Source organism: Lynx rufus, unplaced genomic scaffold (assembly GCF_022079265.1).
Source record: "Lynx rufus isolate CCGP_SWC_20201006 ecotype Redwood Valley unplaced genomic scaffold, mLynRuf1.p SCAF_32, whole genome shotgun sequence".
NCBI classification, from domain to species: domain Eukaryota; kingdom Metazoa; phylum Chordata; class Mammalia; order Carnivora; family Felidae; genus Lynx; species Lynx rufus.
Genome location: NW_025814848.1, coordinates 4,405,652 through 4,546,726, shown reverse-complemented (window position 1 = coordinate 4,546,726; position 141,075 = coordinate 4,405,652). Strand labels below are relative to the sequence as shown.

General features: G+C 59.2%; 2 protein-coding genes across 2 annotated transcripts; one reads left to right on the top strand and one right to left on the bottom strand.

Annotated features, from left to right (window-relative positions):
• Positions 1-73,913: 73,913 nt before the first annotated feature.
• Positions 73,914-87,065, top strand: FRMD1 (FERM domain containing 1). Its single transcript, XM_047093142.1, has 11 exons — positions 73,914-73,982; positions 77,862-77,952; positions 79,355-79,434; positions 79,782-79,855; positions 80,616-80,802; positions 80,956-81,111; positions 81,457-81,522; positions 82,474-82,648; positions 83,202-83,549; positions 85,692-85,774; positions 86,934-87,065. Exons 1-11 carry the CDS (start codon positions 73,914-73,916, stop codon positions 87,063-87,065), a joined length of 1,461 nt encoding a protein of 486 aa, XP_046949098.1.
• Positions 87,066-94,363: 7,298 nt separating this feature from the next.
• KIF25 (kinesin family member 25) lies at positions 94,364-139,668 on the bottom strand. The gene is made up of 15 exons (XM_047093143.1): positions 139,594-139,668; positions 131,427-131,492; positions 125,527-125,649; positions 123,272-123,410; positions 122,217-122,320; positions 120,700-120,788; positions 118,852-118,888; positions 110,415-110,482; positions 103,755-103,829; positions 101,429-101,578; positions 97,886-98,062; positions 96,770-96,921; positions 95,468-95,641; positions 94,975-95,130; positions 94,364-94,518 (listed from the first exon to the last, which is right to left on the bottom strand). Exons 1-15 carry the CDS (start codon positions 139,666-139,668, stop codon positions 94,364-94,366), a joined length of 1,740 nt encoding a protein of 579 aa, XP_046949099.1.
• Between the last annotated feature and the right edge of the window lie 1,407 nt (positions 139,669-141,075).

Here is a 141,075-nt window from a genome sequence, read left to right as displayed (position 1 = left end):
GACGTGAGGGAGGACCAGGCAGAAGGAGTGATGTGTTCAAGTCCCAGCCAGGCATGGGAGTGAATCATGTTAAAAGGAGGGCAGGAGGTTTGAGCTAGAGTTCAGGGGCTCTGGGGCCCGTGTCAAGAAGATTCTGGAAACTCAGGGAGGGGGTTGTTGTGAAGAACCTTCCACACCAAGCTACGAAATTTGGGCCACGGTCAAGAAGGTGGAGGCGTTTCCGGCGGCCCATAGGTTAGGAGCAGACTCCGAGGGTCTGGCAGGGGCAGAGACCCAGAGAGGGACGAGGACTCTGCTCAGGAGGGAGACACACGAACGAAGGGGCCACAGGAGCAGAAGGAGGGGCATGAATCCGAGAAACGCTCCAGGATCGGAGCACGAGGGTTCCGTTCTGGGAACACAGGTTGTAAGATGAAACGAGTCACCGAAATGGTTTGTAACGAGAGGAGGTGATGGGGGACAAGGGTCTGTTGGGTGACGTGACATTGGACACCACTGACGGCCCACCTGTCCCCGGAGCCGGTGGCCTGCTCTGAAGCATGCACACGTCGTGTCCACAGGTGCTGATCTGGCCCAGGTTCCTGCACCAGGAGCCTCTGGACCCTCCCTGCTCCCACCACCCCTGCCCAGCGAGCGGCCTCTGTTGACAGGCATCGGGGAGTGGATTCTGGGGGGTGCGGAGGTCATTCCGACCACTCACAGGGGCGAAGAGCCCCACACTCTTGTCCCCTGCAACTGAGGGAGCCTTCCCCCGCTGTGTCCACCCCAGGGTGGTGCTGACGAGCAGCCCGGGGCCAGTGCCTCAACTCAGGCCAGCCGAACCCGTCTGACCCGCTTAGGTACCACACCGTCTTCAGGTAAACGCTCAGCCTTGCTTAGTTCCATTCCTCGCTGGTCCCCCCTCCGCCCCCCGCTCCTCCCACCCCGTGACAGCCTCTAGACACGTGGGGAGGGGGCTTTAGGAAGGAAGATGGGCCGCCATAGACCCGCCCTCGTCTCGTAGCCCCCTGATGCCTCTGGGCTCCTGCCATCTGGACACCGAAACCCGCTCCCCGGCCAGCCTGGGCCTGCTGGAGACCATCCCTCCTTGGCCCGCGCTCCTGCCTCTGTCCCCACACGCTGACTTTTCTCTGGCGAGCCTGGCCCTGCACACATCACCTGGTCCCCGGCAGCACTGGGCGTCATGGGAGAAACCAAGGTCCGGCCCCCCAGGCTGAGGACCCAGGGTGGTGCTTGCCCTGACTTTCTAAAAGCCAGTTCGTTTTAAGTATGTGAATTGTGCAGATTCCGAGATCCCGAGGAACTGGTTAGCAATCAGACCGGGCAGTTCCAGCGTGTTCCGAGGGGAGATGGGGGGCTCATACCTCCTCAGTCGTGGCCGCGGAACTAATCTGAGGAAGCGGGCGGCTTTCTACTCGTTTGGGAAGTCTTCCGGGAACAAACGCTGCGGCATATTGTTCTTTGTACTACGATACAATAGAAAGTCTAGTATTTTTTTTTTACCAGCCCAAAACTTGCATTGTAATATTGTAAGTTGATCTCTTGGCTCTGGTTCTGCCTTTTCTTTGGGGTGATTGCTACGGAAGTGAACGGGCCAATCTTTGATCCTTTGGAGTGGGTAAACTCACGGTTATTTACATTGGCACCCTGTGACCTATCCTGTCCCAGCCCCCGGGGAACCGAAAGCCCTCCGGGTCTCCTGGGCAGAATGGGCCATTGAGCTGAAATTCTACAGGATAACACGTCCCGTCCCTGCAGAAAGAAACCCTTTGAAAATCTGAGTGTACAGGCGCAAGTGACGTAAACTCGATGAGATGGCTGTTTGTCCCTAACTTGAGGGGAGGCTCGAGCCACTGGGTCCTCGCAAGCAAGTAACCCACTTAAAAACCGCGCTGAAGAGTTCAAGTAAATAAGTCACATTTTGACACCGAAGAATTACTAAAAAGCTTCCACGAGAACGTCTCCATCACGTGACTGTACTTCTGTGTGTCGGCAGCCGGCGTCGGTGAGAGCACAGTCCGAAGGCCCGGGTCTCAGCCTCAGCTCTGCCACTCGCTGAGCGTCTGGCCCAGGTCCTCCCAGGTCTGTGAAACGGGGGGACGGGCCGTGACCTGGCTCAACGTCCCCCCACAGGCCCAGAATCTGTCTCTTTTTCAAGGGTTTCGCGGACGAAAGGGGTAGCAACCAACAGTCAGCACGTGTGCTGGGCTCTCGGGGCCCCAAATTCAGGGCCGGGCTGGGAATCCAATGAAAGCACCAGACCCTCCTCCCAGAAAGGAAACCACAGTGTGCACACACACAGGGCCCCCCCCCACACTCACATGCACACGCACGCACACACACAGAGGACTGGGGTCTAGCGGCCTTTTCCTGCACCCAAGCCCACCGTGCGAGCCCCGTTAGGAGGCCCTGAGCCCCAGCTCAGAGGAGTCGGAGGAAGCATCCGGGCGCCCTGTCGTCTGCCCTACTTACGGACGAGGGTCTTCATGCTCCGGGTCGGGGAGTCGTTAAAGGCAGAGTCAGGCGAGATACGGCCACCCCTCGCCAGCCGGATGTCATCACGAGGCCGCCAGCTCCGTGGACAAACACACCTGAGCGCCGGTGCCGTCCGGGCCCCAGGGACAGGACGAGGAGGCTCAGACCTGGCTCCTGGTGGGGGGGCTGGCGTTCTGCGTCAGTCTCGTGCGAGACAAGGACACAGAGCAGTTGATACACGTCCGTCATGGGGCTAAGTGACGAGGAAGTTAAGAGTGACAGAGGTCTGCCTTGGGGGTCAGGGGCCAGAGGCATCCTCAGGAGCCCCCGGGGCCTGGGGGGGCTCATTATCACTGGTGTATTTCGAACACAGCAGCCCCTGTGTCCAGGCCTCAGGTGGCCCTGTCGGTCGGCTCAGGCAGTCGAGTGACCAGCGGGCCACCATTGTTGACAATGGAAGCTTTCCAACCAGCTGGTACTTGGTCTTCAGGCCTCTCCCGTTTTCTCCAGCCACAGGCCGTGCCCTGCTGCCCCGATCTCGGAAATAACCTCAGTTCCAATTCTCAGAGAAAATGGGGGCGTGAGCCGGGACGCCGGCCCCTCAGAGCCCTGCCCTGCCCTCTGGCACCCAATGGAAACGTCATCGCTGGCTCGGCTGCTGGACCCTCAGCCCCAGAGCGTCGCACACGCGTCATGTGACCGGTCACGCCTGTCTCTCCAGCCCCGCCCACACACCCCCCCCCCGCCGCCTCCCCCCACCCCCGACAGCCACGTCCTGACTCACAGAAGACACGAATGTGACAGCCCCGTGGTGCGACTGCAGGGGTGTGCGTAAATGGCAGCCACCGCCGGCACCCGTCCCCTGCCTGCACCGGGCCCAGGCCAAACCTCGTCCCTCCCACGCTTGCCTCCCCTTTGTGAGAAGGGGGCGATCGTGACCCTTGGCCCTGGAGTCGCCTTCGGAGGCCCCCGTCTTCTAGCTGACGGAGACTGAAGGGGGCCTGCCACTCCGCACATCTGGTCCCAGCCCCGCCGCCTCCCCACCCACAGCACCCCCACTGCCCCGTCCCCGGCTGTCAGCCCTGGAGCCTCTGTCCACGGGGCTGCTCCCCGCCCCACATCTGGCAGCAGGTGGCCGTGTAGCACGTGCTCAGTGGGTCTCTGTTTGCTCACATCCTCTGTGACCTTTGCTTAAGAACATATTTCCCACGACTTTGAAGATTTTAGTAGGTCATACGTGTAGACGTCTAATTTTTTTTTTCAACGTTTATTTATTTATTTATTTTTGGGACAGAGAGAGACAGAGCATGAACGGGGGAGGGGCAGAGAGAGAGGGAGACACAGAATCGGAAACAGGCTCCAGGCTCCGAGCCATCAGCCCAGAGCCCGACGCGGGGCTCGAACTCACGGACCGCGAGATCGTGACCTGGCTGAAGTCGGACGCTTAACCGACTGCGCCACCCAGGCGCCCCTAATTTTTAAAGTCCTGCCGAAGTCCTAGCAGGTTGTATCTGACTGAACAGCCCGCCCCCTCCCCCCACCCCCGGGGCCCCTTCCCTCCAAGGGCAGGAAGCAGTGGAGAGCGGGTGGCCGTCAGCTCCGGGCCGCGCTCGGCACAGGACAAGACAGGACAGAAGAGACACTCGGCCACCCCGGAGCGGTGACAGGACGCACGAGTTCTTCTCCCTGCCGACGGTTCGAGCATAATCTGCTTTGTTGGCTTAGCTTGAAGAAACTGAGTTTGAGCTTAAGAGAGAAACCCGGTGTTCCATGCTGGTATTTCTTCACACGCCTGTAATTAAAGATGTCTTGGGATAATACAGCCGTCCCGGTTCGAGGGGAAAGTGATGTTTACCGGCTTAAGTACTTAAAAACAAATTTCCGGTCGGGCGATCAACGGGGCACACCCAACGATAGGTCTGCTCTTCGTGGGACCCGGCGGGAAGACGTGCTATAATTATCAGCCCACGGCTGGGCCAGGGCGCACCCGACCCGGCGGAGGCAGCGTGGGGGGCACGCAGGCCGTGGAAAAAGCCTGGAAAATTAAGTACGTGGCTTGGAAAGAGAATTGGGGGGAGTCACTCATGACAGCACCCAGAAGCCCCCTGGAACAGCCCTGCTCTTTGGGGGCCGATGTGGTCGTGTGGCCCTTAGGCCGCCAGCAGCCGCGGACACGGGGACGTTGGGGCCTGCGGCTCAACCAGCCTTGGACGCGTCCGTCCACACCTTGGAGGCCTGGTCCGCTCGGAATCTGCGTTTAGATTTGGGGATGAATCAAGTAGAAAGGAAAGTGTGAGTTTCATTCTCAGAAAAGAAACAAACAGCAGGGACTTCTGAACAGTTAGTGAAAACGCCCCCCGGGAAACGTCGAAGGGCAGATTCTTAGCGCAGAACGCTGGCTTCGGGGCGTCCTGAGACGAGAGCCCGGAACGCAGGGCCTGCAGGGACCCGGCGACACGCCCCAGAACACGCTGCCTGTCCCCGCTGGCACGGGGCGCAGGTCCGGTCTGCTCAGGCCGCTGCCTGCACTGGCCGTCCCACTTGCAGAAGCCACTGGCCAGACAAATGCCCCACTCCGACTCATGCTCACACCCCCCACCCCTGCACGCTCTCCCCACCGGCCCCCGGCACAGAGGACGAAGCATTCCAGGGGCGCCCTGAGGAGCTGTAACAGCGGGGCCTGTTTCTGGAGCTGTCAGGCCCCACCAAGGGGCAGGCTCTGGGCCTGCAAGTCAGCACAGGATGTTTGCGGAACTTCGGAGGGCGTGGAAACCTCTTACATGTTGGCCGTGTGTGTGTGTTTCCCTCCTGTTCCGCTCCCGCAGCCGGGGGGGGGGGGGGGTGGAAACCCGTGATTTTGGAATCGTGCAGGCGTGGTCCAAGTCAGACCGGCTGCAGGCGGGGGCTTGGAGCGGTCACCTCCGTCTCTAAGCCCCTGTCTCTTCCTCCGGGATACGGATAACCCGTATCTCGTGGGGCCAACAGGAGATGAGGCACAGAGGACACTGAGGAGAGCCGGGCAAATACCAAGCTCTCGACACATATTAGCTTTCTTCTTAGCATTTACTGAGCACCTACTGCTGAGAACATCCCAAGTGCCACAAGGCCCAACTCAAATATCCTTACTGAAGCCTTTTACGACATGACCCCCCCAGATGGCCAGGAGCCTGGCCCTGTCTCCCTCCCCACCTGTCCATCCATCTTCCTGATGGGCAGGTTTTCATTGCCAACATGCAGTGATACCTCCAACCTTGAACCGCCGCGTCCACACCCGACCCACTTCTGGTGCCATCGGCCTCATGCGTGTTGAGCACCCAATGCAGGGCTCATACCAACTCGCGCTGGGTGTCCAAAGACGAAGCCCATCCCCGGCCCTCAAGTAGGACCTGGGAAGAATCCAGCAAATCGATGGCAGTAACACAGGAGAAGCGTTAACAGCAGACACACAAGAGCTCGACTGCAAAGTCCTGAGGTGGCACGGGGCGGGGGAGGGCGGTGGGAGGCGGGCTGAGCCAGGGGACCCAGAGTCGGCAGGTAGCAGTGCAGCCAGGAACTCAGGTGTCCCCAGGGGAGCGTCTGGAAAAGTCTTGCTTGGAGCCAGTGTGAGCTCGGGTGGCCACCAGCCTCCCGAACTGCAGTCCCTCCCCGCAGAGTGCCCACACGTGTTGGGAGGTCCACAGGATGGGGGCCACCTGACGTCCTCGGGGTCTGGTCCCTGCCCCCATGCTCCCCACAGCTGGGCAGACCCAATCCACATAGAGGCAAACCCCTCCTCTTGGCATCGGGGTCGCCCCTCCCTGAGACACTTGTCTGTAACATCACTTCGTCTCCATGGCAACCCTGCCCAGGTCAAGGTCAAGGACACCATGTCTTTGGGTGGGGCTTGCACCTTTGCACGGGTCCTCAGTTTCCCGAGTTTCTCCTCAGACCTGCTGCTGACGTCCGAGGAGCCACGAGCAGACCCTTCCTGCCGGGCTCCCCCTCCCCCTGGGGCTCCCCCTTCTTGCCAGGGCTCCCCTGAGTCAGCCCTGCCCACTGTCCCCAGCATCACCCAGTTCACCCTGCACCCAGCAAATCCAAGCCTGAACTGGGCACCCCGTTCAGGGCTTAACCGGCAGAGATGGCTGCCCCCACCCGTGTGTGAGGAACCCTCTGGAATCTCCAGTCCCACCCAGCGAGGCATTTGCTTACACGCCCCGATTCCGAAGACCCCGGCCGGAGCCCGAGATGGGACGATGGTCTCGAACTGGGCCGTGTGCGTCCAGGGTCCCAAACGCGCACTCTGTGAGCAGTGGCTGCCCCTGCCCGCCTGCCCTGTCCCCAGAGACCGGCTGGGTCCCGTCACCGGGGTCCACTGCGCATGTGTGTTCTCACCGCTCGCTCTTTCCCGTTTGTGACTGGGACGGATGGGACTTGAGCCGAGGACGGGGAATGCAAACAGAACAGGCCCCCACGGAGGAGGCACGGACGGATCCCAGATGCGGCCCCGCGATGGTCCCGACACACGTGGGCGCCTGTCCTTTGCCGCAGGTGGAAGGCCTCGTGGGTGCGGGTGGACGGCAGGCACGTGAGTCCAGCCTCCGGCTCAGGGCCGGAGTCAGTTTCCCGCCCACTTAAAATGTCTTAGGACATTTGGAGGAAAAATAAAACGTTTTGGAGGAAAAAGTCATTGCTGGGAAGGACCATTAAACTGATACTTTGTGGGGCGCCTGGGTGGCTCAGTCGGTTGGGCGTCCGACTTCAGCCAGGTCACGATCTCGCGGTCTGGGAGTTCGAGCCCCGCGTCAGGCTCTGGGCTGACGGCTCAGAGCCTGGAGCCTGTTTCCGATTCTGTGTCTCCCTCTCTCTCTGCCCCTCCCCCGTTCATGCTCTGTCTCTCTCTGTCTCAAAAATAAATAAACGTTTAAAAAAAATTAAAAATTAAAAAAAAAAAAAACTGATACTTTGTTACTAATGGGACCCGGCCCCACCTCGGGACCATCTGTCTCTCCCACCGTCAGCCCGCCCCCCAGCAGGACTGGATGGAGCCGGTTCCAGAGGCCCCGTGAGTGTCCTCTGAGGGGAAGACCCGCTCCCGTCCAGGCTGCTGGCCCTTGTCACCACCCAGTCCTGGTGTCCAGAGTCCAAGTGGCTATTTCCAGACTTGGTCTCCTCAAGCCTTTGAACTCACGAGGCCTGTAGCAGAGACGATGATGTCTGTGCTCAGGGAAGTCGTCCCATCGCCAGGATGTGGGGACTGGGTTAAGAGAGGACACCCTGGGGGCCTCTAAATAATTCAACAGGAAAACCTCAAGAGAAAACTGTCAGCAGGGTGCGACTGTCACATTTGGCCCTCAGCTCCCAGGGGACCGGGGGAGGCGGAGGGGACAATTAAACCAGCCGGGGCGCCCACTCTGCTGGGGAAGAAGCAGGTGCTGGGGAGGGAGGAGGCACAGGGGAGGAGGGGTGAGGGTCTGCACCCGAAGAGACAGAGCCCTTGCCTTTCCCGCTAGGACTCCTCCAGCCACACTGAGCGTAGCATGGGGAGGAGATCGGGCCTTGGAGTCTGAAAATCTCATGCAAGGCCTCGCTCACACCGGTCGTGTGATCACAGACGAGGTCACCAGCCTCTCGGAGCCTCTGCGTCCTCGTCCAGAACAACACTGCAGGCTGGTAATTGGGGTTTAGATGAACCCCGTGAGCCGAACGAGGTAACTCCCCAGGCCCGTCCCCTGCCTCTAACGTGGGGTCACAGCGCCGCGCGTGCTGTCCCCGGGTGGCTCCCTCCTCCCCGGCTGGGTCCTCCCGAGGGTCCTTCATCCAGTGATGGGGGAGGGAGCACGCGCTCTCCCGCCGTCAGGAGGCAGGATGCGTCCTGGAGGCTGGTGGCACTTGCGGGCGCTGGAAGGAGTAGGAACCAGCTCAGGAAACCCACGACTGCAGAGACAGGGCCTGACGGGGCGGCCGTGTGCAGGGGAGAGGCGGGCGGGGCCAGGGGCGCCTCGCAGGGGGCACCCAATCACCTGGGGACCAAATGGATGTGAAGTAAAGGAGAGTCCGAGCTCACTTTCAAATTGAGGCTTCGGCCAAACGGGAGAACTGTGTCTGTTATCAAGGTGTAAACGATGACAAGGGGAAGCAGGGGTTTTTGGTGGGGGGATGGGCAGGTAGTAGGCGAGGAAAGGAAACAATAACCTGAGTTTAGGCGCGCAGGCCTGACCTGCTCCGGGAGCATCTGGAAGGACGCACAGAAAGCGCTTGGACGTCCGGGGTCCCGGGCTCAGGACCGGGAAGGGTCAGTTCTGCCGACCAGGACTCCCCACGCGCAGGAGTCATGATGGAAATGCTTCTTCCGGCTGGATGGGAAACGGGGGACAACCAGGACCACGCGGGTGACCCCCCGCTTGCCGCACACTGACCCCACGCCGAGCGCCTTACGGGCCACCTCGAGTGACCTCACAAGCAGCCCCACGGTCGGAGCCATTCTGCGGACGAGGAAACAGACTTCCGGAGCGACCTGCCCGGAACACGCAGTTCGTAAAGGATGAAAAAGAAAGGAGACTTTGAGGGGCGCCTGAGGGGCTCAGTTGGTTAAGCGTCCGACTCTGGATTCGGCTCAGTCACCATCTCACAGTTCCCGGAATCGAGCCCCGCGTCGGGCTCTGTGCTGACAGCTCGGAGCCTGCTTGGGATTCTCTCTCTCTCTCTCTCTCTCTCTCCCCCTCTGCCCCTCCCCCCCTTGCAAGTGCACTCTCTCTGTCGCGCGCGCTAAATAAATAAATAAACGTTTTTAAAAAGAAGCAAGGATGGGGCGCCTGGGTGGCGCAGTCGGTTGAGCGTCCGACTTCAGCCAGGTCACGATCTCGCGGTCTGGGAGTTCGAGCCCCGCGTCAGGCTCTGGGCTGATGGCTCAGAGCCTGGAGCCTGTTTCCGATTCTGTGTCTCCCTCTCTCTCTGCTCCTCCCCCGTTCATGCTCTGTCTCTCTCTGTCCCAAAAATAAATAAACGTTGAAAAAAAAAAATTTAAAAAAAAAAAAAAAAAAAAAAAAAGAAGCAAGGAGACTTTGACATCTGACCCCAGAGGTGGCCGCGAGCTGTGGTCAGTGCTGCTGAGTGGGACAGCGGAGTCTGAGAAACACAGACCACGGCCTCCTGACCTTCCAGAGCGAGCTTTTGGGGGAAGACCCGGGCCAAAGCAGGGCCAGGAAATGGTGTGATGACAGCAGGACCATGGCCACGCTGAGCCAAGTGGGACCGGCCCCCCGCTCTCAGGACGTTCCCCGTGCAGACCTGCTCCTCGCACCGTCTTCTGCTGGGTCCCCCCCGGCAGGAACTCACTGCATCGCTGGCGTGGCCCGTGGCCCGTGGCCCGTGGGAAGGGCCCGGTCGGTAGCTGGGCCGTTGTGTGTGTGCCTGACCCTGACGTGGTCCCCCACCCTTGAGGCCAGGCGGGAGCGAGGGAGCCCGCAAACAATGCGACTCCGTCACCAACCGCCTGATGGTCACGCCGACGCTGGTGGTCAGGAGCACGTCGCCTTAGGTGTTAAAGGAGTCCCCACGCCGAGTGGTAGTGGTCCGGGCCGGTCTTTCTGACGCTTTCGGTCCTGGCATCTCAGTGGTTCTGCAGGCGCTCCTTCGTCGGACCGCACGCCTGAGCCAGAGGACGAAGGCGTGCGCGGCCTACTGGCCACCTCCCTGGGGCTGGACGGCTGCTCCGGTTGTCCTGCCAAACTGACTGCTCTTGGACCTGACGGAGACACGGCTGGAACGATTCAAGGAGAAACTCTGCCGGGCAAAGGGTCCCGTCCGTGTCTCCACTGCATGGCCAGCCCGCGGGCCGAGCTCACCGGTCATTGTTCTCTGCTCTTTTCCTTCTGCCGCGTAGACACAGCCCTGGAGGGGACCAGAGGCAGCTCGGGATACGGACACTGGGATTTGACGAAGCCACAATCCTCACAAGGCCCCCCTACCGCCGGCTGCACCAGAGCGTGTGGGCTCAAGGAGACAGGACCGTGTTCATCCGCTCGGGCTACCGTGACAAATGCCACCGACTGGGTGGCGTAACAAGGACGTTTGTTTACTGTCTCACAGTCCGGAGGCTGGACGCCCAGTGTCAGGACATCACAGGGCTGTTCCTTCTGAGGCCTCTGTCCTCGGCTCGTAGACGGCCACCTTCCTTTACGCTCTCTGCGTCCAAAGTTCCCTTTAAATCAGACACTAGTCATCTTAGACCCGGGCCACCCGAATGACCTCACGTAACTTGATGCCCTCAGCAAAAACCCAACCCTCAAATAGCATCACCATTCATGGTGCCCTGGGTGACTTGGCTGAGCGTCCGACTAGATTTCAGCTCGGGTCACGATCCCAGGGTCATGGGGTCGAGCCCCACATCGGGCTCTGTGCTGAACATGGAGCCTGCTTGAGATTCTCTCTCTCTCTCTCTCTCTCTCTGCCCCTCTCCCCTGCTCACACTCTCTCTAAAAGAAAAGTTTTTAAAAAGATCACCATTCTACGGTCCTGGGGGTGGGACTCCCACATATGAATGTGTGGGGCACAGTTCAACCCACAAGGTTGACACGACACCGCCACCAGGGACCAGATGAAGGAGGGCCTGGATGAAATAGATCATTATCCCTGCCTCGGTTTCCCCTTCTGTGTAATGGGGGCAATTCCATCTTTCCTACTCGGTTGAAAAGACAGAGTCATAAACGCTGCAAAAACGCTTTGGCCTGTTTTTAGAGCCCCGCGGCTCTACGACCTATGTGACTTTTTCCTTTTTCCTTATTCTGGTGGCAATCCCCACCCAGCCCGCCTCACTCGGGACTTGGAACGTGGCAGGTACCTAACGTGGGAAGCGTGAACCACACGCTCCGTCTGTGCTCAGAGACCACACTACTCAGCCACGTCCCCCAGCCCGAGGCCGCGTCCCTGTTCAGAGTGGCCGCCGGGAGCCGGAAGGCCTCCTTCGCCCACACCCGCCACGCCCCTCCATTCCTGACCCTTCCACCAGCACTGAACCAAACCGAAAGGAAATTTATTGTGTGTTTGAGGAGCAGCCCGCGAAACAATTCTCAGTAGGCTCTTAGTTGTTGATTTATTTGTAACTAATTATTGTTATGGGGGTAGATCAAAGGACGCGGTTATCAGAAGGGGCCGGGCTCGCCAAACCCGGGCAAAATGATCGAAATTTAATAACAGAGAGTGGCTTCACGTACACAAACTTCATCTTATTTGATCCTTACTGGCACCAAGTGAGCTCAAAAACCGTGTTATTAGCCACAAAGGACCTCATGTTGTGTGATTCCGTTTATAGGAAACGCCCAGAACAGGCAAATCCCTAGAAACACGAGGTGGGTCGTGGCCGCCTACACCCGAGGGCCTGAGCGGGGGGTGAGCGGGACACTCGGGGTTCAGGGTGTCTTTGGGGGCAACAGTGATACCCTAAACTTGGTCGTGGTGACCGTGCGGCGAATTTCCTGCAGACCCCTGAGCTGTATACTTCGCGTGGACTGTTGTACCGTGTGGACTACGTCTCAGTGGCACCCTTTCCGGAGGAAGCCGACTTTTGCCGCAGCAGCGCCTGGGACCACGGGCCACACTTCCTGAGAAGGTTCTGTGGGCAGGTCTCACCTGTGTCATGTGACCCCATCCCTCCCATGGACAGTCCCGCCCCCCGGGCGTTAACCCCCCCTTCCATCTGGATCTCCCATCCATCTTGGAGGGGGAGCCCGGAGACTCAGACTCTTTCCGCTGGGTCACTGGCTTTCCATGCCCTACACCCTACCTCCCCTGCTGGCCCTCCCCTCCCCTCCCCTGCTGCCCCCGCCTCACCTCCCCTGTTGGCCCTCCCCTCACCTCCCCTGCTGCCCCTCCCCTTCCCATGCTCCCCCTCCCTACCTCCTCCCCCCACCCATTCCTGCCCCCTGCCTCCCCCATCACTGTCCCTGCTGCCCCACCTCACCTCCCCTGCCGGCCCTCCCCTCCCCTCCCCTGCTGCCCCCCGCCTCACCTCCCCTGCTGCCCCTCCCCTTCCCGTGCTCCCCCTCCCTACCTCCTCCCCCCACCCATTCCTGCCCCCTGCCTCCCCCATCTCACTGTCCCTGCTGCCCCACCTCACCTCCCCTGCTGGCCCTCCCCTCCCCTCCCCTGCTGCCCCCGCCTCACCTCCCCTGCTGCCCCACCTCACCTCCCCTGCTGGCCCTCCCCTCATCTCCCCTGCTGCCCCCGCCTCACCTCCCCTGCTGCCCCTCCCCTTCCCATGCTCCCCCTCCCCCCTCCTCCCCCCACCCATTCCTGCACTTTGCCTTCCCCATCTCACTGTCCCTGCTGCCCCCTCACCTCCCCTGCTGGCCCTCCCCTCACCTCCCCTGCTGCCCCCGCCTCACCTCCCCTGCTGCCCCACCTCACCTCCCCTGCTGCCCCTCCCCTTCCCATGCTCCCCCTCCCCCCTCCTCCCCCCACCCATTCCTGCACTTTGCCTTCCCCATCTCACTGTCCCTGCTGCCCCACCTCACCTCCCCTGCTGCCCCCGCCTCACCTCCCCTGCTGCCCCGCCTCACCTCCCCTGCTTGCCCTCCCCTTCCCATGCTCCCCCTCCCCCACCTCCTCCTCCCCACCCATTCCTGCCCCCTGCCTCCCCCATCTCACTGTCCCTGCTGCCCCACATCACCTCCCCTGCTGCCCCTCCCCTTCCCATGCTCCCCCTCCCTACCTCCTCCCCCCACCCATTCCTGCACTTTGCCTCCCCCACCTCCCCTCCCCTGCTGGCCCTCCCCTCACCTCCCCTGCTGCCCCATCCCTTCCTGTGCTCCCCCCACCCCCTCCCCCCCATTCCTGCACCCTGCCTCCCCTGCCCCCAGCTCACCACCCCCACTGCCCTCCCTGCAGTGCAAGGCAGACACCCCACCTGAGGGAGGGGGTGCCCAGACAATGAGACTTTCACAAACCTTTGCATTTGATACTCCTCAAGAAGCCAGATTTATAAGTAGCAACCGGGGAATTTACTTGATTCCCTTTGGGGAAGTTTTCCAAATTTGGCCAATTTTAACATGTGGGCCTTGTGTTTCAAAAACGGCAGCCTCAGGGCACCTGGGGACTCCTTCGGTTGAGCGTCTGACTCTTGATTTCGGCTCAGGTCATGATCTCATGGTTCGTGGGTTCAAGCCCCACGTCGGGCTCTGCGCTGGCAGTGTGGGCCTGCTCGGGGTTCTCTCCCTCCCCACCCCCTCCTGCCTGCGTGTGCACACTTGGGCACTCCCTCTCTCTCTCAAGATAAAAAAATAAACGTTAAGAAAGAAACAAACAAAAAACCCATAGCCCCCTAGTCTTAAAAGTAAAATGCAATTTGGAGAAATTTTCTCTCTGGTAAAAACAGAGCATAGACTATTATGGGAAACTGAAACGATGTTTCCTTTCACATTTGTACACCTCCTTTCAGCAGAAGGATCCACATGGGAATTGATGTCCCGCCCGGTGCCTGGCGTTGGGGCGCTCCCGTCTCTCTGTAGCCAGGAGAAGGTGTCCCTCGCCCGCCTCCCCCAGGCCTCGTCTTTCCCTGATGACCAGGGGGAGAATTAGGGGAGCGACAGGTGCTGCCCGGATCAGTCCGCCCCACTCCCCCGCCCGCCTCCGTCCACACCCGCTGCAGACCACCTCCGCCAGGCCCACGGCTTCACGGTCCGCCTGCGAACACAGCTCCCGGACGTGGCTCCCGAGCCCCAGACCCCCGCCTGTCCGCCCTCTCGGAGGGCTGAGGGACCCGCCACCTGCACACATCTCTGCCGGCCTGACCCCCGCCCCCGCTCCAGGCCACAGCCTTGACTCGCACCCGCCTGCGCCCCTCTCACGCCGGCCAGCCCGCCAGCGCCTCCAGCGGCCTGCCCTGCAGTCGGGCCACTGGGCCCTCCCTGGCCAGGCCGCGCCCCGTCCCCCGGACGACGCCCCCAAGCTACGCCCACCTGGGCCCTGCCCTCTCCAGCACCACAGCCAGCTGGTCCCGAGGCCCAGGCCTCGGCCCTCCCTCCTCTGCTCTTCAGAGAAGGAACCAGAAGGTCCCCTGGCCCCTGCCGACCACATTCCAGCCACACTGACCTCCGAGCCCTCGGGGCGCTCCTGCCCCCCCCCCGGAACGCCCTGCACCCGCCTCTGCACGGCTCACCCTGTGCTTCCCCAGCTCCCCCTCAGAGACCCCAACTTCCGGAAGACCCTCCATCGGTCTCCTGTTCCCGTGATCGCTTTCACACCCGCCTCCGCGGCTTACCGCCTGTCCCGCCAGCTGCGGGGGGTCCACGAGGCCAAGGGCTTGGCTCCTTTCCTGCACTCCAGGATCCCCCGCACCAGAACAGGTCCCGGGAGAGGAAGGCAGTCGAGGACGCTCACTTAGACGTTTCTGTGCTCACGGGCTGGGCCCCGCGGGAGCCCACAGGGGACCCACGCCTCCCCACGGCCGTCCGCGCAGCCCTGGCTCTCGGGAAGCACTGGGGCACACCCTCTGCCACCCTCTGCTTCCGTCACTGTCGGGTACCGAACGTCTCGTCCGGTCTCGGTGACAGCCTTCAGCGGGCCTGCAAGGTAAGCGTCACCTGCCATCATCGCCCCTCCTCTGTGCTGCTTCGGGTGTAGCCGCCCGCAGAGCCCGGGCCCCCTGGAAAGCAGCCCCACACGGACGAGGGACGCCCCCCCCCCCCGGGCATCCAGGAGGGATATCAGTCTCTCCTGGCAGACACCCCCTTCCCCCTCCCCGCACAAGGACCAGAGGGAACATCCCTAGCAGGAGGTCAGCATTCCCCCAAGAACCCCTCGCTAGCCCCGAGGGCCTGGCCTCCTCTGTCGGGGCAGAGGTGGGCAAGAGGTTAGAGTCCGAGGGCCTCTCCCATGGCCCCTGGGCGGCCTTGCCCAGACCGTCAGCCTCCTCCTTCAGGTCACAGAGCGCTTGTCACCTGTCATTTCAGCTGAGACTCAGAGCCAGCCGGAGGACACCCTTCTAGCACCTTGTTAGCAAACCTTTCCTCTGAAGACCCCCAGCGTCCATCTGAAGAGCCCCACCCGTGGGCTACCGTAAATGAGGAGAAAGTGCTGGAACTCAGGAGCAGAAGCCGTCCTCGAGACATCGCCACGGCACCTGGCTTGCACCCACAGCGAGTCACTGCCTGCCTAAGTCAGGACCCCGGGTGCGACCACACGTCCACTGTGACCGCCCCGTGACATTGCCCAGTGTGGGTACCGTGAGTTTCGAGAAAGAATCCCTTGCTTCTGGAGGCTTTCTGGAGCCCAGACCTCGAAGCCACTTCTCCCTTAAGCCACAAGCACTAAGTGTCTCTGAGCCATCTTGTCCGTCCCAAGTCTGTTCCCCCTTTGCCTGTCTCCCTTGCTGCTGGCTGTGTGCAGGCACGTTGCCGTGTCCGTTCTGCGGTACCTGTGCATCCACACTGGGGAGAGATCAGTGAAGTAAGTCTAGAAACCGGCTCTGCTCAGGAAGCGATTCAGTTCCGACCAGCGTCAAGCTGAAGATGCGTGTCAGTGAAGCCTCTCCCTTCTGACTGTTCTTGTGGTCCCCAGACACGCACGCAGCCGCCCTCGGCGATCTCGGGGACGCGGGCGAAGGGTCCCCTTGTACTTCTCCCGCCCCCCGGCCTCACGGCCACCCTGAGAGATTTACCCCCAATCACGCTCCATGAGCCCAAGTCGATGTTCACACGCTAGGGGCCCAGAAGCAGACCTTCGTATCTAAACTTTCTAAACGAGATGAGCGTAAGTCTTTCTTTCCTGAATGCTGGCGTTCCTGGACGAAGACTCTGCTGACGGCTGCAGGGCTCCAGGAGGAAGGAGACTGAAATTACCTCACTTCCCGTTCAAATCACAAACGAAAACGCAAACCCTCGCGGCGTAATTTGACCGCTGGCTCGGTCGGTAGAGCGTGTGACTCTTGAGCTTGGGGTCATGAGTTCGAGCCCCACGTTGAGTGTACAGGTTACTTTAAAAAAAGCAAAATAAATAAAGTGCCAGAACTCGAAGGAGAAGCCGGGTGGCCTGAACAGGTGGGCGAAACCCCTGCCGGCAGCCGTGGCTGTAACTTTTCCAGCCTCCCAGGGCCACCCCTCCGAGCCCCAGCTGACAGAATGTCACTGACTCCACAATCCATTCTGTTGAAAACAAACGCATCTGGGGCCAGGAGTCGTTGCGTGGGTGCGCTCCAGGAACACACCCCCCAGCCTTACATAATAAATAGTCCAGGGGTTACCGGCCCTCGGCCGCTCTCTCTACGGCCCTGTGTCCTCACAGAGAGAGTGACCCCAAAAGACCGAGTTGTTTCCTTGAGTCAGGCTTCTGTTGACTTTGGAACTGGGTTCTAGACCCTTCAGGAAGGGCCACGGAGAAACAACCAAATTCTTTCCATTCCACAACGTAAATGCCTCGAGACACGTTGCACATTCAAGCAACTTGAAATGGGGGCTGTCGTAGGGGGTTTTGCCGGGAGCTGGCCTTCCTCGGTGAGACACGTGCCTTCCGGACGCAGGTCTGCTGACAGTCGGGGACTCTGAGAGCAGGGAAGGAGTCCGCGGGGAAGTCGAGCATCCTGGACCTGTGGTGCAGCTTGAAACTCACCCATCCCAACCTCCCATCAACCAACAGTCTTTCATCAGATGAGCGTAACATCTGGAGGAAGCGTCCCCTCTTCTAACCACACAAAGGCATCCTTTGGGCTCGTGGCGGCACTCGGTATGAGGAGGACAGGATTACAAAGTGTTCCCGCTGGCAGGGATCATGGACCATGTCGCCTTCCCCTGTCACCTCCTGCCCCCTCACATGACAGGGGGAAAAATAAGGCCCGGAGAGCCTAGATGCCAGAGCCGTTAGCTGGGAAAGAGTGGGGACCCACACTTGCCCAGACTCCTCCTTCCACACACTTACGGGAAGATTTGGTTCGCTGTTCGCTGAGGTTCGAAAACAGAAAGGAAAGATTTGAGCCACATGATTACAGCATCCCATAATTAAATAACACTAAACTAAATTCAAATCACTTTTATTCAAGTACCTTAAACATTTCTTAATGTCTAAGTTTCCTTGCCTTGCCTTGCCTTGCCTTGCCTTGCCTTGCCTTGCCTTCCCTTCCCTTCCCTTCCCTTCCCTTCCCTTTCCTTTTCTTCTCTTTTCTTCCCTTTCCTTTCCTTCCTTTCCCTTTCCTTCCCTTTCTTTTCCTTCCCTTCCCTTCCCTTCTCTTCCCTTCCCTTCCCTTCCCTTCCCTTCCCTCCCCTTCCCTTCCTTTCTCTTTCCTGCCCTTTCCTTTCCTTTCCTTTTCTGGAAACCGCCACAGCTTGTCCAGAACATTCCAACACCCTGGGAACATAGAAACGCTGACACTATTCTCTCACCAAGCAAAAACCCCGAGAGTGTGACCCTGCTTGTCCACCATATTAATACATTGTGAGTCTGCCAAGTGTTGAGAATCATATTTGAAGTTTTTCCTTCCAAAAATGACGTGTGGTGGGGTATGCACCCCACCCAGGGAGGAGGAGAGGGCTTCAAGTGTAAGGTCAGTTCTCAGGGCCAGATGATGTCAAGGCCAGGCCATTCCCACAGGGGCGGCAAGAGGACTCAGCATGAAGACAGAAGTAAAACATCCTGCGTGAAATAAAAGTGAAATAACAGTCGCGTGGTCCTGGTGACACCAGGGAGTTAGGCTCCGTCCATCCTTCAGCACTCGCTGAAGTCACACCCTCTTGTCTTTTGCAATCCACCTTTTAATTCGGCACTGCTACGCTGATGGCCTTGTTAGCAAATCTGACAGTGGGTTAGGGTGGAAAAATAATTGGTAGAAAGTCAATGCTTCCAGCAAGGAACGAGTGTAATCGGAAAATAGAAACGCAGTATCTACATTGCATCCAAAGGGGGAAAAAAAAGCAACTTAGGTACACCATTCACAAAATACGTATAAGAAAAACAAAACCCTAATGAAAGAAATCAACTAATATCTAAATAAATGGAGAGACGTCCCATGTTCATGGAGGGGAACACTCAGTGTTGTCAAGATATCAGTTCTTCCCCATTTGATCCCTGGATTCGGTGCAGCCCCAGTCAGGACCCCAGAAGGTTATTTTATGGCTATTGACCGACTGATTCTAGAGCTTCGAGGGAGACACAAGAGTCCCAGGAATCAGCACCTCCTCACTAACCCAGACAAGAGCTTACACTGACACAGAACCACTCACACCATCCGTAGGCAAGGTTACGGAGCCAACTGTCTGTGGGGAGAGAAAGACCCGGGCATAGTTACTCTCTCTTAGGTCTGAGAAAATAAGACCAAATCCTCCAAATGCCAAGTCCCGTCTAGCATCCATAAAACAAAGTTGCTTCATCGCTGCCTCAGCCACCAAAACACACCCTTCAATTAATCTTCCAAGTTACATTTTTGTACATGTTGCTCCAGACTCGAAAGAACCGTATAATACGTGCTGTGCAAACGTGCCCTCCTTCAGTCCATCACTGAAATCCCTGTTCTGTGCCAGGCACTGTGCTGGGCCCTGGGAGCAAACGCCGAGGGGCAGACACAGCCCCCGGCCCCGTGGGATGTTGGCTTTGTGAGGACTTCTCCAATTGTAAGGTAGCAGCTGGAGTGTGCCCCTGGACCCTCGCTGCCTGGCTTCTGTCACCTGCTGGGTGCGTTCTCTGTGCCTCAGTTTCTACATCTGTAAGTGGGGATTACAATAGTACCACGTCGTGAGGACCTAAGTTCTTACTTGGAAGGATGCTGGGTAGTTGGCGAGTACTCGGTGAACGTTATCAGTATTATTTTTGCCATCACCATCCGTTTTCCGGTGTTGTCCCCATGGTCATAATATTCTGTGGAGTTAGGACAATCAGCAAAAAGTATAGAAAGAAAAGTCATACAAACACGGCTGAACAGACAAAATTCAAGTACTTTGTTAAAGAAAAGCTACGTGCCTTGATTAAAATTGGTCCATTTTGGGGGCACCTGGGTGGCTCAGTCAGTTAAGCATCCGACTCTCGATTTGGGCTCAGGTCATGATCTCATGGTTCATGGGATCGAGCCCCGTGTCGAGCTCTGTGCTGACAGCATGGACCTTGCTTGGGATTCTCTCTCTGCTTCTCTCTCTCTGCCCCTCCCCTACTCTCCCACTCTGTGTGTGTATATATATATATATGTGTGTCTCTCAGAATAAATAAATATTTTTTAACTGGTCCATTTTTATTTATCAAACGATTTGCAATTTAATTTCATTTTGATTGCTTGTTTTTCCCATGAATAAGACTAATAATACTTTAGAAAGCAATCTCAAAATATTTCGTGAAAGTCCGAATGTCACCGAATCATCTCGGCCACGCCCTTCCCAGTGGGATGGAATGCAGGGGCACTTTCCACCCTCCAAGCAAACCAAGGAGAGAGCCTGTGTGTCATGCCCAGGCCGCACGTGCAACCCAGACAGCTGTGTTTCCCGTCTCCGAGCACAGACGGCAGAGCTTTTCACATAAACGAAGGGATATCGATGACAAGAGGCAAACACGCCTGGAATTGAGGACCTTGGGGTCAGTGACCCTGGGGTGGAAGCGTTCACTGAGCCCAGCACAGCCACTCAGGGCTTCTCAGGGGCTTGCCCGGATCCTGATGGCCCCGTGGGTCCCTCGAGAGATGATTCCAGATCCCTTAGCAGGAAGAGGACCGGGTCCAGTCACATTCTCAACCCTTAAGATTGGCTGTTTTGATTACCTTTGTAACCTTTTTACAGGGTTAGCAGAGAAGTAGCTGGAAAATAGCACAGCTTGGGTTTCCAAGAAGCCGCACGGAGATGACTTTTCAGTCAACGAGTGGCTGAAAGGCGGCAGTGTGAAGGATCGTGGGACCCACGACGGGCGCCCGTGGAGCGGTTCAGTGGCTACGTTCCCCTCGGAAGCTGTTTGTGCAGCCACGACAGCAGCCTGGACCCGGGAAGTCTCGAGCTGACAGGGGACCAGCCCAGACCCTGAAAACACACCAGTGAGAATCTGCTCGCCGGACGCTTTTACAAGCAGTTCCGGAGTGCTGGTGCTTTGGGGGAGGAGAACGCCGCTTTTCCATGACTTAACCTTTCCCGACCCCCACGACGGCCCGCAGAACCCTCCCCTTGCTCCAGACCACACTCTGTTTCTCGGGAACGTCTGCACCGTGAGCTGGGCTTTCACACAGACGTCCTCCTCCCGGTGAGTCCCCGAGCTCGGGTGTTAGTGACCCTTCTTCCCTCTTCTGTGTCGAACCTAAGACTGCAAGTCAGTAAGTATTGGTTGATGTAAATCATGCCTCAAAGAAAAAGGACTCTGGGCGCCTGGGGGGCTCAGTCGGTTGAGCGTCCGACTTCGGCTCAGGTCATGATCTCGCGGTTCGTGGGTTCATGCCCCATGTCGGGCTCTGTGCTGACGGCTCGGGGCCTGGAGCCTGCTTCGGATTCTGTGTCTCCCTCTCTCTCTGCCCCTCCTCCGCTCACACTCTGTCTCTCTCTCTCTCTCTCTCTCTCTCAAAATAAACATTAAATTTTTAAAAATTAAAAAAAAAGAAAGAAAAAGGACTCCACTGGGTGAACTCTCGCTTGACCCAAGGTCAACCCACTCACCCCTCTGTGACTGCAATGTGCCACTTGATATCCCCATGCTCCTTCGTTCTTCTGGAAAACAGAGACCCAAACAGAGACCCAAACAGAGACCCGAGCTTGGAGAATAAGTCACAGAAACACCTGCTACGCCCAAGCTGAAGAAACAACCACTCTTATTCTCTCCGTGGGTTAAAGAACCAGCACCGGCCTGTATGCCGGAATCTCTCCTCTTGCTGGACAGGACGGAAACAGATGCAGAGTGCCCGGCCTGGGCACTCACCCAACCTCGCTCAGTCTAGGAATTGGATTTGAAACCTTGCACAGGATCTTGCACAGATCTTCAGTCATGACACCACAGATTTGTTCCAGAAAGAACTGAACACTGCAGGGTGCAGTGATCACATCCACATTTTGCAAATAAGATTCGGAGCAACTGTGAGAAGGGCGGTGAGCAACCCTCCCTCCCAGGAGCTCCAGGGACAGCTCGTGTTCCCCCACCCCGTGGACGGGTGGATGGCCCCACGGACTGTGGCGGGGCAGGGAGGTCGACCGCCTCCGTGTGTAGCAGTGAAAAGTGGCTTCTTCTCACACATCCACTCTGAGAAGTGCTGATGACAGGACCTGATCAGGTTGGCTCATGACCCATGACCGTGGATACGTGTTAGGCTATCCAAACATCCATGACCCACTCAGGCCAGTGAGTGCTCCTGACATAACTGGGGCCCGAGAAGCCCGCGTCTGCCCATAGCTCACATACTGGGGAGAGGAGCCCCGGGGCTCACACACAGCCCCCACTTGAATCTGAGTGCAGAGACACACGAAGAGTATTCCAGAGCCCCCCAGAGAATTCTGGAGCCCCCAAAGTATTCCAGAGGCCACCAGAGCATTCCAGAGTCCCCCCAGAGCATTCCAGAGCTCCCCAGAGCATTCCAGAACCCCCGGAGCTTTCCAGAGCCCTCCCAGAGTGTTCCAGAATCCCCAGAGCATTCCAGAACCCCCAGAGTATTCCAGAGCCCCCCAGAGCATTCCAGAACCTCCAGAGCTTTCCAGAGCCCTCCCAGAGTGTTCCAGAAGCCCCCAGAGCATTCCAGAGCCCCCAGGGTATTCCAGAACCCCCAGAGTATTCCAGAACCCCCAGAGTTTCCAGAGCCCCCCCAGAGCATTCCAGAACCCCCAGAGCATTCCAGAGCTCCCCAGAGCATTCCAGAACCTCCAGAGCTTTCCAGAGCCCCCCAGAGCATTCCAGAACCCCCAGAGTATTCCAGAGCCCCCCAGAGCATTCCAGAACCCCCAGAGCATTTCAGACCTCCCCAGAGCATTCCAGAACCTCCAGAGCTTTCAAGAGCCCCCAGAGTGTTCCAGAACCCCCAGAGTATTCCAGAACCCCCAGAGTGTTCCAGAACCCCCAGAGTATTCCAGAGCCCTCTGGAGCATTCCAGAACCCCCAGAGCATTCCAAAGCTCCCCAGAGCATTCCAGAACCTCCAGAGCTTTCCAGAACCCTCCCAGAGTTGTTCCAGAACCCCCCAGAGCATTCCAGAGCCCCCAGGGTATTCCAGAACCCCCAGAGTATTCCAGAGCCCTCTGGAGCATTCCAGAACCCCCAGAGCATTCCAGAGCCCCCCCAGAGCATTCCAGAACCTCCAGAGCTTTCCAGAGCCCCCCAGAGCATTCCAGAACCCACAGAGCATTCCAGAGCCCCCCAGAGCATTCCAGAACCCCCAGAGTATTCCAGAGCCCCCCAGAGCATTCCAGAGCTCTCCAGAGCATTCCAGAACCTCCAGAGCTTTCCAGAGCCCCCCAGAGTGTTCCAGAACCCCCCAGAGCATTCTAGAACCCCCCGAGTATTCCAGAACCCCCAGAGTATTCCAGAGCCCCCAGAGTATCCAGAACACCCCAGAGTATTCCAGAGCCCCCAGAGTGTTCCAGAACCTCCAGAGTATTCCAGAACCCCCCAGAGCATTCCAGAGAGCCCAGAGTGTTCCAGAGCCTTGCAGAGCCTCCTAGAGCATTCCAGAGCCCTCCAGAGACAGTCCCTAGAGATGCCCTCTTCTCCTGAGTGTCCCTGGAGACTGAAGGGATCCTGGTATTGCCTAGTCTAACTCTCGTGCAATTAGGGGAATCCAACGGTAAAAGTGTAAATCCTAAGGTAAATTTTTGTTGGAATGAGAAAATTGGTCATACACATCCCTGTAAACTAAGGGTTTCTAGGCCCCTCCTTCTGAGATCTCTTTAGGAAACGTCCCCAAAGGGTCTCCTGATTGCAACCTGCCTCCGCCCCTCGTAGAATCCCGGACAGCCCCCAGCTGTTGCCCGGCACCCACGGGCCTGCGCCTTAGCCTTCCTCGGTCCGTGGCACCGTCCACATTGTCCTACCTCCCTTCCCCACGGGAGTGTGGGGCGCTGCTGTTCCTGCAGGTGGATGACGGGTCCCTGTCACACGACGCAGCCGGGGACACTTACGCCACGGAGCCCCAAGAGGACCTAACCGTGCAGCTGGGTCAACCTGTGCGGGTGCTGCCCGGCTTGGGACAGAAGGCGTGATGGCACCCGAGCTGCGGGACATCCCCGCCGTGCGTTCAGCTGTGCGTGCCTCGGTGAGTCACGCTTGGAAATAGTGGGTGTTCTCTGCTTTTGCGTTAGCACGGGACCGCAGCAGAGATGCCGCAGGCTGGGGTCCCACCACACATCCGTGACCTGGGCCGGATATTCAGCAGCGTGGCTGCGTCTGAGGGAACCGCCCCCTGGCTGCACGTGGCAGACGAGGTTCATGGGTCCTGCTGCCTGTCACGCTTGAGCCCCTTGCGACCTGGGCAAGCTGGGATTTTCAGCTCAAGCTGCCTGAGCGATGACACAGCCACGCCTCACTCGCGACAGCGTGGAAAAGCAGCCAAGCCGTGTTTGCCGCGGGAATTTGTCACACGCCTACGTCTGAATGATGCGACACCAAGAGCCGGGTCCTGACGACAGGCAAGGACGTTGCCTGATGTGCTCAGCAGCCCGGTCCGCCTCCTGGATTCCCCTCTGAAGGGAGTTTTTAGATTCGGCAATTAATACATTTCTACGACCGATTCAAGCTTACACCCTGGTTGATGGCTTTAAAGTGCTGAAAAGTGGGGGCGCCTGGGGGGCTCAGTCGGCTAAGCGCCCGAGTCTTGATTTCAGCTCAGGTCAGGATCTCACGGTTTGTGAATTCGAGCCCCACCTCGGGCTCTGTCCTGCTTGGAATTCTCTCTCTCTCTCCCTCTCTCGCTGCCCCTCTCCTCTCTCTCTCTCGAAATAAATAAAGAAACGTTAAAAATAATAATCTTTTTTTTTTTTAAATAAAGCGTTCGAAGGTATCTCTAACGGGTTAAAATGCCACAGAGGTCATAGCACAGGTTACCACCTCCACTGGAAAGGTCACCGCGTTGATTTATAAATGTCAGCGCCCCGCACGGAGGGAAGGAGGGAGGGAGGGAGGGAGGGCAGCCGCTGTAATTAGGAGCCCCTCGCGAGTGGCAGAGGGGGCCGTATTCTTGGGCTCGGCACGGCATGACAAATCACCGACATTTTAATAACACGGATGGAACATCAGAATCTGGGGAGGAGATGGGGTGACGGGGCTCAGAGACCTTCGAAAATAAAAATAACCCGTCACCACCGTTCAGGCACCCGCTGGTTTAACAGCGTCCGCAGTGAGGCCCTAACAAATACCCAAGGCAGGGCTGGATGGAAACAGATATGAACCCACCTTTCCTAAAATCAGGGTGTGGGCACAGTTGTCACAGCACGACCGAGACCGGGCGAGGGGGCACTGAGCAGCCCGGAAACGGGCCATCTCCCTGTCGCCCCACAAGTCAGGGGGTTATGGGAACGTCTCAGACGGGCGCGAGCAGGACCCAGGTGGGGAGCGGGGGACAGAGACCAGAGCCGCCACCCTGGGACCCCTGCCTCCTCGTGAGTGAATTTGGGGGCGCAGCGACCCCGCAGGTGAGAGGGGGGCTCAGCCCACAGGCGAAGGGGCTTCACGGCCAAGCCCAGGGACAGGAGCCTCCCGCAGATGGGGACGAGGAGACAGCCGTGGGCCAGCTGCCAGCCCCCCGGGGTGAGGTCCACGCCCAGGGCTTAACGCCGGGCGTTGAGCTCTGCGTCCGAAGCTATGAGTAAGGTGAGCAGGTGTCCTTCCTGGCTCTCTGTGACCAGACGACCGCCAGCCCTCAGGCTCTTCCGGTAATCCCCAGAAGGCTCAGCCGAGTGCCGACGTAAGTCCTGCTGCCAGTCTGGAAACGTTGAGGGCCCACGCTCTGGGAGGACCAAGGAGAGGCCAGAGGAGCACCGGAGAAACGGGTGTGGGACCTGGAAGCAAACTCTGAAGACGGGGGGTGCCCGGAGAAGGGCCCGTCATCCCCGCCCTCGGGGCACTGACGGCGAGGCTGGAGGGCACCGCTCCTGGCTCCAGACGGCCCCGAGTTCGCACCGAGAGTCCCGCTCCCCGGGGACCCCTCGGTCCCAACCGGGCCCAGGCGGCTGGGCCACCAGTCACCCACGGCCGAGGATAGAGACGTGGGCTACGACCACGGTCCGGGAAAACCCTCTACTTAGCTCCCTTGCGGTTCCCTTGCTATGTATTCACAGGGCCAACAGGGACACCATGTGCCTACGGGAGTCTTAAATGAAACAAGAAATCTCTAAGGGCAACTGGCATCGCGCTTCATGTAAGGAAGCAGGAAATAGCCGTGCCCCCCCGCCCCCCAAGCCGGGTTCCGGCAGGTCTCAGGACGACCGTGTGACGGGCTCGCCCCGGTGACCAAAGCCGTCTAGGGCCTGAGGGATAGCAGGCCTTCCAGATCACCCTACTTTCCCTAGATGCCCTCCGCGTAGAGGAGAGGTGCCAATAAAATCACAAAGGCGACACGGGAAGACAGGCGAAGGGTCCCAGCCATGCGCACGCGGCCCGGAATGACAAGGCGCAGCGCTGACCGCGAGCTGAGGACGCGCCAGTACCCCGGGCTTTCCACACGGGGACGCCATCAGTCACGCGGTCACAGTTATCAAGCGGACGAGACCGGCCTCGTGCCCGGGTGGCCCAGCCGATGCCCGGGGAGCAGGCCTCCACCCTCACGGCCCAGGAGCAAGTGCTGTTCCCCAGATCCTGGGGACCCCAGAGCCCCTCTCCCCGGGCACCTCCTCCCTGGTGCCTACAGGTCAGGCGGCCGGAGGGGAAGGGAGAGGCTCACCCCTGCTCTCCCACCAGCCTGGCCGGCTTCACTGGAAAGCAGGGGTGGCGTTCCTTGTCGGGCAGACCCCTGGTCAAACGACGCGCCCGCCTTTACGGAGCAGGGGAGCGTCTGTCCATCCGTCTGTCTGTGCAGAGCTCAAGGTCGGTGTTCCCACCAGCTCTACGGTTCACACCGAGCGCTCAGGGGGAGCCCAAAGGAGGGGGGTGCGGGGGGGGGGGCGGTCAGCGTGAGCCCGTGCTCCCATTTCCCCGGTGAAAGTTCCTGGTTCTCAAGGGAACCTGGCCTCTGGTGTGAACGTGTACAGCTGAGAGACTTCCTCCTTCAGAGCACAGATGCGGCCTCCCTCCCGCGGCACCGCCCGGGACGGGGCCCCCCTCCACGGCCAGGGGACCCACGCACAGGGGTCCCCCCGGCTCCGGTGTGACGTGAGCGCACCCCACACCTCGCTGCTCCCGAGGGCAGAGGCTTCGAACGCCGGTGGCACAGAGGGGAGACCGACGCCTCCTGCGGCTCACGGCCCTTAATCTGCTGACGGTCGTGCGGTGAACACAGCACGGGCCCCTTTCCAGCGACGCCCTTGGCCACCAGGAGGCTCGGGCCGCGGTGCGAGGGGATCAGCTGCCTCTGTGGAAAACTGCTGGGTTCAAGAGAAGCAAAGGCGAGGCCATGACCGAATCCCTCTGCGTCTGGCGGGGCAGCGGACTCTGTCCCGCGTGGAGGCCGATTTCTTGCTTCTTGTTTCCAGAGGGCAAAGCTGTCCCCTTCGGAGGGGCCGGGACGTGGCCGGGCGGCCGCGTTCCTCTCTGGCCCGACGTTGGGCACCACCCCCCGGATTCTGCAGGAGGGGCGTCTGTTGCCTTAGCTGCAGACGCGGTGGCTCCTTTCATCCGCCCCTGCATCCTCTGACATCAGCTGGCGACCCGCCCCAGGTCCCGGCCCCGCTCCGGGACCGCTCGCTGCCCCGCCGGCTGCCAGGCTGCTCCCTCACGGCAGGATGACTCAGTCGGTACAAGTGAGTTCGCAGGTTCCAGGTGTCTTTGCGGTTTACGGGGGATGGGGTGGGGGTGCCCGCCCCCCTACAGAAGCCACCTTACGCTCACGGGCTTCAGAGAACTGTAACGAAACTGAAGAGTGCCCGGCGGAGGGGCCCTGTCAATTTGGGACTCAAGCCCTCCCTCTCCAGGCTCACCCAGGCTCCTTCAACCACAGACACAACACACTCTGCCACCTGCCTTTAAAACAAGGCCTCTTTCTGGAGTTTTCCACCACCTTTGATTCTAGATCATTACCATGTGTGACACCGTTGGCAGTCTTGGGTTTTGCTCGCCTTTCTGTCACAGACGGAGAGGGAAATAGGGACACGCCTTGGATGGAATCTGGGAAACCCTGGATGCACAGAAAGGGGGATAGGAGAAAGGCCCCCAGGCCGCCCCGGGAAGACGGGGTGTTCTCCCAGGACGCCCTTGGCTGCCGTGTCCTGCAGGCAAGGCCGGGGGACCAGAGGACCAGGACGTGGGGGTGGGGGGGCGACCCTCCTGTGCGGGAAGCCGGAGGAGCCCCACCCCACGCTGGGATTTGCTAACCGCCAATCGGCGCAAGGGCACCAAGGAGAGATTAGCTGACTGACGGGAAAGCTTCGGACAAAGTCGGATTTAGGAGGACGCGCTGAGAACGTGAGTCATGCCGAGATGCCTGCCGTCCTGCACCAAGGGGACCGGCTGGAGGGGACCAGAGCTCACACACCCCGAAGCGGAGGATCAGTCAGCACTGCTAACGGGCTCCGCCCTGGAAGGGCGGACGGGAAAGACCGGACAAGGCGACCCGGGCTCCCCAAAGCTCAAGGAAAGTCCGTTGGGAGAGTGAAGTTTTCAATAATGGCAAGGGCGTGTCTCAGCAAGCGGTCGTTTTCCTTTGTAAGACACTGGCCCTGTAACAAAAACGGCCCCCTGTTAACCCTTCCTCTGGGATCAGCCTTAATCCTACATCCCACCTGGTGCACGCCACACTGGGGTCGGGGAATCAGAGCCCCACCTTCCGCTGGCCACCCTGGAACAGAATGTCTGCACCTTCAGTAACTCAAGTTCTAATAGACCATTTCTCCCCCAGAACCGCCAGGCGACAGTTAGGAAACGAGACTTAACACGGCAATGACTTCGGAGTTTATACCTCAAGTTAGTAGCAAATTTTGAAGTAAAAACCGAGAGACGCCTGGGTGGCTCGGTCAGTTGAGCGACCGACCTCGGCTCAGGTCATCATCTCTCGCTTTGTGGGTTCGAGCCCCGCATCGGGCTCTGGGCTGACAGCTCGGAGCCTGGAGCCTGCTTCCGATTCTGTGTCTCCCTCTCTCTCTGCCCCTCCCCCACTCATGCTCTGTCTCTCTGTGTCTCCGAAATAAATAAACATTAAAAAAAAAAAAGAAAGTAAAACTCAGGACTCCTGATGGACAACATTTTTCTTGAATTCATCTAATCCACATAGACCCACAGCGTAGACATTGACACAGAGGATGAAGTCCCCAGAATTGTTCTTCAAGGCTAATGGTGACATACCTGTCACGTGCTCCAGTGGCTCACCACGCACCTGGCTGGGACATCTGGACATTGAGTGCATCGAACGTATAAGCATAGTACCTCTGCTGGTCACAGCGTGGCTGCAGCCTGCCTGCCACCTCATCCAGTCCCGCGTTGTCTCTTTGCTGGACCCAGGAGACTCTGCAGGGCTGGCCATGATTTCCTCCACCTCATTCTCTGAGGGACTTACCCTCATCTCTCCACACCTGGTCCAGGGGTAACCACCTCTATCCAGGCCTTCCCCAGTTCCTTCCCCACCCTCGCCCACACCCCAAGCCTTCCCCTCCCTTTGGGGTTTTCCCTACTCATCTCCTCACCCCCATGGACGCACGTGGCTTTGTTCTGTTTATTCCCCGCCCTCTGTCCCCCGCGGGGTCACCATCCTTACAGCGAGACCCCCGCTGTAAAGATTTCCTTACGTGTAGCACCTGTGTGTGGTGCCTGTCGCACACAGACCACAGGGTCCCCCGCACACGCTCCCCACCCCCGACAACGGTGGGACCACAAGCTCCTCCACAAATGGATTAGAAATCTTGTAGCTCGTGGTCCCCACGTGGCCGGGAACACAGTCAGGCTTCCTACCTAAGTCCTTCGGTCCCAGGATGAAAGTCATTGCTCTGACCCTTGGTTGAGCTGTGAGGTCGTGGGACCCAGTGGGAATGGGAAAGCCTGCTCCCCTCCCTCTACACCCGGGGTCGGGGGCCAGGGGGGGCGGGATGGATGTTTATCAGGATTAGCACTTGGCCCCTTCCGAGGGCTCGGGACACATCAGGTCTGTCCCAGGTGGGACCACACGAGGCTTCGCAGGTTCCTGCGACGTTGGTGGCTGGGGCCAGAGAGAGACGGTGGCCGGGTCGTTCGTGTGAAACGAAGCCTCACGGTCCAGACCCCAAACCAAGGGTCCCTCCCGGTCACTACTCGCCTGCGTCCCGGTTTGCCCTGCACCTCTCGCCAAAGAAACAGGGCAGGGGAGAGGCCACGCTCCCTGCCTCCACTTCTCCATCTGCAGAGAAGAACGTAGCCCCCTGCCCGTCTGTCCGAACCCGAGTGTCGCCCTGAGAAGGGACTTTAGAAATAGCTGCCATTGTCATTCTTTGAAGTCGGCCGGACACCGTGCTAATTATTCTGTGTGCGTTAGATTCCACAGGCCCCCGTGTGATAGTAGAGAAATCACAGGGCCAGGGGCGCCTGGGCGGCTCAGTCGGTGGAGCCTCCGACTTCGGCGCAGGTCATGATCTCACGGTCCGTGGGTTCGAGCCCCGCGTCGGGCTCTGTGCTGACGGCTCAGGGCCCGGAGCCCGCTTCGGATTCTGCATCTCCCTCTCTCTCTGCCCCTCCCTGGCTTACACTCTGTCTCTCTCTTCTCTCAAAGCTAAATAAACGTTAAAAAACAAACTTAAAAAGCCAAAGCTGCAGATTTCACATCATTATAGATTTTCCCTTATAAGTAACTCTGAAAACCCAGCGAATAATTCTATCCTCCTGGTGAAGGAAAATCCCACCTTCAAACCGTCCCGGGACGATCGATCACATTACAGGACTCACCCTCCTGGAGGGGGCCTGACTCCACACACCCCACACCCCGCAAACCCCTCAGGAACTCCGCTCCCCCAACCCCGCGTCAGCAACAGGCTCAGATTGCCACCTGCTGGATATACAGGCAAAACCCAAAAGAGCAAAAGCAAACCTTTTCTATAGGTTCTATAGAGAACCTTTCACTATAGACAGAAATAATAAGCACCCTTTGTTTTTGGAAAACCACCGTGTGCCAGGCGCCATGGTAGAAATTCTGCCAACAGCCTCGAGATGGGTCAGGAGACCCTGGCCCAGAGCTCGGATATGTTTTGCAGCCCTGTAATTTAACATGACACCACGTCAAAGGACCCAGGGATGCCGGTGGAAGTGAAAATACTGGTGAGAAAATTGATGTTTGGATAAGCCTTGTCACCGATGGAGACATCATCATAGAAGTATGGACTGATTTACAACACTCCCGGCAAGCCCTCCACCCACACCTGAGACGGCGTCCGTGGGGGTGGCAGGAGGGTGACAAGGACAAGGGTGACAGGGAGGGTGGTGGCAACCGTTTAGTGAGCACTCTGCCAACCAGTGGACACGCGCTATCTCGTCTCCACCTCTAACGACACTGAGGACCGCCGTGACCACCTAGGATGTCTTCATTCTACAGACAAGGACGCAGACATAAAGGAACCGAGGTTTACCCAGGGTCACACACATGTAGAAACGGCTGCGGGCGCCTGGGGGGCTCAGTCGGTTAAGCGTCCGACTTCGGCTCAGGTCACGATCTCACGGTCCGTGAGTTCAGGCCCTGCATCGGGCTCTGTGCTGACAGCTTGGAGCCTGGAGCCTGTTTCAGATTCTCTATCTCCCTCTCTCTGCCCCTCCCCCGCTCACGCTCTGTCTCTCTCTCTCTCTCAAAAATAAATACACATTAAAAAATAAATTTTGGAAGCGGCCGAAACGGGCTTTCCGCTTGTGTGAAATCTAATCCTGGGACAGTGCGCATTGCCTACCGGTCTGTGCACCACAGAATAACGGATGTTTCCAGGTTGGCCCAACTAGCGCATTTTGGAAGCGCTTGTTGGAAGGGAGGAAGCCCGCAGGGCGCGCCCCAACCAAATACACAGCTGTTTACCCCTGCTGCTGGTCACCAGGATGAGCACGACAGTCCTGCTCCGGGAGCAGATTTGAGATCTCGTGCCCGTCCTCTCCCTGGCCCGTCGGCTCCCACCTCCCCGGCCCTCCCAGCGCGACAGGCTTACAGTCCCGTCGCCGGTCTAAACAAGCCACTACATGCGCCTCGCGCCAGCCGCTGGCTTTGCGGGAACGTCACCGCGGCCACGGGAGAGTCAGACTCCAGATCAGCCTGGAGCCCGGGGTCCGCGTGCGGCCCCCACTCGCACACGGCTCACGGAGCAAGCAGGGGACCCCTGCGCTAGAAAGGCCCCCAGACCGTGCTCTGCTGTAAAATCGAGCGATCCTTGAGATCTGGAAAGAAACCGGGCGCTCGTGCCTGGGCTGAAAGGCAGCCACCGCGTGAACCCGTTTCTGGCATTTCTGCGTCTATCGTGTTGCCTGTCACCTATTCGTCTACGTTTCTCCCGCCTTCCGCTCCACTCTAGACTCCCGTGGCACGCCCGTCCTTCCCTCCCTCACCTTGTCCGCAGGAGGCCCTCCGCGAACACTGGCCCGCGTCTCTGCGCGGCTGGGCGGCAGGACGGGCCCCAGATGCCCCAAGCAACACGTGGGAAGTCTGACCCCCTCCGTCTACGTGAGCCTCCGGCAGAAAATACGCAGAGGAAAAAAACCGGTGCACGTGGTCACCACAGCGTTTGTCCAGCCTGCCCAGACAGGCGGGCAGCTCCCGGGGACGACCATCCCGCGGCTTCCGGACAGCTTTGCGCTTTCTGCTGCCCCACGTTCCCGGAGGGACAACGTCTGCCAGAGCCCTCGCTCTGCTCTCCGGATCACCAGGGAGGAGCGATTAGTGAAGCCACCCCCCAAGGGTCCCCCAAAAGATGCCAAACGGTTCTCGGTGCGCATCAGATTCTGTGTATCTACGTCCCTGGGGGGAGGCATTAGGTTGACCTCCTTGGATATCTTCGCTCCATCTTCAAAGCTATCATATTATCAGATTGTTTCCGGGCCTCTGCTTGACCGCTCTATTTAATCCAAGCACCCTGATTAATTGGAGGGCTTAGGATAGTTTATGGGGACGGCCACGAGCTGAGCCATTCAGTCAGCAAACGGAAGGTACCGGTCATGCCTCGAGGGAGGCCACATCCTGGAACATTCCCTCTCTTCTCATCTCCAAACAGCAACTTCAAGTCATGTTTGAAGTTTAAATTAGACAGGAGTCTGCCGTTGAGTTTTCATTCTTGCATTTCCCCAAAAAATATCTGAGAGCCACTTGGTGGCCATGTTGGGGCAAGGAAAATACACAATCCGGCCGCCGAGGCCCAGCTCTGTGTCCCCACCGCCATTCCTGGGCCACTCAGCGAAACCACCCACGGCCGGGCCCCAGCCGGTGCCCGGGCCCTTCCCTGCAGCCACCGCAAAGTTCCCGCCGTGTCCCAGGTTACGGGGGTGCTCTGTGCCTGAAAGGGGGCGGCGGCACGTGGGACCCTGGCTGTGCCCACCGGCCTCCAGGACAGGCGAGTCCTCCCCCGGGCGACGCTCATCGGTGCCACCTGTGTCCTGGGCTCCGGGCGCACCAGCGGGAAGGCCACACCGCGGACCCTGCACTTGGGGAGCCTGCGTCCCAGCAAGGGAAGGTGGGCGATTGGCACCAGATGTAATAAGTAGGTGGATAAGAGCTTCCCAGAAAATCGAAAGGAGTAAGAATTAAGTGACTTTCCTGCCTTTCGTGAACAATCTAGACTTCGGGGCAACCCTAGTCGGGAGTGTCTGACTCTAACTGATGATTCGCTTTTGAAAATGAATTCCAGCAGATCATGTGGAAGGAAAGACAGGCATAGAAAAGTGGAGCTTGATTTTTGAAAAAGTCACTTTATCAGCAGATGGCCCACTGGATGACACGGAGCCCTGCCCTGGAGGGTCCCCTGGTCACTCGGCCAGGAAGGCGGCGTCCCCCCTGCTGCAGGGAAGGAGCCCAGCCCCTCTGGGAAGTGCCCTCATCCAGAGTCCACAGAGCTGAGCCCCGGAAACGGGAGGGGAGACAGAGGAATGCCCCCAGTGACACCAAAAAGGGAGCAAGTGGAAGAATCTGGAATGTGGGACCTTCCCCGGGACAACTGATGGGTCTTTCCACACATGCCTGCCGCGGAAAGAGAAAGGGGTGGGGGTAACAGATCTAGACGGAAAGAGGCACGAGATGTGGAAGCAAGTGCGACCCGTGGTCTGTCCTTGTCCTTCAGCCAAAGACCAGATACACCGGTGGTGAACCAGCCGGGTTTGCTATTTGCTGCGGAAGTGGGGTCCCCTCTGTGAGAGGCTGGCGGGAACAGCCTGCCATGGGACAGGGTGGCTGGGGGAGGGTCTAAGGACGCAGGGGTGCCCCCAGGGTGGGGTGGTCTGGGGACCCATCAGGGGTTCTGACGAAGGTACCGCTGCCCCAGGCCAGGGGCCTGACAGCAGAGAGGGCTAGGGAGTGCCCTCCATCTGGGGTGCCAGTCAGCAGCTCCCCCTCCCCTCTCCTCCCGCTCCTCCCCTCCCACCCCTCCGCTTCCCTCCTTTCCCTCCTCCTTCTCCTTCTCTTTCCCCCTCCTCTTCCTCCCCCCTCCCCTCCCCTCCTCCTTCTTCACCCCTCCTCCTGCCCCTCCTCCCCTCCCCCTCCTCCAAAAAAAGGCTGGACCAAGCCACCCCTTTCCAGGACACAGCCTGCACACACACAGTGAAGGGGGGCCATCTGGGGGGAGAGGGGGTGTAGGACCAGAAACGTCAGCAGTGCCCCAGGTCTGCAGACCAACTCAGCAGGCTTGTGGGCAGGGTGCCCACGTGTGGGTTCAAGCAGAAGGTTCCACACTTGAAGGAAGAGCCCGGAGGTGGTGGAGTCTTCCGGGAAGGACTCAGTGAAAGGTGTGATCGTGGAGCGAACGGGAAGGGACCCCACAGAGGGCGTCCCCGGTGCCCACCTCCAGAACATTCTACCCAACTAAAGCAACTCCTGGGCCGGAGGGGGGGGGGGCCCTCCCCGGAGCCCGAGGGCGCCTGGACACAGCCCTCCTGACCAGACGCGGGAGGCACCGTGACACTCACAGCCAGGTCACCGAGGGTGAAGGACCCTGGATGACACCGGCATGCACCCTGTATGTCACACACTTAAACAAAATGCCCTAACCCTTGCTGTCACTCATCTGAGACCATCACTAGAAAACAGAACCTTCATTCTTTACAAATGGGCTTGAAAACGAGCATCTGTGAAACCTTCTCTGGGCCCTGGTGTTACCGTCTGGAAAGGGCACGGGGCACCTTCTGTGCCCGCGGGACCTTCCAGAACTGTGCCCCCAGCACCCCCTCTCCCTTCTGCCCTCATGGTCACCGAGCGCCCAGCAGCACCTTCCCGAGAAGCAGTCCGCAGGTGTTAGCCGGGACAGTCCCTGGGGCCGCCCCCCACCCCCGCGACCAGGAAAGGGGGGGCCTGGGTTCCCCGACTCAGGAGTCTGGGTCTGTAGGGGGCGCTCGCCCCAGGGACCACAGGACTCCCGAGGCCCATGTGGTGGCCAGGGAAGGTGCTCAGGCCCTAGGGACGGCTGTGCAGGGGGTAGGACTTAGCCTCCCACTGACGTCCCCCTCTCCAGGGACATCAGGCACCCTTCTCAAGGGCCAGGGATCCGTCCTCACAAACCAGAGGCACAGAATCGCGGTAGCCTTGCCAGGAGTTACTAGCTCGCAACAAGAAACGCTAAATCATGAAGGAGGAGAGAACCTTCTTTTTTTTTTTCTAGTATTTTTTAAGTGTATTTATTTTGAGAGGGAAGAGAGAGAGAGCAGGAGAGCAGCAGAGAGAGAGGGAGAGAAAGAATCCCAAGTCAGTGCAGAACCCAATGTGGGGCTCGAACCCACGGACCAGGAGATTATGATCTGAGCTGAAATTGAGAGTCAGACACTTGACCAACTGAGCCACCCAGACGCCCTGAGAGAAACTTCCCATGTTCAGGATTCTTCCACGTTGTTGGTGGGGTGTAAACAGTGCCCCTTCTATGAAGAGCCAAGTAGTAACATCCTTCAAGTGACCTGTAAGAACTCACCACCTCACAAGGGCCCAGAGTTTATGTTCTGACCCCGGTGTACGAAGGGAGGGGGCAGGGAGGGAGGGAGGGAAGGAGGGAGGGGGGAGAGGTGAGAGGGAGAGAGGGAGGAGGGAGGGAGGGAGGAGGGAGGAGGGGGAAGGGAAGAAAGGTGGGGAGGAGGGAGAGAGAAGAGAGGGAGGAGGGAGGAAGGAGGGAGGGAAGAAAGGTGGGGAGGAGGGAGAGAGAAGAGAGGGAGGAGGGAGGGAGGGAGGGGGAAGGGAAGAAAGGTGGAGAGGAGGGAGAGAGAAGAGAGGGAGGGAGGATGGAGAAAGGAGGGAGGGAGGAGGGAGGGAGGAAGCAGGGGGGAGGGAGGAGGGAGGGAGGAAGCAGGGGGGAGGGAAGAAAGGTGGGGAGGGAGAGGAGCAGGGGGAAGGAAAGAGGGAGGAGGGAGGGAGGAGGGAGGAGCTATTTTCAGGATTTCTTCCTTTCGCCCGTCTCCTCCCCCATCATCTTTCACATCAGGTGTTTGTGTTTAATATGTTTCCATCAATTTCTCTCAAGTAGCTTCTCCTTAGTTATTCTCAGTATCAATTTGGAAAGTGGTCCCTCGCTAATGCTACCCAAAGCCTTCTTGACCATGGTCTGGAACGTTCCAGAAGCCCACGACACCAGGGAGCACCAAGGAGTCACAGGAGGACAATAGTGAGTGGACGGGGACGAGGAGACACTTCTGATGTCACACACGGCAGCCCCGTCCTCCCTGCACCAGGTGTGTGGCCGGCCCGTGGTCACTCCGTCCCCAGGCAGCTGGAGACACCACGGAGGCTCAGCCAACCTTGCAGCTGCTTCCTGGGCCCGAGCCCTGGAGCTCCTGCTTGGAAAGCAAGCCGGGGGGGCCCAGGCGCGCGAGTCAGAGCCTGGGAAGAACGCCACGACCTGAAAGCGGGCGCGAGCTCCGCCTTGCACACAGCACGCGGGCTTCTGGGGGAAAGTCCAGGCCTGGGAGGCAAGTGCTGGGGGAGCTCAGAATCCAGCACGGACTTAGGCCGAGCCCGTGCTTCAAGGAGAAACTCCGAGGAAGACACAGAACAAGTTTGCGCTCGTGCAGGGAAAGGGGCAAGGTCACCAACTGCCCAGGTCCCAGGCCTAAGGAATCCTGGACCATTCGGTTCACTCTCCGTATCTTTATTGGGCACCTACTGTATGCCAGGCAGTCTTCAGTGATGGAGTTACAGCGGTGGACAAAACGCCCTGGTCCCTGTCACTGTAGAGGTAGCCCGGAGGAAGAGAGACACAGCGAACTAACAGGTGACTCAAAGTGTAGAAAGTTCTAGAAGGAGACGGGATGCAGTGGTCCGGGATACGGAGAGGACCCACCTTCGACAGGCCGGTGACACTAAGCACAGACCAGGATGGGCAGCCATGAGGGAGACATCAGGGAAGTCCGTGCGGGGCTGGATGGGGACAGAGGACAGGTGCCAGGCAGCATGGTGGCCCCGAATGTGGGCCGGGGGCAGAGCCCCGTCAGCGGCCTCCAGGAGCTCCTGCCTCCCGTCCGGCCGGGGTCCAGCCTCAGCTGCTTTTGCTCCCACGAGGGAACAGAGAACAGTGCTCTGCACCAGGCGGCGGGGGGGACCCGGATTCTTCTTCTCTCTCTGCCCAGAACACAAGGGGCTTAGTGGCCACTCACTTAAGTCTCCTTCCCATGTGAATGCCTTCGTCTGTGAAATAAAGGTCTTTTGTGAGGGAGTTACAGCATCTGTTGTGAGCGGGGCGTAGTGCAAGCTTCCAGGAAACACAGACAAATCAATAAGACCTACTCACTGACCTCGGTGGACTTAGGCCAGCAAAACACAGGCAATCAATAAAGCAATTTGAAGACGGCGTGTGAGCCCAGGGTGAGGGTGCCCTAATCACACCAGCGTGGAGAAGGATGGCAGCGGGGCTTGTAGAAGAGATGTTGTTTGAACCAGGCTTTGAAGGCCGTTTAGGACTTCGTTACTCTCAGGAGCAGTAGAGGAAGGAACGACCTCAGCAAACCGAGGTGTGAAACCGCCTGGCGCGTGGGGGCGCTGGTCCGGGCCTCGAGGGCTCCGCCCCACCTTAGCCACCTCCCAAAGGCGCCGCCTCCTAATACGCACATGGGGGTTAGGTTTCAACCTACCGACTTGATGGGGACACAAACCTTCAGACCACAGCCGTCGGGGCAAAAGGTGTGTGGAGACAAACCGGAGACGACTTAGAAGAGCGTCTTCCACGGAACGCATCTTGCATACTGATGGTGCGCAAGATGTGCACGGGGGGGCACACAGCTCACGAGCTGGTACCTCGGGTGCTCAGTGCAGCTGCTGTTACTGGCCCATGGCCGTGCTATCTCCCTGGGGACGCTCAGAGCCCTGGAGCCCGCCTCCCTGCCGACGAGACTCGCTTGCACTCGGGACGAGGACCGTGCCTGGACGGGCTTCGTTTCCCCATTGCGCAGGCGCCTGGCACACGACGGATGCCCCCTAGCGGTCAGGAGGATGAGCGAAGGCAGGCAGCATGGACGGAGCCCCGTGGGGGGGGGGCTCTCTGCCCGGTGTGAGGTCGCCACTGGAAAGTTCCCAGCAGGGAACCGGGTGACCCCAGCACGGCCGGAAGAGCCAGGGCGGCTGCGGGCTTCCAAGTAAGCCCCTCACCACCTCTCCCTCCAGCACCCCCTAGTGCAGACGTTTACCCAGGGGCTAAGTATCGGGATCTGTGAAGACTTTGGAGCGAAAACACGGTGAGCGCTTCGAAACAGAGTTCTCCGTGCCTGGTTGTATCACAGCTGTGAACACCCACAGACGGCAGGACAAAGGACCCTGGGAGGGAAAGCCAGTCTGGGGCCAGAAGACAAAAGGGAAACTGCACGTGCCAGCATCCAGTTGCCTTTGGAAGGTGAGGGGGACACATTCCCTGGCAGTTCAGATCCATTGCGTCAAAGTCACCAGGGCACCCGACCACGATGATGGCCATCTGTGGCCACAGTCACTGGGAACGGAAGCTAACTTATTTATTGAATAATAGCACACTGTGTCATAGAGAATTTAGCAAACACATCACTGTGGTCCACAGGCTAACATTTATTGGGTGCATATTAGGCGCCATATATATGCATCACACCATTTTATTTGCACAGAACCTTCGTTACGAAGGTATTGTTATTGACCCCGTTTTATAGATGAAGAAACAGAGACAGATAAAGTTAGTACAACAGAGAGCACTGAGGAAGAACATACACTCTGGAGTCATTGTCAGGTTTAAATCCACACTCCGCCACTCAGTAGCATTTTGGCCTTAGATAGTTTACGCGTCAGTGGTGACGATGATAATGTGATGATGATGATGGTGATGATGGTGGTGTTGGTGATGATGGTGGTGTTGGTGATGATGGTGGTGATGGTGGTGATGGTGGTGATGGTGGTGATGGTGATGGTGGTGGTGATGGTGATGGTGGTGATGATGATGGTGGTGATGGTGGTGATGGTGATGGTGGTGATGGTGGTGGTGGTGGTGATGATGGGGATGGTGATGATGGTGGTGATGGTGATGGTGGTGATGGTGGTGATGGTGATGATGGTGATGGTGGTGTTGGTGACGGTGATAGTGATGGTTATGGTAAATGGTGGGGATGGTGGGGATGGTGGGGATGGTGGGGATGGTGGTGAAGATGGTGGTGGTGGTGATGATGGTGATGGTGACGGTGGTGATGATGGTGATGGTGATGGTGGTGATGATGGGGACGGTGATGGTGATGGTGGTGATGGTGGTGATGATGGTGATGGTGATGGTGTTGATGGAGATGGTGATGATGGTGGTAATGGTGGTGGTGGTGATGATGGTGATGGTGATGGTGGTGATGATGGTGATGGTGGTGATGATGGTGATGGTGATGATGGTGGTGATGGTGATGGTGATGGTGATGGTGGTGATGGTGATGGTGGTAATGGTGGTGGTGGTGGTGGTGGTGATGGGGATGGTGATGATGGTGATGGTGTTGATGGTGGTAATGGTGGTGGTGGTGGTGATGGTGATGGTGAAGATGGTGGTGTTGGTGATGGTGATAGTGATGGTTATGGTAAATGGTGGAGATGGTGGGGATGATGGTGAAGATGGTGGTGGTGGTGGTGGTGGTGGTGGTGATGATGGTGATGGTGGTGATGATGGGGATGGTGATGATGGTGATGGGGATGGTGGTGATGGTGGTAATGGTGGTGGTGGTGGTGATGATAGGGATGGTGATGATGGTGGTGATGGTGATGATGGTGGTGATGATGATGATGGTGATGGTGGTGTTGGTGATGGTGATAGTGATGGTTATGGTAAATGGTGGGGATGGTGGGGATGATGGTGAAGATTGTGGTGGTGGTGGTGGTGGTGGTGGTGGTGGTGATGGTGATGGTGGTGGTGATGGTGATGATGGGGATGGTGGTGATGATGGTGATGGTGATGATGGTGATGGTGGTGATGGTGGTGATGATGATGATGGTGATGGTGGTGTTGGTGATGGTGATAGTGATGGTTATGGTAAATGGTGGGGATGGTGGGGATGATGGTGAAGATGGTGGTGGTGGTGGTGGTGGTGGTGATGGTGATGGTGGTGATGATGGGGATGGTGATGATGGTGATGGGGATGGTGGTGGTGGTGGTGGTGATGGTGATGGTGGTGATGGTGGTGATGGTGGTGATGGTGATGGTGGTAATGGTGGTGGTGGTGGTGATGATGGGGATGGTGATGATGGTGGTGATGGTGATGATGGGGATGGTGGGGATGATGGTGATGATGGTGATGGTGGTGGTAACAATGATAATGATGGTGATATTGAAAATGGTGATGGTGATAGTGATGGTAAATGGTGGGGATGTTGGTGATGGTGGTGGTGATGATGGTGGGAATGGGAACAGTAGGGATGGTAATGGTGATGGTGATGACAGTGAAGGCAAAGAGGGTGGTGATGTAGTTTGGAAGTGGAAGCGGGTGGCTACCACAGGACCCTCTGCTACTGGGTGAACTAACTGTCCACAGACACGAGGACATTACTGAGCTTTTGCAAAAAAAGGAAGTACTAGGAGAAAACGTCTGGAGCGAGAAGCAGAGCTATCAGCCGGAATGAGGAACCGCAGCGATAAGCTTGGTAAAGAAAGCAAAGAGCTCCCTCGGAGGGCGCTTGTGACTTTCTGAACACTGAGCATTGTTGGTGAGAAACGGCCGCGACAGACAGCCGGCTCCCACGCAGAGGGGTGTTTATCCTGCCGTCTCAAGTAGAGCCAGCAGGGTGGGTGCACCCGAGGGGCCACTCGAACCGGGGAAACAATCTTCTTGACTTGCACAGGGTGGATCAAGCTAGCACACACCTGGATCTGCTCAGGCGGGCTTCTGATGGGGACGGAGACATTCCTGGGCAGACACCGAGCCTCGCCTGCAAAATGGCAAGGCTGTAGAGTGGTGCGCAAATCATCAGGCCTGAGAAAGTTAGAGGTGACTGCTGAAGCCCGTTAAGACGGATGTGGAGATGCGGTCTTAGCACTAAGCTAACTTACAGATACCTATTCAACGTGCAGTGCAATTTAAAGCAGAAACTGATGTGACAGCGATGTGAGTATGGAAACGGGAAAATGGAGATAGCAGAATAGTTACTCACCTTGCAGGGTAGGAAAGGAATCAGGGGCACGGGGATGAGCCCTGAGACGCTGGACACCTCGAAGGGACATGGGTGTCTCAAGGCTGCGGAGTCTCGGCATGTCGACTCGGTGTAGCTCATTTCTTTTCAAAGCAATTTTCCTTCCTCTTGGTTCAGGCATTCTGCGAGAGAGGATGTGGGCTGTGGACGGCCAAGAGAATGCTTCTGCCCAGCAGGAAATGGCCCAAGAATGAATTATGGAGAAAAGGATGACCGCTCTCAGCACATGGACCTTGACCCCAGAGAGGAGTTGAAAAAACAAACCCTCAGGTAGTTCCATAGGCTGCCACAAGAGGGCGCCACAAACCGCCCAGCTAGGTGGGTCTTGGTAATTTACAAAACTAAAATAAAATTTGCGGGTGTAACAGGCTATTTAGAACATAGTTGTTTTCAACCTGATATAATTCAAGCTTGTATTAAAGTCCCGTAACTCCGAAAGGAAGAGTTGGTTTTTTAATTTTTTTTTAACGTTTATTTATTTTTGAGAGAGAGAGAGAGAGAGAGACAGAGCATGAGTGGGGGAGGGGCAGAGAGAGAGGGAGACACAGAATCCGAAGCAGGCTCCAGGCTCTGAGCTGTCAGCACACAGCCCAACGCGCGGCTCGAACTCATGGACCGCGAGATTGTGACCTGAGCCGAAGTCGGACGCTTAACCGACGGAGCCACCCAGGCGCCCCAAGACTTGGTTTTTTAAAAACATACATTTTTAACCCTACATCAAAAATACACTTTGCCTTGTTGATCTGATGTTTTGTCAGACGCGATCTGTATTTTATTTCCAGTCATTCTCTCTCAGACTCTCAGTCTGTCTTTGTTCCAACTGACGGTTGACCCTGTTCAACGCCAACAACAAAATGCATCTCAGTTTCATGTTCTGCCCTCGGACGCTCTTACGTGTTGGGTGTTTTGTGTGTTACTCATCACAGTCTGTGGTTTAAAGACCATTTACACTCGGTTGCGGAGGGACAGCGGGAAGGTTGTGGCCCCACATGCTTACTCATAAGGTGACCTCTGCCCTTTGGAGGACAGTGTGGCTTCTGCACGTGGTCCAGAATGACCTCCGCCCTCCCTTCCCCAGTCCCACGGGAAACAGCACTCGCGCGACAGGCTGGCACACAGGACAGCGTGCCTGCGGCCGGCGTTCACAGGCTCGCCACGCAGCCCGGGCAGAGGCCGGTCACGCCAGGCACCTGGCTGTAGCCCACCCCCACCCGCGATGCCGTAAGACAGGAGGAAGGCCGAGCAGGGGACCGGAGAGCAGACCGCGAGGCGGAACCCACACAGGCCACGCCACGGGGTGATGAGACGAGCTGTCCTCTGTGACGTCACGTGCGTGGACCCCCAGCGCAGTGTTTCCACGTGGCGCCAACAGCCGCCCAGTTCTGACTTACCCGCTGCCCGCGGGCCACCCCCGCCCCGACAGCTGACCTTTGACTTGTGCCGTAGGGGACGGACGGGGCCCTCGGAGTGGCCACGACCTCAGTGTCGCGGTTGCAGGCACAGTGTCCGGCAAGGTCGCGGTCTCACACTTCCTGGCGGTGTGAGCCCAGGCTTACCGCCTGCAGAGGGAGAGCCGAGAGCCAGGCACCAGACCCCGTGCGAGGGCTCGATCTGGACGCGGACGTGTCCTGAGCCCCACAGGCTGTTGGATGAACGGGCTTCCCCCCTGTTCTGTCTCATCTCCTGCGGCCCGGAAGGGAGGGCGAGGCTGCAAGGCACCGAGTCTCTCCAGTTCTGGGGGTGCCCTCCTCCCCGGTCTCCGCTGGGGCTGGCTCATGGGGGCGGAGGGGCTGGAGGCCCAACGCGGCCCCCTCCCTTGTCCCCTGGGGCCTGGTACCCTCCGCACGGCCTCCCGGGCGAAGAGCCCGGAAGGGGAGGGACGGGGGGACCCCCACCAGGCCGCTGGCTCCGGGGTGGGATTCGGCAGCCGTCTTGGGAAGACGTGTCTGCTGCAGCGCCTGAGGGACTCCGTCCGGTTTGATTTCTGAGATTCCACGGTGACATCACGTGGCGCTGTCCCTCTCTGTCTGACCTCGCTCGCTCCCCATGACGTGCTCGGGTCCGTCCGTGCGGCCACAGCTATCCTGCCGCGTCAGACACCACAGCTCCTTGATCCCTGGGTCCCCAATGGGAACCGTCCCCACGCCTTGCTCTTGAGACGATGCTGCTGTGACCCAGCCCTGGGGCACGCATGTCCTTTCTTTTTTTTTTTTTTTTTTATTTAACTTTATTTTTTATTCTTCTTAAATTTACATCCGTGCACACGTCCTTTCTTAAAGCTTCTCCTCAAGTGTTTCCTTGGGTAGATAATTCTCTTGCAGGAGCGGACGGGTCTGAGCAGCGTGGACATGTTGGTGACTCTCTACAGTGGCCAAGCGCCTCAGGACACAGCCAGTCGGCTCTGGCCACCATGACAAACCCCACAGACCAGCGGCTCAGACAACAGGCTGGAGGCCTGAGACCCAGGCCTGGGCAGGCTGGTCTCTGCAGAGGCCTCTCTCCTTGGCGCGTAGACGGCGGTCTCACCCCTGAGTCCTCACGTGGTCGTCGCCTGTGCACACCCTGATAGGACACCAGTCCCTTGGGACCGGAGCCGCACCCCGGTCCCTCAGCTGTGGAGGCTCCCAGACCTGGAGACGCCCAGGGCCCCAAGTCAACCCAGCCCTGGCCCCTCGGGTGGAGAAAATGAGCCCGAGGCTGGCCGCCTGGTGTGGAAATGACCTGCGGGACCCTGTGCCTGAGCCCTCGCCTGGCGCCCCACGCCCTGGGCACCTGGCTGTGCCCTGCAGCAGAGTCCCTTCGGAAATGCCGCCCTGTCTGCCCGGGGCTCCCCCAGGGGCACCCCTCGATGCCTCCTGCCCTCTGGCTCTGCCCTCAGCTCTCCTTCCTCCGGTTCTGGTTCTTAAGGCTCTTTTGGGTATTGATCGATTATTATAATCAGCTCGTCCAGTTTTACCCATAGTGTCCCTTTACTTTTTTTGTACACTTTTTAAATTTTTTTAATGTTTATTTTTTTTGAGAGAGAGAGAAGGGGAAGGGCAGAGAGAGAGGGAGACACAGAATCCGAAGCAGGCTCCAGGCTCCGAGCTGTCAGCACAAGCCCGACGCGGGGCTTGAACTCACAAACCGTGAGATCATGACCTGAGCCGAAGTCGGACGCTGAACTGACTGAGCCACCAGGCGCCCCTCTTGTACACTTTTTGTTTCTTCCTTCTTTCCTGCAGACTCCTGAGGGTTGTCTCCATCTATTAATGGCTCTATTAATCTGTCTGGTACGTTTCCACTAATAAATAAACAGAAATAGACACATTTGGTCTTTGTCTCCATTTCCGGCTCGAAGCTCTTGAAACTCTTGGAATTTCCTAAGTGCTGAGAGTGACCGAGTATCTTTTGTTGTGCTCATGCAGTGACTTTTGGAAAGCCCCTAAAGGAGGGGGCAGGTTGCCAGGGGAACAGTCACAGGATTAGGGGTTGGAACTTTCGGTCCCACCCCCTGACCTCCGGGGAGGGGAGGGGACTGGAGGTTGGGTTCAATCACCAATGGCCAATGATTTCATCAGTCACGCCAGTGTAGGGAAGGCCCCATGAACACCCCAGAGTTTGGGCTGGGAGAGCTCCCAGGTCCGTGAACAGAGGGATTTGGGGACAGCGATGTACCTGGGGCAGGTACGGAAGGTCTGAGCTCTTTCCCCACACCTGCCCTTTGTGTGTCTCTCCCATCTGGCCACTCCTAAGTCGTACTCCTGCCAAAAATACTGGTGATCCAGGAAGTTTCCAGAGTCAACTGGTTTGCTGGGCTCTGTGAGCCCTCTAGCAAACTAATCAAACCCGGGGGGGGGGGAGGGAAACTCCGATTTATAGTCTGTTGGTCTGCTGCACAGGTGGATGTGGAAAAGTTGGGGTTCAGAGCCGACGGCAAGAAAGGATTCTTGAGACGTCTTCCGTGCAACGGGACGGTTTTATTAAAGCACGCACGGGGACGGGACCCGAGGGCAGGAAGGGCTGCACTGGGGTCCCGAGGAGTGACAGGTTATGTACTTGGGAGCTGGGGGAGGTAAAGACTAGGGAGGTCCCCAGAAGGACTTTCATCTGCTAAAGTAGACACTTGCTAAGGTGGCTTTTCCCTCTAGCAAAGCACTAACGTGAGACAAAGGGAGTTCCCGGAGAAACAAGAGACGAGAAATGTTTTCCTCTGCGGGTCTCAAGTGTCTTGTCAGTGGGCTGCAGGGTATAAGGAAATTCGATTTTATCTGCCATTTCTTTTGCCTTTGTCTCCCACACAGGTGACAGCTGGAGGGGGGCCGCATGTGTGCTGTGTGGGGGACTGAGCCCTTACCGTGCGCGGTCGACTCTGTCTCCAGGTAGACGGTGTCAGCGCTGAGTTGGAGTGTAGGACCCTCGGCTGCTGAGTAGGGGACACCCCCAGCACACCGCACAGATCCCTGGAGGCCCGGCTCTCGTCGGGCTAAGGGTGGTTTTCCCTCTAGGAAAGCACTGGCATCCGGACCGCAGGGAGTTCCTGGGCCCCAGGCCACGATGGGACCGCCCTTTCCTCGAAATTTCACTACGATGTTTGTAAACACCAGAGACTCTATCAGTGTAATCATTTGTTTTCTGTCCTTCCCTTTGTCCTTGGTGGCCAGGAGCCTGAGGAGTGTCACACATCCCACCAGGGAGGGGTGGGGGGGAGGGGTGTCAGCTCGCTTAGACTCCTTCATCGTTTTTCACACATCACATTACCACTTGGTTCCCTTTATGGTTTCGTCTTTTCACTTCACATAGATAATACCTTTATTTTCTCAGACACATTTCACATAATTATTTCAAATTCTTGGTCGATCTATTTTAGTATTTCGGATTTAGATTATAATATTGTCCATCTTGGGGGCACCTGGGGGGGCTCAGCCGGTTACCTGAGACCTCAGCCAGACTTCGGCTCAGGTCACCATCTTGCGGTTCGTGAGTTCGAGCCCCGCGTTGGGTGAGCTCCAGCCCTGCTTCAGGCTCCGGCCTCTCCCTCTCTCGCCGCCCCTCACTCACTCATGCTCTTTCTCTCAAAAATACATTTAAAAAAATTTTAAAAATAATAATAATGTTGTCCATTTTGGTAGCCACTAACCTCAACCTCTGTGTGAAGTTCAAGAAGGCAAACCCTTCCGTAGAAGCGGCTTTTAGGCAGCCGACCTGAACAAGGGGGACCTGAGCAAGGTGGCCAGGCCGGGTGCACGCAGGTCCGCCGGGCCACCCCCCTCAAGACAGCCAGAAGCCTAGCCGACAGGGGCCACTTACGCCTGGACTCGGGCACCAAAAGAGGAAAATCCCGTGTGTTCCCACCTCCTCCCCTTCCCCTCAACTCCGCGGGCACAGCACCAATCCCGCCTCCTGCCACACAGCCTCCCCCCTGCTGTCCCTGCCCACTGCTCCCTTGCAACGTATCCAGTGGCCTCCTGTCTCCTCTATTCTGCCTCTGTGAGTTCTTTCACCGCTCAGGCCACGGGCCTCACACGGCCATCGCGTGGCCCCACCTGTGGTGGCTTCCCATCCGACTGGGGGAGACACCACGCCTTCCTGAAATAAACCTTGTTTATAGTAATATTCTATTCTCAGTAACTACTGAAACACAAGGTCATTCTGTATAAAGAAAGTGCAAACTCAATTATTGTACATGAAATAATAGAAAATTTGCATTTTTAATCACACTAGTTGGAGAGTTTAAGTCACTAGGATATAAATAATACTCTCTTATAAAAATACGTCCTTTCAGGGCGCCTGGGTGGCTCAGTCGGTTGCACGTCCAACTGCGGCTCAGGTCATGATCTCTCAGTCCGTGAGTTCGAGCCCCGCATCGGGCTCTGTGCTGACAGCTCGGAGCCTGGACCCTGCTTCAAATTCTGTGTCTCCCTCTCTCTCTGCCCCTCCCCCACTCATGCTCTGTCTCTCTCTCTCTCTGTCAAAAATAAATAAAAACATTAAAAAAAATATGTCCTTTCGTTGAGACAAAATTCTTTAAATGATTGCCGTTACTTACTTGCTTCAGGAACGTTCTATTCTACAACAGGTCATTTGATTTGATGGTCTTTTTTGTGATAGTATAGATAACAAGAGGTGTATGTATTTATTTATTTATTCATTATTTTTGAGGAGAGAGAAAGGGGCAGAGAGAGAGGGAGACAAAGCATCCCAAGCAGGCTTCACGCTGTCAGCGCAGAGCCCAACGCGGGGCGCGATCTCAAGAACCGTGAGATCGTGACCGACGCCGAAGTCGGATGCTTAACTGACGGAGCCGCCCAGGCGCCCCACTAAGTGGTTTTAAATGAATTTTGAGAAGCCTCGGCTTCCACGAATGACACTGGCGTAGTTGTACCTGTCCTGAGAAATTCAAAATTATTTAGAAACGTGCCCAATAAATTACTGCTGACAAATACGTCACGGTGCTTCGAAGGGAGTCATGTTCGATTTTAGAAAACTACCCGCAGGTTTTTAGACTTTCATACGGGAGCCTCCTTACGATGCGCACAGAGGACTCAACGTGGACAGTGTTGCCTGGAGGCAAGATGTCCGATTCTTCTGATTCAGACTTCAGAAGTCATCTGTTAAACTGCAAACCCCGTACGATTCTTTCAGTGTTTTAGAACTTTCTTTCAAAAGGACTGTTACCTCTAACCTAGAAAAGACACTGACTTTGAAATTTTCTGGTGTTTTAAAGATGGGCCAAATAGTGTGCAGTTACAATGAGTTTCCGTTTTTCTTTTTTTAGGATCCTCTTCGTTGGCAAACTTGGTGTCAAATGTCAAGAGACTTTACCATCTTTAACATTAATAACACGTCCTTTTGTAAAAGTAGGTGTTTGCTTTCTCGTAAAATCATTTCCTACTCCCTCGGTGACTTTTCAGGGCACCGTGCGCAGCAAAATCTGGTTTCTGCATAATTTCTCGATGACATTAATTTTATTGCTGTTATCGCGGTAGAATTGACATATAATGTAAGGAATCGATATCTGTGCACTGAGGACCACAAAGGCTAGTCACCGTCCGTCTCCACACTGTTCGTTTTTGTCTCCTGAGGAGGACTTTCAAGACTTCGGCCCCTAGCAACTTCTATCAGCCCGGCGTTCCTAACTGGAGTCGTCACGACTGTACATCCTATCCTCCTGACTTATTTATCCTATAGCTGGAAGTCTGTACCTCTCGCCCTCCTTCGCCCCGTCACCCGTCTGTCCCACCCCTCACCCCCACCTGGCAATCACCGACCTGCTCCCCGTGTCTGTGTCTCTTGGTTTTGTGTTGGTTTGTCTCTTTCAGACTCCACATGTAAGTGAGATCACGTGGTCTCTTCTCCTGTCTGACTTACTTCCCTTAGCGTAACGCCCTCGGGGTCCGTCCATGTTGTTGCCGATGGCAAGATTTTTTTCTTTTTTATGGCTGAGTGACATCCCATTGTACGCACACGCACACACGCACACGCGCACACACACCCCACTTCTTTATCCACTCACCCATCAGTGGACACCGAGGCTGTTCCCACACCTCGGTTATTGTAAATGATGCTGCAGTGAACGTGGGGGCGCGGATATGATTTTGAGCTCGTGTTTCCGTTTGCCGTGGCACTAATTTGATTGGGAACACTGTGCTAGTTCGGTACTGAGCACACACACTTAACAGTGAGTGAGACAGTGCAGCTTTGCACAGGTCGTGCGATCGGTGTCCTCAGTGAGGTCCGGGATCTCCAGCCTCGTCAGCTGCCTCTAACTGAGTTCTGGGATGCGTCACGAGTATCTTCACAATAACGCATCCTGAAGTTGGCCCCGAGCTCCGCCCGCACCCGTCTGCCCCCAGCTGTCCCCGCGGCCCCGGTGGCCTCCGTTCCTCCCCTTTGCCCTGGCATTGCGGCACCAGGGGCAGTGAGCCTGCCTTTCCCGGGGCGGATGCGGGCGGGTCAGGGCCGGCGGGGTTCCGGGTCCTCTAACAGAACAGCCTGCGGGATTCACGTGCATTAACTAAGGCGGTGAATTCGTTTACAGTCCGAGGGAAAATTCCACTTTCCACAGCAACCCCAAGTATGTTCCCCCAGCTCCCTTCCGTCTGGGAGTCTGCAGTTTGTCTCGCAGCGGCATAACCCAAAGTGCGCGTGGCAGTTTATTTCCCGCCGACTCTCCCCGTGAGGGTGTGCTCTGGGCTCGGGGCGTGTGTGCCCCTTTTGCTGGGCCACAGGGAGCAGTGGGCGCTCGGGAGATAATGTGATCGGGGTCACGAATCCCCAGTCTGACGTGGCGTGTGAGTGGGAGGTGCTCGAAATCCTCCCACAGATCATTCTGTCCTCTCTTCCGCTGGCGCCTCCCGTTCTGCGAAGTATAACGATTTCTGTTCTGCCGCAAAGTCACTGATAAACTCAGCCGTCCAATCACGGCCAAGAATTAAGAGATGGACCAAGACGATCTCGGTGACTCATCGTACTTACCTGAGAACATCTGGGCCGTTTGCACACAGTGAGCTCACTGATTCGCACACCACCCCCCCCCCCACCGGGCCCTGTCCGTGCCGAGGCAGATGGGAGAACGGAAACGCAGGGGCGACAGGAGAGAGACTGATTCACAAGCAGTGATAACCGCCAGACCAGCAGTGGAGACAAGGAAAAGGTAAAAGAGAACGGAACCCGACTCAAGGTGACGTGGCAGCCCGTGCGGCCGTCTGATGGCACCAATACTGTCACTACCTTTCCGAGCGGCCGGCCGAGCGAGATCCCCCGTCATCACTAGCGCAGCGGGCGGCCTGGAGGCGCCTCCCGGGCGGGAAGGAGCTCTCCCAGATCATCTCCCAGCTCAGCGGGGCCAGAGGCTAGATCTGTTCCTAGAAAATGCCGCCAATTCTTCTAGAAGAAACCACCGCGCCCAGTTCCTGGTCCTACGGTTGCCAACTCCCACTTTGGGCCTGAAAAGAGAGACGAAGCCAAAACCCTGGGGAGGCAGCTCTTCTTGCGTTCCCCGGTGCTCTTGTCCTGGCGACGACAGTCCGTGGTCACGAGAAGCAGAATTAGAGGAGGGATGGCGGTTGCTTCGGGCGTAGGTTAGGGGTCCAATAGTGTCCCTTCTCCGAATAGAGCCTTGTTCACGTCCGAACCCCCAGGACCTCCGCACGTGCCGTTAGTTGGAAAGAGGGTGGTGGCAGATATAATTAGTGACGATGAGGTCGCGCCGCAGCAGGCGGGCCCTGGCCCAATCCGACTGGTGTCCTTGTAAGAGGGGGAAAAGAGGGACGCACAGAGAACACGGCCCTGTGAGGACAGAAGAGATCAGAGTGGGGCGTCTACAAGCCCAGGGACGCCCAGCATCGTTGCAAGGCCCCGGCGGGGAGCGGCAGGCAGGACCCTCCTCCGGAGGGAACATGGCCTTGTCCCCCCACCCTGATGGTGGACTTTCGGCCTCCAGGACTGTGGGAGAATAAATTCTTGCGGTTTTAGGCCACCCGGCGTGTGGCCCTTCCTTCCAGCGGCCCCGGGAAACCGGCAGAGGGCACCTGGCCGCACAGATGCCTTCAACACGAAAGGCCGAGGGGCTCCCGGGACGATCGTTTAAAGGCCAGGAAGCCGTCCACCGGGTTGCTCGAAACCGTGCCTACCTCCTCCTCGTCGCCCTAAGCCCTAACCGCGTGTTAACTGGGTCCACCTCCGACACAATAAACCCAGAAGATGGGGGACCTGGCTCCTCCTTTGCCTCGCTTTGCAAAAACCCCAGGAAGCCGGGAGCTGCCCGGCGGCTGAGGCCCGAGGCCTTCACGCCCCCAAACCCTGCTCATCGGCCCGCATCTGCGGCCCCCTCAGCCAGGGTGCGGGGGCCGCACCCCGGACGGTGCCCGTGCGAGCCTCCCGGGGCCCCCGGAACAAAGGAGCCCGGCAAGAAAATCTCTTCTCTCACCGTCCTCGTGACCCGCAGGCTGACATCAGATGTTGGCAGGGCCCTGCTCCCGCCGAAGCCTCTGGAAGAGGGTCCGTTCTCGCTTTGTCAGAGCTCTGCTGGCATCGGTGACCCTTGGCCTGCCTTGTAGACGGGCCACCCCGCTCTCTGCCTCCACTGTCACATGACCTTCTCCTCCCCGTCTGTCTCCGTGTCTCCTCTCCCCGTGTAAGGACACCAGTCATACCGACGAGGGCCCGCCCTACCCCAGCATGACCTCCTCTTCACCTGACACGTCGGCAAAGACCCTGTCTCTCAACAAGGTCCCATGCACAGGTGCCGTGAAAGGGCGTCACCTCGTCTTCCTGGAGAACACGGTGTGACCGCCACCGCCACCCGCCACTGCTTGGCCGGACACCTGGAGGACTGATCGCCTGCGGCCCCACCTCTACCGGGGACAGGACGCAGGAAACGGCGAGATCAGGGCCTCCTGGGCAACCACACACACGCACACACACACAACCACACACACACGCACACACACACACAACCACACACGCACGCCCGCACAAACAACCACACACACACGCCCGCACACACACACAACCACACACACACACGCACACACATGCACATACACACGCACATAAACAACCACACACACACAACCACACACACACACGCACATGCACACGCACAACCACACACACATGCCCGCACACACACACAACCACACACACACGCACACAACCACACACACCCGCGCACACACACAACCACACACACACGCACACACACAACCACACACACACGCCCGCACACACACACAACCACACACACATGCCCGCACACACATGCACACACACGCACATACACACGCACATACACACGCACATACACAGCCACACACACGCACACACACACCACATACACACGCACACACAACCACACAGACACGCCCGCACACACACAGGCACACACAGACGCACATACACAGGCACACACAGACGCACATACACAACCACACACACACACATGCACATACACAACCACACACACACACACATGCACATACACAACCACACACACCAACAAACACACAACACAACCACACACACCCGCACACATACACACAACCACACACACCCGCACACACACACAACCACACACACACGCACACACACGCACACACACACAACCACACACACCCGCACAAACACACAACCATGCACACACATGCACATACACACGCACATACACAACCACACACACACAACCACACACACACGCCCGTGCACACACACAACCACACACACATGCACACACACGCACATACACACGCACATACACAACCACACACACGCGCACACACACCACACACACACGCACACACAACCACACAGACACGCCCGCACACACACAGGCACACACAGACGCACATACACAACCACACACACACACACACACATGCACATACACAACCACACACACACCCACAATCACACAACACAACCACACACACATAACCACACGCATACAAACGACACACACACACACACACAACCACACACACCCCTGCACACACACACACATGACCACACACACACGCCCGCACACACACACAACCACACACGCAACTGCACACACACAACCACACACACCCGCCCACAACCACCCACACACCCACACCCACACAACCGCACACACACCCACACACATCCACACACACAATACAACCACACTCACACAACCACACATATACAATACAACTGCACACACACAACTGTACACACACCCACACACACAATTCAACCACACTCACACAACCACACACATACAACCACACATACACAAACACCCACACACACAACCACCCACACACAACCACATAGACACCCGTACACACACACACAACCACACACGCACACACAACCACACACACATAACCACACACACACAACCACACACACAACCACATGCACACACACAACCGCGCACACACAACCGCACACACACGGACACACACACGCATACACACACATACACAACCACACACACAAAACCACACGCACACACATGTGCACACACACCCCCGCACACATACACAACCACACACACACGCCTGCACAAACACACACAACCACACACACATGCACACACACACAACCACACACACACATGCACACACGCACATACACAACCGTGCACACACACACCCACACACACAACCACACACAACCACACGCACACACAACCACACACCCCCACACACACCCCCACACCCACACCCACAATCACACAACACAACCACACACACATAACCACACGCACATGCACACACACACAACCACACACACATAACCACATGCACACACCCGCACACACGACACACACACAAAGCCACACACACAACCACACACACATACCTGCACACACACACACAACCACACACATAACCACACACGCACACACACAACCACATACACACAGAGACACAACCACACACAACCACACACACACAATCACACAACACAACCACACACACAACCACACACACACAACCACACACATGCACACACAGCCACACACAACCACACACACATAACCACACACACAACACACACATACAACCACACACAACCACACACACGCACACACCCCCACATACAACCACACACACAGCCACACACAACTGCACACACACACAACCACACACCCACACAATCACACACACAACTGCACACACACGCACACACACAACTGCACACACATACAACCATACACAACCACACACACGCACACACACACAAACACACACACAACCGCTCACAAGCACACACAACCGCACACACAACCACACACATGCACACACGACACACACACAACCACACACACGCTCACACACACACACATGCACACACACACAAACACACCCCCCCACACACACAACCACACACACACAACCACACACACACGCCCGCACATACACACAACCACACACACACAAAACCACACACACACGCACACACACGCGTACGCAACACAACCACACACACACATGCACACACATGCACATACAAAACCACACATGCGCACACACACACGCGCATGCACACACAACCACACACACATGCACACACACGCACATACACACGCACACAACCACACACACACAATACCACACACACGCGCATGCACACACAACCACACACACACAAAACCACACACAGATGCACACACACATAACCACATGCACACATACAACCACACACACACAACCGCACACACACAACTGCACACACACCCACATACAACCACACACACACAATGACACACACACAAAACCACACACACACACCCGCACACGCACACACAACCACACACACACAACCACACATACATAACCACATGCACACACACAACCACACACACATACAGACACACAACCACACACACACACAATCACACAACACAACCACACACACATTACCACACGCACACACACACACACACATACAACCACCCACACAACCACACACACACAATCCCCCCACACACACAACCACACCCACCCACATACAACCACACACACACAATCCCACACTCACACAACCACACACACACAATACAACTGCAAACACACAACCGTACACACACCCACACACATCCACACACACACAATTCAACCACACTCACACAGCCACACACATACAACCACACACACAAACACCCACACACAAACACCCACACACACAACCACACACACAACCACACACACGCACACAGACACACAGCCACATTCACACAGCCACACACAACCACACACACACACAAGTGCACACACACCCACATACAACCACACACACAACCAGACGCACACACTGCCACACACAACCAGACACACAACCACCCACAGACAACCACACCCACACAACCACACACACAGCAAACCACACCCACACACAACCACACACACACAGCCACTCACACACCCACACACACAACCACACACACACACAGACAACCACACACACACCCGCACACACACGCCCACACACACACACACACAGCAACACACACACAACCACAAACACACAAACGCGCACACACAACCACACAAAACCACACATACACACACCACCCACGACTGGACAACACATACCCTCCAGGCATCATGACACCTGGACCACAGCCTTTCTTGAAGTTTCTGGAACGCGCTGGTCTGTGATAACCTCCCCAGCACCAAGGCCTTTGCAAGCCATTTGTGCTTCTCGAGGGAGCTCACGGGTGGCACGGACCATCTTCACTTAAATGGATCCTTGCTTGGTCACCCTTGTAGCTAAAAGGGAATCGAAAGGGGAGGTAAATCAAGACCGACAGGAGCTCCTTTCTGTAGACTGAGGTGCCTGGTGATTTGCACCTGTTAGACATCGTTCCATTGTACCTACATACTGTCTTGCCGCGTAGAAAAACGTCGAAAGGCTAAAGCTGGCATAGCCCTTACTGTGTCAAGCACTTTCTGAATGAATGTCTTATAAATATTTGCTCAATGAGTCCTCAGACACCCCTCTAAGGAAATACTATTATTAACCCCATTTTACAGATAGAGAAACAAAGGCAGTGAGTGGTCAGGACACCGACGGTCACCCAGCAAGAAGGTGACAAAGCCTCAAAAGTCAGGCTCCAGAATCCATGTGCTGAGTCACCAGAGACTGGATACCTCCTCTGCCAATTTTCACTCCGGGCTGATCACGTGACTTGATGGATGGTTTTGAGAGGTGTAACAGTTCTATGGTACAACTCAAAGTGGCTTGCTAATATATTCACTTATTCAACAAGTTTCTGCCTGCTGACTAGTGAGACTTGCTCACTAGGTGTGGAGTCAACAGCAAACAGCAAATGCAGACCACAGGACACGACGGGACAGGGAGGACTGCCCTCTGCTTGTTTAACCATGCCACCTTCCCCGGGCGATTGGATCCTCTCTGCCTCAGTGTCCTCCTCTGTGAGATGGGAGGGCTGGTTTCTGCACTGCAGAATGCTATGTAACGGCGAACATTCTGGATGGCGGGCATCGTTAAAGACAGCTGGTGTGCAACTGTTAGGCTCTCGTAGGTGAATGGGGGGAGACACAGAATTCACGCTGCAGACGAATAATGGAGGTTTGAGCCAATGTTCAGTGTCCAGAGGAGGGTGACTCACTGGAGTTGGAAAAGGCTTTGCCTGAGTTGCTACTTTTGAGTGTGGCTCTGACATGTGAACTTACTCATGAACACCCACACCCACACTATTCTGGGTGGTGGGATTTCAGCAGTAAACAAAAGACAAGAATCCCAGCCGTGGAGGGGCTGACACTCTAACAGGGTGGGGTGGATAGGGGGGTCATAGCACATAGAACAACCCCCCTGGAGTACTAGAGGATGACGCCCGTCTGGAAAAAAACAAGCTGGGAAGGGACAGGTGTGGGGGCAGGTGGGAATAAGGAGAAAGAGGGGAGGCTGGAGCCTGGAGCCACTGCCTCCGGTGACCTTGCCAGTGCCCTTGCAGGGATGCGCAGGGCAGCCCAGCTGTGGCTAGAGCGAGCTGCACCCGAGCTCCTCCCCACTGCAGGCCTGGGTGTGTGTGTGTGTGTGTGTGTGTGTGTGTGTGTTCTTGCTGTTCCAAGGTTTGGGCCCATCAGCCCCGACTCCTAAAGGTTTCTGCAGGAAAGTCACCAGGCCAGAGAGGCCTCAGGTCAGCCCCAGGTGTTGATCCATGGTGACCTTCAACCTTCCCGACCTCACTCCAGTCCCTCCCACGGCCCGGGTCTGCCTTTGTCTCCGAGAACAATCTCAGCGCTTCCTCGGGGCCAGCCGTCCTCGGGGCCCCACGACTGCAATTTTCGTGCCCACGGCAGTGGGGCCTGTGCCCAGCACCCCGCATAACTCACCGGGCTTGGCCCGCCCCTCCCGCGCAGACTGTCCCTCTGGGGGTCCCCGCTGTCTGCGCAGCGCCTGCTGTCCAGGCCGTGAGTCCCGGGAGTGGGGGACTCGGAGCCCTGGCAAGTGGGGTTCGGCTCGCGCCCAGCGGCGGGAATGCGCCGGCTCGAGGGGCTTCTCCGAGGCCGCGCTCTCACCCTCCGCGCCCGGGACGACCCCCGGTGGTGCGGCAAGCCCCCGAAACTGCAGCCCTGGGAAGGGGCAATCCGTGACTGCAACCCGGGATGGAGCGCTCACTGAAGAACGCGACCCTGGGTGGGTACCACTTCGGTCTGCTGCGACCCCCGGGCGCACAACCCTGGGGCGCACAACTCCTGAAGCCGAGAGCCGCGCCCTCCCCTCTAGTTTGCAGTGGGGACCATGCGGGGGCCGGGGCGGGGCGGAGCGGGAATAGGAGGGGAGCGGAGGTAGGGGCCCGGGTAAAGTAGGGCAGGGAGGAGTGGAGGAGTGGAAGAGGACAAGGAGGGGATAGGCTGGGGGCGGAGCGCGGCGGGGAGAGGCCGAAAGAGGAGGGGAGAGTTAAGGGCGGGGCCGGGATGGCTTGAGAGGGCGGAGCGGAAAGGGGAGGGGAGGGGGAGGGGGCAGGGCCGAGGCGGGGGGGCAGGGCAGGGTAGCTAGGGGGCGGGGTCGAGGGGGGCGCAGAGAAGCGGGCCAGCGAGGGAAGGGGCCGGGCCGGGAGGGGAGAAGACGGAGGGGGAAGGGGGCAGGCCGGGGCCGGGAAGGGCGGGGTGGGACCCCGGAGGGATGGGGAGAGGACGGGGCGGGGCCGGGATGGGAGGGGCCGAGGCGGGGGCAGGGCAGTGTAGGGAGAGGACTGGGTCAAGGGGGCGAAGAGAGGCGGGCCAAGGAGAGGAGGGGCCAGGGAGAGGAGGGGCGGGGCCGGTAGGGGAGAACCGAGGGGCGGGCCTGGAGAAGTAGGGGCTGAGAGGGGCCGGGAAGGGTGGGGTGGGACCCCGGAGGGATGGGGAGGAGACGGGGGAGGTATAGAGCGGGGTCGGAAGTGGGGACGGGGCGGGTCAGGGAGAGGAGGGGAGAGGACGCGTGCAGGGTCGGGGAGGGCGGGGCAGGGCGGGCCAGGGAGGGAAGGCGAGAGGACGCGTGCAGGGGCGAGGCGGGGCGGGCCAGGGAAGGAAGGGGAGAGGACGCGTGCCGGGGCGGGGGTGACGGGACGGGTCAGGGAGGGGAGGGTAGAGGACGTGTGCAGGGGCGGGAGGGACGGAAGCCCCCGCCCACCGCAGCCAGGACGCGCCGCCTCCGCTCGCCCCCAACCGCCGCCCGCGGGGCTGGCTCCATTCAGACCGCGAAGAGCGGCGTCCGCGTTCACGCCGCTGCACCCGGACCCCGACCCGGACCCTGACCCCCGCCCAATCCCAGACCCCGACCCGGAACCATGAGCCCAACCCGGACTGAGACCGCGGGACCCCCGCAGGTGAGCGCGTCCGTCCCCGCCCCCCGTGACCCCGCCCACGGCCGAGCCGCTGGGGGACACGGGCACCCGGCCGCGGACTGCCACCTCGCCGCCGTCGTCGCTCGGAGTTCGCGCCCCGAAGTCAAGCTGAGGACTCGGGACCCTCCCGCGGGCCCACGGTCGTCCCTTCGGTGGCTTCTGACTTAGAGGTGGGGTCGGGGTCCCAGCTCTGCGGCGCCTTCGTCCCCTACCCTGCCTCTCCCCCCGACCCTCTCCCCCCCCCCCGCCTCCTACCCTCCCCACCCTCCGCCCTTGCCTCGTGGGCCCCGAGGCAGGTGCAGGGACACCCGGGCTGCGCGACCCCTTTAGTCTCCGCGCCGCGCGCTCGACCCCCGCGTGGCCTGTATTTGGGTTTTCCGGGCTTGTTTGAAGAGAGCTGGGCCCAAAGGTGCCTGAACAGACGGAGGCGGCTGGCGGGGGACCCGGGTCTTCCCGCCCCCAGAAGTTTCCCTTTGCAACCGGTGGAGGGGAGACGGGAGGGCTCCGTGACTTAATTCCGGCGGAGGTTTCAGAGGGCGCAGGGGGGCTCAGCAGCCGGGTGGGGGTGCTCGTACAGCATGGATTTGTCTGCCGCGGTACAGGTGCTGCCTCTGTTTAGCGAGTGGCTTGTGGGGGTGTCACGTTTGCTTCGGGGGCTCAGGATTCTTAAGAACGTGGCGCCCCAAAGAGCTTTCCGGCCCGGAATCACTTGCTTCAGTTCTGTTCGAAGCGCAGCCTAAGGCTCAGACTGCACCCTCGGAGCTTGACGGGAAGTTTGCTTTCCGATTCCAAAACGAGTGGAATGTCCGCTCTCCGTGGGCGGGACCGCAGGCCTGGAGCACGTCAGACGACACCTGACACCTGCTGATTAGTGTGGTTGTCACCACAAAGGTGCTGCGGCCACCTGGCCTTAGCTGTTGCCGCATCTTGTAGAACGTGGGCTGTGACCGTGGGCACCCAGCCCAGGGGCAGGTGACCGGGGCGGCAAGGCGGGCCTGGGCTGCCAGTGGCCCTTCCAGCCTTCCCCCCGCACCTCCCCCAGCCCCGTGAGCCTGTGTCCGCACACTGCGGCCTGCACGTGTGGATGCGGGGCGCCCTGGCCGGGAGGCTGGTGTGTGTAACCATCACGACAACAGCACCGACGTTCTAGTGAGCACGGCCGACTCTGCCGGCACCGGCCCGGTGCCGTAGGGGTGTCGGCTCCTTAATTCCGGCCTGTGCTCCTCCAGCTGCCTGCGGGACCCGGGCTCTCACCGTCCTGCTGATGGCACCTGGCCGGCACCCCCCCTGGGGGAGCCCCCCGCCTCCGGGAGCTCTGGAGGCACCGTGGGCAGAGGGGTTGGGTGAGGGCTGGCCCCCAGGACACGGCCCCCACTCCTGGGCACGGCTACAATGTTGACAAGAAGCCCAGTGGTCCCCGAGGGGGGCGTTCCCTGGGTTCGTCCACGGTACCCAGGGCGCCAGATCCTGCTCTTGGGGCCAGGCGAGCACGACCCCAACGGTAACCGCGGGAGGTGTGCCCACGCCTCGCCCGCGGGAAGGAGGCCGACTGTCTGCTTCCAGGAGCCGGGCCCTGCCCGCCCTGTGCCTGCTGCGCGGCTCGGGGCCACCTGGGGACGCGCGCCGCTCTTGTGGGTCCCCCTCACCTGCCTTCGTGGCTGGGACTGACGTGGGGCCCCCGGAAGAGGCTGGGGGGGCGGTGGTGAGGGAGGCACTATTGACCCTGAAGCGAGGTCTTGGCACACGTATCCGTTGAGCGTCTGCCACGTGCGTGAGTCAGGCTGCTGGCAGGACGCACAGGTGTGTGCACAGGGGAGGCGGGGCCGTGGCGGGGCCCGTGCGCCAAGGACGGTGCCCCATGTGGCCTGTCGCGTGTCTGCTGAGCGGCTGGGCCCTGGGCACCTGCCCGAGGAGCCTGGGTCACGCTCTGAAGAGACCCACGCACACCCGCGTCCGGCTCTGTGCTGATGGGGCAGAGCCTGCTTGGGATTCTCTCTCTCTCCCTCCCTGCCCCTGCTCTGCCCACACACTCTCCCTCTGTCCCTGCCCCTGCCCTGCTCTCTCTCTCTGTCAAAAGAAATAAAATAAACATTAAAAAACATTAGAAACAAATAGTCTGGTCCACACATAGGTACAAACCAAATAGTACCTGAGACCCCTCGGGGGTCCTACCTGTGGGAGGAACCCCACTCTCGGGGGCCGTTCCCCTCCCCCACCCACCCTGGGCACGGGAGGGTCACTGCTCTGGGGGACTTAAGTGCCCCCAGGGTGGCACTCAAGTGTGCTTTTGTGAGGGAGTCTGGATGCAAAGTCCCGGTGCCCGCCCTCCGGCAGAGGGTGTGACCCGACAGCAGGCACCCCCCTCGGCAGAATCTGGGCCCCCGGGCTGGACGGAAGCGGCACCCACGCCCACCGCCGCTCTGTCACCTGACCGAGGGGACGTATTATAGAGTTTCCTTCCCAGGCTGCGGAAGCTCTGTCAGGCATTGCTCAACACGGTCTAGGGGCCTTGAAGGCGGCTCACCCCTCCTGGCCGCAGCCCAGGGCCCCAAGGCCGGCCTGCCCCCTGCAGCCGCCCAGCTCCAGCACTTTCCCTCCTCCCCGTGACTGTGCCCCGGGCTCGGGCCGGGTGACCCCCAGTGAGAGGTGCTCCCCACACTCTCCCAGGCCCTCCCCACCAGCTCCCACATGCACCTTCACAGACTGCCCTCTCTGAGCTCTGAGGGCTCGCTGACACCGCTCTTCCTTTGAGTTCCTGGAGAAAGAGGATGCGTGCGCGTCGTCTCTGGACCCGAGGCCAGGCTTTCAGGTGCCTTCTGTGCCACCTGAAGATGTCCCCGGAAGGTGTCCAGTGCTGGGAGAAACCAGAGCCGCGCCCTGGGAAGCACCCAGGGGGGCTCTGGTCCAGAGGCCCCTGAGAATGCAGGACCCGTCCTGGGGGTCAGGGCTGGGAGGTCCCCGGCCTGACCAAGGGGCGCACCTGGCACCGTGGAGGGGGGGGTGTGGGGGCAGGGCGGAAGCACACGGCAGCCCAGTTTGCTTCTAGCCTCGCTGATTCCCTTACCCTGTTGGGCTTTGGTTTCCTCCAAATGTGAAATGGACACAATACCGGCCTTTTTGTGCTATGGGGATGTTTGTGTATGTGAGAGATTTGGGAGAGTTAAAGCATAAATACAAAATACACTTAAATAAAATGTGAGGTTCAGTGTCAGGTGTTGGCCGGGCTCCTGGGTGGTTAAACCGTAGCTGAGAGGGGAGAGGGGTTCAAGGGCTGCTAGTCTGGGGGAGCTAACTCCCCAAGGCCACCCGCTAGTGAGAGGGGTGGGGACACGGTCACCTGTGCAGCACAGACATGTCTTAGGAGTATCCCGACGGAATACCAGCAGCTCCGTGCCTGACGAAGGGAACAGGGGACACAGGGAGGCCAAAACCCTTTTCATTTCGCCCTCCGACAAAACGGGTTTGTTGGCCTCTTTAGTTCGGACTGATCTGCACCCGAATTCAGCTTCCTAAGAGGTCACAGAAAGCTCCGGGTCGTCACAAAGAGCAGCTCTTCTGGTGGCTGTGGAGAGAATCTCATCGTGAAGGTTCAGATGGCATTTTCTTTACTCCAAACAAGTGCTCAGTCCACGGAGCCTCCAGAGACGCTTTCGCCTCTAGACCCCATGCTTTGCGCATGGCAGAGACCCACGAGCCTTGTCAGACGTTCTGTACACAGACTGTGACTGTGTCTCGATTCCCAGTTCTGGGAACTTCCACCACCGGGACCAAGTGAAAGCCTTGGACTTGGTCCAGAAAAGCTGAACAACCTTGTAAAACAACATAAATTTGGATGGAACCTCGTGTGGTCTACTCTGACATTTCCATTTGAGGCTGGACATAGTCAAGTGTAATGCGAAATGTGTTGGTTCATTGCAGTTGACGGGCTGGGAGAAGGGGGAGAGGATGTGTGATGACTGTGACCTTGAGCTCTGAGGCAGGGGAGCCTGTGTGACGACCGTGACCTTGACTTCAGAGGCAGGGGCCCCTGTGTGATGACTGTGACCTTGAGCTCTGAGGCGGGGGGGGGGGGGCTTGTGTGATGACAGTGACCTTGACTTCAGAGACAGGGGAGCCTGTGTGAAAACCGTGACCTTGACTTCAGAGGCAGGGGAGCATGTGTGACGACCGTGACCTTGACTTCAGAGGCAGGGGAGCCTGTGTGACGCCCTTGACCTTGAGCTCTGAGGCAGGGGCACCTGTGTAATGACTGTGACCTTGACCTCAGAGGGAGGGGATGATGTGTGATGACCGTGACCTTGACTTCAGAGGCAGAGGAGCCTGTGTGACGCCCTTGACCTTGAGCTCTGAGGCAGGGGCACCTGTGTAATGACTGTGACCTTGACCTCAGAGGGAGGGGATGATGTGTGATGACCGTGACCTTGACTTCAGAGGCAGGACGCTTGTGTGATTACCATGTCCTTGAGCTCTGTGGCAGGGGAGCCTGTGTGACGACCGTGACCTTGACTTTGGAGGCAGGGGTGCCTGTGTGACGACCGTGACCTTGACTTCAGAGGCAGGGGAGCATGTGTGACGACCGTGACCTTGACTTCAGAGGCAGGGGAGCCTGTGTGACGACTGTGACCTTGAGCTCTGAGGCAGGGGAGCCTGTGTGACGACCGTGACCTTGAGCTCTGAGGCAGGGGAGCCTGTGTGACGACTGTGACCTTGACTTCAGAGGCAGGGGAGCCTGTGTGCCGACCGTGACCTTGAGCTCTGAGGCAGGGGAGCCTGTGTGACGACCGTGACCTTGAGCTCTGAGGCAGGGGAGCCTGTGTGACGCCCTTGACCTTGAGCTCTGAGGCAGGGGAGCCTGTGTGACGACCGTGACCTTGAGCTCTGAGGCAGGGGAGCCTGTGTGACGCCCTTGACCTTGAGCTCTGAGGCAGGGGAGCCTGTGTGACGACTGTGACCTTGAGCTCTGAGGCAGGGGAGCCTGTGTGACGACCGTGACCTTGAGCTCTGAGGCAGGGGAGCCTGTGTGACGACTGTGACCTTGAGCTCTGAGGCAGGGGAGCCTGTGTGACGCCCTTGACCTTGAGCTCTGAGGCAGGGGAGCCTGTGTGACGACCATGACCTTGAGCTCTGAGGCAGGGGAGCCTGTGTGACGACCTTGAGCTCTGAGGCAGGGGTGCCTGTGTGACGACCGTGACCTTGAGCTCTGAGGCAGGGGAGCCTGTGTGACGACTGTGACCTTGAGCTCTGAGGCGGGGGAGCCTGTGTGACGACCGTGACCTTGAGCTCTGAGGCAGGGGAGCCTGTGTGACGACTGTGACCTTGAGCTCTGAGGCGGGGGAGCCTGTGTGACGCCCTTGACCTTGAGCTCTGAGGCAGGGGTGCCTGTGTGACGACCGTGACCTTGAGCTCTGAGGCAGGGGAGCCTGTGTGACGACTGTGACCTTGAGCTCTGAGGCGGGGGAGCCTTTGTGACGCCCTTGACCTTGAGCTCTGAGGCAGGGGTGCCTGTGTGACGACCGTGACTTTGAGCTCTGAGGCAGGGGAGCCTGTGTGACGACTGTGACCTTGAGCTCTGAGGCGGGGGAGCCTGTGTGACGACCGTGACCTTGAGCTCTGAGGCAGGGGATCATGTGTGACGACCGTGACCTTGACTTCAGAGGCAGGGGAGACTGTGTGACGACCGTGACCTTGAGTTCTGAGGCAGGGGAGCCTGTGTGACGACTGTGACCTTGAGCTCTGAGGCAGGGGAGCCTGTGTGACGACCGTGACCTTGAGCTCTGAGGCAGGGGTGCCTGTGTGACGACCGTGACCTTGAGCTCTGAGGCAGGGGAGCCTGTGTGACGACCGTGACCTTGAGCTCTGAGGCAGGGGAGCCTGTGTGACGACCGTGACCTTGAGCTCTGAGGCAGGGGAGCCTGTGTGACGACCGTGACCTTGAGCTCTGAGGCAGGGGAGCCTGTGTGACGACCGTGACCTTGAGCTCTGAGGCAGGGGAGCCTGTGTGACGACCGTGACCTTGAGCTCTGAGGCAGGGGAGCCTGTGTGACGACCGTGACCTGAGCTCTGAGGCAGGGGAGCCTGTGTGACGACCGTGACCTTGAGCTCTGAGGCAGGGGAGCCTGTGTGACGACCGTGACCTTGAGCTCTGAGGCAGGGGAGCCTGTGTGACGACCGTGACCTTGAGCTCTGAGGCAGGGGCCCCTGTGTGACGACCGTGACCTTGAGCTCTGAGGCAGGGGAGCCTGTGTGACGACCGTGACCTTGAGCTCTGAGGCAGGGGCCCCTGTGTGACGACCGTGACCTTGAGCTCTGAGGCAGGGGCCCCTGTGTGACGACCGTGACCTTGAGCTCTGAGGCAGGGGTGCCTGTGTGACGACTGTGACCTTGAGCTCTGAGGCAGGGGAGCCTGTGTGACGACCGTGACCTTGAGCTCTGAGGCAGGGGAGCCTGTGTGACGACCGTGACCTTGAGCTCTGAGGCAGGGGCCCCTGTGTGACGACCGTGACCTTGAGCTCTGAGGCAGGGGAGCCTGTGTGACGACCGTGACCTTGAGCTCTGAGGCAGGGGCCCCTGTGTGACGACCGTGACCTTGAGCTCTGAGGCAGGGGTGCCTGTGTGACGACCGTGACCTTGACTTCAGAGGCAGGGGATCACGTGTGACGACTGTGACCTTGAGCTCTGAGGCAGGCAGGGAGGCCAGAGAGCAAACAGGCCAGCCCTTGGAGGGGCTCAAAGGCCACGGTAACTTTCAAGGCTCTGGCTTCTCCTTTGAGGGAAGTGGAAGCCATTTTTGGACCGGGGGCAGGAATGTGGGGATCTGCCCCCTGTTTAGCAAGATTTTGGAGGCTGCGGTGTTGAGTATGGGGGCGAGTCTGGAGGGGGGGACTTTGGGAGCCATTGCCACAGTCCGGGCTGGAGGTGAGAGAGGTGTGAACAGGTGGTGGAGGCGGGAATGCGGTCAGATAGGTGGGGGCGTGTCTGGGAGGGAGAGCCGTCGGGTTGGCTACCACCCAGACTTGGGGGAGATGACGGAGGAGGGGGGTCCCAAGGTTTCTGTCCTGAGCAGACGCCAAGGACAGAATGTCGTTGCTGGGGGGGGGGGGCTGTTTTTGTTCCTCAGTGACCGACCAGCGCCTGGCAGCTCAGCAGGGACGCTCGGCAGCCGCCCCCTGAATAAATGAAGGAGTGGCCCCGCCAAGTGACGGAGTGGCTTGGGCGGGGCTCGCTGGCCAGGGCTGCCCAGCGGGGCCGGTGTGCGCTCTCCAGGCTCCGCGGGCTCCTCCCGCGTCCTCTAGTGGCGGAGTCCTGCTTTCGCAGTTTCCACGGCCCAGGGCCCAGTCTACACGCGATTCTCCCCTGCCTGCAAGGTGTTCTGGGGCCCTGGGGGAGGCGGCGGTCTGGCCTGGTGCGGGCGGTAAGGCTTTCACAACAGTAAAGCGCATTAAAAGCCGGCCTGCTTTGGCCATCGCCTGGCACGGTGACAGGGACCGTGCTGAAGATGGGACCCCAGACCCTGAGCGGTGGCTCCCGTGTCCCTGTGAGTCACCAGGTTCCCCGCGAGGGCATGACCTCTGAGAAGGCAGCTGGCAGCCAGGCCTCCGAGGGGTGGAAGCCAGCTGGAGACACACAGACAAGTGGGTCACACGCTGTTCGGGTAACCGACGTGTCTCCGGCACGTAAGGCAGGCGCTCCTGTCGCTGCAGTGAGCGGTGGGGGGAGCTCGGAGCCCAGAGGCTCCGTCTGCCCGTGTGTCTGTCTGTCCACACAGCCCTCCCAGGCCTCCTGCCCTCCCCTCCACGTCACAGCCAACCTTTAACTCCTGTTAGTAGCTGTGGCGGGGTTCAGGGTCAGCGTTTGTGCGCAAGGAGGAGGCGGACGGACGGGGGAGAATTCTAAGAATGCGCCGTCAGCTCCAGGGGAGTCTGGGCCCAGAGAGCCCGAAAGGCTGGCTGGGCCTCTGCCAGGCGGCCCGCCTCCCCCACCTGCCCTTCCAGCGCTCTTTCCTCCGCAGCCCTGGGGCTCGAGTGTCAGGGCTGGACTGGGGTGACCCCAGGGCACCTCTGCTGCCCCGCCAGGTGCCCCCCCAGGAGTGAGGAGCAGCCTTCAGTGAGGGGGGGGGCCAGCCCGTGAGCCTCCCGCTCTTATCTCGTGTTCCTGGCAGTGACGATGGCCTGGCCCTAGCTTGCCACCTGTCCAGGGTGAGGGGGCCCTTGGTGTGACTCCAGCCAGCTCCCCCGAGGGGCCCCGAAGTGTGGGAGCCCTGCTGTCCTGTGGGGGGGCAGGTTCGGGCACACACCAAACACTGTCTGTGCCCCTAACCTCAGTGGCCCCCAGTTCGGGGTTTCCTGGGTGGGAGGACCCAGAGGATGACAAGGGACTCCCCTTGTCATAGTCTACAGGGACTCCCCCCCAGAAATGGAGGGGTGGGGTGGAACGAAGAAGATGTCTTACTTCACTCCCTTAAATGATGGGACCTCACACGGGCCTCTAGGAGTCCAGGAGCCTTGGTCTTGGGTGCAGCTATGAGTGGGGGAGGGAGCTTCAGGAAGATGAAGGGGGGGTGATGGGGCAGGGGGCAGGAAAGGAAGGGGACAGATGGGAGGGGCCAGGGAAGGACAGGGGGCAGATGGGAGGGGACAGGGAAGGACATGGGGGGGACAGATGGGAGGGGACAAGGAAGGATGGAGGGGGGGAGGGATAGATGGGAGGGCCCAGGGAAGGATGGGGGGCAGATGGGAGGGGACCAGGGAAGGACGGGGGGACAGATGGGGAGGGGACAGGGAAGGACATGGGGGGACAGATGGGAGGGGCCAGGGAAGGACGGGGGGGAGGGATAGATGAGGGCCCAGGGAAGGACGTGGGGGGGACAGATGGGAGGGGACAAGGAAGGACAGGGGGCAGATGGGAGGGGGCCAGGGAAGGACAGGGGGCAGATGGAAAGGGGGCCAGGGAAGGACAGGGGGACAGATGGGGAGGGGACAGGGAAGGACATGGGGGGGACAGATGGGAGGGGCCAGGGAAGGACAGAGTGGGGGAGGGTTAGATGGCAGGGCCCAGGGAAGGATGGGGGGGACAGATGGGAGGGGCCAGGGAAGGACAGGGGGCAGATGGGAGGGGCCAGGAAAGGACAGGGTGCAGATGGGGAGGGGGCCAGGAAAGGACGGGGGGACAGATGGGAGAGGACAGGGAAAGACGGGGGGGAAGATGGGGAGGGGTCAGGGAAGGACAGGGGGGACATATGGAAGGGGACAGGGAAGGACGGTGGGGGGGGGAACAGATGGGAGGGGACAGGGAAGGACGGAGGGGCCAGGGAAAGATGGGGGGGACAGATGGGAGGGGCCAGGGAAGGACAGGGGGCAGATGGGGAGGGGGCCAGGAAAGGACAGGGGGAAAAGATGGGAGGGGACAGGGAAGGACGGGGACGGGGGCTCCTGTATGGTCAGGACAAGTCTGGGGGCAGGATTGGGGTGAATGGGGTGGGAGGCCTGGGACCCCACGGAGCACCCTAATGGCCAGGAGGCCTCTCTCATAATTGTTGCACATTTTACATCTACTCATCACTAGTGCTGTTTAAAGCCACCCACGACGATAGGGGCACCTGGGTGGCGCAGTCGGTTAAGCGTCCGACTTCAGCCAGGTCACGATCTCACGGTCCGGGAGTTCGAGCCCCGCGTCGGGCTCTGGGCTGATGGCTCAGAGCCTGGAGCCTGCTTCCGATTCTGTGTCTCCCTCTCTCTCTGCCCCTCCCCCATTCATGCTCTGTCTCTCTCTGTCCCAAAAATAAATAAACGTTGAAAAAAAAAAATTAAAAAAAAAAAAAAAATAAAGCCACCCACGACTAGGCCCCACCGGGACACGTGTTGGGAGCGTGGGGGTGTTCTGGGAAGGTCAGGGGCACCTCAGGGTCCGGGGCTGTGTGTGGGCAGCAGACCCACGGGAGGCCCTGGACGGGCCGTCCGCCTGGAGGCAGGCGCGGCGAAGAGGACCAGGCCATCGCGCGTCTCCGACGGCTCCTTCCTTCCTCGCCATCCGCCATCCCCGAGCCCTCCCGGGCCACCCGAGTCCAATCCGTGGGCTTCACCCCCTGCCCTCCCGCCCCCACCCCCCTGCCACGGCCTGTCTGAACCGTCCCCCCCCCGCCCCCACTGGCCAGGGCCTGCCTGAACAGTGACGCCCACCACCATGTCCCTGAGGCCCGCTCCCCCCTCAGACAGGGAGGGGGCGGTCTGACCTCCGGGCGCCCCCCTCAGCCTCCGTGTGTGGCCCTGTGCCTGGACAGGGTTCTGTTGTCTCTACAAGAGTCTGCGTGGCCGTGACCCAAAGGGCAAGGCAACCTTGAGCCGAGGGCCACCGCTTACCAGGGGGATGACGGGGTCACTGAGGAGCTGGACTGGGGGGCTGTTTGCCCGGGGACGGCCGGGACGCCCCATCGCTACAGTTGTCTTGCTGGGCGGGGGGGGGGGGGGGTGGCGATCTGTTTGTGGGGGAGCCCCACCGATGCCCGGGACTGCCTGTCCCCGCCGTCCCCGCTCACTGTCCTGCTGTGACTTTACTCCCGTTGGCCCTTTCACAGGTAGTCACAGGTGTTTTCACACTCACGACGCACAAGCACGTGGCACGCACCAGCCCCACCCAGACGGGGAAGTGGCCTCCTCTCCTGCACGCCCGCCCCCGTGTTCCCCACGCTCCTCGTGCTCCCGATGCGCTCCTCCGGCCCCAGCGAGTGTGACCCGCCACGTTCCTGTCTGCACGTGACGCCGGAGCAGAACTTCCATCGCGGCTGGGCGTCCCCTGCCCTCGCGCTCCCCCCGAGGTTCAGGGCCGAGCTGGGGAGACCCCGGCTCTGGGAGCCTTGAAACTAAAGCGTGGTGTTGTGACCAATGAGTGGTTGGCCCTGCAGGTGGGGAGGGCCTCCTCCCGTCTCCCAGGAGAGAGGAGGGCCTGGGAGGAAGTGCACGGCCCTTCAGGGCCTGCTCCCGCCTGGTGGTGCTCCCCACGCTAGGCTCCCGGTGTGGCCCGTGTTCGAGCCTGGGGCCCTGACGGCCTGGGCCTGACGGCCGGAGCCAGCCCCTTGCAGCTGACGGGTCCCTTGTGGCCCCGGGCCTGCGTCCCAGACGTGCCTCTGTCAGGTCACTTCAGTTCAGCGGGGTGGGTTGAACACTCGCTCACTGTGCTTCATTTCCCGGAAGAAAACTCTCGCAGGAGAATTTACGCAAAAGGCGTGGGTCGCTGAGAAATGATTTACGTCACAGTCTTTGTGTCACCTCTTTTCTGACAGATACGTGACCGCTGAAAGGCAGTGTCCCGTGAGTGGGCAGGTGGTCCGGGACCCCTGTCCCCAGCTGGCACCTTCCAGGGGGTGACGTTTTCCCGTGCACCCCCGGGGCCGGGCAGGGAGCGGCAGGCAGGGCCCCGGGGAGGCTGTGAGCTGCCAGCTGGGCCTGCCCTGCGCCGCCTCCTGGAAGGACACGATGGCACAAGCCTGGGCACGCGGACCATGGTGTCTGGTGCTCGGTGAGGTCCCTCCCCAGGGCCAGAGGGCCCCGTGCTCCCGTGGGTGTGACGTTCACAGCCTGAGTCCTGCCGCGTGGATCCCCCACCCGCCTCTGGCTCCCGAGGTCCCCGGGCCCCCTTCCTTCCCTCTACTGTCACCATCGTGTCCCCGTACAGTTGTGCCCCGAGGCGCGCTGTGACTTTGTGTGGCTCGGGGCCCGTGGGTGGACGGTGGAGCCCAGGGGCCCGTGTCCCTTGCAGGATGGGGGGGGGGGGGGCAGTGCTTGCTGCTTGGCACGGGAGGAGCGCGTGAAATCACACGGGGGTCTGTCCAAGACCGTGCGGCGTCCCCGAAGCACATCGCCCAGGAACCCGCACAGAGGTCGGGGGAGGGGGAGGGGCGAGGCAGCAGGCACGTCCGTGGAAAGAGGGGCCCGCTCCGGCCACACCGGCCTCCCACGCGCCCGGCTGCCGGGCTGCGGGTTTTAATTGAGGTCAAGGGTCCTGACCAGGCAGCAAGCAAAACACAGCCCTGCGTGGTCACGCGGAGCCTCCCAGCTGCCTTTTCCTTTCCTCGGCCGGCTCTTCCCTGCCCTTTCGGGGACCAGGAGCCCCCGCCCGCCCTGCCTCCGCGCCCTGCAGATGTCCTGTGCTTTCCAAAGTGCTGACCTCCCCGTTCCAGCGTTGTTAACCACGAGTACTTTCCACGTGGTTCCAGAAAGTTCTCGGCAGCTCTGGGTCCTAGCAGTGCGGTAGCCGGGGCTCTGGACAAGCCTCTTTGCTTTCTGTGCCTCTGTTTCCCTACTCATAAAATGAGCAAGCGAGGCTGTGCCGGGCCCACAGGAGCTGTGAGGACCCCCACGGGGGCAGGGTGACGCTCTGCGGGTGACACAGAGCACGCGCGAGCCGGGCGGTGGGGCACAGGTGAGGGGTGGCCAGCCCCTAACTCAGCGGTGTGACCTCTGAACTCAGTGCTCAGCCCTCACGTGTCTCGTCATGACCATAAGCAAACCAGCCCAGTAAGGGGCCCGGGGAGGCGTGGGAAAGGGCGGCCGGTGTGGCCAGGCGTGCAGGGTGCCGGCAGCCCAGGGTCCTCCGCCACCGAAGCTGTGCATTCCCCCCCGCGTGTGCCCACGACGTGCCTGCCGGGCGGGGTCACGGCCGTGGCGGCGCGTGCACTCCTGCCCCCTGTCGAGTGATCGGTGGGTCTGCTGGGACTTTAGAACCTGTTATGTACGTTGACGCTTTACTGGGCTATGACTTGAATACCAGAAAATGCATTCGTTTGAAGCGAACGACGTAACGCGTGTTACTAGATCCCAGAGCTGTGCCACTGCCACCACCTAGGCGTGCGGCGTCCCCATCACACGGGAGGGAGACCGCGTGCCCGTGTGCGGAGCTCCTGCCCGGGCGGCCGCAGGCCTACTGGCCGCTCCGTGGGTGCTGCCTGTTCGCGGAGCCGCACAGAGTGCGGCCTCTGGGCAGCAGAGTGTGCTTGACGCCCACATACCAGCACCCCGTTCCCTGGCATCGCTGAACGGTGTTCCCGCTCCGCTTGGGAAGCACGTACTGGATGGACTCACCTTTCCGGACCTTTGTTTTCAGAACATGGTCAGCGGACCCCCCCTTGTGCCAGAGGACGGAAGCCAGTCTCCAGCACGAGGAGACCTGGGCAGAGACCAACGCCGAGTTCAGCCTGCGAGGGGCTGGGAGGGCCGCCAGGAGGGAGGGTCCAGGGTGGAGGGGAGCTGCCTCCTCCCCTTCGCTCCCCGCACCCCCCCCCCCCCCCCGCCATGCGAGTGTCCAGGAGACAGTTAAGTGTTTAGAAGCGGGTTTATTTTGGGGACTTGCCACACGTGTTTTCCAAAGGAGGACAGCGGGGGACAGTGGGAGGGGGCTGAGGGCCCAGCAGCGTATCCAGGAAATGACCTCCCATGCCTTGATGACGTCACGCAGCCTCCACCGGGAGCCGTGGGAGGCGGGTGGGCGGGGGCGGGGGCTTTCCATCTCGGTGAGAACCCCGTAGTCACGTCTATTGGTAGGGACACGGGGCTGCTTTTCCTCTCCCTTTTTTTCCTCACTAGGGATGTTTAAAGCGCATCTGCCAAATGTCCCGTAAAACATGGCCAGCCCCTCACAACAGGTGGGGGCACCGTCACCCTCATTGTACGGGGGAGAAAGCTGAGGCCCGGTGCGCCACGGCTCTGAGCGCCCGCTGCGCGGGATGCCGACACCGGCTCTCAGCCCTCCTTCCCCCCCGCCGCCGCCTCCGCGTCCCCGGCCTGCTGCTGCCCGGGCCGTGTTCGCACGTGTGCACGTGTGAGCTTTGCAGAGTCCTGTCGTGCGCCCCGACGCTCCTGGAAAGGAGCGGCTCCCGCGTCCTTCGTCGCCACGCGGCCCTGGTGACCGTGAGGCAGGGGGTCACAGGCCACCGGAAGGCAGTGAATATCATGAAATCTACCATCTGTTCACGGGGGCTACTTGCCTTTTAAAAACTGTCAAATTGCAGGGCGCCCAAGTGGCTCAGTCGGCTGAATGTCTGACTTCGGCTCAGGTCACGATCTCACGGTTCCTGGGTTCGAGCCCCGAGTCGGGCTCTGTGCTGACAGCTCGGAGCCTGGAGCCTGCTTGGGATTCTGTCTCCCTCTGTGTGCCCCTCCCTCCCTCGTGTTCGGTCTCACTCTCTCTCGAAAATAAATAAACATTAAAAAATTTTTTTAATTAAAATTGTTAACTTGCCCCCTGAAAGGACATACGTGTGTCCGATGATGAATAGCTTTGCATCCGCTCTGGAGAGAGCTCGGCAGCGGCCGCTCAGATTCGCACGGAGCCCCCAGGGCCCCAGCCTGGGCGAAGGGGCCCAGACCACCAGCACCTATAGGGCGAGGGCAGATGGGGCAGCAGGAACCGCGTTCCCGGGACCCCTGGCCGCCCCAGTAACAGCAGCGCCTCCTGCTGGCCGATCCTGCAGAACAAGGGCACCTGGAGACTTTGATCCCAGCCCTAGCCGAGCCGGGTCTTCCCACAGGGGCAGGGTTTACAGGCAGCGGCTTCCCCGCCCTCACCTATAACAGGTGTCACTCACCTTGGGGCAGGCGACCCTGGGCCAGGAGCCGGCACAGAACTAACACCAGCGTCTGCCGCTAAAGGGGACGAGTGGGATCTGTTTAGGGAACAGTGATCATTCCCCTCCGCAGGAGGGGGCCACAGGGGACCTGGGCATGCGCCCCATCCCCCGACCCCGGTCCCCGAGGTGCCTTTCTGGGCTCGGGGGGCTCGGCGGGCTCTGCGCTCTCTCTCCCTCGGGCTCCTCGAGGAACCTGCGCAGTGATCCTACTCCTGGCTTTCGTGTTGTCGTGGGCTTTTACGAGACACCTCTTCTGGTCCCTGGAAAGGAGGGGGCCCTGCTGGCTGGGGCCGAGGGGAGCTGTGAGGTGGTCCCTGGGGGAGGAGAGGCAGCTGGAGGCCGGGGAGGGGAGGGCAGGCCCGCCTGACACTGTTTATTTGCATTCCAATCTACCTGCACAGCTATTTATGAGCCTGGACCTTGTCCCGGCCCAGCCACCGGCTGGATTTCTGGCCCCGCTCGGCTTCCGCTCATTTCCCAGCCAGGAGTTAGCAAGGTGCCCGGTCCCCAGAAAACCTGAATCCGGGTGAGTCTGGGCTGTCACGTTCCCCACCCGTGGCCAGGTGTCTGGGGAGGGCCCCACAGGTGGCGGTGACACCCAGCTGGTGCACAGGCGCTCCGAAGCTCAGCCCCTCCCCGCCGGCCGTGCCCCTGACCAGTCCTTCCCCGCAGGAGGCCGTGGAGGGGGCCGGGTCCTCCTGAGAGCCTGCGTGCAGCCACCAGAGCCCCTAAGACGGCAGGATGACCACGGAACCCAGGGACGTCCTGGTGCAGCTGCCCACGCGGGAGCAGCTGCGGCTGGTTGTGGGGGTGAGCGAGGGGGAAGGGGTGACTGCGGGGGCGAGTGCAGGGGAGGGGAGGGGGTGGGGCGACCGCGGGGGTGAGCAGGGGTGGGGTGATCGTGGAGGTGGGCAGAGACACTGCCACAGGTCGCGTCTCCCAACAAAGGGATGCTGTTGACCAGAAGTGGCATTTTGTGGCACATTCCATCCAAACGCCAAAGCTTCGCGGCGTTCGAAACACGCACACAGTTCAGGCATCTCCTCGGTTTCAGTCGAGTCCTCTGGGCCCTTCTCCCCTTTGATTCTCACCGGCCACTTTCAGCTCCTGGGGTGACCCCGGCTTCCATAGAAATCTCCGAGGCCCCGACTGGCCTGAGTCTTCAGGGCGATGACGCTCCTGTGCCCTTCCTCCTCGAAGTCCACACCCTCCCCCAGGGACGCCCGCCGCTCTGCGAGGCCGCTGTCCACTTGCCCCCGGGGAGTCCCGGGGAGGCGCCGCGGGGCTGCCTGCCTCCCCTCTGAGCGCCAGCCCCCCCAGGCCGCGCCTCGCCTCTACCCACCCCCTACTCGGGCCCCTTCCCCGAGGAAGGCTGGTTACACAGCCCGTCGGTTCAGCAGTTTGTTCCCAACGCCCACGCGCGGCTGGTAGCACTTGTGGACGGTGTGGCCCGCGGAGGCCCCCAACCCTGACCTGGTGCCACCCGCCAGCCGGGGGCGCCCCGAGACCACGGGACTTCCGTCTCAAACACAGACAAAGACGCGCTGGGGCATCTCTGGGGGCGGCCGTCCGAGCAAAGGCGCGAGTTCAGAAGTGCTTGTTACAGAGCTGGTGGCTCTTCCACAGACCCCATCAGAGGGTCCAGTCGTTTAAGAGCCAGACGGATAACCAGGAGGCTACCTCCTTCCGGAGGACCCACACGGCCCTGTGCAGTCATGGCCCCCTCGCCAAGCTGTCCCTGCCCGGGCCACCGGTCACCCCAGGGAGGGCGGTCCCCAGGGGGTGGTTTTCGTGGCGTCCCGCGGTCACAGAAGTGTCAGCCACCGTCTGGTCTCCCCGCAGACTCAGTCCTGCTCTGCCCTCCCTCCCTGGCGAGGCCCCGTCCCTCAGTGGGAGAATCAGGAGATCAGGGTCCGGATTCCACGGGGCTTCTCCAGGCGAGAAGAGGCGGGGCGGGCCAGGGGTGCCGGTCTCCGTTGCTGCGCATCAGCCATTGGGGTCGTGGGGACAGTCGTGGAGCAAACATGAGTGGGGGCCCGCTGGGCAGAGGGGTGGGCCCATCGTGGTGCCACACTGGCGCCTTGGAGCCTCCCGGGCTCTGACTCACGCTGCTGTCTCTCAGCCCTTGCTGGTGGGTCGTTAGCAGGACAGGTCAGGTCCGGTTGGGGAATGGTGGTCCTCTCCAGTTTTTACCACCTAGGTGAAAAGTGAGGTGATAAGTTCCCCTAGTCGAGGCGCCCTCTGGTGTCCAGGTTACTGTCACCCTCTGCCCTCAGCTGCCTCCACCCCTCCCCGTTCTGTACTAGAAGCCCCCACGCGGAGCACCCGCGGGGGGCTTACGCACACGGTCCCACTTAACCCTTGAGCGGAGGGTCCCTGGTGGACACAGCCAGCATGTCCTTCCTGGGGACACCGAGGGACATCGGAGCAGGAACCTCCGTCCCCTTTGTCCGTCCCCTTTCGCATTCTGGGTGGGTTGAGAGGGGCAGGAAAACCCCTGGAAAGTTAGCCAGCCCCAGAGAGGGGGTTTGCGTTTTGAGGGGAAGTGTGTCCATGAAAATGTGGCACCAGCACCAGGTGGGACTGGCTGGCGGAGAGGGGCTGTACCTCCGAGGACTGGTCGGGGTCGGGGTGGGGGGGGTGGAATGCTCTTACAGGCAGGACGGCTGGCTGGCTGGCGATGGCGTAGTTCAAGTCCCCCGGGAATTACCTGCTCAGGGACACGCTTCCGTGTTTAAGTCAATGCCAATTGGCGTTAACGACAGACTCTCTCCAAGCCTCGGTTTACCCGTCTGGTGGGGAGAAGCTGGAGCTGATCAGAAGGTCTTCTGGGGGTCCCTGCCTCCTTCGAGACGCCTCAGGCCCCAGGAGGGGCAGTAGGAGGACTTGGGTGGGGAGAGGCGGGTGGGGCGGGCCTGGGCTGTGGCCCCGACACACGGAACCCGGACCGCGGCTTTCACCTGTTTCCTCGGCTTCGCTGTAGGGTTTTAGCAGGAGGAGGAGTGAGCGAAGAGTGAAACCCGCCGGCTGAGGTCTCAAGTCTCAGCCGGTGACGGGGTGACCGAGGCCGTCCGCGCAGCTTGGCACCCACACCCCGCCAGCTTACTTTCAGGGTGTGCCCACCGCGTGAGCCGTGGGGGCGGCCCCGTATGTGGCCCCCACCTGTCTGAACATCCAGGTGGTAGAAAGTTACGGCCGGGGCACCTGGGTGGCGCAGTCGGTTGAGCGTCCAACTTCAGCCCAGGTCACGATCTCGCGGTCCGTGGGTTCGAGCCCCGCGTCGGGCTCTGGGCTGATGGCTCAGAGCCTGGAGCCTGTTTCCGATTCTGTGTCTCCCTCTCTCTCTGCCCCTCGCCCGTTCATGCTCTGTCTCTCTCTGTCCCAAAAATAAATAAACGTTGAAAAAAAATTTTTTTTTTTAAAATAAAAATAAAAAAAAAAAGAAAGTTACGGCCACGTTACCGCCACGGCAGAGCTCGGTCCACAACTGCTGCCACACGAAGTGGATGAGGACGAAACCAGCGGCACGGCAACTCGCCGCTAAAAAGTAGAGACTCGTCATCTGACTTGAGACGGTGTAGAGACACTTCCAGAAACCACAGAGGCTGCGCGAGCCCGCGGGCGCCGTGCTGGGCACACAGGCCCGCCCCGCTCCGTCCGTACGAGGACGTGTCCTCTCCCTCCGAGGGCCGTGAGCCTGGGCTGCCCGCCTCGAACCAGGATTTTCCACCCAGAGGACACCAGAGACGCGGCTTGGCCACGAGGGCACGAAGAGCGTGTGGCGACTCCCTCCAGCCCGGGAAGCGCGGGGGACAGAGGAGGGGCAGGAAGCCGAGACGCAAGGGGGGTCCAGGCCCCGGGCAGCGCCGTCAGCTGCTCCAGCACCGGCCCTTTCCGGGGTCCGGGGTCCAATCAACAGAGTGGAAAGAAGTTGGAAATACGAACTTGCTGGATGTCTGATGTTAAGACGGCCCCGTTTCCAGGTGAAATGAAGTGTCATTTGGATAACCCGACTTGGACAACAGATGTTACCGGAGAGAGGCGGCCCTTACCTGCGTAGACAGAAGAAGGCTCCCTGTAGGCAGGAATCGAGGCGGCTCCCCACCCCGAGAGTGGGAGCTGGGGGGCGGGGCGGGGCGGTGCTCCCTGAGGCAGGGGGGGCCTCCGCCTCGGGGCCCTGTGGGGAGGCAGAGGCGGGAAGGCCGCTGCGGGAGGCAGGGCGCCGGGGCCCTGAAGACACAAGGCTCAGACCTCACAGCCAGGCCTGCCGAGACCGAGATGGAGAACGAGACCTCGGGGCTCACCGGGCAGGGCCAGGGACCCTGGAAACCCCCTTAGCCCCCCTGGGTCCCAAGAAGCCAGTCCCCAGGCACAACGGGCGCGCCCGTTTCCGGGGTGCCCACACCCCAGGCCCGCTTTCAGGAGTGGCCCGGGTGAGGTTGGTCGCGGGGAGGAGAAAGGCCGAGGATGGCCTGGGGCGCGCGGAGAATCCCACACCCCGTCCTTGGACAGCCCCCTGCACCGGCCCGGACCCGGAGAGCAGGCTTCTGCCCTGCTGGGCGCGGGGGGACCTAGTCTTCAGCTCGGGCGGTCCCCGAGGACCCTGGGTGGCAAGCCGCGGTGGTCCTCATGCTCCCACTGGACGCCCACCCCTTTCAGGGGCCCTGAGCCTCCACCCCCGTCTTGCAGGTGCGGGCCACCTGTCGTGAGCTCTTCCAGAGGGTGTGTGATGTGACCAGCATCAAAGAAGCCCACTTCTTTGGCCTCAGCGTGGTCAGAGGTAAGTCAGCCTTGCCCGACCCCACCCAGGGGACCCGCAGCCCGGGGCACCAGCCTCTTCTGGGAAGGCTGGGGGGGGGTTCCTCAGGGCCACGGGGACACGAGTGTTCTCATGTGCACCCAGGTCATCTGGGCAAGTGCACGCGGCTCTGAGCACACTCACATGTGTACACACTCAGGCTCGCACACTCACAAGTATACAAGGCATGCACACACATATACACACACTCATACACACTTAAATACACACCGTGCATGCTCACATACTCAGTGCAGACTCACACACACTCACGTGCACACTCCACGCATTTGCATACACATGCACACACATACACACGTGCACACACTCCACACACACATACTCACACATGTGTACATGTTTCACATGCACATGTACGCACGCACACGTACATATACTCGCACATGTGCACACACTCCATGTACACGTGTACACACATTCATACACGTGCACAACTCCGTGCACATGCACACACACATACGCATGTGCACACACACATTTACTCACACACATGCACACTATGCACACTGTATGCACACGCACATACACTCACACACGTGCACACACTCACTTGGCCTTCTCTGGGAGAGAGGGGGGAGCAGAATCCTGGTCTCCTCTTGTTCTTTCCGGAGCAAACAGTGTACAGAACCCCGGGCTAGGTCTGTTCCTCGGATTCTGCTGTCCGGGAGCCGATTGTGTCCGGGGTTCTGGAAACACTTGTCCAGGAGCAGAGCCCTGGGTCCAGAAGAAACCCTTCCTGGAGCTCTAATGGATGAAAGCCAAGAGTGGGGTGTGCTGGCAGAAGGAGGTGGGGAGCCACCCAGCCTTGTCTTCTGCCCTGGGGTTGCCTCTGCGACCTCCCAGCTCCTGGTTTCTGCAGACCCCCGGGCTCTGTGGAGGGTCTGGGGGAGAGCAGGAGAGCCGGAGGGACTGCGCACGCGCGTGGGAGACAGCGCCGCCCGCAGGGCTCCGAAGGGCGTGGCCTCAGGTGGGGGGGTGCCTGGTCACCTGTGTGCCCGAGGGAGGAAGTGGATGGTACCACCTGCGGGCAGCTCTCGTGGCTCGGGGTGGGGGGGGGCTCTCATCTCTAATTGGGGGGCTTCAGGGTTATCCGTATAGAGCACCATTTCCCCAAGATGTGCAGATGAACGGGGGGTGGGGGGAGAAAGAAGGTGTCCATTCCGTCACGGCCAGCCCTCTGCCTGAGTTCAGGCCGTCTGCATCGAGACCACTGTGCTCTTGTTAGCGGGGGGACAGCCCCAAATTGCCCCCTCTCCTGCGCCCCTGACGGCCTGAGGCAGCCCTAGGCTTCCTCCCTGCTGGTGCGGGACAAGCTGACCCCTTGAGGGTCCCTGTGGCGCTAAGGCCCTGCCTGTCCTCTTAGACAACGAGTTCATGTTCATGGATTTGGAGCAGAAGATCAGCAAGTACTTCCCCAAGGACTGGAAGCGGCAAGTGCACAAAGTAAGTGACCGTCCCCGGACCCGAGGGTGGCCATGCACGTGTCTGGTGCAGGGACACGCCGGCCCACCCGCGAGGCTGCCCGCGGTGCCCCAGAGCTGCCGCTGGCGGAGCCGGGGGTTGGGGGGGGAGGGCGCGGGGCGCCCTTGAGCGCTGCAGACAGCACGCCCGGGGGTCTCCTGAGAAGTCACGGCATCGCGGAAATCAGGAAAGTGCCCGGCCGTCGCCACCTGGGCGTTAGCGGGAGCCGGTGTGACACCTGTGGGGCGCTGGCCGTGGAAACCGTCCCGCTGCCAGCTCCTGGGCGCTTTGCATCCGGCCCGCGTCTTCTCGCTGCGCTTCCCCTGCAGGGTGGGAGGCCCTGCGCGCCCTTCGTGAGCTTCCTCAGGGTGCAGTACTACGTGGAGGACGGCAGGGTCATAAGGTAACTCCGTGAGGTCAGAGGAATTCTCTGGGCCCGTGAAAGCCCACCGGGTGAGCCCAGGCGCGTGAGGCGCATGCAGTCAGTGTGCTGGGGACACGGTAGTCCCTGCACCTGCAGCCTGCAGGAGGGCAGGAGTGGGGTGGGTGGTTGTGGTGAAGGTTCTAGAGAGTGGGGGTTGGGTGGTTGTGTGGAGGTTTCTGGAGAGTGGGGGTTGGGTGGTTGTATGGAAGGTTCTGGAGAGTGGGGTTGGGTGGTTGTGTGGAGGGTTCTAGAGAGTGGGGGTTGGGTGGTTGTGTGGAGGGTTCTGGAGAGTGGGGGTTGGGTGGTTGTGTGGAGGGTTCTAGAGAGTGGGGGTTGGGTGGTTGTATGGAAGGTTCTGGAGAGTGGGTGTTGGGTGGTTATGTGGAGGGTTCTAGAGAGTGGGGGTTGGGTGGTTGTGTGGAGGGTTCTGGACAGTGGGGGTTGGGTGGTTGTGTGGAGTGTTCTAGAGAGTGGGGGTTGGGTGGTTGTGTGGAGGGTTCTGGACAGTGGGTTTGGGTGGTTGTATGGAGGGTTCTAGAGAGTGGGGGTTGGGTGGTTGTATGGAGGGTTCTGGACAGTGGGTGTTGGGTGGATGTATGGAGGGTTCTAGAGAGTGGGGGTTGGGTGGTTGTGGGGAAGGTTCTGGAAGGGCCGGGGGCAACAGGAGGACACAGGCTGGGTCAGGACCATCCGGCAGGGCCAGATCTGGCCTCTTACCAAGGCCACCCACGCCTTCCAGCGACAAGACGGCCAGGCACCTGTACTACTGCCACCTGAAGGAGCGTGTGCTGAGGTCCGAGTGCACCCACCGGGAGGAGGCCTACTTCCTGCTGGCCGCCTACGGGCTGCAGGCCGACCTGGGCAACCACCGGGAGCTGGTCCACGTGGGGAGGTACTTCGAACCGGAAGCCTACTTTCCGCAGTGGGTAAGGCTGCAGAGCCCGGCGGAGCCCGGCGGAGCCCTTTCTCTGCCCCCCGGGCCCCGTGCGGAGTCCCAGAGAGGGGAGGGCAGGGTGAGGGGCCGCAGGGGGCAGAGGGAAAGCGGGAAGGGCCTCACAGGCCCGCGGCCTCTTCCCCAGATCATTGCCAAGCGGGGCAGCGCCTACATCCTCAGGCACGCGCCCGCCGTGCACCGTGAGCAGCGGGGCCTCGACCCCAAGGAGGCAGTGCTGCGCTTCATCAGGGAGGCCTGCCGGCTCGAGGACGTGCCCGTCCACTTCTTCAGGCTGTACAAGGTCGACAGGGTCAAGCCCCGGCGGAACTGGGAGTCCGGGCCGCCTCGGAGATCCTCTGCCCGAGGGGCCCGGAGGAGCAGAGCCCGTGGGCAGCCAGGACGCCGACCCCAGCACAGGGCGGGCAGATGGCGTCCCCTCGGCTGGCCGGCCCGGGCCCGGGCCCGTGAGCGGGGCTTAAGGAGCTCAGATATCTGGGGACATGAAAGTCTGAGGGGGTGAAGGAGGCAGGGAGGTGGATGACAGGCCTCCGGCATCAGAGGGGAAGAGGGACCCTGCTCATCCCTGGCAGGCCCACCCCCACCCCGGGCACAGGCTGTCGCCTCGCTGAAGTTGGCGTCCTTTCAGGATAAGAAGGAGGACAGGCCTACCATCGTCCTGGGACTGACCCTCAAGGGAATGCAAGTCTATCAGGTGCCGGGGAAGAGCCCCTGGAGTGGCCACCTGCTCCCCCCTCCTTCCTCCTTCTCCCCTCCTCCCCTCCCCTCCCTTCCCCTTTCCTCTGCTCCCCCCGACCTCCTCACCCCTCCGTATCCACCACCCTCCCCCTCCCTCCTCCCCTCCCCTCCCAGTCCGTCCTCTCCCCTCCTGTTCTTCCTCCCCTCCCCCCCCCCCGACCTTCTCACCCCTCCCCGTCCACCGCCCTCCCCCACCCTTCCCCTTGAACCTTTGCACTGGGTCTATCCTCTGGCCGGCTGTCCTGAGCACCTCTCTGTGGTTTTGCAGGAGACGGACCACGCTCCCAAGCTGCTCTATGACTTCCCCTGGTCCCACATCGGGAAGCTGGTGTTTCTGGTGCGTGTCTGGTGGGATCAAGGTGGGAGGGCTTCATCCTCCATGGGGAGCAGGCACAGCCTGAGACCCGGCACCCAGGGGCGTCTAGGGCTTGACCCTGTTGACCTGGCCACAGGGCATGTTTGCTGCCGGTGGCCTGGTGTTCTGATGTGGAGCAAACAAGGGGGATGAGGATCAGGTCACGGAAACTCACCGCTGCAGCCTCCCTGGGCCCCGCCCGGCCCTCGGGGCTGAGGCGCAGGACGGGGAGGGCCCTGGACGCAGACTTGCCGTGGACCTTTCCTCCGGACGGCGAGACTGAGGCCTGGCGTCCCGTCCTGGGACTGCTGCCCCGCACGCGGCCGTCGGGGGGGCTGAGGGGAGTGTCTAGCCGTCCGCGATGTTCCGGGGCCGCCCTCTCGTGCCTGCGCGCGGGGTGCCGTGCGCCTCTGACCGCCTACCAGCACGCGGGAACGGGATCTGCAAACAGGGACGAGGGCGGCTTCCTATCTGGGGTCACGGCCCGTGTTTAACACGCTCGCTGTCACGTGGTTTTCTTGTAAGATTACATCTTGCCTCTTCCTCGCTCAGGGGAAAAGGCTGGAGATCCAGCCGGACGGGCCGCCGTCGGCGCGGAAGCTGGTGTATTACACGGGCTGCGCCTCGCGCTCCGGCCACCTGCTGCGGCTGTTCAGCGCCACCCACCTGCTGCGGCTCACGCTGCGACCCACCCTGCGGAGGCTGCAGCAGCTGGAGGAGGCGGAAGGTGCGCCCCGTGGGCACGGGGGGCACCTTTCATTTTTCCCACTAGGGGGCGCGGCCTCTTGGCTCCTGTGTCCTCTGGAAGCGGGGAGGAGGCCGATTCTGAGGATGGGGCCTGGGGACAGTTTGAATTCTGGGAAGGAATTCTCTAGGTGTGGCAGGAAGGCTGAGGGGCTGGGGTGCTCCTGGGCTCCCTGGCCGTGCACACACGAGCGTGCGTGTGTGCCCGTGCGCTTGTGAGCATGTCTGCTCGCGTGCGGGGGCTGCTTGGGGTCCCTGACACTGGGGACGGTGGGACAGCCCCGGGGAACCATTACAAAGGCACGTATCCGGAGCTTACTGGCTGTGGGTGACAAATGCCACGGGTACACAGGGCCCTGATCCCTGGGTGGCACTTCCCTCCCCCCACACTGCGTCCCCTGGGCCCCAGCGCCAGCCGGGGGCGTGGGCAGGATCCCGGGGCCACCGCTGGCACCCTGCGGCTCCAGGCATGTAAGACTGCACCTGTGTCCCCTCCGAGCCCGCTCTTCCCCGCTGTGCCTCCTGTCCCCACACAGAGAAGCAGCACTATCGGGAGTCCTACGTCAGCGACACGCTGGACCTGGACCGAGACCCGGGTGACAAGGGCTCCCCGGGCTCCCCCCGCAGCGGGCGTGGTGGCCGGCAGCTCCCGGAGCACCCGTCCCTCGGCTCGGCTGACAGCGGCAGTAGCCCCCGCTTGCGAGGCATCGAGGCAGACGCTGGGCCCGCGGAGCCCTGGGGGGTGTCGGTGGACGAGCCCTGGGGCACCGAGGCCGTGCTCGGGGAGGTGCCACCCTGCAGCCCCAGCGCCAGCCAGAGGAGCCACGGCACAGACGGTGGCCGCGGAGGCGGGCGCGAGGGGGAGGCCCAGGACCGGGGAGACGGTGAGTGTGTGCCCGGCCAGCCCCCAGCAGGACCAGTGTTGTGGGGCTGGGGTGACAGGCACTGACCCCCCAGCGGGGCCGGGTGCACGGGCCCATGACTCCCATGTGGCCCCTCAGTTCCCCAGTGTGGCCGGACCCCCCAGCACCACGAGGCGGCCTTAGGGCCTGGGGTCCGAGACCGCGTGATGGGGTCCTCCCTGCGGTGTGCTGTGGGGTGGGGGTCCTTCAGCCGTCTCTGCAGCGGGTCACGAGGGGCCCTCAGGACTTTCAGGGAGCCCGACCTGACCGGTGCCCCTCGTCGTCGTCCGGCCATCAGGGAGTGTTTCAGCCACGTTCCTCTCTAGCTTCACAAGACGAGAGGTTTCCAGGAGATCTAGGACCCGGGGTCCCCAGGGATGCCTCTGTGGCGTCCAGGGGTGTGCGGCCCTGCCTTGTCACCCCGGGAAGGTCCCATTGGCTCCACTGTCCCCTGACCGTCTGCAGCACTCTGGGCGGTGGACCTGATGGGCAATTGTGGGGACCGGCTGCAGGTCCCAGCCACCCACGGCCACCCAGGGTCCCCTGGAGCCACCTGTGGACACCTAGCGTCTGGCTTGCTGTCTGTGTTTGTGTCCAAGCTTGCGGTCTGCAGTCCAGTGTGATCAATACTGCTGATCCGCGGTTCGCCCCGTAAGGGCCTCTTGTGCCTGGACAAATGCCACCGAGGAAGGAAGGGGTGGCGCAAGCCCGTGGGCGGGGAGGGCTGGGACCCTTGCCCGGCTTCCCCGTCCCTCAGCCAAGGACCCCCTGAGCGAGGAGGCCCACGGACAGCCTCCCACACTCAGGGGGGTTCAGACACCTCAGTAGGGAACACACGTGACCAGGAGTGTGACTGCAGAAAACCTCCTCACTACGCTGCAGATCAAGGCCACTGGATGACGGGGTGCAGGAAAGCTCCGGGTCTGAAGTCAGAGCGAGGGCCCCCAGGGGAGGAGTCAGAGTGAGGGCCCCCCAGGGGAGGAGTCAGAGTGAGGGCCCCCCAGGGGAGGAGTCAGGGCCAGGGCCCCCCAGGGGAGGAGTCAGAGTCAGGGCTCCCCCAGGGGAGGAGTCAGAGTGAGGACCCCCCCAGGGGAGGAGTCAGAGTGAGGGCTCCCCAGGGGAGGAGTCAGGGCCAAGGCCCCCCAGGGGAGGAGTCAGAGTGAGGGCCCCCCAGGGGAGGAGTCAGGGCCCGGGCCCCCCAGGGGAGGAGTCAGAGTGAGGGCCCCCCCAGGGGAGGAGTCAGAGTGAGGGCTCCCCAGGGGAGGAGTCAGGGCCAAGGCCCCCCAGGGGAGGAGTCAGAGTGAGGGCCCCCCAGGGGAGGAGTCAGGGCCCGGGCCCCCCAGGGGAGGAGTCAGAGTGAGGGCCCCCCCAGGGGAGGAGTCAGAGTGAGGGCCCCCCAGGGGAGGAGTCAGAGTGAGGGCCCCCCAGGGGAGGAGTCAGAGTCAGGGCCCCCCCAGGGGAGGAGTCAGAGTGAGGGCCCCCCAGGGGAGGAGTCAGAGTGAGGGCCCCCCAGGGGAGGAGTCAGAGTGAGGGCCCCCCAGGGGAGGAGTCAGGGCCCGGGCCCCCCAGGGGAGGAGTCAGAGTGAGGGCCCCCCCAGGGGAGGAGTCAGAGTGAGGGCCCCCCAGGGGAGGAGTCAGAGTGAGGGCCCCCCAGGGGAGGAGTCAGAGTCAGGGCCCCCCCAGGGGAGGAGTCAGAGTGAGGGCCCCCCAGGGGAGGAGTCAGAGTGAGGGCCCCCCAGGGGAGGAGTCAGAGTGAGGGCCCCCCAGGGGAGGAGTCAGAGTGAGGGCCCCCCAGGGGAGGAGTCAGAGTGAGGGCCCCCCAGGGGAGGAGTCAGAGTGAGGGCCCCCCAGGGGAGGAGTCAGAGTCAGGGCCCCCCCAGGGGAGGAGTCAGAGTGAGGGCCCCCCAGGGGAGGAGTCAGAGTGAGGGCCCCCCAGGGGAGGAGTCAGAGTCAGGGCCCCCCCAGGGGAGGAGTCAGAGTGAGGGCCCCCCAGGGGAGGAGTCAGAGTGAGGGCCCCCCAGGGGAGGAGTCAGAGTCAGGGCCCCCCCCCCAGGGGAGGAGTCATCCTTCCACAGAGGCAAGAGCTTGTCTCCGCCCCGCTCACATCCCCCGCCCTTCCCACAGCCTCTTGCAAGGACCCCTTGGCGGCGGCCGTGCAGGTCGGGCTGATCAGGACGTGGGGCCGCAGCGCGGAGGCCCTGCACCAGGTATGTCCCCGGGTGGGTCCACGTCGGGCCTCTGCACCTGTTTTCCTGGCCCGCCCAGGCCCACCGCAGGCCTCCAGTTAGAGAGCCCCGGACCTCAGTGAGGCAGTGGGGGCGGGGAGGGGAGGCTTCTGGGGGAACAAGGCGGTGGGGGGGGGGCGCTGGCTCCCCAGGGACCCCGCTTTCCTGGCTGGGTGCTCGCTGGACGGCGGAGTCCACCCTCCCGGGGTGGTGAGGGCTTGAGGGGCCGCTCCGGGCCCCCAGGGGTAGGAGGAGGGGCAGAGGGCAGTGGTTCCGGGGTAGTCTGGGGGCTTCCCTCCTGGCTCAGAGCTGACCTGGGGGTGGTGCCCTGGACAGAGAGAACATCAGGCTGTGACGTGACTCCCAGGGAGGGACGGACTAGACCCAGGGGTGGGGCAGGCGCCACAGTGCCCCGGGCAGGTGGCTGGCTGGGCCCAGAGATGATGGACGGGACGTGCCCACAAAAGGCGATGATTGGCCTGGATGCAGGGGTCCCGCGTGGCCGTCTGCTGCTTTGGCGCAAGGTCACGGTCACTTGTCACGGCACCGGCCCCAGCTTCCTCCCTGCATAGCTGTGGTGGTTCAGCGTGGTGGCCCCCAGCTGGGCCCTGACCTGGACGGGCCCCGGGGCGGCCGCCTCAGAACCTGGGCACCGGACAAGCTTCCTCACACGTGGAATGGGGGAGGCTGTTCTGGATCTATCAAATAGTAACCAGGTCTGATGAGTTCAAAGCAAGAAAACAGTTCAGGGCTGTGTCCCGCCCCAGTTGTCACATAGCCCCCAGTCCCCTCGAGATGGGTGTGGGCTCCATGTCAGGTCCCAGGAGGGGGACCCAAGCCCTTCCTGTAGGAGCCTCCTCAGGACAGGAGAGGAGGGGGAGGGCCCACGCAGAAGGAGCCACTCCCTCCCTGAGCTGCCCTGGCTGAGGACAGAGGGGCCACTGCCTGTGCCCCACCCCTGCCCAAGGGGCTCGCGCCCGCAGCGGACACAAGGGATGGGGAGTCCCCGCCTGTCCAGGCTGTGCTGACAGTGGGCCAGCAGGGTGCAGGGAGGACAGGGCGGGCAGGACAGAATTGGAGGAGTGGACAAGGACGAGGAGGCAGGGCGGGAAGGCAGACGCACTCACACTGTCCCCTGCAGATCCCAGAGGCAGATCCGCACTGCCACGGCCTGGACCATGCACCACCGGGACCCTGCGGAGTGAGGTCCTCGAAACGCCTCTCCCTGGTCCTGTGCAGGGAGGACCAGCTCCCAGAAGAGTTTGTGGTGTAGACACCCAGAGGTGTGGCTCTGCACGTGGGGCTCATCCACACGGCACGGCTCGTCCGCCCAGGGCTCCGTCTACACAGCACGGATGCATCCACGTGGCAGGGCTTGGTCCACAGTCCCTGGCCCCCGCCCTTTTGTGCGCTGGAGGCCCCGCCACCGCCCAGCTGACCGAGACCCTTCTCCTATGGGTTCACCCGCCAGCCGTATGGAGAAGCCTGGAGGGAGTAAGAGGACCCGCTTCTCGTGCTCGCCATGATGGGTCCAGACTCCTTCTGTCTTAGTGTCAGGAGGCAGAAGTCAAGGCGTGGCCACCCCGTCTGCAGGTGGCTCGGGGGCGGCCCCCACCCGTCCACTCTGGAAGGAAGATGTTGGCTGTTCCCGCGTGTGGGAGAGACCCTTCCGGTTCCCTCTGCACGGACCCCCCCCCCCCCCCGGTGGACGGCCAGACCAGGTGCACAGCCTTCTGGGAGCCTTTGACCCAAGGTCACGGTCACCTGTCACGGCACCAGCCCCAGCTTCCTCTAGACCGCTCTGCCGCCCCTGCTGCTCACGATCCCGGAGGCCTCTCTGTGAGGTGTGGGCCCAGCTGTCACCCCACGACAGACCTGGCCGGTGGGTGACCCCTGCCCACCCCTCACACGATGCGTTCACCGCAGGGCTCCAAGTCTGGAGTCGCAGCGGCACGTGGACGCCCGGTCCCTGCGGGGCCTACGGAGCCCGAGAGGCGGCTGGGCCATCCCGAGAAGCCAGGATGCAGATTCTGAATGTTCCTGGCCCTGCCCCCCCAAGACCGAGCTGAGCGTCCCGTCCCTTTCCAGCAGAGGTCACGCAGGTCACTGACCCGCTGTCCCCAGGGGCGGCCGGGGCTCCCACAGCGCGGGTCACCCGTTAGGGCTCAGAAGGCGGCGGGTGAGATAGGGCAGGGTGGGGACTTGACCCAGCCGCCCCCTCGGCCCGGACCCAAGCTCCACGTCTGGGGCTGGAGAGACTTCCGGGCTTCGCGCGGCCTTCCCGATGGGGCGGAGGTTTACAGGTCATGCCGTGGCGGGTCCTGGAAAAGTGTGCTTCTGAGGGACAGCACCCTGCCCTCGGGGCTGGCCATCGGTGCGTTGAGAGGCCGTGAGCAGGCAGCACGTGACGGCAGGTGCGTGGCCCCGGCCCCAGCCTCAGCGACCAGCTTGCCGTTGGAGCACCGGGGCAGGAGCACCGCGCCAGCCTCCACAGGCTGGGAGGACAGAGCGGGGTCCTCCCAGACGGGAGGTTCAAAGGCGGGGTGGCCTCCCGGGGCCGGGGCACGCTCCCCTCCCCAGGTCCAGGCCCGGCCGCCAGGTGGCCTTCCCGCGGCCAGCCGCCACCTGGATAGGCGGAGGGGGTGCGCATCAGCAGGCTGGTGGCCTGTGTCCCCGGAGGAAGGCCGGGCTGGCGCTACGTCCCGGCCACCTCCCGACCCCAGGTGGGCCCCTGCCTCCCGTCCAGAGACCTGAGCGGGCGCTGGGAGCAGGTGCGGTGCGAGAGGGGTGGTAACAGGCCCTGAGCCTGACGGGTGTTAGGGTGCGGCTCGTTTTACCCGGGCCCCTCCCGCCTCTGCCCTGCACAGGATCTGACGCCTGCTGTCCCCTTGATTAGATGGACTGGCACGTGTCCATCTGGTAGTCCCGAGCACTCAGCGGGTGACTGGAAGCCCGCTGCCACAGGGCCCTGTGCCTGTGACATCGCCCGTCTCCCGTGCTCGTGCCCCGAAGGCCACGCCGGCGCAGTCAGCTCAGGCTCATTTTGGAGACAGAGGGCAGAACTTGAGCCCGTGTGTGTGGGGGCACATGCACAGGTGGGTCCACACGTACACACATGTATGTGCGAGTGTGTCCGTGCACGCACACATGTGTGCATGGGTCCACACCTATGTGTACACGCATGCATGCACGCACGGGAACGTGTGCACGTGTGTGGGTCCGTGTGCACATGTATGTGCACGTGTGTGGGTCTGTGTGTGCACGCACGCATGCACACGGCAAGTCTGATGCCGCCCGGGCCGGGCTTCCTGACCCTTTCTGTGAAAGGAAATCTGGGTGTGTGCACACTGGCACGTGTAATAAAGGACCTAAATACACGTCTCCCATTTGCACTTGGCCCAACTGGCGCTGCTGAGCCAGGAGGCTGGGCGGTGGTTAACCCACCTGGGGGACGTGCGCTGCCGCTGAGGGCTTGTCCCGTGCACACACGCCGTGTCCTCGTGCTGCCTGGACTGGGGGACACGTAGGAACATTCATGCCCACGTTTTCCAAACCTGCTTAGGGAAGTGAGGCTGCTCTAGCCACCTTCACGTGTGGTCAGAGGTTGCTGCCATGGGGGATGGGCCAAGAGGGATGGCCAGGGTCACTGTGGTCACCCGATCTCCCTCATCAGACACACATCACCAAGGTAGGTGATGGGCCAGCCCTGGGCAGGTGCAGGTGGGGATGACAGGCACATGCACATTCAGAGCACGGTGACGGCCAGGGTCAGGGGGACAGGTGTCCCAGGCTGCCCGTCTGGCCCCCGTGCGGGAAGTACCCAGGCCCAAGACCACCGGGGGCAGAAGCGTGAGGAAGCCCATCGGGGCCCAGCGGGCGGAAGGCCTCGGGGCCACCTGGGGTTGCTTCTCCCCGTGATTTTCCAAACCCTGCTAGACCGGTCCCTGTAGCAACACATAGGCTTGGGTCCACCCTGATCTAAGATCTATGGGCGTTATTTTCCTTCGCGGTAAGGAAACTTCTGGGGACCGGGGCTCAGCCCGGCAGACTGATCTGCTGTTGCACAAAGAAGGTGTCAGGTGAGGTGAGCGTCAGGGTGGGGCGGAGGTGCCCCGGTGGCACCAGGAGGGTTGGCGGCCGTGGCGGGTGGACACGGTGAGGTGGACGGCCCTGGGGGACGCCGCGTCCATCCCCGGCTGCCACAAGAGGGCGCTGGAGGCACGCTGTGCTGCCTGGGCGTCCGAGGAGGGGCGGGCCCTGCCGTGCGGGGGGGACGCGACACAGTGGGCTGGCACACGTGGGACACAGGCCTGGGTGCTGGGGGCGGGCGGGCAGGGCCTCACATCCAGGCCCCTCTCCCATCACCCTGAGGACGGCCGGGGCCCAGGGCCCCGTGTCCTTGGCAGTGGGACTGTGGGGACCGCTGGCTGACCCTGAGAACTGGAACCCTGCAAGGGCTTCTATTTCCGTCCCTCCTCAGGCTCCGAGGGCAGACGAGAAGATTATGCCAAGTGTCTGTTAACCACCGGGTGAGGTCTGGCTGATGGGGTAAGCGGGCGGCACAATTAGAGGACAAGAGGGGCCTTGGTAGTGGCCTCCCTCCCTCCCCGCCCGCCCACCCGGAAGAAGTGAAAGCCATACACACAGCTGAGGCCACAGCAGCCGGACAGGAAAGTCAGAAGAGCAGCTTCTCCTTTCGTGCAGGTCGGGACTTTGTCTTCCAGGCAAAACTGACATTTTCCTGGAAGATGGGTCTTAACTAGCAGGGATGGCTGCTTTGTGAGAAAAGGCAGGTCGGGGCCGGCTTGGGGCTGCCAAGTGGGCCGATTCAGCCGCACGCCGAGACCACGGGTGTCCACTCGGTGAGGAGGGTCGTGTGGCCCCCAGGGGTGCGCTGGGCAGGGGCCCGGGGCAAGGCCCCCACACGTCTTCCGCACCACTGTCAGAGGGGCTGGAAGGGAAGCCCACCCAGCTTGCCCCGGAGCTGAGGGACGGGTAGGCGGCTCGGGAAAGTGGAGGCCGGAGGTCAAGTTAGCAGGTGTAGGGTCACAAAACCCCAAGGGCTTGTTCGATGCAGATCCCCGGGCCAACTGCCCGGGCTTGCCCTGACCCCCCTGCCCTGCGGTGCGGTGGGGGGATTCTGGCGCCCCCTGGAGCCGCCCTGGCCGCCACCCTGTGGGGGTGCGGGTGTAGACATGCACCCGGTGGTGGTTTTGTTGGGCCTGGCTGCCCAGTGCAGGGGACTTGCCGTCGTGGGGGACCCACAGTGCATGGACGACCTGGACCCAGGAGTCCAGAGGGCATGTCTAACCTTCACCTTGGTTTTGTGAACTCTGTGCCCCGTGGCCCAAACTCCCTGGGAGACAGAATCCAGGGTACGAGACGTCCTTTCTGCAGGAAGCCAACTCACTCCACGGCCAGCGGCCTCAGAACCGCCGTGTGGGCTTTGAGACTCGGCAGAGCGCAGAGGGGAAGAGCGGGCCGGCCAAGGACGAGGGCGTCCGTCCGGGAGACCGGGGCTCTTAGAGACGGCCCCCGGCACAGCGGCCTGGCCGCTCCGAGGAGACTGGCCTGTTTCTTCCACTGGGGAGCAGGGGGGCCACGACGCCCACCAGTGTTCGGCTTTGGGCCCCATCAGCACACAGCTACGTGGTTTTCTAAAATTGGCAAAACGGAGACTTTTTCACCACAAGCGGTTAAGACCCGGTAACTGCCCGGCGAGGGCTGGTTCCCTGGCCCCTCGCCGAAGGGCCTGGACGGACCCGAGCCTGTGGGCACCGGCACGTGAGGTCCAGCCAAGGGAAGCAGACTTGCAGGCGGGTAGGGTCGTCTGTGGGGTCCTCGGGTGACCGCCCCGGGCGGGGACAGCACCGGTCTTCAGGAGGCAGGGCCGGCCTGGTGGGACACACGCGGGGACTGGAAGGGGGAACGGCCGGGCGGGGACAGCAGCCCCGACGGCCCTCTCATGCTGCCCACTGAGACCTTCGAGCTTCCAGTGAGCATGCCCCGAAGGCACCAGCACCAGGGGCCAGATGGCCGGCGGTGATGCTCCGGAAGGGGGTGCCGGCCTCGCCCCGAAGGCGGACAGAAGACGGGAGGTGCTGGGAACCTCGGATGGCCCGCGCTCTTCGCCAGCTTCTGCGACGTTCCGACTGGACGTTCTTAACTTGGATCCCAGTGCTCTCCGCACACCTGCGTCACCAGCAGGGATCTTACCCTGTTTCCCGCAGGAGCAGGACGCCCCCAGCGGTCCCCGTTGTGGCCTTGAGCCCCGGCCTCCCTGCCCCGCCCCCACCTGCTAGCTGCCCCTGGTCACCCACCCCCATGCCACTCGGTCCCTGTGGCCACCTCGGTGCCGAGTCCACCCCGGAGACGGCTGCGCCCCACATGGCCCCCTCGTGGCTTCACTGCAGACACAATGGCTCAAGGCCACACGTTCGGGCCGCAGCACAAACTGAAAGTCAGTGTTGAGGGGGATGTGACTTCCCTCTGACATCACACTCGTTCAGCACCCCGAAACACGGCTGGGGGTGGGGGGGTGCCGAGGAAGGGAGAGAGAGCGTCCTTGTGAGCAGGTCCTAAGAATGCGGGAGACAAGCCCTGGGGGGGAGCGGGGGGCCTGTGCACGTGGATGCAGGCGCCCACCGGTGGGAACTCTGCCTGAGGAAGGGAACCGGGGGGGGGGGCACAGGGGGGGCAGTTGGCCTGTCGATGGAGGGCAAGTCTGGGAGGCAGAGTCCCCAGAGGGGAACGGAGGCCTGAAGCAGGTGTCTGCACTGAGGACGGGCGGGCTGCCTCCCTCGGCCCTCATGTCAGACCTGTCCTGTCTGGGGACAGCAGCGCCTGGGCCCCCGTCTGGGGAGTGGGTTCTAGTCCACACACCCCTCGTTCTCGTGAGCTCCCCCCACCCCGTGCCCACAGATGTCGTGATCATGTCAGGGGTCCCGGGGGAGGGGCAGGCTAGGGCAGGACTGATTCCCATCCTGCTTCTGGAGTCTTCAGGGGGGGTGGTTGTTGGGTTGACTGTAGTGTCCCCGTGGGTGGGCTTCCAGCGTGTGGCCGTGGGAGTGGGGGGGGGCGGTGAAGGCCCCAGGGCCCGGTGGGGACAGTGCTCCACGAGTGTCAGGGCAAGTGGCTGCCGCCGATGGAGCCATGGGCTGGCTGCAGCCCCCCCCCCACGCACCCCTCCTACGCCCCTGGGCCCCCAGCTTGGGGAGACACCGGGCCCTGTGGGGTGACGGAGACACAGCCAGGCCGTGCTGTGTGCAGCCCCCAGAGCCGCACGGGGGGCCAGGGGCAGGTCGGGGATTCACGAGGCCCCGAGCCCCGGGTCGTTCTCTGGCGCCCCCACAGTGACGCCCGCCCTGAGGCCAGGGCTCGGTTCCTCTTTGTCCGCAGATGAAGCGTTTCTGACTTGGCCAAATGCCCACCGCGTCAGAGACCGGAGGTTTGCGTCATCACCGCCGACACGGAACGGCGACGGCTGAGAACCTGGGGGCTCGGGCGGCCACGGCCAAGTGCCCGCAGAGCCCCTGAGGGCGCGTCCGGGCCGTGCGCTCGCTCGCTCTCCCGCGGACGCACCTGTCACTGCGCGGTCGGGCCCCGGTGCCGTGGCGCCCCCACAGCCGGGCCTCCACCGCTGCAGCCTTGAGAGGCCGGAGCCCCCGGTCCCCAGGGGCGTCCGGGGCGGCGGGCACGGGACGCGGGGCTGCGGGGAAGAACGCGCCCGTCCGGGCGGACACACGCAGGGCGCGGGACCGTCCGTCTGCGCCCCGTCGCCGGGGACCGCGCCCTCCCTCCGCCCCCGTGCCTCGGGCCGCGGCCTGAGCGCAGTCTCCTCACAGCGAGGCCGTTTGCGCTACGGACCCAGGCGCCACCGTGACTCCGGAGGCCGCGTCTGAGCCGCACGGGCGCGAACGCAGAGCCGCGCGTGGTGGGTGCGCCGGCCTGGCCACGCCTGCGCCGCGTCTCGACACGCTTTCCACCGCCGCCGTGCCGACGCGGTGCCATGCGCGCTTGTGCGTCAGTCAGCCCGCTGCCCGCGGCCGCACCGCCCGGAGCGGCGTCACGCGTCACGCGTCACGCGTCACGCGTCACGCCCGGCTCTGGGACGTCGGCCTGCGGGCAGGCCGTCAGGAGGAGGAGCGAGACGGCCGCGCCCCGAGGGCTGCTGTGCGGCGGCTCGCAGGTGACAGGAGGGGCTTTGGGGGGCGGAGGAACCCGTCCCGGCCACGCGGCCGTGGTCCCGGACTCGGCGCTCCAATCCCGGGGCCTTGCCGGGTCTGCGCACCCCCCTCCGGCCGCACACAGCGCGGCTCCCCGTGCTTGTCCCCGAGAGCGCCCCAAGTCCCCCAACCCCGAGGGGCGCCTCGGACATGCCCGCATCCGCCTGGGAGTCTCTGCCGCCTTGACGGGTCGGCGTGTGTGGCCGTTTCCTTGAAAACAGGCGGAAGGAAGTCCGGAACAAATGAGCTCATTTTCGGGCACGGACGTCGTCAAGTGACAACAGGAAACTCGTTTTGGGGGGGGGGGGAGCCCATTGCCACGTGCAACCCGGCCTCCGCTTCTTCGTCACCTGGGTTTTCGGGGGGCAGGACTGCCCCCTCTGGCTTGGCCGCGCTGGACTTGCCTCGCCCGGGCCCCAAACCCCAGGCACCGCAGCGTCTCGGCCACGTGCTTCCGGCAGGGGGACACGCACAGGATCACCAGCAGCTTCGCGTCCCCACCTTTATGACAGGACGGAGCAGCAGGTGGAAAGGACCCCGAGGAAAGACGGCGTCTCTACACGACTTGAGGCCGCGTGGGGTTGGGGCACCGCCGGCAGGGACTCGGGCCCGGCCCCCAGCGGTGGCGGGGCCGAGTCCCTCCTGCTGGGGGCGCGGGCCGCGGGGTCGGCCTTGCAGGGCGGGGCACCCTCCCCGAGCCCCAGCACCCAGGTCCCCGCAGAAGCTGCCTCGCTTTTCGGACGACGGGCAAGGCTGAGCAGCTCTGAAGGAACAGCAAAGACCAGGGGGAACAGGGAGCCGAGGAAAGACCGAGAAATGCTGTGGGAGGGACGACAGTGACCCGGGGAGCCAGGAAGTCCCCCGGGGGGACATGTCCAGGGGGCGCGGGTGTGCCCGGGGCAGGGGACAGGGTGGTAGGACACCGACCCGGGTCGCGTCCCAGGGGAGTTCCCTTACCGAGAACGTCCTGGAGAAAGTGGGTAAGCTTGCTGTTCCGGTACGGGACGTGGCCTCGACGCTCCGCCAGGGCCCCCAGGACATCCGCGAGGGCCGCCAGGCTCCGGTTGATGAACGAAGTCTCCCTCAGGGCCGATCCTGTCACTCCAGACACACCTGGGCAAGTGCAAAGACCCGGCCACACAGTTAGGATGTGCGACAAAGCCTTTAACAATGTCAAGGAACGAGCCAGGAAGAGCAAAACCGGGACGTCTCAGGGCGCGAGCGCTGCGTGGGGGGCACACCGGCCGGGGAGACCCCCGGTGCGCCTCACCAGGAACAGGTGGGCAAGAGCCGCGGAGAACAGCACGGCTTGGGGGTTCTCACGTCTGGGGGCGGTGGTGAGACCGCGCCCACGGCGGGACGGGAGAGAAGACAGCGGAAGGGAACAGTGCCCGGCACCCACGGCCCGCGCGGCCCGCTGGCCCCAGAGAGGTGCCTGCCCTGCGCTCACCCACACACTCGCTGCCTGCCAGGTCCACGAGCTGCAGCTTGGCGTGCACCTGCTCCGCGGGTCGCTGGGCCCCCAGGGCCCCGGGCCAGGCTCCGCCCCCCGACGCGCTCCCCCTGCTCCCCTCGGGCCGCGGCCCGTTGGCCTGCTGCTCAGCTGCACGGGGGTGACGCGCACCTAGGAGGGGGGTCCACGAAGCCTCCCTCAGTGGCGCTGTGGAGCCGGACTTCTGCCCGGAGCGCCACCCTCCGGAGAGGAAGTCACTCCCCCTGCAGGCGGGCAGGGCTGCGGCGGGGAGGGGCTTCCGGAGGGAGGCCACCGCTGCGGAAGCTGGGGCTCGCGCCCACCTCGTCCCACGAACAGAGTGACGTTGTTGGAAATGTTCGGTCACGACAGTGATTAAAACCCGGTCCGAAAAGCCTGTGAGCCCCACCGTTTGTCTCCGAATCCTCCTGAGAAATCCCGACAGACCCGTGCCTCCCTCTGGTGCGTGTGTCCACCTCATCGCGTGCTATTCCCAAGACGGCTTCTTCAAGAGAGTTTTTAAAAACCTAAGTAGCGTATGCTCACCGTGGAAAACGTTAAAAATACACAGAATGGGACAAAAACGAACACAAAAGCCACCCTGGTCTCCGCTGCGTTTCCACATGTGGAGACCGACCGTGGGCTCCCGGACAGATGTCCCCTCCCTGCGGGCGAGCCCCTCCTGGGACCAGTCAGGCCGAGCTCGGGGTCGCAGGGCAGTCACGGGCGGGAGCGGGCCGCCCACACCGGCCTGCAGGCAGAGTGAGCGTTGACCCGCTGGCACCGGGCGTCGGTGTCACCGCCGTGTGAAGTTGGGCCCTGCCCCAGCCGTCCTCTGCGGGTGAGCTCTGGCTCCGTGAGCTGGCAGAAGTCAGGCTCCTCGGGCTCCGTCCTTCCCAGCCTCGGGGCCTGATGGCCGGGCAGCGCCCCGGTGCTGGGAGGGTCGTGCGGGCGGCCCGTGTGCGCGGCCCTGGTCCTCGTCCTCACCGAGACACAGACCCTGGCAACTCGGGTTTGCGACCTTCTAAGCCCACGTCGCATCTGCAGTCTCACAGGTGACCTGTGCACCGCGTGCCCAGATGCAAACATGCCCACTCCTGGTTAACGAAGAACCCCCCCCCATCCCCTTTCCCCCCAGCCTGGTTCCAGAGCCTGCACATGTGTTCGCCACTCCCAGCCGGGGCCCGTGCGATGATGCCTCAGAGCCCGCAGGTGCACGGGCTCCTTTCCTTTTGCGTGGATTTCATTCCGTGCCCGGACCAGGCGCGCAGGGCCACTTACCGGGGCTGCCACGGGCGGGGGCTGTGGTCAGAGTCGCTGTTATAATCAGGTGGGATCTGGAAGAATTGGCGTGCACTGAGGTGGCCAGCTCCGCCCTGAGCTGCAGGCTCCCAGCAGCGAGCGCCGTGAACTCCGCGGCACTGTGGACGGGCCTGGCAGAGCGGGGGGGAGGGGGGTGATGGGGAGCTGGCCCCCGGCAACGCGAGGGACGCCCTCCACCCTCGGCCCACGTAAACCAAGTGTGCCCACTGTGAGAGCGGTCTGGAGCACAGCTTAGACAAAAGGCGTAGCAAATCAGACGTTCTCCTTTTCTGACGCCCGGCTTACTTATTGTGAATTGCTTCACTCTGAAATATTCAACCGTCTGGGGGGGCCCAGTGGAGGTTCTCAACCTTTTGAACATCAAGCATCCCTTTATTTATTACGCCCCCACGGACTCCAGGAAGAGTCTGTTTCCCTGTTCTAGTTAGTGACTAACACCTAAGCAGAGGTTCCCATCAGCAGGAGCGATTTTGTTCAGTCTATCAGACAAAAGCTGAAAGTTCTGCTTATTTTGTGCAAATTTGTGGCCAAAGGCATCATTTCCTGTAGGTTTTTTCAGACACTGGAAACAGCTGCAGACCCTTCACTTACTAACTCTGGGACCCCAGGCTCGCTGCCCTAACCCTCATCACCAAGGGGACCCAGCCTCCCCCCACCCCCCAGACGTGGATTCAGGAGCATATTTAGGAGCTTTAGGAGCATGTTTAATCAACACAAGGGGACGTCCTTTCTTACAAGGTGATTAATCATTGGTGTGTGCAAGTGGAATGAGGGCTTCTGTACTTGACCGAGGGACGGTGGGCAAGACCATTTCTCCGAGCTCGTTCCCTCTTCGGGAATAGAACATGTTCTATCAAATTTTCATCAAGATATTTTAAAAGGTTAACGGACTTGTCTGTTTTAACTGTCATTTAAAAAAGATAATTTCTAAGGCGAATTGAAAAATGCGGAACACACCCTAAGCACAAAAGCGCCGTGTGGTCCCTGGGATGAAGGGCCCGTCAGGGAGGCGTGACCAGCTCTGCTTGGGGTCCCGTGAGGGGCAGCGGCTGAAGGGCCACGCGGAATACTCACTCTCGGGTCAGCAGACAGACCTCCTGCTTTGCCTCCTGGGCGATCAGCGCCTCACGCTTGGGCCCAGACGCTGCTGTGCGACCGTCTTTGGCCAGAAGGTCAAAAATGTCGTTATTATAAACTTCCACTATGGACACGTCAACCTTTAGGCTCCTTGACGGGTTTTCTGAGATAAGCCTGGGGATGGGAGGGACACAAGGGACTTGGGTAACCCCTTGGAGAAAGCTGTGGAAGAATGGCTTTCAGAAGGAGGTGACAACCCTCGGCATTAGGGCAGCATCTTACTAACAGCACAAGCACGCAGGAAGACTGGAATGTTCTCTTTACATTGTAGGGTAAGTACCGGCCTTGGGAACAGCGATTTTATCTGAGTTGTATCTAAATCAACGATTCTGGCCCTCGGTACCCTTAGGATCCCAAGCCCACGAGGAGAAGAGGCACAGAGAACTCGTGGCCTCGACTCGGAAAGCCCCCCTGCCCCCGAGTCTCATCCCCGCACGGGAGCCCAGAGGATTTCCAGCACTGTTCCAAAACCGGGGCTCGCCTCGTCCACACGCCTGGAGACAGACCCACAACCCCACCCAGGGAGAGAGTGACCACCCGCACAGCCCCTCACCACTGAGGCCCCCCCGTGTCTTGTGGGGGTCACGGCTTCCCCGACACGCACACAGTTAAGGCCCATTTCACTCTGGCTAGGATGCCTTCCCGTCCGTAAGGGAGTCCTGGCCCCGGGCTGGAGCCCGTGTGGGCGGCCTGGCACTTCGGGAAAACGCAGTCTGGGTGTGTCTAATCCAGGCACTGCCGGCTCAGGGGTTTCCTCAGGAGCCACGAGGGAGCCAAGAAGAAAATGAGCAATTATTGTCTCCCGGTGACACGGTCACGAAAATGAAAAAAGGTAAAATGAGAGAAAAATAAATCCTCCCGGGAAGAGAATTCCTGGCACAGACCTCGGATTGGGATTACTCTCGGTGCTGGGGTCTCCCCGGGGGACTCGAGCAGAGTGACCCTCCAGCCGGAGACACCGCTGGGTGGGGGCCACGCGTCCCCTCCTCACGCCAGAAAATCACAAATGTGACCTCGGCGTGGTTCCCTGCCCCGGGTGACGGGCCGTGTCTCTGGCTGTCACAAAACCCGGATTAGAAGTCTCTCATCCACACGATACAGGGAGAGCTCAAGTGAAGATCTTCTTCCGGGAAATTAGGTCCTCGATTGATTCGTTTGTCCCTCAGTTCGCTGGCTTCTGCCAACAGGGCTGAAAGGCGGTTCGGTCTTGGCCTCGAAGAAGCCGGTGTGCGGCCGGCAAGTACGCGTGTTCCAGTTACAGCACAGTGTGATGCGTCTTACACACAGGTGTGCGAGGCCCCGCGAGGTTCCAAAGGGGGGCACTGAGGCAGGGCGGGTGTCCCCTCCCCTCCCCTCCCCTCCCCCCTCTGCACATGCTGCTGGATCGTCACGTCCGGCTGCTTTCACTCTGGACTTTCTGAGGGCGGAAAGTCACCACGCTCACCCTGTGAATCCCTCGTGCCCTCGGCTTGGCGGCCAGAAAACCCTCCCGACGTCTGCCGATCGGCTGAGATCACCCGGGAAGGACGCGGTGGGAGCCCCGGGCTCAGGAGGGCCCGAGAGGTCCCCGGGTGGCCGTCATCCTGTTTACAATGGCAGGGCCGCCCTTGGTAACCTCGGCCGTCCGAGACCAAGATTCTTTAGGGTGAAAGGTTCACGAAAACATCCTCCAAGATCAACGCCCGGGGTCCGAAGGCTCCAGTGAGGGGCACAGAGGCTGGACCGGCCGCTGCCCCGGGGCCCCTCCCCGGGGCATCCGCCGCGGGTCCTCTCCCTGACTCCCGGGTCCCTGCCGTGTCCCTCCTTCCATGTGACAGCTGGGAGAGCCACAGGCCGCTGCCCGGGGAGGCTTCCCTGGGGGAGAAGCCGTTGGCTCTCGGGCCAGCCCTGGCCTGGCTCCGCTGAGGACGCCCATGACACTCGCTGGGGTTCTAGCCCCTTGAAATTCAGTGTCCCCACATGGAGGTCTCTGTGACCTGTGGTGGGCAGGCTGAGCCGCTGTCCACAAGCCCCCCACCCACCCTGGGGACTGATGTGCTCCTCCCCGGGGCGGGGGTGGGGGGAGGCCAGGGCTGGCCACGGGCCCTCCTCCCCCATCTCTGACAACGCGCACCCTCAGGAGGCGCAGGCCCCCTCACTGGCCTCGCGGCCACTGAGGTTTCTAGAATGGTTGTTACACAGCACAACCTCACCTGTGCTGACAGGTAGTCAGTAAACTTAATAAATGAACGTGTCTGTGTATGCAAATATTTAAAGAATATCGGTTTGAAGAGGCACCAAAATATTGGGCTGTGTGGGAGTTCTTATGTCTTTGGCTCTGATTTTAAGACACAGAAGGGCCGGGCGAGGAAACACAGGGACAAAAACCGAATCTCAGGGCAAGGAGCCGCGTCTTCATGGGAACACAGTGCACACGGCTGCAGTCAGTGGGGTGCAAACGTGAGAAGGTGTGTCTTTTTTTTAATTCTTTTTTGTGTTTATTCATTTTTGAGAGGGAGATAGAAACAGAGTGTGAACAGGGGAGGGGCAGAGACAGAGGGAGACAGAATCGGAGGCAGGCTCCAGGCTCCGAGCTGCCGGCACAGAGCCCGACGTGGGGCTCCAACTCGCAGACCCTGAGATCTTGAGCTGAGCCGAAGTCGGTCGCTCAACCAACTGAGCTACCCAGGCACCCCAATGTTTATTTTTGAGAGAGAGAGAGAGACAGAGAGACAGAGCATGAGCAGGGGAGGGGCAGAGAGAGAAGGAGAGACAGAATCGGAAGCAGGCTCCAGGCTCCGAGCTGCCGGCACAGAGCCCGACGTGGGTTCGAACTCACGGACCGCAAGATCCTGACCTGAAGTCGGATGCTTACTGAACGAGCCACCTAGACACCCCAGGAAGGTGTATCTTGCAGGGCGGCTCCCTGAAGGCAGGGAGGGCTGGTGTCTGGGCCAAGGGGGTGGAGTGTGGGACCACAGCTCTGTTCCAGAATTCCCTGGTGACTTGGGCTGCGGAGGACGGCCTGCTGCTATCTGTTTCCAAGAGTAATTGTGTTGGTAAAACCATAATATGCAGCGGGTCCCTTGTGGGGACGTGTTCACGGGACAGGAGCGTCCCCAACGTGCCCAGCTCCCTGTAACTCCAAAGAAGTAAACCAGAGGTGTCTACTCTTTCCAGGGCCAGGAGGCGAGGAGAGGACAACGGAGGTTTCCCTCGGTCCCCTTCCCATTCTAGAACAGAAAAAACTCTGTACGTGGCCCTCTCCCGGCCAGGGAAGCTGTCTAGCTAGGGATCTCCTTCCAGCAGTTTTCTCTTAACGAAGCGTTTCGACATAAATGTGCCTTAAGAATTTCTAGCGTCCGTGGTACCGAGGCGTGGCGTGTTTGAACACTGCGTGGTTTGTCGTGGGTCCTGGGAGGAGCACCGGGTGTGGTCTCCGCACCCTCCCGTCCCCCCACCCCCGCTGCTCCGGTCCCCCGCTCGCTGCCCCCCAGGTACCTGAAGAGCTCTCCGGCAGCCCTGGGCAGGACTCCCAGGTCGCTGTGCGGTTCCCACGGCGGGACGGGCTCCCCCGTGGACTGTGGGCCCAGCATGGTATAACTCTTGCCACATCCCGTCTGTCCGTAAGCCATGATGCAAACGTTGTACCTAAAACCCAACACGGATTTGAGTGCCGGAGAGTGCACAGCGCGTCTCCTGCCCTGACTGGATTCTAAGAAAAATGTTGACTTGGATGGACGATGCCACACACTTTGCTCTGCAGTCCGTTTCTCCAGCCCTTACGAGTCAGGCTTTCCTAGAACTGCAGCTCTTCTGTGCACAATCCTGCAGCCGTGTGGTTCAGAGCACTGGATTCAACCACAGTCACGTCCACACACACACAGCACGTATCTCATCGGCACCTGCTTCTCCTCGGCGACTCCGTGTTTCCTCCAGGCGCCCGCTGCTGGCGCCCTGCGCTCAAGGTGCGCGCGGGGATTCCAGCCTGAGCGAGACCCCCCCTTGTCCCCGTCCACCTTCCGTGCAGCCCGGTCAGCTGGGGCTTCTGATGCACGCGGAATGACTCAGAGGTCTGCATGCTGTCCTGGGCCGTCCTACGATATCTCCCCATCACGCACATGACCCGGGGCATTGCTGACAGCATCGTGCGTAACGATCGTTGCATATTCTTGTGCTTTGTTAGTTCAAGGGGCTGGGTGTTTCCACACCCACGGTCAGCCGGTGTGTGCCACAGCGTTTCTGACAGGCGAGCGGCCCCCCACACCCCACAGACGGGTCACGTCCCAGGGGACACGGACGGTGGCTGGCCCTCTACAGTTCCTTCCAGCTGTTTCTTCAGCCCGAAACAACGGAAAGATGGGAACACGGAAACAGTATTTGAAATAGATGTAAATTTACAGGATATGATATAAATAGATAAATGATATGGATTTATAGGCGGGGCTGTGTGGGCACAGGTGTCCCAGACCTCCAGGGGCGGAATGCTAAGCCCTGACCCCCGTCACGTCACGGGGGAGGTGAGACCGTGCACCTCAGAGGTGGCTCAGGGCCCACCTCAGAGACGCTGATTTAACTGATCGACCTTTAATCGATGGACAGCCTGAAGGATCCCCAGCAAGCCAAACTCACAGAGGCTGTTGCTTCGACCACAGGACCTTGCAGAGTGTTCTGACTGGCTGCTGCCTTTAGCAGGGACCCAGGAGGCCTACCACCCGGCGTTTTCGGTAACAAGAGCCTCCCCGCACCTGCCCCGAGGACAGGCGTGTGCACACCGTAGACCACAGCAGACAAGCGAGCCCTGACGGGGACCTTTCGAACCCTTTAGGGACGTGGAGAGGAAGGAAGCCTCTTGAAGAAAGCCTCCCAGGACTTAACAAGGCCATCTGTTTCGCATTTAAAATGGAAAGGCAGCTCTGGGGACGATCGTGCAACCACCACGCCTTTTCTATTTCTGGAACCTGCTTACTAAAGAGAGGCCTGCCTAAAAGAAAACAGAGCTCTCCCGTGGCTCCCAGTGGAAGAACTTTTGGGGGAGGATATAAGGGCCCCCACATTCAGCTCTTCCGGGAGAAGAGCTGTAGCAGAAGCTGTCATAGTGCAGGGTGGGCCCCGCGGGCGTGTGCCACGAGAGCCACGTGGCTCTCCCGTGAGGACCTGGCCCCCTCTCCGGCCCCCGCCGTGCGTTTGGATGCTAGAACGCCGCGGGCGGAGACAGCCCTGTCGTTACAGCTTCCGTGCTGCCGACGTTGGCCGTGTGGCAGCCTTTGCTGGGCAAACACAAACACGCCTTCTTCAGGACACTGCACGCAGCCTCCGCCTCCAAACTGGGGTTCCTCCAGGCACCCTGAAGTAGGAAGTCCTGGCGTTCTGTGTCAGCGACACAAACCTGGCTCCACTCGTTGCTGAAGACACAGCAACTCCGAAGGTGGGACCCGGGGCCAGAGGCTCCTTCTCGAAGGGCTGGTGAGTTCCTCAATCTAGAGTTAACGTGCTTCACAGACCTCCTGAAAATTCTAAAATGCACAAAGAATCCCAGAGAGAACCGGAGCAGGTGCTCACGGCCGTCAGCCCGCACACACGTGACTAGAACATCTTTAGGACCCGAGGCAGGTGTGCTCACGGACGCCCTCCCTCGAGTCCCGCTTGGTCCTTCTCCTGGCACACCCAGCCCCCCCCACCCCCATGGCCACTAATCAACAACGGGGCTACGGGTTGCTCTGCGTTGTATAAAATGCTCAGGCTCTAACGTGATACACTCATCCTGTAGCAGGAATGAGATCTGCCTGTAACTGTGATCACTGACCTTGGAGATATTTTAACTCACCCGTCCAAGAGTGACGTAAGCAGGGGGCACGCATCCCCAAATACCGCTTGCTGGGATTCCGCGGGGCCATAAACTCTGAGAGGCACAGGGAAGAGGATGCACAGTTGGAAGAAAAAGAGATTTACCTCAGTAACCAAACAGGAAAACCTGCCGAGAACTCTATCTTCGTCCACTTCCCATATGAGCCCCAACATCGTCAAGATCCTTTTTTTTTCTTCAACAAGAAAAGGTTAATTCCATGGCCTTTCAAGCTAACAGAGGTTAAGGAAGACGGAAGAATTGTCTCCTCTGTTATAAAAACACAATAAGCAAAATTATGAATGCTTGCAAAGCAGAAAGAAAAAGCAGGCAAGAAAAAAGAAAGAAAGAAAGAAAGAAAGAAAGAAAGAAAGAAAGAAAGAAAGAAAGGATACCATGTAATTATCCCGGAACTAAATTAGCTCCACTTAAGTGGGTCCAACAATAATAGCGTAAAAATCATACTCCAGGCAACATTTGATACACAGTATTTGATTTTTATGCTGGAGCTCTTAACAAACAGTATTGTTTTCCTAGGCCCCAGGTTAGCTGGGCACCAGGACCGGGTGTCCGCTGTGTGAGGGAATCAGTGTGGCTCTGTGTTTAGAAGCTCCCACAAATACAGCCAAGCAGGAAGGACTTCCAAAAAATGCAGTTCACTGCACAATTTGAAACAAGACCGGAATGCAGCCGCAGAGCGGGCCTTGTGCCAGACTACCGAGCGCGCGAAGCACGCCGGGCGCAGATGTACCGAATCGAGTGCACCCTGCATCCAAGCTTAGCCTCCTGAAATACAGGCTCGTATTCGGCTGGAACCAAACTTTTCTCTTCTTCCATTTTTAAAACGTTTCATAAGGTCCAATTGATCCCTGTTATCGCTAGAAGCAGGATTAATTTTATTTTACTTTTTAATGTTTATTTATTTTTGAGGGAGAGAAAGAGCATGGACAGGGGAGGGGCAGAGAGAGAGGGAGACACGGAATCCGAAACAGGCTCCAGGCTCCGAGCCGCCGGCACAGAGCCCGACACGGGGCTCGAACCCATGAACCGTGAGATCATGACCCAAGTGGAAGTCGGGACTCAAAACTGACTGAGCCACTCAGGTGCCCTGATTTTTGAGAGAGAGAGAGAGAGAGCCGGGGAGGGGCAGAGAGAGAGGGAGACACAGAATCGGAAGCAGGCTCCAGGCTCTGAACTGTCAGCACAGAGCCCGACGCGGAGCTTGAACCTACGAACCACAAGATCCTGACCTGAGCCGAAGTCGCACATTTAACCGACTGAGCCACCCAGGTGTCCCTACATTTATTTATTTTTGATAGAGAAAGACAGAGCACAAGTGGGGAAGGGCAGAGAGAGAAGGAGACACAGAATCGGAAGCAAGCTCCAGGCTCCGAGCTCTCAGCACAGAGCCCGACGTGGGGCTCAAACCCATGAGCTGTGAGATCATGACCTGAGTGGAAGTCGGGACTCAAAACTGACTGAGCCACTCAGGTGCCCGGATTTTTGAGAGAGAGAGAGAGAGTCGGGGAGGGGTAGAGAGTGAGGGAGACACAGAATCTGAAGCAGGCTCCAGGCTCCAAGCTGTCAGCACAGAGCCAGACACGGGGCTTGAACCCACCAACCATGAGATCATGACCTGAGCCGAAGTTGGCGCTTAAGTGACCGAACCACCCAGGAGCCCCAAAGCGGGATTAATTTTAAACTTCAGAGGCATCCCTTATACAATGTGGGTCATCATGCGTGATCAGGAGGGCATTTGGAGCAAGGGGTGCGATGCTGAGCTCCTGAATCTCTTTTTTAACTTGTCCCCCAACTCCCCAGGGCCCGTCTACTTTGCACAAACCCGCCCTCCGCCCGCAGCCGGTTGAAGCTGGCCTCGTGTCCATCTGCTTTGTCTGCAAATGTTTCGATGTGTGTCTGAAAAGGACGTGACTGTTCCAAAAACTTCACAATGTCACCGTCACCACATTTTGGAAAACTAGCAGTAATTCCTTACTGTCACCCCCAAAGCCGTCCAGCATTCTCTGACGTTTCTCCCGCTCTCCGGCGGGCTTATTTTTCCTGTCAGCTTTTAAAAATCACGATTCAAACAAGGCATTCCCATGGCCACTGGCCAAACGTCTTCTAAATCTCGAATCTATAGTAGGGGTCGGCAAACTTTTCCTAAACAGTAACTAGTTGAGGCTTTGTGAACGTCTTACTTAAACACTCAGGTCTTTGCCACCAACGTGAAGCCAAGGTCAAGGGTCCTGTGCCACCTGCACTTGGTAACACTGTATCGAGTCATTACTCAGGAGCCCAGGTGGACACAGGGAAGCGATGACATAGATCCGGGCGGGACACTGACTCCACTGGACGTGACGTGTGGTCGTGCACCGGCCACCCCAGAGTCAAAGGACGCGACTTTGCGCAGGGGCAGTGAGAGAGGTGGCGGGCCTCGTGGATCCGTGCAAACATCAGTCACACTCGTGCACACGAACAGCTGCGTCAGAAGATACCGTGGGAGGAAGTTCCCATCGATGGCAGGAGGAAAGCAAACTGAAAACCCAGCCATAACCCTCATGAGCAATGTCCACATCCTTTACGGAGAAAACTCTAAAACTCTCCTGAAAGACATAACCCAACTCAAGCAAATAAAAAGACAGACCACGTACTTGGACAGCAAGACTCAACTCTGTGAGGAAGTCAGTCTTTTCCAAAGTTAGTTTATAAACTTGCCTTACTCCCCCTCCCAAAAAAAACACCCCCAAATACCACAGATGCCATCACGTTTTTCTCTGGAGACAGGTAATGTGATTATACAATTGCGTTGGCAAAACAAGAGGTCAGAACAGAAAGGAAAACCCCGGGGAGAGAAGGAGCGGGGGCAGGGCTGTCCCTGGGGACCCTCCGTGTGCTGTGACCGTGCACCTGAGCCGGGGGAGGGGGCGTCCAGGGCACCCGACACAAGTCTAGAACTGGACCCGCGTGTGCCAGCTGTATGATAAAGGAAGCAGCTCAGATTAGCGGGGAAAAGATGTGTTTCACTAAGTGGTGTCACTAACTGGGGCGGTACGTGGAAAAACGTAAAATGGGATCCATCCCTTAGACAATATTCTAGGATGTTCCAGACGGGTCGTGAGTTTAATGTGAGAAGTCAAACCACACAAATATTAGAACACGTGGGTTTATTCTTCTCTAACCTGGTGGCCTTTGTCACTGTAATTAAGTTAACAGGGGGACAGCTCTGGCACAGGGAGGAGCTGTCAGAAGCAAAAACAAGATAAAATAACAAACTTGGAAGAACGGTTGCAACTTAAATCACAGACAAGAGGTCGATATCCCTAACATACAAAGTGCTCCGGAAAACAAAGAAAAAGGCCGATGCTGATTGTGTTGTAACATCTCCTTCCGTTTCTCACGTGTTCCTCACGCAGGAACATGTTCCCTGTATTTCTTCTTATATCAGAAGTCCTCTCTGTATCTCGTAGAAACACATCTAGAGACGCGAGCTCACTGGAGAAAAAGCTGCAGGAGGCCGTTAGCTGCCCGACAGGGTGTCCGGCCTCCCGCCAGAGAAGCTGGGTGGAGGCCAGAAGCTGGGAGGCCCCAGGTCCAAGCACGTCCTGGCGGGAAGCCGTGGGCACGGGGGCCGGGGGGGGGGGGGGTTGGCGGGCCAGCTGACCGGCAGGGCTAACCCAACCTTCACTTGCCGGGGGGAAGGCGAAGCCGTCCTGGGGGTCCGCTCCACACAGCCGGCACCCCCACCGTCCCCAGGGTGCGCCCAGCCACACTGCGGTCCTGACCCTGTGGGGCTCAGGGGGGTCTCTGACCCTCTGCTCCTATCTCCTCTGTGCCTTTGACCCTTGTGTCTCCCTACCGGAATGTCCTCTCTTCTCTGCCTGGTTAACGCCTGGTTAACAGAACGTCAGGACTGGCGCAGACACCGTCAGCTCACCTCCAGCCCCGCCAGCCCGTAACATGAGCTCAGGGAAGGCTCGAACTCACGACCCCGGGAATCGATGCAAACGTGTGGGGACAACACAGCATGAATGCGTGTAACGGGGGACACAGCCAAGGGTCCTTCAACTACCTGATACATCCGTTGTGCTCAAAATAATGAAATTACTTCTTATTTTTCTCATGGCATTTTGGGCCAATGGCGCCCACTTTTAATTTGCCATTTTAAAAAATAATAATGTATTTTTATCCCACTTAGAAGATAGCAGCAGTCTTCTGACTCTGGGCCCGTTCATACCTTCCCTGAATTTTTTAGGAAGGAACGTATTTTCCCCTTCACACATATTTATTTTTAAAAAGGGGCTAAGTACTGAAACTGTTGAGAGTTTCTTTCAACCCTGAAACAAAATATTTTGACATTTATTAGTTCCGTCAAAAGCTCTTATAAAATAAACAGTGTTCTGATTTCATAAGACCCATATGCTCTGCCGATTTTGAAGTGGGACAATCCTGAATAAATTCTTCCCCGGAATAAATTCTTACGGAGATTTAAATGTGAATTCTTGCTTCTTGCTTGGATGGACAGCGACTGGTGCAAATTCCTTCCTTTCTTTTTTTTGTTCAGCCCAAACACCACAATCGAGACCTTCCCCTTCAGTCTGACCCCAATGTGTATGGCGTGCTGCCCCCCCCCCACCGGCTCCCCAAAACAGAGGTCCCCGCCCCCAGCGCCCTGCCCCCCTTCCCAGGTCCCACGGCCGCGGCAGGCACACGACGGCCCAGACTTGACCCTGGAAAGGCGTGTGAGCGGCCGGCCCTGGCTTCTCCACCCACAGTGCCCGCCCAGGGGCTCCTGACAAGGCCAAGCCCCGGGACCCGCACAGACGTGCTTGGAACACGTGAGAAGCCCCAGGAACACGAGGGGGATTGAAGACCCGCCCTGTGGCAGCGGGCTGGGGTGGTGTGGCCCTCCTCGCCCTCCTCTTGCTCGGAGCGCAGACAACACAGGACCCGAAACGCCCGGCGAGACACAGGTGGCCCTGAAGGCCCACGGGAAGGAACATTCCAGGTGCACGAGGAGAGGCAGCCGGGCTGCGGACGAGAAGCTGGTGCTGACAGCCGGCCCCTTTCCTCTGAGAAAGGCCCCCTTTCCCTGGTGGTGTCGTGTCTGAAGCCACACGGCCACTTCAGCTTTCTTGTTAACAAAAGCATCAGAGTTTACGGATTGAATCAGGACCCACACGTCACAATTAGCCCACTCGCCTCCTCAGGTCTCCCTGAAACATCGACTGTGTTTTTAAAATGGATCCCGCGCTTCGGCCACGGAGGCGGCAGCTCCGTGGGCACAGACGAGTGCACACAAGGCCGCCACCGAGACGGAGAGCAGCTCTCGGCACGAGTCTCCCCCGTGGCCTCCCCTGTGGCCTCTCTTGTGGCCTCTCGGTGGACAACCCCTCCCGCCTCCCAGCTCCTGGCAGAGTCTGGCTTGTTCTCTACCCTCAGGCCTTCGTCTCTTCCAGAAGGTCTGGGTCACATAGAAAGCGCGTTTCATGTCACAGAACACCGTGTCCAAAGGGGCGGTGCCACCTTCGTCCGCATCAACCACGCTGACACCTCCAGCCGCCAGCCCGTGGTTTCGGCATTGGGCCACGTGGACCGGTGGCTTCCAGCCGGCCCTCCCACAAAACTAAGGACGTCGGCGTCTCTCGGCTGCAACGCCTGTACTGACACTTTGCCCACCTGCTTACGGCGTGGTCTGTTCTCTTCCTCTCCGGGTACAAGTGCTTGGTAAGCTTTGTGATTTCCAAAGGTTCGCTCTGGCCTGGGGCTCGCCTGCCCTTTCTCCTGGTGACGTCACACACACAGAGCGGACGGGTCTGTGGCAAAGCCCGATACATCATTTTCTTGTATAAATCGCGCTTTTTGTGGCATTTCTGGGAACTCTTTGCTTAACTCGAGGTCACAAAGACTTTTCTCCTGAGTCATCTTCTGAAAGTTTTGTGGTTTTATGCGTTATATTTAGGTCTAGATTCCATGTCAGTTACTTTTTTGCAAAAGGTGTGACCCACAGGGGCGCGTGGGTGCCTCAGTCGGTTGGGCGTCCGACGTCAACTCAGGTCATCATCTTGCGGTTCGTGGGTTCGAGCCCCGCGTCGGGCTCTGTGCAGACAGCTCAGAGCCTGGAACCTGCTTCCGATTCTGCGCCTCCCTCTCTCTCGGCCCCTCCCCCGTTCGCACGCGCTCACGCTTTCTCTCTCAAAATAAATACACAAACACTGAAAAGTGTGGTGCACAGACCAAGGCTCATTTCCTGTTTGCAGGCTCACCCACTGCTTCGCCGCTACTTGTCGCAAAGGCAAGCTTGGGGCGCCTGGGGGGCTCAGTCAGGCATCTGACTTCGGCTCAGGTCACGATCTCACGGTTCGCGAATTGGAGCCCCGCGTCCCGTTCGCCGCTGTCGGCGTGGAGCCTCCTTGAGATTCTCTCTCGCCCCTCTCTGCCCCTCCCCCGCTCACCCTCTCTGTCTCAAAATAATAAATACACTTAAACAAACAAAAAAGACAAGACATGCTTTCTCCACTCAATTGCCTTTGCTCATTAGCGATTAGTGCAAATGATGGGATAAATTGTGAATTTCATTAACCAAATGCTAACGCAAGATTTATATTTGCGTGACTTTGTTTTCTGTGTCAAAGCACTTACCTCTCAAAACTATAAGTGTTATTAATCGGCGGGTGAGCGGCCCGATCACATTTCACCAGGACTGTTTCCTAATAAAAAAGCGTAAACAAGGCAGTTAAGACACAGCCAGTGCTGCACTGGTAACACTGAGCAGGGGTTGACAGACCACAGCCCTCGGGCCAATCCAGCCTGTCGCCAGTTTTTGTAAACAAAGTTTTGGTGGAACGCAGCCACGCCCGGTTTACGGATTGTCTACGGATGCATTTTACTGAACCGCACAATTGAGTAACTAAGACAGCGACCAGATGGTCCCCAGAGACTAACATTTCCTTCCCCTCTAGGGGACACGCCGGCCGGGCGCTGGTACGAGAGGAAAGGCGCCTCTGAGAGAAACGCCCAGAGGAGCTCGTTCTCTGCTACAGACGGGGGTGGGGGGGCAGGGGGGGGGTGCAGCGGCCCAGGGAGGGGCCTCTGCGGGCACTTGACCTCTCGAGTGAGGCGTGAGACTTTCCCAGGACCGACGAAGTCCCATCTCGGACATGTTATAATTTCATTATAACTGGTGGGGCTAAAAGTTTTGCTTTTTTTTTTTTTTTTTTTTTTTTTTTTCAACGTTTATTTATTTTTGGGACAGAGAGAGACAGAGCATGAACGGGCGAGGGGCAGAGAGAGAGGGAGACACAGAATCGGAAACAGGCTCCAGGCTCTGAGCCATGAGCCCAGAGCCTGACGCGGGGCTCGAACTCACGGACCACGAGATCGTGACCTGGCTGAAGTCGGACGCTTAACCGACTGCGCCACCCAGGCGCCCCAAAAGTTTTGCTTTTTAAACGTGTGGACTTTGGGTCTTGCCCCGCTGTCTCCTTCAATGCCATCTTGTGTGGACACGAGCAAAGGCTGTCTTCCACAAGAAACGCAGCATTAGATTACTTCTCCTGAAGCGCAGAAACAAAAATACACATTCCGAATGGGTTCCAATTCTAAGACAAAATGCAAATTCATGACCAGGCCTGTAGCAAGAAGTGAAAAACAACCAACATTTGATTTTTCCGTGACAGCCACTGGAGGGTGTGCCTTCCCGGCTTCCTGCGGGTCCCTTCACGTATACGCGTGTCTGCAAAAATAAATGCGTGTCCAGAAAGCGGCCTGGGTAGGCGCTGAGGGCATAAACTGTGGAATTCAATGCCATTTGTTCTAGACGTGGTTGTTACTTCCCGCCAGCGTCGCGGGCCGGGCCGTGGGAGCCGCGTGTGGTTGCGTTTGGATCTGCGAGGGCCGCCGGTTCAGGCGCTGACCTGGCCAGCGAGGTGAGGCCATGTCGTCCCCGTGATCAAACGTGAAATGCTACAGGCACACAGGTGTGCGTGTGGGTAAGACGGGCTTTGAAAAAATTACTCAGCGGTGGCCTTGCCAACACACTCGATAGTTAGGCCTTGATTTCACCGGAAGCATCTTGCATGGGCCTTCCCTTCCCGACACTCATTGCTGCTGCTCCTGGGGCGGGGTGGGGCGGGGGGGGGGGGGGCGCTGGCTGACGAGATGGGCCCTGGCTTCCCCCCTGCGCTGGTCTCTCCGTCTCCAGCCCAGCGGCCTTCCTTCCAGTCCACGCTTTACGTCACTGCCTTGGAAATCTTCCCAACGTGTACATCAGACGAGAAGGGGATAAGTCACCTCAACCGAAAAGTGTGAGGAGCTAGTGACAGGACGTCAAGCTGTGGGCACACCATTCAAGGCCTTATCTCAAGCTGCCAAGCCGGGAGTGGCAGAGTGGGAGGCCGTTTGCTACCATTAGGAAAAGTACGTCAGAGCAGAAAGGGCCGGAAACCCGTCCACGGGGACTTTGGCCAGGACGGAGCAGCGGTCCGTGACTGGGGCCCCCCGTCCCGTCACACGGCCGCCGCTGCCCGGGCACCTTATCTAGTTACTATCCGAAGGTTTGGGGGTGGCTATGTCTCAACACGGCTTTCAAGGAAGAGGTCTTATCCTCAGGGGAGTCGCTCACGGAGAGTTCAGTTCTCCGCTGAGGATTTATTGAGCACCGACGGTGTGCCAGAAGCTGCCACAGGGGCTGTCTGTCCCCTTATGATACCAGTAATATTAGTATATAATAACAGTAATACCCCTATGAAGGAAGCAGCTCCTAAATCTTAAAAAAAAATTTTTAATGTTTATTTATTTTTGAGACAGACAGACAGAGAGAGAGAGAGAGAGGGACAGAGAGAAAGGGAGACACAGAATCTGAAGCCGGCTCCAGGCTCTGAGCTGTCAGCACAGAGCCCGACTCGGGGCTCGAACCCATGAACCGCGAGATCATGACCTGAGCTAGTCAGACGCTCAATGAGCCCCCAAGGCGCCCCTCCTAAATCTTTTTAACTCCCCAACTCTGCAGGAAGATGCAGGACCGAGCAGTAAGGCACTGACACCGTCTTCAGAGCAGAAGCCACACCTGGCACCCGGACCCAGGATCTGACCACCAGCCTCGGCCCCTCGCTCCCCACTTGAGGCATATTTTCGTGGCGGTATTCCTTTAATTTTGTGTCAAGACGTAACCCTAGCCCCTCAGGATGAACGGCGCAGAAACACACACCCCAAAGTGTTTTTACTGACGTCTTCAAATGTCTGCACTTTAACCATAAAGAAAAACAAATGGAAAATGCTAAGGTTTACAACGTCTCACCCAAAAGCTCAAGGGACACCCTATAAGGAACGTAAGAAGCCATAAAAACAAGCATGAGTCCAGAAGCTTCCCTGGCTATTTAGAATGTCATCCTACGGTGTGATCACTAGGTTTTAAGCAACATCTGAAATGACTCCAAGGGCAGAGTCTCATTTTCCCAAACACAGCTTAAGTGTTCTTCCCTTCCTTTCCGAGCAAACGCCTCCTCGTTCATAGCACTCAACGCCCTTCTCCTCACAAATGAGACTCATTTCCCGCGGCCTTTCAAGATAATTTCCCTTCATCCAAAATTTCAGGCTCTTGCCCCCCGGCATCCTTCCTCCCGGGAGGGGAGCGGCCGGGTACTCCGAGATGGTCAACGCAGACCTGCGGGCACCGCTGTGATGGGCACACCTGCCTCGTGGAATTGCGAGGCTCCCCGGGGGGGGGCATGTGGAAGGCGCCCGGCGCAGTCGGTCGTCGTCTTCCTGACGTTATACCAGTATTCTAGGTACTTATGAACATTGTATAATTTATAGGTTTTATTGGCATCTACATCAATATTCAATGCAAGACACTATCGAAATAAAATTTGAACTGGTGATGACCGCAGACGGGGAGGGGAGGAGGGGGTCACGTAAATCATTGCCACGCTCCAGTTTCCAGGCTGGGCGACAGATTCGCAGAAGTGACCCACAGGCTGGGCCGGGTGTTCCTACGCTCCCAGACGTCCTCCCACGGCATCCCCTCGGAGATCAGGGACCCAGCCCGGGAGGGTGTCCACTCGCAGGGCACACGTGCGTGCGAGTGCGCGGACTGGTGTGCTGGTCCGTGGCTACTCGGCGGAGCGGGGACAAGACGTGGGCCCGAGCCTGCCGGCTGCTGCAACGCCTGGCCGTGGCATCCAGCCCCACCTTGCTCATCACCCGGCACCGCAAGGGCCGCCAGGACCACAGACAGTCACCAGCTCCACACTTCTTGAAGGTCTTTGGGTAAGAAGCAGCCACAGACTTCTTCACACCTAGTATAGACCCTATTTGCTAATTCGGACTCTGGTACAACTTGTTGTGTGACCCTGGGTGCTCATTTATCTTCTCGAAGCCCCATTTCCTGCCATCTATGAGATGTGCCGGCAACGGGGTCGGCCCTGGTGCGCCTCACAGAATTCGCTAAGTCCATGGTTCTAAAATTTGGATAAATTAGTTACCTACGAAAGGAGAAAATATTAGGAACTCTGTAGTACCTACTCCAGAGACGTTACGCAGAAGAGGGTCATTTTCAGACACCGAGTGAAATAAGGGCAGTCCAGTGGAGGGCACTCGGCCGTGGCAATGGGTCTTCTGGCAGAGGGGTGTGTCCTTTCCTGGGATGGTGTGCACGCTGGAGACGGGATGAGGGACAAATTCTTTGTGAATCCGATTTGAAGCCATGAAATAACTGACCAGTAGAAGAAAATGTAAAAGATAGAGCTTGAGCTTGAAGTAAGCTGATGGGAAGAGAAAGAGAATTTCTTCCTTAAATCCTTGTAACTCCTTAAAAATGCAAACATCTTGTTCTGACCAAAGTCTGTATAAGTCACACTAGCTGTTGTAACAATTTTCAATTCTTCACAATTGGTTCATATTTGAGACACTAAATCTGGGTTCTAGAAAGCCCCTCTTACACCCACAATTTCACCGCAGGAAAGAGCGGATTTCACAGGCCTCAAGAAACCGAGTGACAGAGCCGAGGTGCACGGTTAGCCTGTGACTCCGGTCTTCCGATTCCTATCCTGTTTCGTTGGTGGCAGAACGGACAAGAAAGCCCCAGGCTGTGGAATGAACTAGAAGCGTGTGTATCATTCGCTCGTGTGCACGGAGACACGGCCATGCCAGATCTAGAACCGAGTGTCATGGTGAACAGAGGGTGAGGCCTACACGCGGGGGTGCAGACGAACTTCACAAATCGGCGGCGGAAAATTATGTGCGATTCCACCAAGAACCCCAGAGAAGTAAATAGATGCGGGGGTGGGGGGGACACAGATGGTCTCATTCAGACTGGGATGCCCGGGCAGGCTGAGCGGAAGGGCATTCTGGAAGGAGGAAAGCGCATGAGTCCTGCAGGCAGCAAAGGGCTTGTCACGTTCAAGGCCAGTGTAGCTGGGAGCAACGCGTATGTTCCTCTGCACAAACAGGGGTCAGAATTGAGACTTCCCAGTTTCTTCTTCAAGCCAGGAGGCTCACGTATCTGACCAAACTGCATCTTCAAGGACTGCTCTCCCCAGCCACAGAGCGGATCGGAGATTCGGGAGGGCGAGGTCGGCGAGGTCCAGGGACAGGAGTGTGGCCCCAAGTGCGAGAGCGATGGGAATGAACTAAATCAGACCCAGGGGAGATTCCTCCTGCAGAACCGACAGGCAAGAGTCCACAGGGACTCCCACATTTCTGGCACCAGACACCGGGTGGATGACTTTCCCTTGCGAAGATGGGGAGACGGGAGCAAGGGTGTGTCCGCAGGGAAAATGCGGAGCTCAGGTTGGGATGTTCTATGTTTGAGCTCATGCAAGCATCCCCAAATACCGGCTCGAGACGCAGAGGTCTCCCTCAGCGTGCTTTCGCGCCTCATCCCACCAGACACCGGAGTATCCGGGGTGTGACCGCACGTCTCCGCTTTCTGCGTGAGCCGAAGCTGCTGGCAGATGTCGCCGCCATCACGCTTACGGCGAGGACCAGGTGAGCCTCGGTTAGGGGACAAGTTAAGGACCCTATGAAACTTTGATCATTAACGATTTTGTCTTAGGGATGTCAAACCCATCAGTCTTTGTCACGCGCCTCTCAGAAAATGTTTTTGACCTCAGCTGCAGATATTTGCAGGAGAATCATTTGACCCCTAGGCTTCCTTAGCTGTATTCGGAAAGTCAAGCCTGTGACCGTCAAACTGAATGGCTTGATAAGAGTGAAAAATAAGGGGGAGCCACAGACGAGCAGACAAAGCTGCAAATCTCTTCTTCCATATCTGATTGTCAAACAAGCAGATGCGTGTTAAGTGGGAAATGCACCTAACTAACCCTGAAGACAGCCACCGAGAACTAGGGACAGTGGCCAGACTCCTCCCCGCGAGACTGATTTTATTTACAGTGTGAATCGTCAACGATTCAATGTTGGATTAGGTCGCAAACCGCAGCGCAACGCTGTGCCACACGTGTGACACAGACTCTCACGATCTTCAGACTCGGGAGCACCCGTGGGAGCCCAGAGCCCGAGGTCACTACACTGACCGCTCGCCTTCTCCGCACATTTAGTGACACAAAGCTCCGGAACCAGCAGCTCGATTAAGTTAAAACACAACTTGGGTTCCACTCAGTCCTTCAGAGAAAATCCAAAATGACCCAATCAAAAGAAATGTTATCTTGATGCGTAAAATATAAGGAAACACAAAACCCTCAAACTTCTGAATTTGAAAATTCAGTGGGAATTTGACAGGAACCGGAGAGGACAGTCACGAGGTGAACACACGACAAAGAACATCTATAATAGAAAGCAGGGACGACAACAGGTCTTTATAAAGCACGTGAGGGCCAGGTCTCGGGCTCGGAATACATTCTCCCACTAAAAACTGAAGGTCAACCAGTACACCCGCAGATCACGCACGGTGCAGAAAGGACCAGTACTCGACCACGGATACTCCGCGTCTCCACCTATAGAAGGAGATTTAACAGGATGCATCAGGGCTCCTTTTCACTCAAATTCCTAACAATGAGAATTTAATTTGTCTCCTTTTGCTTGACTCAGTCGTACTGGTGTTTAAGGCGACAGACAACGCATCAAGTGATAGACCAAAAAAAAAAAAATCCTTCAAAACAAGGACTTTTTAAAGTGCTTATTTGCAGAGACTGTTGAAAGAGTTCTCAATATCGCTCTAATGGTTTCCTGGGCTGCTGTGTAAAAAGAAAGCCGTCGATCTGTGAACCGAAGTGGCTTTAGGAAGAGTCACCGCAGATTATGACATGTGACCACCATAAGACGGACTCCAACGACAGACCTTGTCAGGGGGCGGGGGGGAGCAGCCCCTCGCGGCTTCCACCCGGCACCGCGGCATAGAGGACCAGGGTCTGGGCATCAATACAGCTGAGAGGTCACCTTCCACACGCTTTCTAGACTCGTGCAGCAATGGTCGTAACAAGCGGCAGTGAAGTGTAAGCCCAACGTATCTTCACGTTTATTTACGGAGATGCTCAACCATGCACAAAACTGGAGGAAACAGGATAATGAGAGCCCTCACCCAGCACTCTTGACATTTGGTCCACCTTGTTTTATACAGATGCTCAACCCACCTCCCATTCCCCTGGCATATTTTAATTTAAATACGAGACAACACAGCATTTGATTTCACTTATGAGGACTCGGTTTTTCAGCACAGCCCCCATGCCATTACCATCTCACTTCAGGCAGTTAATACAAACCCACACGTAGTCTAATTTCTCTGGTTGTCCCCAAAATGTGGTTTACAGTTGACTTGTTCAGAGACTGTGATTACGAGCCTGGGGCGTCTCCCATTCTGCCTCCTCTGCCCTTCTTGGCGTTACTGATTTCTCAGAGGAATCGGGTCACTTGTCCTGTGAAGTGTCTCACGTTCTGACTTGGCTGATTTCTTTCCTCTTGTTCAAAATGGCAGACCCCCAGACTCCATTAGATGTGGGCTCAACTTTGCAGCCCAGTCTCTTCACTGGTGGGACTGTAGCACCTCATGGCCTGTGGCCACCTCGTCACATCTGAGCATCTCTCCGTCTGTGAAACTTCGAGTGCTCTGGGTTCTGGAACCTTCTGTGGTAAAGATCCTGCTGTCCCCTAACCGTCTAGCACCCACTGAAGACTGTCACCCAGACCTATTAGGGCTCTCGAGTGGTGACTTCTATTCTTATCACTTACTCTGAATTGATAATCTAGAATCTTCTGAAAAGGAAAACTTTCTCTCGCCAACTATTTATTTACCCTGAAACGCATTTCGTACAGGAAAGGCATCATAAATGTTTACTTCTTTGTAATTTTTTAGAGTGATAGACCGATGCTCTAGCCCTCTCCAAAGGCCATCAATGAGATTTAAAGACGGAAGTACTTGCGAACTGAAGGTTTGCGTAGAATTCTGTACTTTTTCAACCTGGCTCCAGTCACGTCTCGAGCTCCATTATTTCACCCTACGGCAGTGGGCATCCCTTCTGCATTTGTGGACACAACCCCACCGTCTTCCCTACTCGCTTTACTGCCCGGGCGCGTCCTGTACTCCCAGCAGGTGGAAACCACGGTCTGGGTGCTGGGCTTCCCACTGTTGCTTCCAGGCCTTTTGGGTCGATAAAGCTAAGAAACACGCAGGTTCTGAAGAGAAAACAAAATTGCGGGCTGGTAGCAGACACGTCCGTTTCATAATTTTAAAACGACACGGTTCATGAGGAGCCACATCGGTTCCACGCTTGCGTTTCTTGCCTTATGCTCAGACCACAGGTTCCGTCCTTTCGTGCGCTGGCTGACTTGGGGGCTGGAAAACCAACGAGAGCAGAGCGGCTTTCCTGACACACACACACCTACAGTGAGGAGGCCCGCGGCTTCGCACAAGGGACGCGCACGCAGCCTGCGTTAATTTCTCGCTCCAGCGGAAATCCGGACACAGAACCCATCTTTGCTATCTGAGGAGGCACGGAATAAAGGGGGAAACTCTCCTATGTTCACCCGTCTCTGGTTTACGCCCAGGGGTGGACGTTTCTGGGGCCCACGGGAACCACCACACAGAGAGCTCCTCCAAGTGCGGCGTGCTGGAGATGTGACTCACATCATCGACGGCGTGGACCACTTCCGCAGGCACAGAGCTGGGGGTAAAACAATGACAATAATGACCACGCACATCACTGTGGAGGGTCCTTCTCTTTCCCTAATCCCCAAACTCTTCTCTGCCACTGTCATTTCTGCCGGGCCCTCCTTTTGTGGTCGCTTCCTGTCCTCCCCCCTCCCGCCCCCGTCCTCTCCTTGCCTTTGGGTTTGTCTCGTCACCCCCGCTTCTGCCCCTCACCCCTGCTCTTGTATCAGCGTCTCAGATTTTCTCCCTGCTCCTCATTCCCGTCTCTCCTCCGTCCGCCCCACGTTCTCCGCCAACGTTTTCTCTTCTGCCTCTGCTTTTCATTCTACGTTCCCTTCTTGTGTCGTGCGGGAGAGACGGACAGATCTACAACCCGATGCCTCCTGCAAGTGCAGCTGTGGGGCTGACTGATGTGCACACAACGTCACACCAAGGTCTCCGCCTTCAGGACCTTGGCCGTTTGAAGGCAATCATGAATCTGGCAAAAGGCAACGTGTCGCAGAAATGGAAGCTAAATGAACGTAAATGATGTAGGAACACAGGCACAAGGTCAGGAAGCCGCTCGGGAAGCTCTGAGAAGCTAGACAGCCAGGAGCAACGGCGTCCGGCAGAACTCCCCGCAACGGCAGACACGTTTCTGCGTCTAAGCAGCGGCCCGACATCAGCGACGGGAAAGCCACGCGTACGTGAAAACACCACAGTCTGGAGCTGCTGGCGGCTGTGTTTCCAGGTCCTTGGACCTCTGACAAACAGTACACGGCAACCAGTCAGCACAGCACATACGTGTTATGCCCACGAAAAGAAAAAAATACGCAGCCACTGTCAAAAAGGTACAAATCGTATTTCATGCTGCAGGACTGACCAAGGGCCTTCCAACGACCTTCCCAAGCCAAGTGCTAGACCGTATGATGCAAACGTCAGTGTGGCCCGAGTGAGGCCCGTACAGCAGAGCAAGGCTTGGGCAGACGAGGGCAGGACCCTGACACGAGCCACCTCACAGGGCAGAAGGCAGTGCCTGTTCGCTGCGGACCTGCTGACGGGACCGACCTGACGCAAGCAGGGGACAGTGTGAGGCGGCGTCCCCGATGGAGGGCCTAGAATGTGGAATCCATCTGGCTACAGTGGGGAGAAATTCCCACGGAGGGAAGGGAAAGTCATACTTAGTAGGGTTTTCAAGCAAACAGCCAACCAAAATGATTCCAGATAATTCCGTTATTCATTAATACCGTCAAAACTCTAGGTCACAAGGGGCGCCTGGGTGGTTCAGTAGGTTGAGCGTCCGACTTTGTCTCAGGTCATGGTCTCAGAGTTCATAGGTTCAAGCCCCGCCTTGGGCTCTGTGCTGATGGCTCAGAGCCCGGAGCCTGCTTCGGATTTTGTGTCTCCCTCTCTCTCTGCCCCTTCCCCACTCACACTCTGTCTTTCTCTCTCTCTCTCAAAAATAAATAAACATTTAAAAAATTTTAAAAAAAGAAAAAAAAAGCCTAGGTCACAAACACCAGCTGAGTCAGTACTAGTTACCTTTCTGCGCCCCTGAGGGGCCTCTGGGGTAAATACGGGAGGGTGCTCCCCATACAGAGAGAGGACCAGCGAGAGCCTGGCCCTGCCCGGCACTGAAAGAAGGCTGGCCGCGTCGGTGGTCCTGCTGTTTCATGATGAGCAAGGCAGCTCCCCACCCCCCCCCCACCCCAGGGACAGACACATCCTGCTTTGGGGCCAAGGGTAGGAAGATGGGAGGCGTGGGAAACCGCTGCATTTTCTATTGTGTTCCTTAAAACAGACACACACACACACACACACACACACGATGCGAAAGCAAATTACCTGTTCTGTGAAGCTGGATCCTCGGATTCCTCATCAAAAGGCAACAAAGGGCGGATCCGGCAGTGAACCCTGATATTCCCTTTCAGCTCCTACGACAATAGAGTTTGTCCCTGTGAGCTCAGGGGCAAGGCCGAGCGGACGGACTATTTCCTCAGAGAACGCGGCCTGACGGCCGCTTCCCCGGGGCGTGAGCGTCGCGTTCCCCACCCACACCTTGGCTTCTGATCAAGTCCCCACGGAGTGGCACTGAGCAGTCAGCGTTATTTTAGGCTTTTTAAACATCCACACGGAAGCGTGTTCACTTGGCAAACCATCATCGTGTGGTGACGAGTGTCCAGAAACCACCTCTCGATGGGGACCCGCGTCAAATTTCTGAGGCATTTTGGGAGAAGTTTCTGAAACCTGGTACTTTTCCAGACCCCGCCAAGCGTTCACCCAAATCGTGGCACGATGTGGTACTTCAGAGACAAAGGGCAACGATGTGGGACAACCGCTCCACGTGCCCCCACGTGGAAGAAGGGAGCACGTCCGCACGGCCCGGCTCGCCTCGGCCAGGCTGTGCCCAGACCCCCCGACGGCGCGGGTCTACCACGTCCGGGTGCCCCTGGCTCCACGCTGCACCCCGCTCTCTGGCACTGTGCGCGCGTCCTTTGCCCCCTGGTCCTTTCACAGCGACGGGACCATGACGAAGATGTCTATTCTTCCTCCACACGACAGCGTCAGAAACTCGAAGTCCGCCACCGCGTCCTCCAGAAGCCATCCTTCTCCACTCACTCCCGGGGCCCTCGCGCACCTCACCCTTGGTCTCTGCAGCAGGGCGACACTGCTGTCCAGACCGGGGACCAAAAGGCACCAAGATGCTTAGAAGGTGCGGTCGGCGGGAAGCGTGCATGCGCTCCGGTGTCACGGGGTAGAGCTCGGCCGCAGGAGTGGGTCAGGCACAGGGAGAATTACTCCCAGGCGGGTCTGGCCGTGGAGGGAGCCCGGGGACGGGAGAGAATCTTCCCAGGAACCACCGGGTCCTGGGGCTGCTGGTCCGCGGGACTGTGAGCCGGGCCGGGGCTCAACCACACCACCCAACCTCACGGAAGTTCAGCCACCAAACCGTCAGCTCTGGCCTCGCGGCGTGCAGAAACGGACACCTGAGTGTGCACACTCCGTGGGCCGCAGAGCTCAGCCCGTGGACGAACGTGAGGGGGCCATGCTTTGCGCCCTGCGGATGGGGGAGGAAGAGCTGGGGCTGGGGCTCGCGAGGAAGGCAGCGCTCTGAGAGTCCTAGGTCCGGTGCCCCTTGTGCGGACCTCTGTCCCCCCATGTGCCCCGGTGCGCCCCCCCCGTGTTGACCTCCACCCCCCCATGTGTCCCGGTGTCCCCCCTGTGTGTCTGGAGTCCCCCGTGCGGACCTCTGCCCCCACCCCCAACGTGCCCCGGTGCCCCTCCCACCCCCGGCCCTTCACTGGGGTCCCTGCCCAGGTCCCCTGTGCCGCCACCCTTCTGGGAACCCGGACCGCACTCACCACCAAACGGTTGTGAAGCGCCTTCCTCCTCTGCTTCTCTAGCTGGTACCTCGAGTCCGCCTCCTGCAGGCATCGCTCCAGATGTCCCGCCTTGGACCGCCAAGCTGCAACAATGGTTTACCCGCGTGTCCGGCAGGTTTCCGGGAGGGGGGCCTGCACTACATCCTGTCTCCCTCTTCTCCCTTCCGGGTTTCCATAAAACACCTCACGTTTTCAAAGCCGAGAGACGCTATTTTCCATAAAATAACAGCACTGTCCCCTTTGCTGGAGCGCGTGACATGTAGGACCACCTGTGTGGGCTGAGTCACCTCACCTGAGACCCTTCAGGAGAGGCCCTGAACCGAATGCACCGAAGAGGCACGAGACCCTTAGGTACTCAGTGATTTGAACTAAAATATCTGGGGGCACCTTGGGGGGCTAAGTCAGTTGGGCACCCACTCTTGGTTTTGGCTCAGGTCATGATCTCGCAGTTTGTGAGTTCGAGCCCCGGAGTCGGCCTCTGTGCTGACAGGTTGGAGCTTGGAGCCTGCTTGGGATTCTGTGTCTCGCTCTCTCTGCCCCTCCCTTGCTTGCTCGCTCGCTCTCTCTCTCCCTCTCTCTAATAAACTAAAATATCTGTCAGGCTAACGGAAACCTAGTACGCCTTAATTCACACAGTGCCACGGGGCCAAAGCACCTCCCTCCACGAGCTGCCTGTTGGGTAGTTTGAGCACATCCCGTCCTGACCCAATAGCGGCCGAGCGCCGTGGGCTTCCCAGATGTGAGGAAAGGGCTGAGCGGATCGAACGGAGCCTCACACACACTCTAGGAGCCTCCGGCACAGGACGTGCAGCAGGGACACGGTGCCAGCTCAGGGACGGCATCGAGGTCCAGAAAGCCTCTTCGAGTCACCAGAGGAAACGGGGACTCCCTGAGGAGGGAGCGCGGCCAAGGACCGCAGCCCCCACGCACGCCAGCGACCGCCTGGGCGTTGGCTCTTGCCCCCGTGCCCAGGCAGGGCGCGTAGTCAAAGGAGAGGGAAACTTGAATCCCCGGGAGGTGGGGCCATGGCTTACACAGCAGAGCCTGGCGTTGGAGCTGTGCCCTCTGGACCCCCTCGGCCACTTCAGAAAGGCCTGTCTGCAGGTGGTCCCAGAAATTCCCGGAAACTTCCAGAAAAGAGGCATGCAGTGCCTTTACGTCTTGCTTCAGTGCCTATAGAGCAAAAATATACAGCACTGAGGTAGTGAATATTATTAATCACATAGCGCTATATATAATAATTTCCCAAGTGGCTATAGAATAAGAACACAGCCGCCTGGCGCAGACAGTCACGTGCCGATTTATTACGAACTAAATCTACTTAAAGCTCAAGTTCTCAAAAGTTAGATGAAGGACAGGTTTTGTCCGCTGGGTACTTGCTTGTGAGGATGGCCGGGCCCCGGTCCCACGTCGCCCTCCACACACAGCTGCAGGGCTCTGATGTATTATCCAGACCGCCTGCTTGGAGCCACATTGTCCTGGGCCCATGGTGAGCGCCGTGGTGACCCCGTGCTTAGGGGACACACGTCCGTCCGGGTGCACGTGCGAGAGCCTTCAGAGAAGTCTGAGGACAATGCAACTGATAAACAGCATCCCCCACGTCAGGGGCTCTTCCCTTGTGATGCGACTGGAAGGCTGTTTGGCCCAGAGAAGGAAGGTGCGGACGTCCTGCAGCTTAACATCTCCTACGGAAGGAATCGCGAGATCGTAGCTGACCCGAGATAGAGTCGTTTGTTCCGTTAAACCTTCCTTTTCTGTAACGTGGAGACTGTTCCCATACGTTTGGGAAACGTTCTGCTAAAACGTCAACACTAAATTGAATTGCGGTATTTTATTACACGGAACGCAGGTAGAGTTACGCACGAGAGTCAAAGGTGGGTCCGTTCCACTCAGCGATGAGAGCGCAAAGAACGAATTTATATAAATCTGTCCTGCAGGCACTGAAGCCGTGCATGGGCCGGAAAAAGAAACCTCTAAGGGCAGACTAATCGTGTTTGCAGATGGCATTCTTGTTGTTGTCATAATGATCTTTTTTTTTTTTTCCTTCTGACTTTCACCCAGGTCACACTGTTTATAACAAAAGGTGAACAATACTCCCAACCGGACGATGGTATAAAAATACACCCCGCACTCTCACCCTGGGCAGGTGCCAGCGTGCTGCCCCCAGGGCCGCGGTTCCCACTTCTCTTCCCAGACGCCGCGGCCGTTCCACAGGCGCTGCGTCCACGGGATGGCAGCGACACTCGCCCTGTTTAGCCTGACCTGGACAAAGCACTTCTCTACCCTTTGACGTTAAAATAAACAAGAGGACGACTCTGACTCTGGCATGCAGAGCGGCCGACAGCAGTTCTCACGGCCCGTCTCACGGCCACACGGTGTTCTTCCCTCCTGTCTCTGCTCAGGAGCCCAGTCCGGGCGCCCTTGGGTGCGGAAGTCCTCGCTCTACCCAGCAGGTAGCGGGGCGGAGGGCGGGACCCCCAGCCGAAGACCCTCGCAGCAGGTTATGCACGCAGTGACGCTTCTGCAACCTCGCCAAGGCCAGATCAGCAGGCTGTAGCGGAAAACCTGCATCTCCTAACTGAGAAGCTTTGCTTCGTGAAAAGACGGCTTCTTGAGCAGGTCTATTTTCGGGGCACCTGGGTGGCTCAGTTGGCCGAGCGCATGACTCTTGGTTTTGGCTCAGGTCACGGTCCCCAGGGTCATGATGACGAGCTCTGAGGTGGGTTTCACGAGCGAATGGCTAAGAAAGAAGGCGTGAGACGTTTTTGGTGCAAAAAGGCGATCTTATTGTAGCACGGGGACGGGACCCGTGGGCAGGCAGACAGGCACTGGGGTCATGAGGAGTGACTGACGACACACTTCCTAGTTTGTGGTGCGAGGGGGAAGGGGATATAGGGGCCGAAGGTGGCTTCCAGAACCGTGAGGGGCTGGCTGCCGTGCGGATAAGGTTACTGTTCGCCTTTAACGAAACGTGAGCACCAAGGCAGCGTGAGTTCCTGGAGGACGGTCATGCTCCGCATGCTTCACGTGTCAGCGGGCTGCGAGCCGTAAGGAGATGGCATTTCAGCCACATTCTCTTGCCTTTGATTCCGTCATCAGTGGGATCGGGCCCCGCATCGGGCTCTGCACTGAGGGTCGAGCCTGCTTAAGATTCTCTCCCCTCCCTCTGCCCCTCCCCCCAATAAATGAACAGGAACAAAAGGAAAAAGGTGGACCTATTTGGACCGGCATGGCATCCACAGTTTCACCAGAACACAAGTGAACGCGGCCGCGGGGCGGGGGCTCCTACCTGAATCACCGGGCGGAGCCGGGGCAGGGCCGCGTGGGGGCTTCTCGGCAGCCGGACCCGCGGGCCGCACAGGGAGCACAGCCCTGCAGACGCGCTTCCGCTCTGTCCAGCCGCTCCTTGGTACTGGTGTGTGGAAAACACGAAAAGGGATTCAGCGTCTCAGCGCGCTGGAGCGGATGCGTTTTCTCCGAGGGGAGGACGCTCACGGCTTGCCGGCCGTGCCCCACGCGCTAGCACGGGCACAGCCCTTGCCGCAGAGGGAACCCACCCCGAGCGGCCGCGCAGGTGGACCGCGTGGGGACCGGGCACAGGGCGGCCGAGCTGAGGCACAGGCCCAGGCGGTCCGGCGACGCAGCGACGGAGAGGACGGCGAGGGGGACGGGTCAGGGACAGGGTCGCCGTCTGGGCGGGTTCTTCAGATTTTCCCGACAGATACTTGTGTAGAAGGAGCTGGGAGCTCCGTGGAGCAGGAGAGAGTGAGGGGACCATCACGGGGGACGGAGAGGATGAGTCAGGACCCACTCGGGGACACAGCCGGGGACAGCCTGGCTCGGCTGGGAGATGACGCGGGGGGCGGGGGGGGGGGAGGACAAGACAGGGCGTGCCCCGTGGTTGTGGCCGGGGCAGGGTGGCTGGGGAGGAGCGGCACTGGGGCCTGAGCCGGAGGTGACACGATCGGGAGTTTGCTGCGTCTCCCACGGCACCTGCTGGAGTGCTTCTGCGTCCCACCGAGTCCCTGCAGCCAGGAGACACTGTGGGCGGCCTGCCCCCCAGGGCCTCAGCCAGGCCTCCCAGACGCAGAAAATGGACGGCCAGGCCGGCGAGAATGCGCAGAACTGCATCACCTACATAACGGGTACATTTGTCCCGTGTGCAAACCCGAAGCTGCACAGCTCGGAAGCCGCGGGACGCAGGGATAAGGGTCCCTTCGTTCCAGGAGCTCGCTGCTCTGTTTGGGAGGAGCACAGGGGAGGAAGCAGGACACGCGGGTCGCCGACGCAGGTCCCCGCAGCGAGGAGGAGGCCCAGGGGGCCTCTGGGGTGGATGCGGGGCTCGGGGGCCTCTGACCTAGACTGGGGACGGCGCAGAGAGCGGGCGGGACACTGTCCGCCAGAGGAGGAAGTAGCGGGAGCACCAGCTGCTTCGAGGAGGCCTGTGCCACGACTGGCCAGGCATGCGATGGCGCCCCTGATGACCCGCACCGCCGAGCATCGAGCATCCGGGGTCAGGGGTCCCAGGGGTCAGGAGGGTGGGGCCCCACCCTGCGCGGAGGGTGTGCTGAGCCAGGCGCCCCTGCGGGCAGAGCAGGGGAAGCCGCCGTGTGCAGGGGGCAGGGGGCAGCGGGCGGGTGCACCTGCCGGGCACCAGGAGATCCTCTGCGAGTGCTGGGACAGCGGGCACGTGGGGAGAGCTTTTCCGCTGACTGGGGGTTCAGATGGCAGGGCAGCGCGGAGACCCCGGCAGAGACCGCACTGGGTGGTAACTCACACTCCTGTTTGCACCCCAGCCTCCGGCAGCGCAGCGCCCACGGGAAGGCCCACGGCGCGATGCACGGAGCGTGGCGCTCAAAGGTGGCGGACTCGACAGGCCCCCGGAGCCAGAGACCCGGGTGCATGCAAGAGGGGGGCCGGAATCCCGGAGCAAGGTCTGCAAACGCGGTGGCACGGTGGCGAGTGAGGAGAGGTCCTAAGATTGCTGCCGGCAGGAGAGCCAGGAGACCAGGCCCGGGGGCGGGGCGGGGACAGAGAGCCAGCCGGCTGTGGGCCAGAGGCGCCTGGGCCCGCGGGTTCAGGTGGGACCTGGCCGGGGCCACCGAGAGGAGCAGGGGGCCCAGCGGAGACGCAGCCACCCCCTGGGACGGGTCGCTCCCGGGGGCGTCCGCTCCAGGCTGAGCTTCAGGGAGGGCCCCCCGGGAGGGAATCGGCCGTCCCTGAGCTAGAGCTGCTGGGTCAGCGTGCACCGGCCTCAGTGCACAACCTAGTGACTCGGGGGGTGCATACACGCAGGGACAAAACACGCCTCGTTTAGGTCCGTCACCACACAGACTCAGGCTCACAGAATGTCTACGGTTCCTAAGGGAGAACCAGACCCAGGAGAGAAACAGGAGGCCGTTGTCACGGCCACAATTAGCAGGACCCCAACACGAGAGGCTGCCGGGGACGGCCCTGAAACCAGCTCTGCCCGAACTTCCGCAGGGACGGGTCCGGGCGCCGAACTATCCCCAAAGGAGAAACAGATTCCAGCGTCGCTCAGCTTTCCGTGCGAACGTCGGCTGCTAGCCCGGCGGAGGCCGCCGGTGGCCTGCTGCCATTCAGTGCCCCCTCCTGTACGATTACACCCCCATTTACCAACGTCCCACCGAAAGCAACGTTTCCCTGGGTCTCTGGCAGGTAGGATGTCCACGTGACCCAGCACAAGTCACTGGGTAGGATTTCTGAGCAACGACTTAAAGACAGACGGACGGACGGACAGACGTGGCGGACGTGTTGGGTGTGTTCCCTCGTCTGCCTGACTCCTCCTTCCCAGCGTCTGACCTTGGCTGGGACAGCTGGAGCCCCAGCAGCCACCGTGGAAGCAGGAGACACCGGCTGCTCTCGGCAGCACACAGCCCCCTTTGTCCAGGACACGGACGGTGGGTGCTGGCAGCGGAGGACAGCGGGACCACAGGCATACTTGTGGATGCCACCAGCACCTGGCCCCGGACGGCCCTTCCCCCCGTCCTCTCTTCCTGCCGTACCCAGCAAAACGCAATCCCTGAGCGAAACGCCCAATGAACAGCGGTGTTGGGCCCTCCTGGTTCCGGCTGATTGATCTTCCGACGACTCCCTTCGCTCGAACTTCTACTAAGATCTTTCTCTGTTGCCAAACACAACTCTGCCGGCGTGTGACTGTTCTAACGATTCTTCTACAGCACACCATACGGGCAACCCTGCCGTCAGCTGGGCAGAGGCTGGCAGTCTCTGTGCCCCGGCGGGGAGCCCGCCCTGCAGATCCCCGGTTCTGAACGCCGTGCCCGTCAAACTTTGCCTCGGTGTCCTTCCCTCACAGAGATGAGCTCCAGAGAAACACGACGCGCACGTTCAAGGCACTGCTCTCAGCACATAGTTACCGAGGCACTGATTCCGCCACTGGTGACAGAAAGGAAGTAGAACAAACCAGATGGCGGTTTTAATTTGGCCCGTTTGCTCAGTGGGGCCTCAGGGAGCCGCAGATCGGGTTCCACTCACTACCTGCGAAGCAAGGAAACGTTCTGTCAAAAATATCCATGCGGAAGCGGAGGGGAACGAGAGTTCTGTCAACTGTCAAGGTCATTCCATCCCATCCTTCCGTGAATGCCGGAGATGCGGTCTGTGTGTACCTCTGGGGAGGGACCTCTGCGCGTCGTCGTGGGTCCGTGCCGTCACAGCGCCACTCTGGGCCTGCACTGTGTGTTGCCGAAGCCGGCGTCTTCCCCCGACTCCAAACTGCGAGCATGAGTGTGTTCTTTCCGCCCAAGCTTTAGGCTGGGACGCTCGTGACCCTGCACCAAGCACGCCCGTCTCCTTCCCCAGGAGCGGCACGGACGCCCTAGCGACGTGTGCAACGGGGAGCGGGCCACGGAGGTGGCGGCTGGGAAGGGCCACTACTTAGGCTGGAGAGTCCGTTACTTGTGGACGGAAACATTCAGAAGTGTGAACAAGTGAGGCAGAGAATCTGCAAAGCAGGGAAGCTCAGGGAGCCCGTCCGTCAGCGTCAGCGGGATTACGAAGACGTCGCAGAACAGGTGCCCGCGGCGGATGCTGCATTACATGCGACGGGTGCCGGGCGCACGTGGGCAGACACGTGTCTCCCAACTGCAGACAGCTGGGAGAGCAGGGGCTCTGGGGGCTACCTGCTTCCATCCCTTGAACCGAAGCAAAGTAAAGGCCCTAGACGCAGAAGGCTCAGATCCTCCGGAAGAAGAGTGAGGCACAGTCAACACCGAAGCCTGTGTTCTAAAGTCCCTGGGACTGACGGTGAGCACCACGGTGACCCAGAGGAGCATGACGTAGAGTCACTGGGCGCTTGGTCCTGGGAGGCGGGCCGACCGGCTTCCGGGGCTGGTCTGGTTTTGGAGACACAGGTGGAAGCCGCGAGCCTCCAGGGAGATTGGGGGGTAACGTGGGAGAAGCGCAAGCACCCGGCACGAGGGATGGGGTCCGACTCACGTGGGGCGAGGGAGACGCCGAAAACAGGAGCCGTGTGCAGCCACTGTCTGCGCAGGGACTTGGCAATCCAACAGAAGACGGTTCCCGGCAGGGTCCCGTGTGCACCCGACTCACCGCACGGACCCACGCTGCCCGCTGTCATCCCAGTCACCCCGTCACCTGCAGGTGAGCCAGCGGGACGTGGGGGCCGCAGAAATGAAGATCTTCTGTCTCGTCATCATCAAAAATGACGAAGAGGGACTGAAGCACACAAATGCCAAAAAAAGTCGTCAGGTTTATATAACTGACATTCTGTGCCCAAAAATTGTAAATGTAAAAAAAAAAAAAAAAAAGTTAACTTCACCCAAACGGTGCTTGGAGAATCCCTTAGTGCTTTGCGGCGACCCTCGCCGACAAAAGCTGGTGAACCTCCGCGACCCCACCTGCTCCGTGCTCCGGCTTCGCGGCCTCCACTCGGGGCTGGAAGTTTCTCTAGAGCCCCAGCCGCTGCGGCCACAGGGGGCTCCTGCAGCAGAAGAGGGCACGGGCGTTGCCCGCGGATACTGGCCTCACCCGCCTTGTGCGGGCACGTCCCCGGACCCGGGGGGCCATGGTGGGACGCAGGGGAGACGTGGCTCCTCCGGGCGCAGGCTCAGACAGGTTGCTCGCTGCCGTGACCGTTCCCCGCGCACAGGCGTGGCTGGTGCGTGAACAAATAAATCAGTCCTTCATTCAAGAGGCAGCAGGAGCAGCTGTAAACGAAGGCACAATTTAGTGCGACTCATTTTTGTCCAGGGAAACTTGACGGGGTTGTGCAAGGAGTGTCAAGAGCCTGGAGACCTGATTCTGCCTGAGCCTCCGGGGAGAATTCTGAAGGGGTCGGAATTCACAGATGAGGACCTCGCAAGGGCGTTAGTTTTCTAAACTTGCCTCTGTGACAGATCGCCGCCAACCGGGAGACTGAAGACAACAGAAACGCGTCCTCTCTCGGTCCCGGAGGCCAGAATCCCGGGGAGCGCGGCCACATTCCGGCAGAGGCTCTGGGGCGTGGTCCTCCCACCTCTCCTGCGGCCACCCGGGGGGCCCTGGCTGTGTCACCCCAGTCCTCACGGTCAGCGTCTGCAAACGTCCCCGCTCCTCCTCACGGGTCTTCTCCTCCTACAAGGACGGGGATGGCACACGGGGCCCACCAGGGTCTCCCAGAGGCTGCAGCGGTGCGCTGGGCGAGAACAGTGTGGACAGAGACCCCCGAACGCTCGCCATTGTTCTCCTTCCCTTCTAGGAGCAAACCAGCAGGAAAAGCGGGCAGAGGCATCTTTGAGGGACGGTTCTTCCTTTCGGTGCGGTACGCAGTCTGGGCTGAGTCACGCGGGCGTCTATCCCAGGATGGCAGGGCCGGTCCAGGAGGCGGCAGGATGGGCGATGGGGTCAAGCGGCACCGCGGGCTTCGGGGCGCACGGTGTCACGGTGCTGGGCAGCCACTCTTTACTGAACACAACTGCACACGCAAACCGCGTGAAGTCACCTCCTGTAAGTCGTACCTCAGTGAAGCCGTTTGGAAAATCACACGCACCATGAACTTACTCCTCACTACATGCTCGAGAGCGCGGGGAGAGACGGGAGTGGAACCTCGTGTGGTCATGGGGGAGACAGTCCCACCGGCTCAGCCAACGGGAGGGAAGGCCCGGACGGCGGCCCTGAGCCCCCGGCACTGCGGACACGGGCGTGTGTTACCTGCGCCAGCCTCAGGTGGAGAACTGCATTTTCTGTTTCCAGATCAACTATCCACTCTTCTTTGGCCTAAAACCGAGGACCGAAACAGGACATTATCAGTGTAAATGACACTCATCAGTAAGCACTTCCATCCTGAGAACACTCTGGGGAAGGAAGCCAGCGGCCGCCTCAGTGAAGCACTGTGGGGGGAGGTCGGCTGGAGTGGGGGCCCCGCACCCCGTGTCTACGACCCCCATTCCAAGTGTGGTCCCCAGAAGCCAGGGGCTCGCTGGGGGCACCGAATCCTGCATTAGGGCACATACATCATACCTCAAACTGCTGAAAAGCCCCCCCTAAATCCATCAGAATCTACATTTAACAAGAGCTCAGGTGACCTATATGCACATTCAGATCTGGAAGGCACCTCTGTAAGGCTTCTGCTCACCAAAATCGGCTTCTCTTTCAATTTTTTTTTTTTTTCCCCAGTAGGCTCCATGCCCAACGTGGGGCTTGAACTTGAACTCACGACCCTGAGATCAAGAGTCACACGTTCCACCCACTGAGCCAGCCAGGTGCCCCTCTTTCCTTTTACTAATTCATTTATTTAAAAGATATCTGTTTGTTAGAAGTCTGTCACATGCCAGGCACATGTCGGGGTGCCATGGATACAGCAGTGAACCCATCGGGCGTGGGGCTCCCATCCTAGCGTGTAAGGGCCAGTGTGTGGCTGGGGGAGGGGCAGCAGCCCCGTCACAGCTAAAACAGCGACGGGGGTTCAGAGAGGGGGAGGAGGGCCAGCGAGGAAACCCAGGGCCAAGGGGAAAGTCTGAGCAAAGGCCCTCAGGCGGGAATGAGTTTGGTAAGTTAAGGGGCAGAGGGATGGGGAGGGGAGGATGAGGGGGGCAGGGAGGGCGTGGTCTGGGAGGAGGGATGGCAGGGAAGAGGCTGGGTTTTGCCTGCAGGGTTTCAGGCAGAGAAGTTTAAATACTAGCTGTTTACAATGAATGCTGGGAAAGCCGGCAGCTGGAGGCCTTGGTGGTCAGGAAAGCAAGGGGTCCGGGAAGGCAGCTCACGTGCCACGGTCCCTTCTGTGGGGGGTCCCTCCCCATGCCCCGTGACTCACAGCCCACAGAGAACTGTGACAAGTTTAGGTCAAGCTCTTTGTGACGGGTTATGAAACTGGAAACCTGGGCGTCATCTAGACCTTCTGTTACCACGCTCAGTTGATTTTACCTCTTGAAGAAAACCTATGGAGTGTTTCCACGAAAGTCACTCGATTCTAAGATGCCACCCCGACTAGCTTTATGGAGATGTAATTCCCTTAAACGCGAGCAACCCGCCTGACACGCACAAGTCCGCGGCGTTTAGTGCACTCACATCGTGCCACGTCGCCAAAATTATGTCACAGTATATCCACTACCCCAAAAGAAACCCCATCCCCCCCCCCCCATGTACCCCGATCCAGCTCTAGGAGAGCATGAATCTACTTTCTGTCTCTACAGATTTGCCAACTCTGGACATTTTGTATCAACGGAATCATATGATATGCAGTCCCTCGTGACCGGCTTCTTTCCCTGGTCATCACGCTCTCAAGGCTGAACCATGTTGCGGCATCAGAATTTCATTTTTTTTATTGCCTGACAATATTAGATCGTGAAGCTAGACCACATTTATTTACCCATTCATCACTTGAAGGACATTTGGGTTGTTTCCACTTTCTGGCTGTTAGAAATAGTGCTGCTGTGACATTCCCAAACGAGTGTTTTGTGCGGACACGCGGTTCCCCTCCACGGTTCCCCTTCACTTGAGCACATGCCTAGGACCGGAACCGGTTGGCGTGTCGAGGAACTTCCAGACTGTCTTCCCTGCACGGTCCCACCAGCAGTGTATGAGAATTCCACTTTCCACACCCTCGAGATACTTCCATCTGTCTCTTTGATTACAGCCACCGGGGCGTATCATTGCCACTTGATCTGCATTGCCCTGATCACCAATGATGTTGACTATCATTTTCAGGGTTCGAGTCTTGCAATTCTTGGGTTAAATTTCTTCCAAAGCATTTTATCATCTTTGACTATCTTGTAAGTGGAACGGTTTTCTTAATTTCATTTTTGTCTTTTCATTGCTATGAAATAGAAACACAACAGACTTTTGCACATGGACCTCATATCCTCCAATCTTGCTGAAATCACTAGTGCCAGGAGCGTTGTTTTTTTGGTGGCTTCCTTAGGATTTTCTATATACGAGATCATGTCATCTGCAGACAGAAACAGTCTTATTTCCTCCTTTCTGGTACAGACCCCTTTTCCTTTCGTTGTCTTGCCTGAATACCCTGACTGGCACCTCCAGGGAGACGGTGAACAGATGTGAAAGGACACATTTGTCTTGCTCCTCTCATGTTACGTGTGTCAGCAGGGGGGTTTCGGGGACATCCTTTATCAGGTTGAGGAGCCGGCTGAGTGTTTTTATCATGAAGCGAAGTAATATTTTGTCAAAAGCGTGTTTTTGGACCCATCGAAATGATCGCGGGGTTTGTCCTTCATTCTGTTGATTCGGTCTGTGACGTTAACTGACCTTGGAACGCTAGGCCATTCCTGGGATGATTCCCACTTGATCAGGGCGTATGTCTTTTTCACGTACCACCGGATTCAGTTTGCCAGTATTTTTTGAAGAGGTTTACATCTGCATCCATAAGAGGCATTGCTCTGCAGTTTTCGTGTGACGTCTGCATGGGTTTTGACATCAGGTAAGTATTGGCGCCGTGGAAATGTTCCCTCCTTTCTATTTTTCCAAAGAGTTCATGGAGGACTGGTGTTCATTTCTCTTCACACGTTTGGTACAATTCCCCAGAGAAACCATCTGGGCCCGGGGTTTACTTTGTGAGATTTCGGATTCCTAATTTAACCTCAGCATGCATTACAGTTGTGCTCACATCCTCTAGTTATTGAATCGGTTTCGGTGATCTGTGACTCTGGGAATTTGACCAACTCACCCTGGTTAAATCATAGCAGTGCTGTCCACAGCATGTTCCTGACTTCCTTTTTATTTTTGTGAAGTCGGTAGCAATGCCTTGTCCTTAATTCTTGGTTTTGTTAATTTGAATCTTCAGTCAACTAAGGGTTTGTTAATTTTGTTCATCTTTGCAAACAGCCAGCTTCTGGTTCTGTTGACTTTCCCTATAGTTTGCCATGCTCTATTTCAGTTGTTTCTGCTCTGGTCTTTATTGTGGCTTTCTCCTGCTGGTGCTCGGTGTTGCTTCCTCTGCTTTATCCCGTGTCCTGAGCTGTTGTTTAGGTAATTGATTGGAGAGCTAGCTTCTTTTTTAGTGTAGGTGTTTGCGTCCACGACTGTTCCTCAAAGTGCTGCCTTGGCTGCATCCCACAAACTTTGCTGGGTGGTACCCTCATCTTCATTCCTCTCAAAATGTTCCCTGACCTCATTTGTGATTTCTTCTTTGATCTACTATAATTTAAAAGTATCTTATTCAATTTTCCCATATTTGTGAATTTCCTAAATTTATTTTTGTTATTAATTTCTAACTTCCCTCTATCGTAACCGGAAAACATACCGTCTATGATCTTTATCCTTTTACGTGTACTCAGGCTTCCTCTGTGGCCCAGTACATTGTCTAACCCAGAGGGCCTGTGCCACGTGCACTTGAGAAGGTCATGTGTCCTCCTGCTGTGTGGGCAGGGTGTTCTGTGGACGTCCGCCTGATTGACTTGGTTCAGTAGTGTCGTTCAAGTTGTCTGTCTCCTGGCCGGTCCCCTGTCCTGTTTGTTCATTACTGAAAGGGGAGGGTTGACGTCTGCAGCCATTATTTTTGAATTGCTGATTTGTGTCCTCAATTCTGTCAATTTTAGGGCTATGTTGTTAGGTGCACATATACTTTTCCTATCTTTCTGATGGAGTTGCACTTCTGTCATTATCAAATGTTCCTCTTTATTCGTAGTGACATTTATGTCATCTTAAAGTCTATTTTGTCTAATATTAGTACAGTCACTCAGTCTTCTTGTAGCTAATGGTGGCATAATGTACCTTTTTCCATCCTTTTGCTTACAAGCTATTTGTATCTTTGAATGTAAAGCATGTCCCCTGTAGACAGACAGCATGTAGTTTGAACTCGCTTCTTATCCAGCCGGACAGTGCCTGCCTTTTGACTGATGTCTTGTCCACTCACATTTAAGGCTGCTGATGTAGGTTTGCACCCAACACTTCACTTGTTCATTTTCTATGTGCTTCACGTTTTGATTGTTCCTCTTTTGCTGACTTCTTTTGCCGTAACTGGATATTTCCTAGCATGAAATGTTAATTTCTTCAATGACATTTTCCATTAGTTTTTGAATAGTTTTCTTCGTGGTTTCTCAAAAGCTCACCCTATACTTTGAGACTGGAAGAGTCCGCCCCACAGGGACAGTCAGGGTGTGGCCAGGTGGGAGAGTGTACCTCACAGGGACAGTCAGGGCCTGGTGAGGTACAGAGACGCTCCTGCTATAGCTGAACTCCCCTGTTCCATCTGTTGGGTTGGTAGCATCACACGTCACATTCATACATGTGACAGTCCAGTGCTATCATTGCTGCTTCACATAATCTCATGCTCATTAAAGAATCTGAGAAGAGAAGGGACAGGAGACTTGCAGGGTTTGTTGCGCTGGCCTTCTTCACCATGACGAACCACCAGGTTCACCTGGTCCTGTGGATTCAAACTACCATCTGGTGTCATTGCCCTATTCTCGCAAAACTTTGTCCCCATCCACCTCCTTTGTGCCACTTTTGTCAAACATATTACTTTTCTACAAGTTATAGTTTCAACGACACAATTACATGTCTGTAGTTTTATACAATTACTTATTTTAAATCAGTGAAGAAAACAAGAAAAACACACCTTTATCCTTTTATAACTACGTGACTGTCTTTGCTGGCACTCTTTGTGGATCTGTGTTTCTGGGGCAGGGGCAGGGACTTGCTTTCAGCCTGAGGAACCTCCTTCAATGTCCTTAATCAGGCAAGCCTTCTAGCAACGAATTTTGTCTGACTTTGTTTATCTGGGAAAACTTTTATTTTGCCTTCATTTCTGAAAGACAGTTTTGCTGGATATAATATTTTTAGTTGACAGGATTTGTCTTTCAGCCCTTTGAGTGCATCACCCCACGGCCCCTCCTGCTGCTGAGAGTCTGCTTGTGGATTGACTTGATGAGTCATTCTTCCCTCCATGGTCTTCTCTTTCGGTGTTTTCACTACGATGCATGTGGGTGTGGATCTCTTCGTGGTCATCCTAATTGAAGTCCACGAAGCTGCTTCCACGTATTCCAAATTTCAACACATTTGGGGGGTTTGAGCAATTATTTCTTTGAATATTTCTTGTGCTTTCTCGCTCTCCCCTCCTGGTGCCCCTGTGACGTGTGTATGTTGGTGTGCCTACACGCTTTGCACCAACAGATTCCAATCACTTTCCTTCCTTCTGTTTTTCCCTCTGTTCTTAGGATTGCATAATTTCTACCAAGCTAAAAGTTTGCTGATTTTTTTTTTTTTCTTTTTTGTCCATTCAAATCTACTCTTGAGTCCTCTGGGGAGTGTCCTCATTTCAGCTACTTTCAACTCCAGGATTACAATTTTTTTTTTTAAGTATTTTCTATCCTTTTATTGACATTTTTTATCTGATGAGAAATCATCATATTTTCCCTCACCTCTATAATGTGGTTTCGTTTAGTCCCTTGAGCATATTTATATGTTCACACAATGACTGCCTTGCTATCTTATTAATGCCAACACCAGGCTTCCCAATGGTGGTTCTTGTTGTCCGTCCACCCCTCCCCCCGCGGATGAGTCTCACTTCCCTGTTTCTTTCATGTCTTATAATTTCTTTTTGTTGAAAACCAGACATTTTAGGAAATATATGGTAGAAACTTTAGATAGTGACGCCTTTCCCCCACCTTGTGTGCTTTGTTGAGTGACTCAGCTCAGTTTCTCTAGGGAAGTCTGTTTCCCCCTCAGCGGGAAGCCTTGGTGTAGCTCCTAGAAGGACACAGCTTTGGACACGTACACGGCCGCGCGGCACCTGCACCGGAGACAGCAGTTTTGAAGCAGGGCTCCGAGTTAACCTCTCCCTGATCTCTCGATGGCTTGTTTGCAACAATGGCCTGGGGCGTGACTTTCTCCACTGTCTGCTCCAATTAAACTGGGGCAGAGATACTTTGGGAAGCCCATTTGTGAGATCTGGCACAACCTCAGACTCTTCTCAGACCGGTGTGAACTAGGTGGCCTGTCAGCTTGCTGCTTGTTAGGGCTGTATTCCCCTCGAATTCACGTGTCGGACTCCCAAGCCCAGGGCCTCAGAGTGTGACTATCTGGAGACAGAGCCCGTGAAGAGGCGATTGAGTTGAAATAAGGCCGTTGGCGTGGGCTCTAATCCAGTGTGACTGGGCGCCCAGAGAGGGCCCAGAGAGGGACTGCAGGGGTACCCATGCACAGAGGAAAGACCAAGTGATCACACCACAGAAGGCAGCCACACACAAGCCAAGGGGAGAGGCCTCAGGAGAAACCAGCACCAACACCTTGCTCTTGGACTCCCGGCCTCCAGAACCGTGGGGAGTCGACTGCTGTGGTTTGAACCACCTGGTGTGTGGTACTTTGTTATGGCGCCCAAGCCAACTGGTAAGTGCTCTTAATTAAGAAGATTCTTGCTTCTGAACCTCACCAGAGCGGTTCAGATGAAGTCAGTTCCTGTGGGAAGAGCTTCAGAGCTCTCTCTCATGGGCTGCCTCTCGCCCTGAGGGAAATCTCCAGAGATGAACGTCAGCCCTCTGGGCACCGGGAGGCCTGTGGCCTCTGGGCTCCTGGCTTGCTCTCTCGCCATGAAACCTTTGTGCTGATGGAGCTGGGGAAGAGTGACTGCAGCCCCAGTGCCCCGGCCTCTGTTCTGGAGTAAGGCCTCCATGATAGGAGCGGAAGCTCCGTGGGAGGAGGGAGGCCCCCAGCCTCCGCCACAGTCAGCCAGGAACTTAGCTTCCTCGACTGTCCGGTGGCCCGTCCAGACTGGTGAGATACGGCGACCCGTCGTCGGAGGCCGAGGAGAGGGGAAGCCCCGTCTTCCTGGCCACACACGCCCAGAGCGGACCTTCGGCCGGGCTGAGCTTGGGTGGTGTGAGGCAAGGGGCCGCAGACTTTTTCTGTGCTTACAGAGGTTTTTAGCAGGTTTCTCGAATAAACGTCGCTTCCTTTGGTGAATGCTGTTGGGCAACTTCGGGGGGCGCTACACCATTTTGCCGTGACCCTCACCTGTTGGCTTGTTTTTCGGGAGTGGGTTCACAGAGGCCCTCATCCTGCCACCCAGAAGTCCTGCCTGCGACTTCGAACTCGGCCCTCACAACTTCACGCTTGCCCTTGCGGGGTCACTCGCTACAAGGGACGTTTTGAGTGACATTTTCAAAATATGGATCTAACTGCTTCCTCCCTCCCTTAAAATATCTTCGATAGCCCTTCGGGGCCCTCAAGATAAAGAACATCTCTAGTCCCGCTTCATGCTGCACGGGCGCCCCCCTCCCGCCTCAGCCCCAGCCAGCAGCCTCCCCGGGGCTCTGCCCAACGCCAGCCCCGCGGCCACACGCCACTGCGAGGCTGTTCCTCTTTGGGGACAGTTCTGTCCTTGACCCTCAACGCACTGCCAGATGGCGGCCTCCCATCTCAGGAGAACCCCGCTCCACCTCCGCTCACGGGGAGACGGTCCTGGACCCCCCCATCCGGCCAGGGTTGCATTACAAGCCCCTGTAGGACTGGGTGTGTCCCCTCCACAGCGTCATCATGGGCCCACTTCGGTGGTTTACGTTTATTTTGTGATTATTTCCTCCTTTATCCCACCTATACTCCGAGAGCAGGGAACAGAAAGGTCAGGTGTGTGGTCGCTTAAGCACTGTACCCCCGAATTCAGCACGGTACGTAGTAGCCCCTCGACAAGTCACGGAGAGGGGCCTCAGGGGAGGGTGGGGCGCGCGGGGGTCGGGGGCCGGGCTGGGGGACCGAGCGGGAGGGCAGACGAGGAAGGACCTCGCACCCTACACAGCAGAAGGTGGAAGACGGCGGGAGCCTCCGTCCCGGGCGGTCTTGGGGCGCCCCCGCCCCCCAAGGCTCAGGGGCGGGAGGGGGTGGGGCTGCAGGCGGGGCCGCAGCTGCGCTCCCGGCACCTGCTCACCTGCACCTGCCGCTGCAGCTGCCGGGCCCGCTGCTCCCAGAAGCGCCCCCAGCGTCCGCCCGTCGCCGCCGGCATCGCCGGGCCCAGGCCTCAGCCCACCTGCTGCGCGTGCGCGGGCGTTTGCACCGCCCCCCCCCCCGTGGTTTCCATGGCGACGGGGTCACGGGGCCTGGGGAGGGGCCAGGGAGGGGAGCGGCTACACTGCGAGACTATTTACTGGATACGGTGGGTGTTCCCGACCCCGTGTAAATTACAGCCTCCCGCGGGTACACAGCCCTTCCCGCTGGTCCTGTAATTTCGCGTCCGCCCAACGAGTGTGGCTCCCTTCCCCACAGGAATGTCTGCGGGGAGAGGAGGGAGGGCCTGTGGAGCCCGCTGGGAACAGGAGCCAGGGGACAGGCACAGGAAGAGGCCAGCGAAGAGGCCAGCGGGCGCCGCTCGGGGCCCCGAACCGCTGCAGGGAGGCGGGGGGAGGGGCGGCAGCACCGGAGCAGGGGGAGCACCCCGGGGTGACGGGGTGACGCCGCGGCGCAGGGGCGGGCGCACCACCTGTGCTTGGACAGGGAGGCTCCCCTCCCCTTCTCCTCCGCAGCCCTGCCGCGGCCCGCCCTCCCGGCCCTCCGGGCCCTCCCGGCCCTCCCCTGCCCTGCTCCCCGCGTGCACTGCTCCAGCCCTTCCCGCCCTCCCTGGCACTGCTCGGCAGGTGCACTGCTCCCGCCCTGCCCCGGGGCCCACCCTCCTCCCCTCCTCTCCTCCTCCCCTCCCCCCTCCTCCCCTCCTCTGCACTGCTCCCGCCCCGCCCCGCGCCCTGGGAAGGTGGCAGAGGACGGCTGCCTGGCGGGTCCAGTGGTCCCAGGCACAGTAGGTCTGTCCCTGCTTCTTGAGATACTAACTTGGTTCTCGGGCACTGGCCTCTTGTCCTCCGTCCAAGGGCACTTCTCGTCTTCTGTGCCAGTCTCGTCTCACAGCACTGAATGCCATCTGTACCCTGATGATGCCCCCATTCGTGTCCAGCTTGCCCCCCTCCCTCGAGTTCCCGACCTGTATGTAGGCCACACTGCCTGCAGGCGCCACCCGGGGCGTCCCCACAATCCCCACCCCCTCCAGGCTCTGCCCGACTTCTAGTGCACCTGCACTCCTCGCCCACCGGGACCCACACCTTGCCATCCACTCCTCCCATCACCCCACGTGCCACCACAGACAAGTCCTTCTGGGCTCACCATAGTGATGGCACCAGCCCCTTGGCCGGTCACCTACACGTGGTTGACACATCAGTCGGACGCTCCCTCCCCTCCGCTTCTCCATCAGGTCAAAACCAGGCGCTCAGGACGGCCTACGCACCTCTGCCTCTCCTCTGCCCCCTCCCTCCCCCTCCCTGCCCACTCGGCTGGCTGGAGGATCAGTGACCTCCTTGCCGTTCCTGGGGGGGGGGGCCAGGCACGTTTCCACGTCACTGCCTCTGCCTCTCTGGCCCTCTGGATG

Excerpts from the sequence above, each read along its gene's own strand:
- KIF25 (XM_047093143.1), bottom strand. The coding sequence starts at position 139,668 with ATGCCGGCGGCGACGGGCGGACGCTGGGGGCGCTTCTGGGAGCAGCGG. Across the intron at positions 131,493-139,593 it reads AGCTGCAGCGGCAGGTGCAG|GCCAAAGAAGAGTGGATAGT; the intron begins GTGAGCAGGTGC and ends CCTCGGTTTTAG. Across the intron at positions 94,519-94,974 it reads CTTTCTCCAGGACGTTCTCG|GTGGGGACGCGAAGCTGCTG; the intron begins GTAAGGGAACTC and ends CCTGTCATAAAG.
- FRMD1 (XM_047093142.1), top strand. The coding sequence starts at position 73,914 with ATGACCACGGAACCCAGGGACGTCCTGGTGCAGCTGCCCACGCGGGAG. Across the intron at positions 73,983-77,861 it reads AGCTGCGGCTGGTTGTGGGG|GTGCGGGCCACCTGTCGTGA; the intron begins GTGAGCGAGGGG and ends CCCGTCTTGCAG. Across the intron at positions 81,523-82,473 it reads AGGGAATGCAAGTCTATCAG|GGGAAAAGGCTGGAGATCCA; the intron begins GTGCCGGGGAAG and ends TTCCTCGCTCAG.